We start from the raw sequence: 129,987 nt of genomic DNA, 5'->3' as shown, positions 1-129,987 counted from the left end.
CAAATCAATAAGAATAGTACATAATGGAAAAGTCAAAGTCTTATCAACTTTCAAAACCAGTGTGAAGCCATTAATTACAATATTCACATTTAATTAAGTCAGTGTTTGTATTGAAGGTGCAATTATATGTACATGAAGGGATATAAAGGTCGATAATTACTATAGAAGACTAGTAGATAATTTAATTTATTTTAGTTTTTTTATCAGTAATATTATTAGTAAATTTTTTTATTATTATATTCTTTGATTTTATTATTACTTGTTGCTTTCTTTGCTTCGATTATTTTATAATTTATGGTTGCTACTATTTTTTTCCTCGTGATTTTTTATATATACTTTATTTGAGTAGAAGGTCTATCAAAAATATTTCTTCGATCTTCACACACAAGGAATAAAGTTGCGTATACATCACTCTCTTCAAACTCTACTTATGAGATTACACCCGATATATTATTGTTTGTTAGATTAAAAAAATATATCATTAAAAGTGAAATAAAATTTTCATGATTAATAGAATTAAATATTCGCTCTTGAATATTATATTTCTGTAACATACTTTTTTAATTCACACTTGCTATATCGATACTAGATTTTCAAGTTTGAATTGGACCGCATTGTACCTGTTGTTTTCATTATTTAGAAAAATTGATTTTGCACAACTATGATTTTTTTTTTTGGAGTGGATGATGAGAGGAAGATAATTCAATGCAATTATAAGATTAGTATACACAAAGAAAAGTCTAGAATTGTTGTAGAACAAGAGTTTGGAAGATTGAAATATAAAGTTTGAAATTGATAATAGCAAACCAACCTAGCCAATTAATAGTTATCGCATTAAAGATTTCACATTTATAAAAAAGTAAATGAAGAATCCGTTTCAGTTAACTGATTTTATACGGTTAGAGCCGTTTGGTTTGAATACAAGTTATGATGAGATTAATTAAGACGGAATAAGTTATGATGGAATTAGTTATGATGAGATAAGTTGTGATGTGCTTATTTTTTATTTAGTGTTTGGTTTGTTGCATTCAAAATAGTATGCATTATATAAATTTTAAGATTAAATTATTTGTTTACAAAATACCCTTTTATCAATGTGAAAAGTGATGTATAAAAAGAGTTTAAAGTGATATTTTTGTCATTTATCTATTTTATCCTGGGATAAGTTATCCCGGAATTACTATACCACTCAAAGAAAAGGATAACTTATCTCGATCATAATTATTAATTCTGGAATAAGTTATTCCAAAATTATTTTATCTTATCCACCACACCAAACGACCCTAAATATTGAAGTATTTTTAACTTCTGAAATCTTATATATATATATCAAAAGAGAATCTTAGACCTGCCTATATGTCACTCTCATGGCACTCTCTCGAACCAGTTAGAATTTTTTGTCCCTCTTTCCTTTAAAAATTGATTAAAAAAAGGTTATTCAACAGAGAAAATTTGAGTATTCAACAGTCTCCTCTTTTCATTGAAATTTAACTGTTGCTTTCTTTAGTCCCCGCTTTCCATCCTCTTAATTAGGGTTCGCTTATTTTCCTCCTTCCACTGGGTGGGTATCTTCTCCTTTCCCACTTCTTCCTTTCAAAGCCATAGCCCATAGGTACTCGCCACGATAACTATCTCTCTCGCCAAACAGATCGATGAATGAGCAGGATGTAGACAATACAAAACAAAGCCCTCTGACTATGATTGTATTTGTACAGAAACTTCTTCATTAAATGAAAATCATGTTTGAAACAATCAACTCAAAACAATTGATGAGATGAGGAACTAATTTGATAAACTGAAACAAAACATAAAAAAATAAAATTAGACTTCTCCATCACCTTCGCCAAGAAGGTTCTCCATCTCCTTCAACCGCACTGAAGGAAAAAAATGATGATGCTTATTCGGATGATGAATTTCGATATTATTCTTGATATTTTTGCTAAATAGATTTCACAGTATTATGATTTTGTTTCTTTGGGCTCAAATAAAAAAACTGTATGTAATTGTTCGGTCAATATTCACGAAGGAATGAATGATATTACAGCCATCTGATTGAATTCATTGATTTGTACCGGTTACTAATTGATTTATACTGGTTAATTTATCTTCTTAAACTTTTCGCACCTCTTAGTCTTCCAAACTACTCGCACATCTTATTTTGATGTGTTCTCTGGGTTATGGCTTCTTCTTTGTCTCTTTTCTATTAATAGAACAAACTATACTTTAGTAATTTTCCCTGCAGGTTAAAGTTATCAATCAAGGAAAACACACTAATTTTAGATACCTTAGAATTAGATGGCTTTGACAAGGATTTCAAGTTGAGATTGTGGTATAATGGAAGTGTTCCAGGAAAATTCCAGTGGAGAGTCCGAATCTTTAGTTCTTTTTGTTCGATTTGAAGAATTTTCTACCTCTTTGATGTAGTTCAACTTTTATTGTGTTCATTTTTTTTTTGGCTAAAACAAATTAGATTTTTCCAGTCTGGACAAGAAGAAAAGGAAAGAAGATGTGTAAGTCACCCCATTGGGGCAGAGACTAAAAGGCCCCGACATGATTGAGCAAGCTATTGACTAGCAACCCAAAATTGGCAGAAATGATATACAGATAATCGACATCGACATGTAGAGTTCCAATGGATGACTAAGTGTTCGCAACAGAGTCACCCACAAAGGAAGTAATAAGATAAAACGGGAAAAAAAAACTTAGCCCAAAATATATTGGATCTTGTCAAGTTGCTCGTAAGGTGGGCAAAGTTGCCGATAAGTTGAGCTTACCACCGGATTGGAAAACTATACGCCCAGTATATCATATAGGGATACTTCACAAAGGTACTGGCGAGCCACCCAAAGTATGTCCCGTAGGTGATGTTCAGGAAATGGAATCCTCCAAGGAACAACCTATAGCCGTTTTGGATCTGCAAGTTAGAAGATTGCGAACTAGGACGTGACTTTCGTCAAGGCATGGTGGCAAAACGAAAACTAGGAAATGGATGACTTGAAAAATTGAAGAGGACAGAAAACACAAGTATTCATACCTATTTCTGATGTTTATAGGTAGCCCCAAATTCTGAAACTCATATATTAAGTACTTGGATGAAAATATGTGTTATGGTAATAACAAAGGATCTCCCTATAATTTGTATAAAGTTTTGAGGGAAGTTTTGTTTAACATTCGAGGACGAATGTTCTAAAGGGGGGAAGGATGTTACACCCCACACTCTTGAGCTCAGAATGTCTCTTAAGCTTCTTAGAAGTTATCAAGTGAGTCGGATAATCTACCACACTATCAGGCAACTTTAAGGAAGGGAGAATGTGATACCCCGTAAGAGGGAAGGTTGGAAATAGGGTCATAAGAATCCGAAAGGAGTTGGAGGCCAAGTAATGAGTCGTAGGACTCGATTTACCTACATAAGCTACTAACTTAGAAGTCTTACATACCTAAGCTACTGGAGGACATACCAAGCTTACGTAGCACGGATTACAAAAGCTCTTAAAATAAGACGAGATTATGAACCCACGAGGAAGAGAAGAAAATGACACGTGGCAGCCTAGGAAGGCGACACGTGGAAGCACCTCAAACAAGCAGATGACCCACCTGCTTGGGGTTAAGTAGGTGACCCACCTACTTAGAGGTGGGCCCCACCAAGGATACGTGGTAGCCCCTCATTGGTTGTATGGTTGAGGTGGACCAATAAGGGCTTGACATGTGTCACTCTTAGGGGATGACACATGTCACCTTCTAAGGGCATGCATATCTATTCTATTTGATGACTATATTAAACATTTCCAAGTTAGAAAATGAGAGAAAGCCAAGGGAAAACGTAGAAGAGAAAAGGAAGGCAACCATGGCTTAGAAAAAGTTCAAGGTGAGTTCTTCTATTTTCCTCCATGAATTAATTATCTACGGTGTTCCTTAACAATGTGGAGGTGTATATATATATCTTACAATGCCTACGGAACCATATCTTCAGCTTTACACTTGGAAACTAGACTGAAAGTAAGAAAGAAGAAGAGAAAAACGTTGGAGGGCAAGAAGAGGAGCTATGGGTTTAGGACTGCCAATGTAAGCCTCCGAGTTTTATTCCATGAACTAATTATTTAAGGTATACCACAATTATATATTGGTGTTTGATAACATAAAATTCCAATTTGGGGCAGCGAAAAAGGGACACAAACAGTCCGCCCAAATTCAGCACATCAAGAAGTTTCTGAGATGCAGTTTTGGCGAATTTTGGCCAATTTTGGGTAAGGTAAAGTTTCTCCTTTTAATTTGGACTTTATGGTGTTGTTATGGAGTGTGTTACACTCCTTATAGGTAGACGGAAATGTGAAAATGTCGTAGAAATTCTTAATGTTGAAGACAATCTAGATTGGAGTCGCTATAGTTGAATTGTCGTCGAAGTAAAGTGTTGTGCTTGTAGTGTACTGCTGCAGGTGTGTGGAGGTGTGTTACAGGGCCTAAAAGTGTTCTAAATTAGGTGTGGGTGCTTCTGGTTTCAGCCACCCGACCCCTCGTTTCGTATAATTAAAGGCGTTGGGAAATAAAGACTAAAAACCCTATTTTGGTGTCGTAATTTTCAGCAAGTTGTTTGGAGCTTATGTTGTGTAATGTTGCCATGTTTTATGTAAATATGAGCTACGGGTTATTGTTGTTGGTTGGCTGTAGTAACTAGGGGTGTAATTGGAAATTCGGATAGGGCACATTATAGGGGAGGTGCTGCCCAATTTTCGTTAACGCCTTAACTAATTAAAGAACTAGTCGAGGAGACGAATAAGGAAATAAGTTCCATGAATACTAAGGTGCAACTTAAGGTGCTGGAAAGTAAGAGTGGTTGATATTCGTATTACTTCCTTGTTAAATAGGTTTGGAGGACGACGATGTGGACGTGATTAAGAAAAATCCATATGAGGTATGAGAAGCTTTCTCTTGGCATATTTTTGACATAAGTATGTGAAATTATCTTTTTCTTCTTTTGGCATATCTTAGATGTAGACTATGGATGATGTAAGTTCTGGTGAAATTTCATTCTTAGGTTCTGAATATGACTTCAGGACTTGTGATCACTTCTGGATGTTAAGACTCTTAAAGTAGATAAACTCTTATTCCTCGAGTCTTCTATATGACTGTATAGTGATTGATTAGACAAACTCTTCTTTTAAAAGAGAAAGATTCTGAGATAACCAATGCTCAGGCTTCTATAAGATATTTCACATTGGTATATGTTTAAGATTTTCAAGACTCATTTTTACTTAGTCCTTAGTGACATTTAGAGGGTATACGTCAGATACTTCCTACCCTGACCTCCAAGTGATGGTTCACTTGATGACTTCATTGAGTCTCAGATAATGATTTAAACTGTGTTTTGTTTTCCACTACTCTACTCGTGTATACTGTAACACTTCTTCTCCGAGTCCCGGGCCGGTTATCGGATTCGTGCACAATTTCACTGCATTATTCATCGCGCCCTCACTAGAGAGACGAGTACATATGTATATATATGATGATGTGATGATGTGTTGTAATAAGGAGGTGATGGTTTTACAGATATGATTCAACGGATCCCTGATAGGACCGGCTATATTGAAAAATTTGAGCATGCATGATTTTACTTTCCTAGGTATAGGTTACTGATTTGATGATTTACCTCTTGCTTCTCTATTTCAGATATGCTTCCAGTTATGTTATGTTTTACATACTCAGTACATATGTCGTACTGATCCCCTTTTCTCGGGGGGCTGTGTTTCATGCCGCAGGTACAGATATAGGTTTTGGGTGTTCGTTAGCTTAGGATCCCGCTCAGCTCAGCTGGAAGAGGCTCCATTGTATCGGAGCCTAATTTTGGTACTAACCACCGATGTATAAAATCATTTTGTCTATCCAGGAGTACGGCGGGGGGCCTGTCCTGCCATATGTTGTCATTAATATTTTTAGAGGTCTGAAGACATGTATATGTGGGTTGTATGTGTAAGTTTTGTTCAGCTGGGTCTAAATGAAATGTTATAAAGGTTTATATGTATGGCAGCCTCGTCGGCTTACGTGCCCTTTCATGATGTGATCCAAATGAAAGAGGCTACCGATCTATGAAAATGTTATCACCCAATAGGGTTCTGTTACATGGTATTATGTTAATTACAGTTCAACTTGACCACAACTGATAGACACGTATACGAGGGTTCAGATCGAACTCTAGTCACGACCTACGGGGTTGGGTCGTGACAATATACCACCCTAAAACTAGACAACCACATTCTTCACATGCGATGAAGCACACACACTGTCAGCTGGCAACAGTCAGATATACCAAAGAAGGTAATTCCTGTTCTTCTCTATCATCTTCACTTTTCACACACACTTTTCCACAATCTTCAGTCATGTTTTCTCTACCTTTAAACTCCCTAAATCCCTATCTCTTTCCATCTCATTCCTCCCTAGTCACCCCCACCTTCCATAACCCACAAATTAAATCTCAATCTAAGATCCATATCAACACTTATCATCGGAGAACCTAAAAATAAACTAAAAGAAAAGTGAGGGGGAAGAAAAGAGAGAGAGGATGAACAGAGGCAGTGGGTATGCCATTTATAGAGGTCAACGGATACGAGTACTATCATCTCAAAAAGATGAGGAAGAGCCAACGATATCGTCTTCGATGTCGACGGTGTCAACTTTGAAGAGAAATAGGTTGATTCACCAATTGAACAATTAATGAGATTGATAACATGTGAATTCTGATATGTAGTTGATTGATTTAGATTTGTGATTGATAATTAAAAGATCTATTAATAAAAAGAAAAAAGAAAAAAGAAAAAAATTTCTTTTGGGAGTTCAATTGGATTTGATGTAAGCCCAATTTGATATTTTTCAAATTTGGTTTAAGTTTTTTTGGAGTGTTATAAATACCTGTCATTTAATCTATAATTGATTTGATTGATTTTATAAATTTTTTACATGAAAGTTTAAAAATTTGTGTGAAATTAACAACGGTGAATCCAGTGAAGATGATGGTGGCAGCGGCGGCGTAGAGATGGTGAGTGGTGGAGGAATTTGATCTTTATTGCTATGGAGAAGAAAGACAATAAATGAGAAAAAGAAGAAAAATTAAAAATACATATATTTATGAAAATATATATTGAAAATAAAGGTTTGATTTTTTTGGGGCTCACTCTCTCAAATAGAGTGAAATACACTCACTTTGCCAACTAGGCATTTAGATAGATAATAATTTCAGTTTTAAGCACTTCAGGAGATGATAGGACTCCCGTGAAGATAAAATGTGTAATTGAAAATTTGGATCTATTTTCTCTTAATTAATACTAGCATGTCAATGCTTGAAAGCGTTCCATAATTCTCAGTCATTCTCATGGTTTATGATATTGATGTGAATTCATTTCTCTCTTTCTTTTATTCTCTCTTTCCATACCTTTATAGATAGAGAAAATAATATTTATTGGTATAGTAGCTAAAAGATAAAAGAGAAACTGCCAAAAAAAATAATTTTGTGTTTGATTTGATTACCATGGAGCTACTGATTCTCTAAATCACAAATAAAAATGATAATTAAAATCTAAGAAACATGAGTGGAAATCTTTTCTCAATGAAAAGGTAACCAAGTTTGTCATTTTACTTCCTGTCATAAGTTTCTTTCATAATTTTTATATATTAAATATTTATTGTTATGTTGCTTTCTATGTGTAGTTTTCTTTGACGTCAGGTATAATTGTATTAGATATGGTTATTAACATTTTGACTGGCATTGTATTTTAGACAATGAAATAAATGTCATATGAACCATCATTTTTTAGATTTGTTAATGCTTTTCAGCATGATAAATTCTAAGTTTATCCAAACGGACACTAACTTACTTATTTCTTTAAGATAGTATTACAAAGGCTTTACTTGTTCTAATGTGTAATGAAAAGAGTATTAGTGTCCTTTAATTATCACAAAAGCAAAGGAATGGTACAACAAGTTTAAGAAAGAAGCAATAAGTAATTATTACTAAGCATCAAGACTCTTCTATAAAACAAGTAGCTCTCACCAAGCATCAAGACTCTTCAAGAATTGTTGTATTTCTGATTGCATCATTTGGGCTCTATCCCACTACCGGCATTGATCACCATTTGTTTCCAGACCGGCTAATGTGGTATAAAATCTATTTTTTATAGTCTGCTATATATATTTATTCTTCATCAAGTTCAACATGCAATTGTATACATTTTTATTTGAATCTAACTTGGCAAAATTGTTTATTGTATATTTGTATATTTTGAATGATTGCTCTAACTATAGGCCCAATATTCTTCTCATTTAGAATCATTAAACACTGCATATCTATATAAAATTAGGGATAGATAAGATGTTGCAACACCTCTCTATGACCCAAAAGACCATTTATCTCTTTTCTCCTCTTTTTTTTTTAATCTTTTTAAATATTTCACATCAAATACTCTATAATTCCCATCACTTTGGAGTAATGTCTTACATATTTGTTCAATTAGTCTAATAATTGGAAAACTTCACCACTTAATTACTCGAAAGTTGAAATGGTATATAGGTCTTTTGTAACCGTTTGGTGTTTCTAATTTTGTCCCTCTTCATTTTGCTCAATTAGTGTATTTAATTGTCTACTATATCTCTATTAAGTAAATAAAAATACATCCGTAACGATTCCTTACACAATAATATGACAGTAAATATAATGTAACGAAATGACGAATCAACATGAAGTTTAATCAATATCCACATGAATAGTAGAGGTTACAATGACATAATAATTGACTCTAAATTCCGTATAAATAAATAAAAAATAACATAATCTCAATAGTGATACAATATTCAAATCCATAGCATACACACCCTTAGTTAAAAAATATGACAACATAATTGTATGTTAACATCTTGAAATTGAGGGCATAATTGTATGTTAAAATCTTGAAAATTGAGGAAAACAGATATACACTCAAGTTAAAACATATTCTTATGAAAAATTGTGTGGACTTATTATGGAATTCATCTATTAAGACAATATTTTTTTTTTGTTAATATTATTATATGAATTCCAGTTGAATGTAATATGTACAAACTCTCTGTCTTTTAAGAAGAACTTAATATAATTTTAGGCAGAGAAACAAATATGAATTCTTAGAAGCTAATTTTTGTATGATATGTAAGCTAATTAGGATAGTTCATCCAGCGCGAAGCGCAGATAATTTACCTAGTTTTCTTTATAAATAAAAATATTACATATTTAAAAAACAAAGATGCTAAAACTAATACTAAACAATGGATATATTTGATAACAAATGCGAATAAGTTATTTTTCTTAAAAAGACAAATAAATAAATCTCTAATGCATGCTGGACACAAAAATTAAATTACTCAAAACAACAAGAAGATCATACTGATTAATCAAACGAAAGATGCCGCGACAAGATTAAGATTTTGTGTTTTAATTTATTTTTCCTAATACATATTAGTAGTATGATATTATGATGTTTGTTTTTGGGGGATCGTCCAATATTCACTTTTTACTTTTATCTCCAAATTGACGTGATCTTACCTAACTTTAATCATTTAAAGAATTTGAATTTATTTAATAAATCTTAATTATAGGTCTGACAATTCGTTATTATAGTATTCCTATTTATAGTAAAATTAAATTACTTTTTTCATTCATTTTTACTTGTTCATTATAATAAAAATAAATATATATTTATTCTTGTCCAATTTGAAAAATAATTCAATTCTGAATGTCTCCATCTTATTCAATAATATCACATATATTATCAACCAAATAATATCAACCAAGTAAAATGGTTGTCCACTTAAAATGGTGGATAGTCCATTTACTTTTTAAGTGGGTAAAATGCCCATTAATATTTTCCTCCACTTGTAAATATGGCTATAAATATAGCCTTAAACTTCAATGTAAAACACAACAAACACATAAAAGAAAGAATTACTATTACTCTCTCTATATTACTACTCTCTCTATTAATACTTTCTATATACATATTCTCTTGTTCTTCTTCCTTTATAAAATTGTCAAGTTAGTTAATTCATAACACGTTATCAGCACGAAGCTCTAATTTTTTCAAAAAATTAACTTCTATATCAGGTATATCTACTAAAGAAATTTAATTTTTAAGTTATCTTTGTTACTTTCAAATTAATTTTCATCATGTCAAACTTGTCAAAATTGGAATTTGTGGCACTTGATATTTCTGGTAAAAATTATTTGTCATGGGTACTTGATGCTGAAATTCACCTTACCGCTAAGGGTCTTGGTGATGCTATAATTGAAGCAAATACAGCATCAAGTCAGGATAAAGCAAATGCTATGATTTTCCTTCGTCATCATCTAGATGAAAGCCTAAAAATGGAATACTTGACAGTGAAAGATCCACTTGAATTGTGGAAAGACTTAAAAGGGAGGTATGACCACCTCAGGGCAACGGTATTGCCAAGGGCTCGTTATGAGTGGATGCACTTACGGTTTCAAGATTTTAAAACCGTAATTGAGTATAATTCTGCTGTATTTAGAATAACTTCCCAATTAAAATTATGTGGGGAAAATATAAATGACGAGGACATGTTAGAAAAGACACTAACTACTTTTCATGCCTCTAATGTAATATTACAGCAGCAATACCGTGAAAAGGGTTTTAAAAAATACTCTGAATTGATATCATGCCTTCTGGTGGCTGAACAACATAATACCCTTTTAATGAAAAATCATGAAGCCCGTCCCACTGGAACTGCTCCGTTACCGGAGGCAAATATGGTAAAAGCACATGGCTAGTCTGAAAGAAGACATAATAAATATCAAGGTCACAATAATGTGCGTGGGCGTGGCAATGGCAGAGGACGATATAATAATCGTCGTGGTGGTGGTCAACATAAAAGGGAGAACAATATCAGTTCTCAAAATGGCCCTTCAAAAAGTAACTGTCATCGTTGTGGCATGAAAGGCCACTGGAAAAATGAATGTCGGATGCCTGAGCATTTTGTAAGACTTTATCAAAATTCTTTTAAAAGAAAGGCAAATAGAGGTGGTGCCTCTTCTTCTAATGCTCGGATAGAGTCACACTTGGCGTTCGAAAATAATGTTGAGGCAAGGCTTTTGAATAATGATAATATTGAAGCAAATATGGCCTTAAGGGATGATGATTTTAATGACCTCAATGATATTACTCATTTGGAGGTTGAAGATTTTTTAAAGGATCTTAATTGATGTTTAATTTCATGTTTTTCAATATGTTATCATGTACTTCGAATTATTGTGTTTTTACGTTTATGTATTTGAAGAAAAAAAAAATAATCAAGGTTACATTTTTATGATAATTGTATATTATTTATTACATTGTGCTATTTTACAATGTTGTAATTAATTACTATTAGTGTGCTATTATTTAATCTTAATATCATATTGTTACTAAAAATAATATTCGCCTTATTTAATGTCATTATAATAACTATTTATTCTTGTTAATGTTTTAGACATTAATAATATATAATGATTGTATTATTTTTGTCAATAAACAAATTATCTATACATGATGAATAATATTATATTAATGTTTTATAATATTTTTGTTATGACCCGTATTTTTCACATTAGGACAATTTGGGGATAATGGTAATAAGTCAAGGGCAAGGCTATGTTTGACCTTGTTGGATACAAAATTCTTAAGACTAAATTGAGATGTGGAAATATTGGAAATTTGTTAAGGGTAAAAATTGAAATTTCTCATGTGGAAATACCATAAAAGATTAAGGACAAAATTGGAATTACTCATGTGGAAATACTATAAAAGGTTGAGGACAAAATTGGAATTTCACATGTGGAAATACTATAAAAGGTTGAGGACAAAATTGGAATTTCAACTTGGAAATATTAGAAAAGGTGAGGGGCAAATTGGTAATTTCACTTAGAAGTCTTTATGTCTTCCAACTCTTAGAACTTTCAAGACAATTCAAGAAAGAAGAAAAAAAAAACAAAGGAAAAGAAAATAAGGGGAAAATCGATCAAGGAAAAAAATAGGGAGAAAATTGAAATCTTGCTCCAAAAATTATTTTCTCCTAGTATTCCTACTAATTCAAGGATTCTCTACAATATGATAAAGTTATTTTGGAAAATAGGAGGCTTGTTTGGTTGATTTGAAGCTTTGGTAAAGTGAAGAAGTTGGAAGGAAAAGGTAAGAATTAATCCAATTTCTTTGTGTTATGAAGGTTGTTTATGTTGTAGTATGTGGAGATGTGTAGAATTTATGAAAATATGGAAGTTTTCATGGTGGGTTTTACATATGTATAAATCCATGTATATGAAGATTGTGGGGGAAGATGAATTAAATTTTTGTGTAGTATTTTTGTGTAGTATTTTTAGTGTAGTATTTGAATAGTAGTATGATAAATATTTGATGTTGAAAATGGAAGTTGGATGAAATTAATTGAAGTTGGAAATATGGGTTAGGTGATGAAATGGAAAAAAATAAGTTTGTATAATTTGTTAGTTGTTGTTATGATTTTTGGGATATAAATAAAGTTTATATGGTGTAAGTTGGTATTAAAATGGTTTGTAGGAATTATGTAATTTTAGTATGATATTATAAGAATATGGAGGTAAGTTATTAAAAGTATGGATTCTTGTTGTTGATTATGAAGTTGAAAGAAGGGAATGAATTTGATTATGAAGTTGAAAGAAGAAAATAAATTGTAATAGTTTTGTTGCATTTATGGAATTTTTGGGTGAAATATGGAATTGATGAATATTGAATAGTTTACTTGGAATATTTTTCACCTATGTTGGAATGAGTTGAAATTAATTATGAACATGAAATATTCATATTTATTTGGAAATGCAAAGTTTGGTTGAAAGTTGTTGCACTAAATGGAAAATTACATCAATTTATGTTATGGTGTGTTTAAGTTGATTATTGATGGAATTGGTGTTGATGTTGGCTTGGTTGTTGATATTGTGGCCGAGTTGTAATCTCGGGGTTGTCATATATATAGGGTGCTGCCGAAATTTTTGTAGACAAGTATTGGAAAAATTGAGTTCTTAAAGTCTTATAAATAGTAATTGGTAAATGTGACAAATTGTAGATTTTGGAGGAAACGGGAATTGAACTTGGACAACCGTAAAACGTCAAAAAGGTATGTAAAGCTTTACATTTTCTTCACTTGGCATGTCCTAGATGTAATAGGAGTGGATACGAGCCTCGGGGATCACTCTATTCGTCGGAATCGACGCTCGAAAATTTTCCTTTTCTATTCAATAGAATTGAATTAGGTAATTATGAATAGTTTTGGAAAAATTGTCTAAACTTCTAGATTTTGCACAAATGAATTCCGAATACCTTGAAACTCTTCTAAATAATGAATTCCGATTTTCATAATATTTTTGAGTGAAATATGAAATTGATAAAAATTGGATAGCTTACTTGGAATATTTTTCACTTATGTTGGAATGAGTTGAAATTAATTATGGATATGAGATATTCATATTTATTTGAAAATGCAAAGTTTGGTTGAAAGTTGTTGCACTAATTAGAAAATTACACCAATTTATGTTATGGTGTGTTAAATTGATTATCGATGGAATTGGTGTTGTTGTTGGCTTGGTTGTTAATATTGTGGCCGAGTTGTAATCTCGGAGTGTCATATATATAGGGGAGATGCTGCTGAAATTTTTATAGACAAGTATTGGAAAAAAATGAATTCTTAAAGTCTTATAAATAGTAATTGGTAAATGTGACCAATTGTAGATTTTGGAGGAAACGAAAATTGAACTTGGACAACCGTAAAAGGCCAAAAAGGTATGTAAAGCTTTACATTTTCTTCTCTTGGCATGTCCTAGATATAATAGGAGTGAATACGAACCTCGGGGATCACTCTACTCGTCGGAATCGACGCTCGAAAATTTCCCTTTTCTATTCAATAGAATTGAATTAGGTAATTATGAATAGTTTTGGAAAAATTGTCTAAACTTCTAGATTTTGCACAAATGAATTCCGAATACCTTGAAACTCTTCTAAATAATGTTATGAAGTCTAACGCACGTGATTTGTATACGCCACCTCATTTGACCGAGGTGGGCCCCACTATTCCGAATTTTTCTTCGTTATTCCGTTTGAATTACGGTAGGTAGAAATTGAAAGAAACTCTTTGCTATGCTTCCTAATATTATATAAATAATTATTCCGTTAATTCCCATAATATATTTAGAAGTACGGAGATGATTCGGAAAATACTATTTTTACGTAGACTATTGTGATATTGGAAGTACTTATACTATTATTATTATTCAAGTTTCCTTTTACGGTTTGTTATCGAAATTATGCCATCGAGTCTGTATAAATGTTTTGTAATTTAAATTGCATTTAGTTTCTCACTACTCCACTCGTGGATGCCTCAATGCTTCTTTCACTGAGCCTGGGCCAGGATATGTTTTCGTGCGTATTTCTCTGCATTATTCGTCGTGTCCCGACGTGAGGGGGCAGGTATGACATGTACATGGGGTGGTAAATATTATGCCACGGAGTTATGCTGTGCCATGTACATATATGTTTGTGATATGATATGATTTGATATGGCCATCTGATATGATATGATTTGTTACGGAGATATTCCCTACTCTGATATTATGATGTGTTGTGGCGCCAATGACAGGAGGGCGACCACGTTTTGTTCACCGAGTCCCATAAAATGGGGCCGGATACGGCATATGTATTTGCATATATGATTTGGGATTATGAAAAGTATTTTGAAATTCTAAACATTTATTTTATTTTTTGCACATACTATTTAGATTATGATTTTATTTATTACAATTCATACTTTACATATTCGGTACATTTTTCGTACTGACCCCCTTTCTTCGGGGGGCTGCGTTACATGCCCGCAGGTACCGAAGTTCGATTTGCTGATCCACCTGTTTAGGATATTTGCTGCGTCGTTGACAGTGCTCCCTTGTTCGGAGCTTGTATTTTGGTACTGACTTTATCTCTGTATATTTGGATATGTTGGTCAGGGGTACGACGGGGCCTTGTCCCGTCATATGACTATGCTATCATCTGTAGAGGTCTGTAGACAGAGTTATGTTGTGGGTTTTGTATATATGGTTTGGATTTTTGTGTGTTTTATGACAACCTTTCAACTCTCGTGCGTATATCTACTTTTATGATATATTTAGCAATTTCTACTAATCACTACATTGGTTTATTCAAAAAAAAATAGACTAATTTGGGATAAGGGTACGTTTGGGTGCTCAATTCGGGCACCAGTCGCGGCCTACGGGGTTGGGTCGTGACAATTTTATATTTGTTTTTAATACTTGTGTATAATATTTATTTAAAGTTAATAAGTATATAATTCCATAAACTAAATTATTGTAACTTTCATCATAATTGAATCATATAATTTTTTAAATTCTAAATTACCATAATTTAACTTTAAAAAAAAAGGGACTTATGTTTTTCTAGAAAAATTGTTACTTATTTTATTTCTTACAATGCATTTTTATTTTATGAAGATAAATAAATTTATCAGTCTTCAATTGAATTCAAGATGAATAATGGAAATATGTGCATTTTGGATAGTGCCACAACTCATATGATATTAAAAGAAAAGAAATATTTTTGTCATTTGATTATGAAAAAGGACTATGTCAATACAATATCTGGTAGTACAAAATTAATTGAAGGCTATGGAAAAGCAACCTTATTACTACCTGGAGGAACGATATTGGTAATTGATAATGCATTATATTGTAGTAAGTCTCAAAGAAACTTGTTAAGTTTCAAGGTTATTCGCCAAAATGGCTATCATATTGAGACTGCAAATGAAGGAAAGGTTGAATACCTTTATATTACTACAATAAATATGGAGAAGAAAATTGTGCACGAAAAATTACTTGCACTTTCTTCTGGGTTGTACCATACAAATATTGGTACTGTTGAATCACATGCCATTGTAAACAAAAGGTTTACTGATTCTGATGATTTTATCATTTGGCATTACCGGTTGGGCCATCCCGGTTATAATATGATGCGCAGAATTATTGAGAATTCACATGGGCACACTTTCAAGAATCAGAAAATTCTTCAATCTAAGGAATTCTCTTGTGTTGCTTGTTCCCAAGGAAAACTGATTATCAAACCATCAGCAACTAAGGTTGGGATTGAATCCCCTGCGTTTCTGGAACGTATACAGGGTGATATATGTGGGCCAATTCACCCTTCATGTGGACCATTTAAATATTATATGGTCTTGATAGATGCATCTACAAGATGGTCACATGTGTGCTTATTATCAACTCGCAACATGGCTTTTGCGATATTGTTAGCTCAAATTATAAGGTTAAGAGCACAATTTCCAGATTATGCAATAAAGACAATTCGTCTTGATAATGCTGGTGAGTTCACATCTCAATCATTTAATGATTATCGTATGTCGATTGGAATAAAAGTTGAGCATCCGGTCGCTCATGTACATACACAAAATGGTCTAGCGGAATCATTGATTAAACGCCTCCAATGGATAGCTAGACCATTGCTAATGAGGACAAAACTTCCTATTTCAGTATGGGGGCATGCTATTTTGCATGCAGCAGTACTTGTGCGCGTAAGGCCAACAAATTATCATGAATTTTCCCCATTACAGTTGGCGTTTGGAAGGGAGCCAAATATATCCCATCTTAGAATATTTGGGTGTGCGGTATATGTCCCAATTGCTCCACCACATCGCACAAAGATGGGTCCCCAAAGAAGGTTGGGAATATATGTTGGGTATGAATCTCCTTCTATTATAAATTATCTGGAACCTATGACTGGAGATTTATTTACGGCAAGATTTGTTGATTGTCATTTTGATGAATCAGTATACCCAACATTAGGGGGAGAACATAAGCAGATGAAAAATGAGATAGATTGGAATTCATTGTCACTATCTCATTTAGATCCTCGAACAAATCAATATGAGCAAGAAGTTCAAAAGATGATTTATTTGCAGAATATTGTAAATCAACTGCCGGATGCATTTACTAACCTTCCACGGGTTACTAAATCGCATATCCCAGCTGCTAATGCTCAAGTTCGAGTTGATGTCCCGGTAGGACAACTTATTCAGGCAAATGAATCTAGACCACGCTTAAAACGTGGAAGACCATTTGGTTCCAAAGATAAAAATCCTCGAAAAAGGAAAGGAATAAATGATCAAGATGATCATAATTTGGAGGTGAGTGCTCAAGAAGAGCCCAGAGACACAACAAATGGTGATACCACCGAGGAGGTCCAAGTACCTGAAAATAATGAGAATGAAGAAATCTCAATAAGTTATGTGTCGACAGGAAAACGGTGGAACCGAAATAATATTGTGGTCGATAATATTTTTGCTTATAATGTTGCCATTGAAATAATGCAACAAGATAAGGATCTTGAACCAAAATCTGTCGATGAATGCAGACAGAGAAATGATTGGCCAAGATGGAAGGATGCAATTCAAGCAGAGTTAACTTCACTTGAAAAACGTGAAGTTTTCGGATCAATAGTTCGAACACCTGAAGGTGTCAAGCCAGTAGGGCACAAATGGGTTTTTGTGCGTAAACGAAATGAAAAGGGTGAAGTCGTAAGATATAAAGCACGACTTGTAGCCCAAGGTTTTTCGCAAAGACCTGGCATTGACTATATGGAAACATATTCCCCTGTGGTGGATGCAATTACTTTCAGGTATCTAATGAATTTGGCAGTTCATGAAAAGCTTGAAATGCAGTTAATGGACGTGGTCACTGCCTATTTATATGGCTCATTGGACCACGACATTTTTATGAAAATTCCCGAAGGGTTCAAAGTGCCTGAAGCATACAAGGATTCTCGAGAAAATTGCTCAATAAAACTTCAAAAATCCTTGTACGGGTTGAAACAATCAGGGCGAATGTGGTACAATCGTCTTAGCGAATATTTGCTAAAAGAAGGATATAAAAATGATCCAATTTGCCCTTGTGTCTTTATGAGAAGGTCTGGATCTGAATTTGTCATAATAGTAGTATATGTTGATGATTTAAATATTATTGGAACTCCAGAAGAACTTTCAAAGGCAGTAAAATGCCTGAAAAAGGAGTTTGAAATGAAAGATCTTGGAAAGACAAAATTTTGTCTTGGTCTACAAATTGAACATTTTACAAATGGGATATTTGTCCATCAGTCAACATATACTGAAAATATTTTAAAGAGATTTTATATGGATAAAGCACACCCATTAAGTACTCCAATGGTTGTGAGATCTCTTGATATTAATACAGATCCATTTCGGCCTTATGAAAATGATGAAGAGCTTATTGGTGCTGAAATACCATACCTTAGTGCAATTGGTGCATTAATGTATCTTGCCAACAATTCTAGACCAGATATAGCTTTCTCAGTAAACTTGTTAGCAAGATTTAGTTCTTCACCAACACGCAGACACTGGAATGGAATTAAGCATATATTCAGATACCTTCGAGGTACCATTGATATGGGATTGTTTACTCAAATGATTCCACGTCACAATTGATTGGTTATGCAGATGCGGGAGATTTATCTGATCCCCATAAAGGTCGATCGCAAATAGGCTATTTATTTACATGTGGTGGTACAGCTATATCATGACGTTCAACAAAGCAAACTATGGTTGCCACTTCCTTAAATCATGCAGAGATAATAGCCATTCATGAAGCAAGTCGAGAATGTGTTTGGTTAAGATCAATAACTAAACACATTCAAGAAACATGTGGTCTTTCTTTGACAAAAGACGCTCCAACAATATTGTATGAAGACAATGCTGCATGTATAGCTCAACTGAAGGGAGGATACATCAAAGGAGACAGAACAAAACATATTTCACCAAAATTCTTTTTCACTCATGATCTTCAAAAGAAGGATGAAATAGATGTCCAACAAATTCGTTCAAGTGACAATTTGGCGGATATGTTCACCAAAGCATTGCCAACTTCAACCTTTGAGAAAATGAGATACAAAATTGGAATGCGTCGTCTTCGAGATATTAAGTGATATTTTCATCAGGGGGAGCAAAATACGCGCTGTACTCTTTTTTCCTTAGTCAAGGTTTTGTCCCACTGGGTTTTCCTGATAAGGTTTTTAATAAGGCAGCACTCAAGGCGTATTATCAGATATGTGTACTCTTTTTCCTTCATTAGGTTTTTTCCCACTGGGTTTTTCCTAATAAGGTTTTAACGAGGCACATTTCTCGTGGACATCCAAGGGGGAGTATTATCAACCAAGTAATATCAACCAAGTAAAATGGTTGTCCACTTAAAATGGTGGATAGTCCATTTACTTTTTAAGTGGGTAAAATGTCCATTAATATTTTCCTGCACTTGTAAATATGGCTATAAATATAGCCTTAAACTTCAATGTAAAACACAACAAACACATAAAAGAAAGAATTACTATTACTCTCTCTATATTACTACTCTCTCTATTAATACTTTCTATATACATATTCTCTTGTTCTTCTTCCTTTATAAAATTGTCAAGTTAGTTAATTCATAACAACATAGAAATAGTCATAAAGTAATCGATAGAAAGAAGATTCGAATCTCTTCATATGAAATTGCCTTTTTAAAAAAAATATTTTACCCTCAAATAAACGTGGGACTTTTGAGATTTAATCAAATGAGAGTTTCGAACATCAATTAAAAAAATAAATAATAGTCACAAAATAGTAAATTGAAAGATGAAGTGGCTAGCGCCAAAGGGTCCACGCCGCATCTCACGTGCCAGTTGCCATTGACTGTTCTCTAAAAGTTTCATTTCTTCCATTATAAGAAATTTCTCTCAAAACAGAAACTTTTTTTTATGTATAGGAAGTTGGTAAACAGCTAGCTCAATTTACACACAGTTTTTCTTTGAATCTCATAGAACTTTTGCCTTTAAAAAAAAACAGTTTTCTGGCTCAATCATTTCGTGGATAGAATTTTAGGTGTACATTTTGTACGTCCAACAGTACTATAGCAACTTGGGGGCTGGAGCTTGAAGAAAAAAAAAATGTTGCCACTAAAAAGAGCTGTTCTTTCATGGATTCTTGCAGTGAACTACTTCATGTTGTTGAATTTGGGTGATTCAAGAAGAGTTGCTCAAGAAGAAGGTAAAATTCTATAGCTTTTACAGTTTTAGTGGTGGGGTTGTTGAGTGGGTGGTGGTACATGAAGGGTATATGGGATTTTGCTACAAAGTCAAATTTGTGAAAGAAAACAAGAATTCTGAAATTTTGGAGCTTATTTCTTGAGGAAATGTAAAGAACAGAAGGCTCTGATCAGTTTATTTTTTTTGTATTGTAGAAAAAAAAATGGAGCATGCTTATTTAAAAAAGCTTCCTTTATGATAGAATCTTACTTGAGGTTTGGAAATTTTAGACTTAAAAAAACAAAAGACTGGAAATTTTAGTGTTATGTCTAGGAACTAATTAATGCAATCTGGTGAACTAGGGTATTCAAATGATGCAGGGTTCCACATATTTTCTGGGGGAAGTTGCTGCATCTTTGTAGCCTAACTCCAAAATGTTGAACCTAAGGGTATTTGGGGTTTTTTTCTGGTCAATTGATCATCGACTCCAAAATGTGGGCAGGGAGTGGGGTTTGCAAAGTTTGAAATTTCTGATTTTGTTTGATGATATTTACTATTTAGAGGTTATATGCTGGAACTGAGCTATTTACTTATGACCGAATCTTTGCTTGAACTTCTATGCTTATTTCGAATCTTGGCTCCATCCCTTGGAAAGTAGATTAAGTCCTATGTTTCCTCTCTATCCTAGCCACTGATTGAAGCATAGAGATTCAAAGTATTGCTAAATATAATATGCATTAGTAGTTTTTTCATCACTTCTGTTGAAAGGATTCGTCAGCCTCCTTTCGACGCTGCTTTCGAGGTTGAGTGAAATTGAGCTACCAAATTCTTCATTAATGGATATTGATATGTAGTTTACTACATTAGAGGAACTTGCATGAACAAGAAGGACATAGCTTTTGGTCCTTTATGCAAGTCTACATAAGGCTGACAGAAAAAGTAGGAATTCTGCTCCCTGCACTTGAATTGGATTTGCAGTTATCTCCACCTTGAATTGTTTTGCAACTATCTCGTAAGATTTGCATTACTCGACTAACAATCTGTTATTTGGCATATGCTTTGGCAATTTCTCAGTGAACATTATGGAACAAATCGCCATTACAATGGGAGCAACACAATGGAAGTTCAATGGTGAATCGTGCCAGATTGAAGCAGTCAGGGTGATAGCTGATCAGCCAAGTTGGTCTGAAACTGATGTTGTGTGCAACTGCAGTATAGGAAATGATACTGCCTGCCACATAGTAGCTATGTAATTTTTCATCATTTTGCTCGACTTTGGTTATAGCAGTTCATGTGTTTGGAGAGCCAGCATAGATGATATGGAGAAAGTAGCTATTGGGTACTAAGTTACTGGTGTCTTGCCATTACTGTTAGAGAACCCATAACCATGCTTACCTAAGTTGTATTAGCATTCCATTTCCTAGATCTTTGCAAAACCTTAAAATTATATCTTCGGACAAGGAACAAGATATAGGAGGAAGTTACGGATCAAGGGGAGCCAGGTGCACTAAGCTCCCACTATTTCCGAGTCCTGAAAGGCCCAAACCACATTGATCTTATGCACACAATCTTACCTTATGTTTATGCAAGAGGTTGTTTCCGTGGTTTGAACCCATGATCTCCTACTCACACGTCAACAACTTTTACCAATGCTCCAAGGGATGCTCCCCTGTAAAAAAAAAGGGAGTTCCATTTTTGCCAAATATATAAGCATTATTATATTTGATGAAATCTTAGGCTTCCTGAGATTTATGAAGAACAAGTTGATGTCATTGACTATTTTCACTTTTGTGTACAATGGATTATATACCTCACCATTTTAGAGTGGTTCCTGTCACTATTATGTGACTATATAATTGGTTTCATTTTCTAAACAAGAATAGGTTATCTATTCAAAATATTTAGATAAACTAAATTACATTGTTGACTCTTGAAATTACTTATGCAGTACTCTTAAGGGTATAAGTCTTCCTGGAGTTCTTCCACCTGAACTGGTAAAGCTTCCTTACATTCAAAAAGTGTAAGAACCTTTTGAATGCTATTGTCACATTTGCTTTTATTTCCCTATAATCTAATTCAATGTTCAAATTTTGATAAGCATAATTAACTGAATTCACATATTCTCAAATTTTCAGTGATTTTGCATACAATTACCTCAGCGGTAGTATACCAACCGAATGGGCGTCAACCCAGTTAAATTCCATGTAAGCCCCATTTGATATATTGTTAAAAAAACTGTTATGAAGGTTGTCAATCATCAATTGTAACTGCAAATTTTTTGATCCAGCTCTGTTCTTGTGAACCGGTTGTCAGGGGAAATACCGAAGGAACTGGGAAACATTACCAGCCTTACCTATATGTATGTATCAAATTTTGATTATCTAATCTGATTTCTCATCTTCATTTCTTATATTGCCGTTTGGACAGTTTTTGAAGAAAAGTTTCTGAAATAATCTTTTGTCCAACTCCAATTTTAAATTTATGAAATTTTCTTTTCAAGTATAATGAATGCAGCGCTTAACAGCTTTTATGCTATTGTTTGGTTTTCTCTTTGATGCATTGCCAGACATGCTCCTGTTCATTAATCTAAGCATTATCTCATTTTCAATTCTGTTTATTTCCTTATTTTCCCAAATAGTTCAGCAGTGCACTAATCTATTCAGCAATCTTTGACCAGAAACCTTGAAGGAAACCAATTTTCAGGCATTATTCCTGATGAACTAGGGAAATTGATAAACTTAAAGGCGCTGTAAGACCCTTCTTTTCCTTTTCTCTTTTGGGTCTGTTCATATAAGTTGTGATTCTGTGGGATAAATAGATACAATATCCAATGGAGAAACATGATCTTAATTTCAGGTTATTGTCCTCCAACCAACTGGAGGGAGAGCTGCCAGTGTCACTCTCTGGACTTGTAAATTTAGCAGATTTGTAAGTACATAGTTATCACATTATTCGTTTAGCTAGTCATTTGAAGACTATGTTTAACAATATTTTGTTTGCAGTAGGATAAGCGATAACAATCTCAGTGGGCCAATTCCAGATTTTATAGAGAAATGGAAACAACTAACAAAATTGTAAGAATTTCTCCTTTGATGCCAGAGGATCTTGAAAGATCTTTGATAGCAGAATAATTTCCTAGTCTCAAGTATTTAACACTTATTTTGGATTATCAATGAAGAGAGCTGCATGCCACCGGTTTAGAGGGTCCCATTCCATCAAGCATATCTCTTCTCAGTATGTTAACCGATCTGTGAGTACAGAACTCTTAATATATCTAATCTACTTCTTTCTTTTAGTTTATGGATCTCTTTACTGTATGAAGACTTCTCATGTTGAGTCTCTTATTCAGGAGGATTAGCGACTTAAAAGGACCAATGCATGAATTTCCTCCTCTTATTAACATGACAGACCTAGAGATACTGTAAGTTGTTTGGTAGTTTATTACAAATTATTATTGGCATCTAAATTTTGATGGATCTCTTCTTAGTGCTGTTTAATCGTTGCATTCAGGGTATTGAGAAACTGCAACCTTTCTGGAGTAATTCCAGGATATATTTGGAAACTGAAAACTATACAAACATTGTGAGTAGTTCACATGTAATTTTGCAATAATGAATATTCCTTTATCTGCATTACATTCATATCATTACATGTCTGATGTTAAACTTTGTGTCCACGTGCAATAGCCTTGAACAGTACTGAAAGTCAACCTTGAAACATTTGTACTTATAACTGTACCTTCCACTTGGCGAAAAAGAGTCTTGAGTTATTACAAAGCCGAAGTTCTCATCTTATAAGCAAGCACTTTTCCTCCACCACTATAGTTCTTTCTTGTAAAGGGTCTCACAATCACCTCTTCCGAAAGAAGTACTTGTCGTGGTGAGCCACACCAAAATTCCCAAGTGATGGACTCTACAAGAAACTCCTTTCGTAAACCTCAAATCTAATGACTGAACTCCTAAAATGTCAAATAATGTCCATCTTTATATCATATGTGGCTCGCCTAGCCCAAGGGGCTTAAGGCAATATTTGACATTTAAGCTTGAAAGACTTTGGCTTCTGATTTTACATTTCACCTCTTGGGACTTAAACCCAAATTGAAACAAAACAGAATAGGAGTTTATAAGCTGGTTATTCTGTCTTCCATCTTATCGGTGAATTCTCATTTTCTGCATTAAAAGAGAATGGAACATGTCGAGGCTGTTCAGTATACAGAACAAACAAGGCATCATAGAGCTATCTTCTTTATATTTTCTAGTGGAAGAGATTTAAAATCCATCAAATTCACTATAGGTAAATAATAAGAAGAAGCAACGCAAATAAGGGTGCTGCCCATATATAACAAGCATTGAGAAACCCAAAACACAATCTTCAAGATTGAGCACCTTAATACAATTTCCTCTCTAGTCAGCTAGTGAATATTCTCAATTCTAACAGCCATAGTTGCTGGCGCTGGAATACAAAGGCCCAATTTACTAATTTGTGGGACTTCTTTGGAGCTTGATAGCTTTGATTTTGATTAGAGAGAAGTTGAATCATGTGTATAACAATCATCATGGTGAGTAAGTATCTACAGATTGAAGGTGCTGTTGAAAGCAAAAAACGAATTCATCATCCTTGTCAAAAAAGAAAAACGAAAAATGAAGTCTTCATCGTAGCCAACACTTCAATATCAACTAAACTTTGTTTCCTATTCTTTGCCTTCGGTCTGTATAATTCACCGTCTTCTCTAAATCTAATTTTAGTAAAGTACTATGACATTCATGTAACTCTAGCAAGGTTTATGATGTATAAGTGGGCCTCCTCCTTTGCCCTTTCATGAGACTTCAGACAGAAGAAAACTTCTTATTTCTTGTGTGTATTATTGAACTTACTGCAGGGATGTTAGTTTCAATAAGCTCATGGGAACAATTCCGGATGACATAAGTGCAAGAAGTATGCTTAAATTTGTGTGAGTATATACCAAGTTTTGTTTTTCTTTAGTACTCTTAAGATGGAATTATTATTGTTTGCAACAATGCATGGAAAGCTACATTCACTATTTTCCTGCATTATACTTATTTTACTGTGGTACTGCGTTAATAGGTTTTTATCTGGTAACATGCTCAGTGGAGATATACCTTCCTCAATCCTGAAGAACGGAATAAATGTGTACGTTTAATATCAATCTTTGTTCCCTTTTATAAAATATTTGTGCCTCATATCGTCTTGAGATGAAAGTGTAGACACTTTCACGGCATCATATATGCGGAATGATATTTTCTCAGAAACATAGCTAAACAGAAATCTCAGGGAAATTATTGATTTTTATTTAGTATTTCTGTGTGTAGTTCCACAGTTTCTTTGTCTTTTTCACCTCTTAAATGTTAATTGCATTTTTATCATTATAGTACTCCGGATTATGACATCTAAGAATTCTAATTGCATGTACAGTGATCTTTCCTACAATAACTTTACTTGGCAAGGCCCTGAACAACCAGCTTGTCGGCAAAACACGTCAGTGAATCCTTCTGTTCGTATCTCTTTCATGTTTTTAGTGACAATGTATCATATGGTTCTGATAATTGTTCCGTTGACAGGAATTATTACATAAACCTGTACAAGAGCTCTGCAGCTGCAGGGACTCTGTAAGATGGATCTTCTCATTCTTTTTGTTTCTCATATATGAGCTTTTACAGCTAACTAAATAGATAAATGAATGCTCTACTTTGAGATTTGTTTCTTTACTTCTGAGCGTATATCTAAGGCCAATCTCTCTTTTGCTTTCTTCTACAGTAAGAACGTTCTTCCGTGTACAGAGGATGTAACTTGTCCAAGATGTAAGTATATTTGCGCTCACTGTCTATTTATAAGAAAGAACAATTCTTTAGATATTCGAAACTACAGTTCTTTTGTCTTTTCTCATCTTCTTTTCCTCCATTACTAATATTTAAACCAGTTATACATCCAAAGATGTGGGTGTGGGTGTGGGGGTGTGGTGGTCTGGCAGTTAGGAAATTGAAGATGCACGATAAGAGTCTCCTCTTTAAATGATTTTGGAGATATCTAAGCGGAACATAACGCACTGCAGAAAGCAGTCATAGATGCAAAGTAAAGAGTGAAGGAGAGTTGATGTAATGATAAGAAAATTATGGGATAAATTCTTGACTTACACACAGTTTAAGTCTGGAGATGGAAGGATTATAAGATTCTGTTAGATACTTGGCAAGGAAATATATCACTCTGAGAGCAATTCACAACTTTGTTTAATCTTACAGCTTTTCCTTATCTCAGTTTCTAAATGATTACTGGTGTATGGGACAATAAATTTAGAAGAGATTGCCAGGATTGTGGGCAGACAGCTGGACTATTTTGCTGTCGAATTGGAGGAGAAGGAATGGTTGCAGGAGCAGAGGATTCTCTGAGATGGACAGTAGGTGAGGGTCTGTTTCTGTAAAAGGAGTATATAAGACCTTATGCCCTTATCTGTCTGTGTAGACGGTACCATCCATTGGCCACGAAAAGTGTTGTGGGAAAAGAGTCAGCTAGAATTAGTGTGCTTTGGGTGGATAGCAGTTCATGAGGCTTGTAATTCATGAAATCACCATATGCAACTGGGGCTACATGTGAGAAATGAAAATGTGGATCACTGTGCTGTTGCTGATGAGGTCTGTAGCATGTTTTATAGAGCCCACCAATTGATGCCAAAATCTCTGAGACAATTCTTATTCAGTTGGAAATGGAGAAAGCATAGAAGAACTAACAGAGGATTCTGGAACATGATACATCTTTATGTTATGTGGGCAATCTGGAGAGAACAGAACATCAGAAAGACGCAAAACTTTAATACATAGTTTGTACGACACTCATTTAGCTTTTAGAGTTTTGGTCCAAGTTTACTTCCTTAGATAACATAGATGCACTTTTGGAGTTTGTTGACTCTTTACCTTCTGCTAGTTAGCAAAGAAGTGCTGTCAGTTGCAAATATCTCTATTCTGGACCTACACTGTTGACATCCTACTGAAGCCTTGTTATTAGATTTTCAGCAGCTGGCATGTATATATATCTAAGCATCACAATTTTGGTAGTCTTTGCTGCCTGTCGTAATAAGGCTCTATGTGACAATTGTTTCTAGATATCTCTCTCTAACCATGCTAGTCCATTTGGTTACATGGCAGATGGGTGTTCCTTGCATGTGAATTGTGGAGGAAATGATGTTGCTGTTAAAGAGAACAATAGACTAATTGATTATGACGGAGATGCTCAGGTTGAAGGTGGTTCTGCAAGAAATTTCCGCAGTGATAAGTACTGGGGATTTAGTAGCACCGGAGACTTCATGGATGATGATAATGATCAGAATACACGTTTTATTGAGACTATACCATCAACTGACCTGTCTGAACTGTATAGTAGAGCAAGGGTTTCTCCACTTTCGCTTACTTATTTCCGTTACTGCTTGGAGAATGGGAGTTATAATGTTAGTCTGCACTTTGCTGAGATAATATTTAAAGAAGACAGTACATATAACAGTCTCGGAAGGCGTGTCTTTGATATATATATCCAGGTGCTTATCCTGAATGATGAACTTCTTTTTAGAGTTATTAGCTGATTCACATTCTTGAATGATTTTCTTTTGATTTTAGGAGAAACTAGTTTGGAAAGACTTTAATATTGAAGAGGAAGCTCGTGGAGTCCAAAGGCCTGTGATCAGATACTTTAATGCTACTGTAACAGATAGTGTCTTGGAGATCCGATTTTATTGGGCTGGCAAGGGCACTGTCCGCATTCCACTTAGGGGACATTATGGTTCACTGATATCAGCTATCTCGGTTGACTCAAGTATGTATCTACTTGCTTTTTTTTATATTTTTGGGTGGATTTACAGGGCTTGTCTAACTTCCGGCTTGTACTTTTTTACTTTTCTTCCTTCTACATTTGGTCTCATGTAAGTCATGTGAAAGGTAAATTTATCAATGCACAATTGTTATATATCAATCCGTATTTGTACTCGAACCATTGCCCTTCAGTTATTTTATGGCGTATTTGCAGTAACTGTGACGAGCATCATATTATAGCCTATAGGACCTGTGGGCTCAGGATGTAACTCAGTCTTCCTGTTATTCATCTCCTTTGCCCATTTTTGTATAGTCTACTCTCTTTTACAGAATTCAATAAAAAAAATGTTCGAATGAGTTATTATATTCTTCAGGGTTCAGTTAATATATGTAAAATGATGTGAATCTTAAAATAGTGTATTGTAGTAGTAAATAGTAATAGGAGTTTATATATCATTTTGACTTTAGAATTTGTTGATTTTTTCATTTAAGGGAAGAGTTCCATTTTTTGGGAATGAAAAAAACAGATAGTGGGTCAAGCCCAATGGAATGAAGTTCAAGAAAAACTGGACAGGAGTAAATCTTTCTTGTTGTCTTGAACTTTCAAGAAAACGAATTTTGGTGTTTCCCTTGCACGTTTCTCATTTTATCCCACTGTCCTCCTTATCTTGTTGAGAAATTGCTTTTTCATTCAGAATTATGGTAAAATAGAAATGGAGAAATATATTCTTATTCATCATTTTGATTAGAACTTAGGAAGTTTCTAAACGTGGAGAGAAAAATGAATTCACAGCATTTGGCAACTGGAGATGCCACATGCCATTAAGGCTTGTAAATGGAGCCCTATGTTGGACTCAAAGTCCTGATCTATGCTTGAGTTAGAGGATGGATCTGTAGATAGATGGATTTTGTAAAGCATGCCGCTTCTTCACAGTCTTTTAAATGAATGATGACCTGCATTAATGGTTCTGCTAACTTTGCTGCTCTGATTTACCCTTTTTTTCATTTGTTTTGGTACAGCTTTCAAATTCTGTTCAAACAAGGACAGAAAGACCACAATAATTTATGTTATTGTTGGAGTTTTGGCTGCATGTATCACATTTTTCGTACTGAGCATACTTTGGTGGAAAGGCTGTCTATGTAGAAAAAGTAAAAGAAAAGGTGAGCATGAAAAGTTTCTAAAGTTGTAAATTTAAATAATAGTTATTAATGTACTCGTTGGTGGATTTTGGTGAATGCAATTCATCGTCTATTCAGAAGTGATCAAAACACAAACACATGATTAATCATATTGAGGGTCTTGAAATCCAAAATCTTGTTAATGTAATAACTTAGCACATTGATTGAACTAGGAGATTCATTAGTTTATGAAAACCTAGGAGATTCATCATTATTTTATCAAATCTTGAACACCTTAATTAATGCTAGTTGCGCATCTTCGTTGTATCAAATTTTATTGGTACATGAATTTTAACAATGGAAGGTATTTGTGTAAGGGTTTAGGAGCAGTGGGGTTTACCATTTCAAGAAAAAGAAACCCATGTCAATGCTAATGCAATGATAAGAATTTATTTATCACAAGAGAACACAAAATTCTATAACTCATCCCTGTATATATTTTGGACAGATCTCAATGGTGTAGAGCTGCAGATGGTTTATTTTACTCTGAAACAAATAAAAACTGCCACTAAAAACTTTGATGCTTCAAACAAGATTGGCGAAGGTGGTTTTGGTCCTGTTTACAAGGTATGATAATAATTGGAGGACTAGTGATTGTTCTTTTACTTGGGCTTCAATGTCACATTGTACCTCTGCCTACGAGACTTGGTGCTGTTTTCATAAACATGTTGTTGTTTGAAATATGGGAATAGAAGAACTTGTATTTTACTATGTTCAGAAGTACATGTATATATACAATCACTAGAGGTTCTATCAAAGGTAAGTAAATATCCTACACATCTCTTCTATGATTATACTAGGCACTAGCTATATAAGGCAAGAGAATCTATTTACTATATCCTATAATATTAACACATGTAAACTTTCAAATTCCATTCACCAAACCTTCTGAATCTGATCATGGGAATACATGTGGCTCAAAATTCATCTGCCTTTAGCTACTGCACACTGGCTCTATCTTCTCACCCTGTGGAATCTAACAAATGATCTGGTGTAGGGTCAATTACTTGATGGTACATTAGTTGCAGTGAAGCAGCTCTCCTCTCAATCAAAGCAAGGCAACCGTGAATTCTTGAATGAGATTAGCATGATATCCTGTTTGCAACACCCCAATCTGGTTAAGCTTCATGGATGCTGTATCGAAGCAGACCAGTTACTGCTTGTATATGAATACTTGGATAACAATAGCCTTGCTAGCGTTTTGTTTGGTAAGCTTCCATATTCCTCTTTATGTAGAAATCCTGTTAACCCCTGGGTCAAGATTTTCAGTGGTGAATTTTCTGGTTCAGAGAACAGCCGATTGAATCTGGATTGGCCTACAAGGTTTAAAATCTGTCTCGGAATAGCAAGAGGTCTAGCTTTTCTACATGAGGAATCAAGCGTAAAAATTGTACACCGGGACATCAAAGCTACCAATGTGCTTCTGGATGGACAGCTAAATCCCAAAATCTCCGACTTTGGACTAGCTAGACTCACTGAAGAAGAGAAGACCCATATTAGTACTCGAGTTGCCGGAACAATGTAAGGACTAAGGTCACTACTTTTCCAGCTAGAAGTCTAAAAGTTATTTTACATTGACAAACCTTCTAATCTTAACACTTGCAGAGGATACATGGCACCAGAATATGCGCTCTGGGGCTATTTGACTGACAAGGCAGATGTTTACAGCTTTGGAGTTGTTCTTTTGGAAATCGTCAGTGGAAAGAACAACAATAACTACATGCCGAGCAACAATAGCATTTGTCTCTTAGATTGGGTATAAATCTGATCCCTGTTTGCTTCTTGTTTCTCCCTTATTTAAGGCTCAGCTTGAATGTTTTGATGGCAATATAAAGATCTTCCAATTCTTTCTTCTTCATTTTTCACTCTTCCATCAAAGTTACTGGCGGTGCCTGAAAAGCTACACTGTTACAGGCCTGTCACTTGCAACAAAGCAGGGGTATAGAGGAGCTCATAGATCAGAGATTGGGGTCTGATATTAACAAACAAGAAGTGGAAAGCATAGTAAAAGTGGCACTCATGTGCACTAGTGCCACTCCTTCACTCAGGCCTATCATGTCCGAGGTAGTGTCTATGCTTGAAGGACGAATCGCTATTCCAGATGAAATTCCAGAGGCAACCAATTATTCCAATGATCTGAGGTTTAAAGCCATGAAAGATTTTCATGAAGAGAGGCAAAATCAGAAGCTAATTGAAAGCCAAACTCAAAACACCATAACTATTCGAACTGACATGGGCTCTTCTTCTGCATCTACAACTAATATGTTCGATTCAGTTCAGTTTCCAGATCAAACGGACACATAATGTCATCTCATTCCATGATCAACCTGGCTCTTTCCAGCTTCTTGTGTTCTCGAGGGTGGAAGACCACCTCCATGGGTATACTTGTAATTAAGCAATTTGTTCAATCTTTTATAGCAGGCTTGCTGTATAATGTAAATACATGTTCCAGTTTTGAGTCTTAACACTTTTTTCTTGTTATAGAAGTAGTAGGCTATGTTGTTGCTATCACACTTTACAGGAACTGAAAATGCAGCATAAAGTCGCCACTATGTTTTAGGACTCTCCAAAAATGTTCAAAAAATGAACTAGACAAGCACACATCGACATTTTGGAAGAATCCCAGAAACATTGTTTAAATTCTCATCTCTGATCATACCACCAATACCAGCTTCTCCATTTCCCCTTATAAAGCTACCATCAGTGTCAACATTTCAGCCAGACATTAGAAGGTTTCTGGTTTTCTGCCATGTAACAACCTCCATGTTTGAATAGGGATCTTGGTATGAAATTGAAAAGGCAAAAAAAAGTCATAAGAAAGAAAATATAAGATGCTTTTAAATTTATTGGTTGTTTGAACAAGAACACCATATATTTACCTAGTGTAGTTTCACAAGAAAAAAATTATTACTGAAGAGAAACTCACCGTCACAAATAGAGCTAGAGTTCTATTATTCGGGACATAAGGAGCATTAAACAATTTTATTTTATATTTTTTTTGCAATTCTTTTCATAATTGATCGATACAACTATAATTAGAGTAGTTAGAAAATTGTCATCCAAAAATAATTGGCAAGTTTTTTTTTCATTCAATGTCTGATAGCATTAAAGTCCAATTATATCCGAATTCATACCGCATAGAACCATTCAAGCGGCTCCCTACCAAGAATTTTGATTGGAAGTTTGTTTGTGTATATGTTGAAGATTTTAATGTGGAGAAAATCAATCCATATCTAACTTTTTGGAGAGGCTTTATAGTCAAAATTGTTTTATATTCTCCCGAAATCCATGTGCCTCAAGCAATAGCTGCGAAGTCAAAATTGCACTAAAAGATTTTAAATATAAAAAATAAACACTAAAAAAATCAAAAAGAACTCAACATTTACACAGATATAAGTACTATAATTATTGTCGAAGAAAATTCAGATAGATCCCTTAACCTTATCTAGCTCCACCGCCTTAACCTTATCTAGCTCCGCTGCCTCTGCCAGGCAACATGGTTAGATGGGAGTAAACAAAATATGATGAACGTAAATACGAATTGTTTAATAATATTATTATTTTGTTAACCTAACCAAAAGACAACCAACTGAAGCCATAATGATGATATGCATGTTTTATAAAATTGTTCAAGGAAAAGTCAAAGGTCTCGGATGAGATAGTCTCCAATTGAAAAGTTTCAAACTGTACTTTTATGAGTTTGATGTAGTAGATTTGGCCAATTTTTTAAAAGACGAAATATATACTTATTTTTAAAATTTATAAATGAACTTATTTTTAAGAATAGAGATGTTTTGTTAAACTTTTTATATATATAAAAAAAGAATAAGTATTTTTATGGTAGTAGCTACTTTTGACACGTAAAAGTTATTAAAAAATATCAGTCAAACCCAAATTACTATTTTTCAAAAAAGTTTTGATAAAAAGTTTTTTTAAAAAAATAAGTTAATTTCGACCATTTGACACAATAAATTTAATGATCTATTTGTTATACGAATTTAGCTAGGACCTTTTCTTTTTTCATAAATATAAATACGTGTTCATGTTGAAATTTTGTTTAAACTAAATTAGATTTGTATTGTAAATGAAATGATGTGTTTTTCTTAAATGAAAGAGTGTGCCCTTTCATTCTTTGGTTATCACTAATTTTATTGAAGTCTTACCTTCTGCAGATTTCAACAGTACTTTAAAAAGTATCTTTCTTTACAACATTTTCGAAGCAATTCTTTTCTTCTCCAAAAGATCAAGTTCAAGTTCTTGTTTTCCAATAGGATTTCTTCACTACTTGTTTAGTGTAGAAATTTATAGGCTTGTCATATCCACTAAAACTATTTGTATAAAATTTCATAGCAATCTCGTAGAGGAGAGAGAGCAAATATCATTTTTAGGAAAACGTTTTGCATGTGTTTCAGGCCTTCAATTTCATGTTCTTTGTTCAAATTATCAAGCATTCATCTTAGTGTTCTTCTTCATATAAATTTGTGTCCTTGAAGTGTTAAATTATTTTCGTAGATACATTTCATTAAAAGTGCATGGATTTTCTGTCTTTTAAAATAAAGTAGTCTTAAAAATCGATCTCTTAAAAATCATAGTCGGACATTCAAAATAGGCAACTCACAAAATAAAAAAAGAAGAAGAGAAAATAATAGAAGTAAAAGAGCAAAGAGACACGAGTTGATAAAAATTAGGCTAAATCCATCTGTGCTCCCTAGAGTTGGCACCAACTTTCACTTAGATATCTTAATTAGACTTTATTTATTTTACACACCTCATGTCATGTTTTGCTATGTTATTTTGATACTTTTTGTTGAGTTAGCATAGTACGTGTATTGCACTTATTTCGAGCGCGTGAAAAATACTATTTTTGTGAAAAAATATTATTTTTTCCTTTCTTCTTCTTCCATCTTTCTCCTTCCACCTTCCACCACCATTCATCAAATGACCATCACATCAATTTGAAAAAATCTTGTAAAAGCATAGCAATGCTCTGATTTTGAATAAAATAAAAAAAATCACTGCACTGATTTTAAATTTTTTTACAACAATGTAAAAAAATAAAACACGAATAAACTTCATTGGAAAATTACTACCGATAAGTACTACACCAAATCAAATCTACAACTCACCGGGAAAGATGGAGATCCACCATTGTTGTCACTCTCTTTATCTCTTTCTTTCTCTCTTCCACCAAAATACATTTTATCTAAATTAAAATTATTAAATCTAAAAATAAATATGAAAAGTCATTGGAGAAAAATCAGATCTAATCTCATAATTTTATCCGGTGAAACTCCATTTTTTCCGATAAGGAGGAGTTTCTCTTGATTGAGATGAATTTTCTAGAAAATAGTGTTTTTTTATTACTGAAATATTTTTCATTAGCAGTTCGTTGTGACGTTCAGCAATCAAAGGGTGAGAAAGTAATTCAGAATATTTTTTAAAATTCTTTTCGCGATATTACTGTTGCAGGAGCATATTCGCTTGTGGAAATGTGGAGTATGTATTTTCAAGTTTATCTTTGTTATATCCCATATTTTTTTTAATTTTCACAATAGGACATTTTGGGGATAACGGTAACAAGTCAAGGGCAAGGCTATGTTTGATTTTGTTGGATACATAATTCTTATGACTAAATTGGGATGTGAAAATATTGGAAAAGTTTAAGGGTAAAATTGGAATTTCACATGTGGAAATACTATAAAAGATTAAGGACAAAATTGGAATTTCACATGTGGAAATACCATAAAAGATTAAGGATAAAATTGGAATTTCACATGTGGAAATACCATAAAAGGTTAAGGACAAAATTGGAATTTCAACTTGGAAATATTAAAAAAGGTGAGGGGCAAAATGGTAATTTCACATGGTATAAGTCATCTAACTCCTAGAATCTTCAAGAAAATTGAGAGAAGAAGGAAGAGGAAAACCAAAGGAAAACAAAGAAGAGAAATCGCACAAGGAGGGGAAAAATTCACTCCTTGAAATTTCATCTCTAAAATTATAATTTCTTGGTATTTCCACTAAATCAAGGGTCCTCTATAACATGGTAAATTTATTTTGGAAGATAGAAGGCTTGTTTGGTTGATTTGAAGCTTTGGTAAAGTGAAGAAGTTGGAAGGAAAAGGTAAGAATTAATCCAATTTCTTTGTGTTATGAAGTTTGTTGATGTTGTAGTATGTAGAGATGTGTAGAATTTATGGAAATATGGAAGTTTGTATGGTGGGTTTTACATATGTATAAATCCATGTATATGAAGATTTTGGAGGCAAGATGAATTAAATTTTTGTGTAGTATTTTAGTAGTAGTTATGGAGTAGTAGTTATGATAAAAATTTTATGTTGGAATTGGAAGTTGAATGAATTTATTGAAGTTGGAAATATGGGTTAGGTGATGAAATGGAAAAAAAATAAGTTTGTATAATTTGTTAGTTGTTGTTATGATTTTTGGGATATAAATGAAGTTTATATGGTGTAAGTTGGTATTAAACTAGTTTGTAGGAATTATGTAATTTGAGTATGATATTATAAGAATATGGAGGTAAATTATTAAAAGTATGGAGTGTTGTTGTTGGTTGTGAAGTTGAAAGAAGGAAATGGATTTGATTATGAAGTTGGAGGAAGAAAATGAATTATAATATTTTTGTTGTGTTTATGGAATTTTTGAGTGAAATATGAAATTGATAAAAATTGGATAGCTTACTTGGAATATTTTTCACTTATGTTGGAATGAGTTGAAATTAATTATGGATATGAGATATTCATATTTATTTGAAAATGCAAAGTTTGGTTGAAAGTTGTTGCACTAATTAGAAAATTACACCAATTTATGTTATGGTGTGTTAAATTGATTATCGATGGAATTGGTGTTGTTGTTGGCTTGGTTGTTAATATTGTGGCCGAGTTGTAATCTCGGAGTGTCATATATATAGGGGAGATGCTGCTGAAATTTTTATAGACAAGTATTGGAAAAAAATGAATTCTTAAAGTCTTATAAATAGTAATTGGTAAATGTGACCAATTGTAGATTTTGGAGGAAACGAAAATTGAACTTGGACAACCGTAAAAGGCCAAAAAGGTATGTAAAGCTTTACATTTTCTTCTCTTGGCATGTCCTAGATATAATAGGAGTGAATACGAACCTCGGGGATCACTCTACTCGTCGGAATCGACGCTCGAAAATTTCCCTTTTCTATTCAATAGAATTGAATTAGGTAATTATGAATAGTTTTGGAAAAATTGTCTAAACTTCTAGATTTTGCACAAATGAATTCCGAATACCTTGAAACTCTTCTAAATAATGTTATGAAGTCTAACGCACGTGATTTGTATACGCCACCTCATTTGACCGAGGTGGGCCCCACTATTCCGAATTTTTCTTCGTTATTCCGTTTGAATTACGGTAGGTAAAATTTGAAAGAAACTCTTTGCTATGCTTCCTAATATTATATGAATAATTATTCTGATAATTTCCATAATATATTTGGAAGTACGGAGATAATTCGGAAAATACTATTTTTACGTAGACTATTGTGATATTGGAAGTACTTGTACTATTATTATTATTCAAGTTTCCTTTTATGATTTGTTATCGAAATTATGCCATCGAGTCTGTATAAATGTTTTGTAATTTAAATTGCATTTAGTTTCTCACTACTCCACTCGTGGATGCCTCAATGCTTCTTTCACTGAGCCTGGGCCAGGATATGTTTTCGTGCATATTTCTCTGCATTGTTCGCCGTGTCCCGACGTGAGGGGGCAGGTATGACATGTACATGGGGTGGTAAATGTTATGCCACGGAGTTATGCTGTGCCATGTACATATATGTTTGTTATATGATATGATTTGATATGGCCATATGATATGATATGATTTGTTACGGAGATATTCCCTACTCTGGTGTTATGATGTGTTGTGGCGCCAATGACAGGAGGGCGACCACGTTTTGTTCACCGAGTCCCATAAAATGGGGCCGGATACGGCATATGTATTTGCATATATGATTTGGGATTATGAAAAGTATTTTGAAATTCTAAACATTTATTTTATTTTTTGCACATTCAGATTATGATTTTATTTATTACAATTCATGCTTTACATATTCGGTACATTTTTCGTACTGACCCCCTTTCTTCGGGGGGGCTGCGTTACATGCCCGCAGGTACCGAAGTTCGATTTGCTGATCCACCTGTTTAGGATATTTGCTGCGTCGTTGACAGTGCTCTCTTGTTCGGAGCTTGTATTTTGGTACTGACTTTATCTCTGTATATTTGGATAATTTGGTCAGAGGTACGACGGGGCCTTGTCCCGTCATATGACTATGCTATCATCTGTAGAGGTCTGTAGACAGAGTTATGTTGTGGGTTTTGTATATATGGTTTGGGTTTTGTGTGTTTTGTGATGGCCTATCAGCCCTCGTGCCTACATCTATTTTTTTGATCTATTTAGCAATTTTTTTTCTAATCACTACCTTTGTTTATTCGGTTAAAAGGCTAATTGGGGATAAGGGTACGTTTGGGTGCTCAATTCGGGCACCAGTCGCGGCCTACGGGGTTGGGTCGTGACAATCTTGCTCCGTGATTTTTTCTCCGCATAAATTTAACTGAGTTATAATTCTAAACAAGGAAGAATTATATTCAGTTATATTTTTGAAATCCATTAATATCAGATTTAGCCAATCATGACGTGCTTGTAGAAGCATGACCAACTTCAGGTGGTCATATCTTTCTTTTAAATTTTTTCATAGTTTAAACTGGTCTTTTAATGTGAGATATTGTAATTTTAATCTGTTGTCAAGATGGTGGTGGAGAAATATAATGGCTTTGGCATAGTCTTGACTAGATGCCGTAGTGTCATCTTTGATGGTGTCTGCCAGACCCAACGATTCTAGATGTATTTCGGTATCTAGTGTCCATGATGAGTAGACTTTTCCAGAAATATCAAGAGCAATAAATTCAAGTTTTGAGATATTAAACATTTTAAGAAAATAAAATTCTTACCCTTTTATTACCTTTATAACTCAAAGCAGTGAAGACTCGTGCTGATAACATATTATAAAATATACTAGCTTAACAAAGTAAGGAGGAGAGAGTAAGTGAATAGAGGAGAAATTTGTATCTGTGTATGTCTCTTACATTGAAAAATGCTATATTTATAACCAAAAGATGAAATTAGAAAGAAGAGAAAAAACTAATGAACAACTTACCCACTTCAAATAGACCCCACATTAAAAAAGACATCCAATTACATAATACTTCAGATATATTTATATTTATCATAATAGTAGTATGAAACCAATTGGAACAGTTTCAAGATTGGCTTCATGCATATTGCGTACTCCCTTTGCTGGCTCCTATTAATCTGACTTTCTTTAAAAAATAATAATTAATTAGAGGTATATTTTAGTAAGTTAATTTTCTTAATAATGTTTAAGATATATTTGACTAGGAATATCTTATGTAGTTTTTAATACTAAGAATAGTATTAAAAAAAATACTATCTTGATTTATTTAAATAGATAAATAAAAGGGATAATTATTGTTATACTCTAAAAAAGAAAACTATTTATCATTGGATATTTCATTATTTTTATACCCGTTGTTTTTAACTATCTCACGCATTTGATACAATGAGAGTATATAATATATCCTAATAGTATCAAGCAGTTTCAATGAAGCACTGTTACTTCCTTCTTGATACCATCAAAATATATTATACTCTAATGGTATCAAGAAAAAACTACTTGATAAATTGCTTGATACCATCAAAATATAATGTACTGTGATGGTATCAAAAAGGAACAGGGGAAGGGGCACTGACATAAATACACGTTTGATACCATGAGAGTACATAAGTACTCTGATAGTATCAAGAAGGAAGAGACAGTGCTTCAGCAAAATTCCTTGATACTATCAGAGTATATTATACTCTGATGATATCAAGCAGATATACTCTGGTGGTATCAAAAAAGAACGTGAAATTAAAAAGGAGAACGTGAGGTAAAATGGTAAATAGTTTGATCATGAGTCTATTAAGGATAAATAATTTGGGTTGAGTCTAATTTAAGTAAATAATTTCATAATTGATCTATTTTGCGTAATTTTCTCTAAATAAAATAAAATATTTAATTTTTGATAAAGAAGTCAAATAAAATAAAATTGAGAAAGTATAATACTCCCTCCATTCCATATTAAGTAAATTTTTGAGGAATTTTTTATTGTTCAAAATAATTGAATTGTTCAAAATTTAAGATAGATGTTTGAATTTTTTTTCATATTTATCCTTTCATTTATTGAAGTTTTATATTTTCCAAGAGATAAATTACTCTATTTGCAAAGTTATATTTATGATTTTACAAAGAACAATAGTGGAAAATATGATTTAAATTATGTCTTTAAATATTTTCTTAATATATATATATTATCTCATAAATTTACTTAATATGAAATGAAGGGAGTAATAGTTTCTATTGTTACCCACGTGCACTTTTAAATTTGTGTCGGTATGAATTTTTTACATTTGTCTAAATAGGATAAGGGTGTGTTCCGTAAAAGAAAGTAAGGTTTTTTTTGTTCAATACCTAAGTAAAAGATACTATTTAAAAGTATTATAAATAATTTAGATAATTATAATGAGAGGTAGGGTGAGGTAAGGGTGTGGAGTATGGGGATGGGGCTTGGGGTGTTGGGATTTAAAATAAGGATAATTAGGGCAGATGGTTATTCCATCATTTTAGTTATAAAAAATGATTATTTGATGTATATTTATTAATATTTGATGTATATTTTATATATAAAGTGTATTATAATGTATATCAAGTGTATAGTTCATGCATAATTAATTTATATTGTGTAGTTAATATATATTTTCTATGATTTTTACCAAGCTATATTGTATAGTTATTATATATTTTTTTATGTAAATTAAACATAACTATATTTATTGTAAATTAATTAATTTATTGTATATATTAAAAATTGTCCCTTTAAATAAGGAGGCATGTGAATTGTTTACGGTGCTTTTTACTACCTCATGATGAAAACAATTTATATATTTAAAACAATCAATGTTGAGTAATTGTTATTAAGAGAAAACAATAATTAGATTTTTATATATATATATATATATATATATGTATATATATATTTGTTATTATGTAAAAAATTTGAAATAATAATTCTCTATTTATTATTATGTAAAAAATATTATAAGCATAATAATTTTAATTCAAGTTATATAAGTGATATATAAAAAACTAACTATTACATTTTTCTAAATTTAAATGTCGAATTTCAAAAATCACATGAATTGAGACAGTGACAGCGAAGAGTAATAACTTAATATCTGCCATGGCATGTGGAACCTTATTATTTAAGTAGGGGAATAAAAGTAACTTTATGTATAAGGAAAGTGCATTTTCATTTTAAATTCTCCTTCTCATGCAGTATATGTTGACAGGATTTTTTTCTAAGGCGTCACAAAAACCATAAACAAACAAACACTTATATATAAAAAAATTTATCATTGCCCCACAAGTTCTAATCTTTTTCAGCAATTTGTCTTCTTCACCTCAAATCTAGCTTCTTCATTTTATTTAACAATTTTTTTGCCTCAAGAGGAACTTCATTTCTCAGAAAAAAGACCCAAAAATCTCTTTAATTTTCATTATGATGAGTACTCAAGCTTTTGAAGTCTAAGAGACCATGCCAAGATTCTTCAATTTCTTTCTCATCTTTTTCACCATAGTCATTTGCTTTACAGTAGGCAACATTGAAGCACAAACTGGTCAACTTCCTAAAGATGAAGGTAAAAAGATTTGAACTTTTTTTTTTTTTAGGTAATGTATGTACAAAAAAAGTTGATACCTATTTACTTTGATTGGCAGTGGAAGCTCTTCAAGAAATAGCTGCTCAATTGGGGAAAAAAGATTGGGATTTTAAGCTAAACCCTTGTGATGGGAACTCAAATTGGAGCACACCCAAAAGGAAAGATATGCCTTTGTATAACAATACCCTACAATGCAATTGCACTTTCCCTGATAATATTTGTCATGTGGAGAGCATGTAAGTCCCTCTCTCAAATGAATGTGTTTTGTTAAGTAGTTGATCAGGGTATGAAAATTGATGTGTTAATAAAGTTCTGCTTCTGCCTACTTTAAAGTTGTTTCAGTTTAGAACCCTTTACTGAATTTCTGTTTGGAAGCAGAATTCTTGACTTGTGTTTGGTTTTATCGGGTATAGAACCAATGGGCGATGCTTGGTTACAATTTAGAATCTGTTATTATATGTTTTCTGTAGTTTTTGATGTTGAAACAGTTTTTCCTTTATCCATGTGCAATGAGTTTCGACGTATTGGTCCAGATTAAACTGCTAAGATTAAATTTTAGTTATATTGAGAAAATCCTAAGGATTTCCTTTTTCGAAGATCACAAGTCAGGAAAAGGAAATTGAGGACCTTATTAGGGTGTGGTTGGTATGAAGACAAACATTTTCTAAAATATGTTTTTCAATTTTCCTCTGTTTGGTTGGTTAAAAATTTTGGAAAATACTTTTTCTAGGAACTGGACAATTTCTTCGGTAATGGAAGTAAGAAAAACAAGTTTCATAGTAACATTCCACATTGATTGTCATCCCATATTATTTTCCTAAATTATATACAAATGTTTTTGAGCTAGTATTTTTTGCACTTACCAAACTCTAGAATATAAGTAAGAAACCCACTTATAAACACACCCTTAGTTTGGGTTACTGCTACTGTTTTGATTGATATCTGGATTAAATAAATTTTGTTAGATGATATTAGGTATATGCTTATAATAGACTGGTATTAGATTTATTGTTAGAATACCATGTCTTTATCTAAATATTTAAATATCGCATTGATGAACATGACTATTTCTGGAATTATTTATCTTATTGCCACTTCATTGCATTATGAACCTGCTTTAGATTATATAAACTGGACAAGATTGTTTCAAATATCTAGTGATTCTGACAGCAGCTGCTCTAATTGTTAACAGATTTCTCAAAGGACAGGATCTTCCAGGTGTCCTCCCTGCATCTCTGGCAAAGTTACCATATCTGAAGAAAATGTACTGAGAGCATCCAGAACAATTGTTACAGAATCAGTTTGAATTTTACTTATTTTAAAATCATTATGATTTTACCTTTTTTGCAGTGATCTCAACCGCAACTACTTAAGTGGTACAATTCCCCCTGAATGGGCGTCTACCAAGTTGGAATTCATGTGAGGCAATTTATTCATATACAGTATTAAAAAGTCCCACATCGGTAGAGGGATGGGAAATTGGTCTCCTTATATGGACTTGGACAAACCTCTCCTCATAAGCTTGCTTTTGGGGTTGAGGCTTGTTCAAGTCCATATAAGGAGACCAATTTTCCATCCTTCTGCCGATGTTGGGCCCCCATTTATAAGTGTTCACGCTTGAGTTGAGGTCTGGGCGTGCGGGGAAGTGTTAAAACGTCCCACATCGGTAGATGGATGGGAAATTGGTCTTCTTATATGGACTTGGACAAACCTCCCCTCATGAGCTAGCTTTTGGGGTTAAGTTAGGCCGAGGTGCCATATCTTTACATACATTGTCAAAATTTAACCTTTGATTCAGGGCTTCTCATGAATTGAAGTTTTCCAGGGCTATTTCTAATAATCGGTTATCTGGGCCTGTCCCAGAGTACATAGGAAATATGACCTCGCTTGTGAAATTGTAAGTTCCTTTGCTTTCACTTTTCTCGGACTGATTGACTGTATATGACTACTTGAAATTTTCTGAAGTTGTCATAATTTTTCAGGAGTTTGGAGACTAACTTGTTTAATGGATCACTACCAGCAGAAGTAGGGAATCTGGTCAATTTACAGATGCTGTAAGTCTTCCTTACTCTTCTGTTTCCTAACTAATTTTCACAAGTGAATTTACTGTTTGTATTGCGTGGAAGATGTGATCGTGAGTTAAAACTGAAATGAAGCTAAAAAAATAGAATGGAGAATCGGAGATGGTTGTTGAGGGAGAAGACTATGAAAATCCAAAATGAGAGACTGAGTGAGTAGTATTTGCTAGGGGTCCATGCATAGATGTATTTTTAGCTGTAGTGTTCAGGCACGCTTGCACACATCTCAATTGATCCACACGATAGCTTACTACATCCCACAAGCACATGTGCCAATAAGCCACCTAAGTTAAGAGCAGATGAGCTCACATTGAGTTTTGTAGCTGAATTTCAAATTGTTACTCCTATATCTAAATCGTTCAACTATCTCCTTGTGGTGACAATGCTTTGTCTGGTACACTCCTATATCTTAACCATTCAACTATCTCCTTGGGGACAATGCTTTGTCTGGTACATTGGTACTATAGTAAGGCAAGAGATATAGGATACAGCTCCAGGTATTAAGGCTATGTAAGTGTACTTTCAATGAAGGGAAAGTGATACAATGTTGAGTTCAAGTGAGGATGTTCTGATCAAAATTGATTCAAAACAAGGTCAATATTGTGGGTTTATAGAGCCAACCAGCGTCACCTGGAGATTCGAGAGCCTCATTTTATCAGCCAACCAGCGTCACCTGGAGATTCGAGAGCCTCATTTTATCCTAAGGATCAGCTCTGAGGTGGAAACGGGTTCTTAGTTGTGTTTGATTAAGATCTAGTTTAGCACCTTTGTAGGATGCAGTTCTTTTCAAGGTCCCGTCATTAGCAATGACACTGGTGTGGAAGTTATTCCTGATGATAAGAGAGTTATGCTTCCATACTTGGTCACCATCCATCAAGATAGGAGGAATAGGTCATAGATTATAACTGTCTTCATGAGGGCATGTCGTGTTTGATATAAAATGTGTCTCTGTAGTCTTTTAGAAAGCAAGAAGTGCAATAAATCGACTTTCTTCTGAGACCATTAATAAGCGAGAAGCAAGACACGTGAGTGTACCTTCTTTAAAGTAATGCGTATAATTTTGGGATGAAAAGATAAAATAGCTAACATATGGAAATGTAGTATTTGTATCATCAAAACTGGAAACTGACACTACTGCTTTCAATATCATATACAACAATAACAAACTTAATTCCAACAATTCTTACAAAACATCATTAAAATGTACATGAATAAAGATATTAGATATTGAAAATGAAATAGAGAGAATGAACAAGAAAAGGAGAAATAATTTTCTTTGACAGGATGAGAGAGAAGAATTGAAATTATGGTAAACGTAAAAATGGAAAAGAAGAAGACACACACAGAAGGAGAAGAAAAATAAGAAAGAAGCAAATCTAGAATAAACAGAGTAGAAGAAGAGTCGTAGTGAACCCCAGAAGAAGTAGAAAGAGACAACGAAGAGATCACTAAGCGTATGAAGAGAGGAGCCCTAGTACCCAAAAATAGGTCTTTTTTCCCTTTCTCATTTCTTAAAATCATGCTTGTGCGGATTGCTTTGTGTGTTGCTGCTTGAGGCACATGCTTCTTCGAGGTTGTTTTACTTCACCCACGCTTAGCAAGGACACCTCTCTTGCAATTTGCTTAGTCACTTTAAATTTGCTTAGTCACTTTAAATGAAGGAGTGGTTGCTTTTAAATTATAGTGTGTTTTTACTAGAGCAGATCAAGCGTGAGCTGGATTTCATTCTAAATTCTATGAACTTTGATTGTTGCAGCAATCTCAATGCTAATAATTTCACAGGAGAGTGGCCAGTGGAACTAAATAATCTTACGAAAATGATTGAACTGTGAGTGCATTTGAATATACATCTAAGATGAGATTTCTTACTCTTCTTCCACATATGTTAAGTTGAATTCTTGGCTTTCCCTTTTGGCGTAAACACAGTAGGATAAGCAGTAACAGCTTTGTTGGGAAACTGCCCAACTTTGAGAGTTGGAAAAACCTCCAGATGTTGTGAGTATTTTCATTTGGTAATATTTGTACAAGTTAGAAACTTCCAGTAGAATTAGTATTTGCTCTTTTAACAGAGAGATTGAAGGTTCTGGATTTGAAGGACCAATACCCCCAAGTATTTCTGTTTTGACCAGTTTGACTGAACTGTAAGTTTACGCCTTGTTATAAAAAGTTTATTTTGCTTTTTGCAATGTTCTTATGATTAAGTAAGTAGAAATCAAGATAATTAACGCTCAGATGATGCATATACAGACGAATCAGTGACCTCAATGGAGGTGCTTCGGAATTTCCGCCACTTACAAACATGACCAGCATGACGAAATTGTGAGTACTTAATGATTTGTGAATTGCAAGTGGAATTTCCAACACATCCTTTATCAAGGAAAGTCAATTCTCTGAAGCTGTGTTTTGACTGCAGGGTTTTGAGAAGCTGTAATATACGTGGGAATATTCCTGATTCCGTAGCTGAAATGATCGAATTACGGTTTTTGTAATTTCACCACTTTCAATGCATTTATTGAATTTATTTCAGTTTTTTCTTTAATTATTTTTTTTCCTTTTCCTGTTATACAAGCTGTGGTCAATCCACTTAAAGCAAGATGTTTTGTGCATGTCTGACTCTCCTCTGGACTTTTTCGCTTTCTTCTTTTCCTTCTACTGGCCTCCTCTTTTTGAATGGGAGAGGTCAATGGGTTGTTGAATCTTGAATAAATGCAAACAACATACCTCACTTTCGCTGAATGGACCAATGTTCATTTTTTCTTGAAACAAAATGATCTTTACAAACATGTCATCGGAGCTTTCATTTTCTCTATCCTTTATCTAAACTTAATTAAGCTTTTAACAATTGTGCTATAGTTTGTTCAGCCAATGGAATTGGCCATTGTTTTGAGTTTGACTCTGTTTATTGTTCATTGCAGAGATCTGAGTTTCAACAAGCTTGAAGGAGGAATTGCAAATCTCGAAGGCCTGACTAACATGGAGGCCACGTAAGTCAGAACAACATGAAGATTCCTACAATTTTATGTACAAATACTTCTTTTGTATCTCTGTTTCATTATAATAGTCTTACTATATGATGTTCATGGTTCATCCATCAATCTTCTGTATCCTTTCCAAATGCTCAAGCCCTTTTCTTTCATTTGAAGAAAAGAAGAAAATAGCCTCAATGACAGAAACAATCTTAGATGGCAAATGCCTTTACGTGATAATTCCTTTTTTTTTGCCCACAAAGTTTTGAGATTTTGATGTTAGATAGTTTGTTTATAGCTCAGTAGTATTCTCTCCATGAGCTGCTCAGAAAAATGAGTCTTCATTTGATTGGAAATCTCTTTCCATTTTTGTGTGTAGCTGATAGAAAGGATCGTGTTCTTGAACATGTAATGCAGATATTTCATTTCGAATTTGTGTCACCTAGTAAATCAAATATTTCCTGCTTGCTAGGTATCTGACTGGCAATGCTTTTGTTGGGCGAATTCCAGATTGGCTTTTTAGTCGAGATACCAGAAAGTAAGTATAATTCTTTGTCTTGCTTTTGCATATATACTAGTCGTTCTTTTGAACTCAATTTAGAAAAGGGCATGTACTTCAGGGTAGGATTATATAACATTGTGACAGATAGAGAAGGAAGCATAATGTGGTTGCTCGCATAGAGAATCAGATTAAAAGGTCATTCATAGATACCTAGTCCAGAACTTGAATTCTTGAGTCTTGCCTTTGTAAGTTTTTTGTGAGGAACAATGATAGCTTTGTGAAAATTAGTTTGATGGCCAATAAATAAGATATTGAGATTTAATTAGCTGAATTGTCATTAATTTCGTTGCATTTAATTCTGTTCTCTCTAAGTGAAGGTCTCTCTCATTAGATTGAAAATACTTGATGAGCTCTTAACCATGTCGGATATCTTTGATGCAGCGTGATAGACCTTTCCTACAATAAGTTTGACGAGAGCTCTGAACCATCTACCTGCCGGGACAACCTGTATGATCCTTGTGTGTCTTACACTTTCTCCTATCTTCTTTTATGTATATAAGTCAGATGATTCCATGTTTGGTTTTCTTTTCTTATCAGAAACCTATTCAGAAGTTTTAAGGCCGGGAATTTTATGTAAGTGTTTAATGTCAAATAAACTGTTGACTATTATTCTCATGAAAAGAATTTGTCCTCTCTGACACCTCTTTCAACTACTTCAGAGAGCGCGGGAAGTGCTTGTCAAATAGTCCATGTTCCGAGGGTGAGTACTCACTGTTTGCAGAATTCTACCCTCTCATCTAAGTCTTTTGTTTGATATTGTTCCATTGTGCAGTAGTTTGCCAGCTTCTTGTTGAAAATCAATAGAAAGAACTAGGAAGGCTTAATTTGGTCACTTTTGCAAATTAGTTAGATCATGGAAAACATTTTAGCACTAGACAGTTTATATGACAATCTACGAGAACTGAACAGTTTTGTCATTATCTTATACAACAACAACAACAACCCAGTGAAATCCCACAACATGGGGTCTGGGGAGGGTAGAATGTACGCAGACCTTACTCCTACCAAGGTAGGACGGCTGTTTCCTGGAGACCCTCGGCTCAGTAAAAGCATAAATGCATAAAAATGTTAGATAAGAATAGAAAATTAAAAGCTTTATGAGAAAAACAACAAACAAATAACGAATAGATAACAAAGAAATACAAATAAATAAATACAAATAACAAATAACGATTAAATAAATAATGAAAGCGTCACAGGTAAAATTGAGTAATCGAAGCATAGAAAGCAATAAATAATAATAGAAATAACAGAAATCAGAAGTCAAAGCGCAAGAGATCGTAATGCACTACTACGCCTATGAATAGAGAAGAATAACGAGACTATGAACTAGCCTTCTACCCTGATGTGGGTCCTCCAGACCCTCCTATCTAAGGTCATGTCCTCCGTAAGCTGTAACTGCGCCATGTCCTGTCTAATCACCTCTCCCCAATACTTCTTCGGCCTACCCCTACCTCTTTTGTAACCATCCATGGCCAGACTCTCACACCTCCGCACTGGGGCATCTGTGTCTCTCCTCTTCACATGTCCATACCATCTCAGTCGCATTTCCCGCATCTTGTCTTCCACCGAGGCCACCCCTACCTTGTCCCGAATAGCCTCATTTCTAATCCTGTCGCTCCTGGTGTGCCCACACATCCATCTCAGCATTCTCATCTCAGCAACTTTTATCTTTTGAATGTGAGAAGTCTTAACTGGCCAACACTCCGCCCCATACAGCATAGCCGGTCTAACCACCACTTTGTAGAACTTGCCCTTAAGTTTTGGTGGCACATTCTTGTCACATAGCACTCCGGAAGCGAGCCTCCATTTCATCCACCCTACCCCAATACGATGTGTGACATCATCGTCAATCTCCCCGCTGCCTTGCATGATAGACCCAAGATACTTGCAACTACTTCTCTTTTGGATGGCCTGAGCACCAAGCCTAACTTCAACGCCAACCTCCTGAGGTGTCTCACTGAACTTGCACTCTAAGTACTCTGTCTTTGTCCTACTCAACTTAAACCCTTTAGACTCCAAGGTATGTCTCCAATCCTCCAACTTATCGTTAACTCCGCGGCGAGTCTCATCGATCAGGACTATGTCATCTGCGAAAAGCATACACCATGGCACCGCACCTTGAATTTGTCGCGTCAATCCATCTATCACCAAGGCAAATAGAAAAGGACTAAGAGCTGATCCTTGATGCAACCCCATCACCACTGGAAATTGCTCTGAGTCCCCTCCTACTGTCCTTACCCTGGTTTTGGCTCCCTCGTACATGTCCTTGATCACCCTAATGTATGCCATAGGTACACCTTTAGCCTCCAAACATGTCCATAGTATTTCTCTTGGGACTTTGTCATAAGCCTTTTCTAGGTCGATGAATACCATATGCAAGTCCCTCTTCCTCTCCCTATGCTGCTCCACGAGTCTCCTCATAAGATGGATGGCTTCTGTAGTTGAGCGTCCCGGCATAAATCCAAACTGGTTCTCTGAAATAGACACGTCTCTCCTCACCCTCATCTCTACCACTCTTTCCCACAGTTTCATAGTATGGCTTAATAGCTTAATACCTCTATAGTTGTTGCAACTCTGGATATCCCCTTTGTTTTTGTATAGAGGGATCATTATGCTCGACCTCCATTCTTCGGGCATCATTGCCGTTTTAAAGATTACATTAAATAATCTAGTCAACCACTCCAAACCTACCGAGCTCGTGCTCTTCCAAAATTCCCCAGGAATCTCGTCAGGTCCTGTTGCTCTTCCCCAGCGCATCCTACGAACGACACTCTTAACCTCCTCGACCTTAATACTCCTGCAATACCCAGAATCGCAATGTCTCCCTGTATGTTCTAAATCTCCTAACACAAAGTCTCTGTCCCCTTCCTCATTCAAGAGTTTATGGAAATAGGACTGCCATCTCTGTTTAATGAGGGTCTCGTCTACCAATACTTTTCCATGCTCGTCCTTAATGCACTTCACTTGGTCCACATCGCGTGCCCTTCTCTCCCGCGCCCTGGCTAGCCTGAACAATTTTCTATCCCCACCTTTCTCTTCTAGTTCAGCATAAAGGCGTTCAAAAGCTGTTGTTTTTGCCGTTGAAACTGCCGACTTCGCCTCCTTTCTCGCTATCTTATAGTGTGAGAATATATTCATTATGTCTAGTGTGAGAATATAGGAGAAATATTATTGAATTGTGTAAGAACAATATTACACAAAGACCCTATTTATAGACACTATAAAACAATCCTTTTCCAAGAAGAATACTATAAACTATTCATATTTCTATTCCTATTCTAAGTAGGATACTATAATCTATTCATATTTCTATTCCTATTCTAAGTAGGATTGTGTACACCTATTCCTATTCTAACACCCCCCTCAAGCTGGTGCATACAAATCATATGTACCTAGCTTGTTACAAATATAATTAATACAAGGACAGGTGAGGGACTTGGTGAAGATATCTGCAAATTGATCACTTGACTTCACAAACTTTGGAACAATATCTCCTGAGAGTATCTTTTCTCTGACAAAGTGACAATCAATCTCAATGGGCTTAGTCTTCTCATGAAACACTGGATTTGATGCGATATGTCGATAAAACACAGAGTGATAAATTCTTGAATTGCAATGTTGAACTTCCCAAACCAAGCTTGAGAAGACTGTTTCAGATCATAGATTACTTGGGAAGACCATTTCAGACCATAGAGTGACTTACACAATCGACATACAAAGGCTACTAGACTACCCATGAGCAACAAAATCAGGTGGTTGCTCCAAATAGACTTTTTTCTAGAGATCACTGTAGAGAAAAACATTCTTAATGTCCAACTGATTAAAAGGCCAATGGAGAACGACAACTATAGATAGAAAAAGGCGAACATATGCTATTTTAGCCACGAGAGAGAAAATATCACTGTAATCTAGTCCAAATATCTGAGGATGCCTTCTTTTTTTTTTGGCGAAAGTAAATCTGAAACAGAAAGAAAACACTTGAGGAAAACTCAGATCTCTCAAAAACAATGCAATGTCCGCTTAAAAATGCTCGAAATCTGGTATAAAATATATGGAATGTCTCGAAATCAAGAGATGAGTAGATCTTAAACAAGAAAGTCACCGTAAAACTGGCTGGAATATACTCATGCCCTAGATTATTAGATTTGATGGTTGAAAATGGTCACAATCTAAGAAATAAAACTACATGGATAGGTTCAGAATGATGGCATGACCCTACTGAGAAAGAGAATGATATGGGTAGGGTCGGAATGATGGCACGACCCTACTGGAAAACAAAAATTATATGGGTAGGGTCGGAATGATGGCACGACCCTACACAAACAAGAAAGTAGTCACCGGAAAGATGACACGGTGCTACGCAAATCAGATATGAAAAAGTAGTCACCGAAAAGATGACACGGTGCTACACAAATCGAATATGAGAAAGTAGTCACCGGAATGATACACGGTGCTACACAAATAGATATAAGAAAGTAGTCCGAAAAAATGCACGGTACTACGCAAATTAAATATGAAAAAGTAGTCATTGAAAAGATGCAAGGTGCTACACAAATTAGATATGACAAAATAGTCACTGAAAAGACATACGGTAACCCAGACTTTTGCTAACATAATCATTGGCCAGACGGGCGGCATATATGAGTAATAGCCGCCCGCTGGCAGCGGAAGCTCTTTAATTCTTTACCAAGATCGTAGAGGCTTTGATACCATGTGAGAAATATAGGAGAAATATTATTGAATTGTGTAAGAACAATATTACACAAAGACCCTATTTATAGACACTATAAAACAATCCTTTTCCAAGAAGAATAGTATAAACTATTCATATTTCTATTCCTATTCTAAGTAGGATACTATAATCTATTCCTATTTCTGTTTCTATTCTAAGTAAGATTGTGTACATCTATTCCTATTCTAACATCTAGTAACCTTTCTCTGGTTTGAATATTGCAGACAAGTACTCATTGCATATAAATTGTGGTGGAGGAAAAGTTAATATTGGAGACACTACTTATGAAGCAGATGAAGACTCGTTAGGTGCTGCAAAATTTGTTTACTGGAAAGGGAACTGGGGAACCAGCAGTACAGGACATTTCTGGGATCGCACCGTATCATTGAATGACCACAAAGCGAAAAATGTATCTGCTATCAAGGGAGAAGAATCTCAACTTTACATGACAGCTCACCTCTCCCCTTTATCTTTGACTTACTTTGGACGTTGCTTAGCAAATGGAAGCTACACTTTGACACTTCATTTCGCAGAAATAGTTTACAGAGACAACCAATCTTTCCAAAGTCTTGGAAGACGAATATTTGATGTATACATACAGGTGAACCAACATGTCAGAGAATTGATACAGTAAAATATCCAATTAGCTGTAGCTGATTTAGTTTAAATCGGTGCAGGACGAATTGAAGTTTAAAGATTTTGATATTAAAAGACTAGCCGGAGGAGTTGATAAAGCTTTTAAAGAAAAGTTCAATGTTACAGTAAAAGATAAAACTGTACAGGTGCGCTTCCAATATGCTGGGAAAGGAACTACATCAATCCCAACTAGAGGAAACTATGGTCCTTTAGTATCTGCCATCTCTCTGGAAGCTAGTAATACTCTGTCTTCACTTTAATTTCTTAGGTTTAGCATCTCTTCTTCTTCTTCTTCACTGTCACATAGTTAGATTAAGTCTTCTTTACAAAAGTTACTCCCCCCTTGCATCTTATTTAAAAATAAGACCTTTTTAGAGTTGGAATTCGTACAAGACCACTCTTGATTATATGTTTGAAGCTCAAGAAGCTATAGATTAGATGTTCTCTCATTGAATAAGTTATGCATAATATCTATGATTTCCGGTATACAAGTAAAATCCAGGGCATCTAACATTGTTGAACTTTTTGTTCTGTAATTAGACTTCAAGCCCCCTCCTCCGCAGGAGACCTCTTCTAATCAGAAAAAGAAGATTCTAATTGTAGCTGGAGCAGTGACGTCTTCTTTAGCTCTCATTCTGATGATTTTCTTTGTTGCTTGGAGGAAAAGAAGAAACAGGAAATTGATGGAACAAGGTGATTCTAGACCTCGATTTTTGTTTATGCCTGACAAGTAGAATGAAATTAAAACTTTTTTCTGTTGCATTCTGGGTGATTCTTGGAGTTGTATAGAAATGAACGTGACAAATTGACTGGTTTTGCAAATTGAAGTACATGTGAATGATTGTACCATATGGAATGTTAGGTGTAATTATCATTTTGGAAGACTTCCTGCCACATTAAACATATATGCCTATATGCTATCCAAATTCATGATTTCACTACTTAAAGGGTGGGGAAGACAAGGTTGATGGATATGGGTTTGAAGGTTCAAACTTTCCAGAATTTCTTGTATGCTTTTCAAGGTAAAATTTTCTTTTATTTATCTTGTGGGAAACTAACATCCTATACTTGTTCTTTTACTGCTGTGTAGAATTGAGAGGACTAGATCTGCAGACTGGTATATTTACTTTCAGACAAATTAAAGCTGCCACAAGTAACTTTGATGCTGCAAATAAGCTTGGTGAAGGTGGATTTGGATCTGTCTACAAGGTGAATATGTATACAAATTATCATAACTCTTCCTTCTTATCCCTCCCTGTGGAAATCCTAATGGATGTTATCGGAAATCATTCATGAACTTCATGCATTCTTTTTAATGCTCAGGGTACACTAGCAGATGGTACTATAATTGCTGTCAAGCAGCTTTCATCCAAGTCAAGACAAGGGAACCGTGAATTTGTGAATGAAATAGGCATGATGTCAGGCTTACATCACCCAAATCTCGTCCGACTCTACGGATGTTGTGTTGAACGGAACCAACTTTTACTAGTTTATGAGTACATGGAGAACAATAACCTTTCCCATGCTTTGTTTGGTAAATGTTTTTTTTTCGATACTTGATTTTGATATGTTTTACTTGAGCCGAGGTTCTATTGGAAGCAGCCTTCTCTACCTTTGCAGGGTAGGGGTAAGGCTGCATACGCACCACCCTCCCTAGACCTACTTGTGGATTACATTGGTATGTTGTTGTTTACTTGAGGTAAAAGTAAAAAAGGACACCAGGCCAAAACAAAAAGAAGTTTGGTGATCCTATTCTCCCTCAATAATGTAACTGGCATAATTCTCATGTTTAATCTTCATCCGTGTGCATTGTATATGTGTGTGTGGTTTTGTGTGAATATGGGCCTAGTTTCAATTTTATATCAAATTGCAGGTCCTGAAGACTGTCAACTAAAACTGGACTGGCCAACTAGGCAAAAGATCTGTGTTGGCATAGCTAAAGGCTTGGCTTTCCTACATGAAGAATCACCTCTAAAGATGATTCATAGAGACATCAAAGGAACCAATGTACTCCTTGACAAAGACCTAAATCCAAAGATCTCAGACTTTGGTCTGGCCAAACTTCATGACGAGGAGAAAACACATGTCACCACCAGGGTTGCTGGGACTATGTGAGCTTTTAAACTACTTTAATTGATTGATCAAATTTTAATTGTTCAAAATACTCCCTTTTGAATGTCATCCTTCCATTTTAGGCCATATCATTTACTTCACTTTTTCCTGAATGTAATCTGTACTCGTTATATAATTCCAAAAGGTTATGGCTATCACCTTACTGATCCCAAGAGTTCAACAGATTATAATGTTTATCTATCATTTCACATTATTCTTCAAAGCTACTCGTTTGAAAATCCATGTTTTATATTACAACTATAACAACTAGTAGATGTCAAATCATTTTTCTTTTCAAAACCATTAAGTCAAACTCTGGTAATCAGTTTTATAATGGAAGGTGTAACAAATACTTCTGCTGTCCCTTTTTACCTAGTGTTGAGGTATAGAGCATTAGTTTAAGCCTTTCAGGACGTTCCTGTTCTGTCAAGCTTGTATAACTTTGTTACTTTGTATTGCAGAGGTTATATGGCCCCTGAATATGCACTCTGGGGTTATTTAACACATAAAGCAGATTTATACAGTTTTGGGGTGGTTGTATTAGAACTCGTTGCTGGGAAGAACAACATGAAATATCATCCTGATGAGAATTATGTCTGTCTTCTTGATTGGGTAAGAAACCAGCATCTCTTGGTATCAGTTCCATGAATAGTGAACATTTAAAGCATGTCTCGGTTTACGTGATGAAAACTTCATATCATTCTAAACGATTGCGTTGTATTGATCAAGTAGTTTTTCAAAAAGTATCTTTCACAAGTTTCCCAATTCAATCATTGTGCTTCTTTCAGGCCCTGGTTCTACAAAAAAAAGGAAAGTTTTTAGAGCTAGTGGACCCAAGGTTAGGTTCCAATTACGACAAGAAGGAGGCATTGAGGATGGTTAAAGTGGCCTTACGATGTACTAATCCATCTCCAGCACTAAGGCCAAAAATGTCTACAGTAGTGAACATGCTTGAAGGTCGTTTGGATGTTGATGAGTCTAGCTTCGATTCAAGTGGCTACGATGATGAATTTAATTTTCAAGGATTAAGAGACAAATATGATGACCATTCAGTCCTTCTTTCAACTGACACAAAGGATACTGATCACTCTTCTTCTACCTTCCCTTCTACGTCTACCTCTAAATAAGTCTTCCATTCTGCTCAATGTTGTATTTTATAAGACGAAAGAAATGATGAAGAATGAAAATAAGTCTTCCATTCTGCTCAATGTTGTATTATATAAGAGGAAGGAAATGAAGAATGAAATGTTGATCATAGCACAACATATATATATTTTTATTTTGTTGCTTTTCACGCTTAGAGTTAATATTTGTTTATAGCCAGCTCTAAGCTTCTGTCGTTTATCTTGTTTAATTGCAATCCCAACTTTGATGTTTTAGAATAATGAGGAAGAAGAATTAGTAATGCTTTGCAAGGAGCTTAAGTTACAATTTCTGCCAAAGCTACGTCTGGAAAGTGAGGGAGAATCATTCTCCCTTTCTTCTCTTCAAAGACAGAAATTGTACTACTTGTGTTTTTTTTTATTTTATAATTAAGAATATAGAACGAGAAGATAACTTCTGGTGGGATTGCATGAACTCCTTAAACAACAACATACCAGTCTTCTCTACTTCTACCTAAGTAGAGAGACTGTTTTCGAAAGTCTCTCAACTTAAGAGAAAAACGGTTCAAAGTAGTATTGATGAAAAATAACGAAAATGGAAAAATCATGAGAAGATACTATACACAAACCTAACAAATCACTACGCTGCAAAATTTCATTATGATTGAAATAATTTGAGTAAATTTTACTGGATAGAAAACAATACCCCTTTTATCTTTTGAATAAGAACTATAAATACAAAAGAGGCGGCCGTGCATTTTAGGTAGTATGGGACATCAAGTGGTGAAGGGGGATGTTTGTAAAACGAAAATAAAATAAAATTTCATGAGCTAAGTAGGAGTAATTAAAGGGGTGTTGTCTAGGTATATTTAAGATTAAATTTTATATATATATGATATGTGTTTATTTTTTAAATTTTGAAAATTCTAACTCCGTCGTTAACGTAAACTCTCGAATATCAATTTAAATAGTTTGCCCAGTTTAATTTTTGGACATTGGATTTCTTAAATTCTGAAATGAAATTTACATGGTTAGAAATAATAGGTACTAATAAATGTTGTAGAACACAATTAATAGTTTTACGGTTTTAAAAAGTCTAGTCAAAATTTTCATAACCATATTCATACTTTAATTTAATTATGTCATGTTCAATTTTGGTCTTCTTGTACGTCCACTTGAAAGAATAGATCATTCCAATTTTTGCACATGTATTATGTCCCACTGGATCCAAATTCCAGTGGGATATTAATTTGTTTCAACCAAAATTATATATCTGTTTCTATTAATATTATATCTTTCAAAGTAGGCGGCTAGCAAAAGGATAACAATATCTTTGTCGCTTGTCTCCTTTAAATCAAATAGAGGAAAAATTGTAAAATAATAATAATAATAATAATAATAATAATAATAATAATAATAATAATAATAATAATAATAATAATAAGTTTTACCTCATCATGAAGGGAGGCTGCTTGAATAATATCATAGATTTTCTAGTAAAGTTCCTAAAATAATCTACTTTATTATTATTATGGATAATTATCTTTGTAAAATATTTAGATATTTTAGAATAGAAAATAAATAAAGGTTAAACATATGGATCAAGGAATACGAGTTCAACATATAGAAATCACTTGAATAAAAGAAAAGAAATTTAGAATTAAGAGAAACTGTGTTAGTGGTCAAAACAAAAAGTAAAATCAAGTCAAATAGGATTGAAGTCTTTAATCAAATTTCGATGAGACTTAGAGACAAAAGCTAATGGAAATTCGATCATGACTACTCTTATATAAAAATCCACATACATTGCTGCTATTGCCTCTTACGTTATTCACACAAATTGAGATTTATCTTTGCAAATAGTAGCCATGACAAGGAGTACTTAAACGGATTGGACGGATTATTTTAATTAATTAAGATAAATTAATAAAAACACATTTTTCTTATAAGGAGTGAACAAATTTTTGTAGGGTTGTACTCAGGTTAAAAATATGTTCAACATATGGAGGGAGTAATCTTTTATCATTTTGCAATACTAATATTAATGTCTATTTAAACTGATAGTTTCAAGGACAAATAATTGATTATGAGAGAGAGAGAGTAGGGTTTACAAGGACTACTGATTTTCCAAAGATATTATTGTTTGGGGCCTTGAGTATAGTAAGTCAAGTCTCAAGTCCAGTCTTGTCTATTTTATGATCTTAAGCTAATAGAATTCATATCTTAATTGATCATACTTAGTCAATTTTCTTCAACTTTTTCTTCCACCTTTTTTTTAAATAGTTTTTCAGACAGAAAGCAATTTTTGGTGTACGCACTTTTCTAGAGTCAACTGCTTCAAATAATATATATTCGACTTGAAATTCATTTTGTTTCCCAAAGACCAAAGTTTGTGATTCATTTTTTCAATGACAAGTTTATCTGGCTTCACTTTGCGACAAAAAATAGGATAATTTCACAGATAATAACTTAATTTACTTTTTGTAACAGTAAAGTCGAAAAATTATTTCTAGTAACAAATAAAGACACTAAACTAACTATTTGTAATATTTTAAGTCACAAAACTAAATTTTGTAACAATTAACTCATTAAATTATATGTGTTAGCTGCCCAAAAAATACAAATGATCAGAAAATCAAATTTACGATGCCCGGAAATGACATGTCGTCGCCACATCATCATTTTGCAATGTGTAGATACATAACCTATATATTTTAAACTAGATACAAGAGCCTGTGCTATATATATTGTTTTTTATCTCAATTTATGTGTCACAAATGAAATTTGAAGAGTAAATCAAAATTAAATATAATTTTTATATATTTTAAGTTGTTAATTATTGTGATTTATAGTATTTTTACGTAATTTTTAAATACTATATGTTACTCTTTTTGTCCCAATTTATATGGAACTAATAAAATTTTGAGAGTCAGTCGAATTTTATATGTTTTTTAAGTATTTCAAATTGTTAATTATTATAATTTATAATTTATAAATTTTTTTTACTGCATTTTCAAATAATATATGTTACTCTTTGAAAAAAATATCAAGAAATCTTATTTCAAGATTAAATTATGTTTGACTCATTTTTTACAATGAATATTTGAAATAGAATTTATGTTTGAATATACTTTTTCTCATAAACATGAACGATAATTATATTTCGTAATTTATTTTTGAAAAACTATCAAAATAACTTCAACTTTGATCATTCTACCTAAAAAAAGGACCAATTCCGTTTATAAAATTATTAATGCTTAACTGGGTGAAATAATATAAATTTATAATTACACTAAATCATTTTTTTCCGTCATCATATTGTAACCCTTACTATTTACTTCACAATTGTTTGGGGGGGGGGGGGGGATTTTAAATCACACTTGTTTGAAATTTTTATCTTTTTTTAAATTGGAAATTGAAAGCAAAAATAAGAAATAAAAGGAAAACAAAAAAGAATTAGCCTCATGTGCCAACTGTTTGGGGGAGGAAGTATCACAACTAAAGTTTAATATGACAATTAATATGAAAATAAATTGGACACGAGAATTTTACGTGGAAACCCCTCTAACAGATAGAGGGGAAAAACCACAGGGTAGAATGATCTCACTATTAGAATATGGAGTACACTGCTCTCAAATATAAGGAGAAAACAACAATTAACACTTTTCTCTTGTAAAAGGAACAACTACTAAAGAGGACACTCAAAACTAAAATATTTATCTTGGTGTATAACTCTCTTTGTATTCTTACTCTCTCTTTCTCAGATGAATCTAAATGAGGGCAAGAGACCCTCTATTTATAGGAATAAAAAACGCATAAATTTTACGCATTGCAATATTGTCAAAAAAAGAAAAACGCGTCTATGCCAACTTTCTTTTTTCCTTGTACGCGTTCTTTTTTTTAGCAGCAGTTGTTGACTTCTTTTTCTTTCATTTTTCAAAAAAAGAGCAGCAATTGATGACTTCTTTTTCTTTCATTCTCCCACTTGAAGATTTAATTGAGAATCAATTAAGTCTTCACACCATCCTTTCTACCCAATTACTGCAATGTTACGTTTCTCCTAGGCCAATAGAAGATCGACACCATATGAACTTGTTACTGTTGATCGGCTTTGTAAACATATCTGCTAGGTTGTCATTAGTGTGAATTTTTTGAATATCCACATTGCCTTCTTCCATCTTCTCACGGACAAAGTGATACTGAACTCGTATATGCTTTGTCCTTGAATGAAATGCTGGATTCTTTGCAAGATGCGAAACGCTCTGACTGTCACAAAACAAAGTAACCTTCTCTTGTTTGTGCCCGAGCTCCTCCAGTAACATCTGCATCTATATTGCCTCTTTGCTAGCTTGTGTAGCTGCTACATATTCTGCTTCCATCGTAGATGTAGCCACGATAGATTGCAGTTTTGAAACCCAGCTTACAGCTCCTCCAGCAACAGTAAACACATAGCCTGTGGTAGACTTGCTTTTATCAAGATCACCTGCATAATCTGAATCAACGTAACCTTTAATAGTAAAGTCTGATCCTCAATAACATATTGTAACATCTGAGGTACCCTTGATATATCTCATGATCCTCTTAACAGTATTCCAATGCTCTCTAACAGGATTAGCCATATATCGACTAACCACTCCTACTGCTTGTGCAATGTCAGGTCTTGTACATACCATGGCGAACATTAAACTTCCCACTACTGATTCATACGGTACTCGAGACATCTCCATCCTCTCTTCTTCATTTCTAGGACTTATACTTGAGGATAACTTGAAATTAATAGGAAGTGGGGTAGAAATTGACTTACAATCTTGCTTCTTGAAGTATATCAAGATTTTCTTTAAGTAATTCTTTTGAGAAAGCCAAATCTTTCTATTATTTCTGTCTCGGTGAATTTGCATCCCTAGAATCTTGTTTGCTGGTCCCAAGTCCTTCATTTCAAACTTTCTAGCCAACTGTGCCTTTAAATTTGTGAGGCGATCTTTGTTGGGGCCTGCTACAACATATAATCAACATACAACAGTAAAATAATAAAATTTTCATCACCAAATCTCTTATAATAAATACAAGAATCTGAACTATGTCTGTTGTATCCAAGGCTTATAATGAAGGAATCAAATCTCTTATACCAACATCTCGGCGCCTGTTTGAGACCGTATAGAGATTTGTTCAACCTGCAAACCAAGTTCTCTTTTCCCTATTCTTCAAAACCTTCTGGTTGGAGCATGTAAATTTCTTCTTCAAGTTATCTATAAAGAAATGCAGTTTTGACATCTAACTGCTCTAAGTACAAGTCAAATGTAGCACACATCGCCAGGACCACTCGAATTGTTGTGAGTCGGACCACCTGAGAAAATATCTCATTGAAGTCTATACCTTCTTTGTGATCGAATCCTTTCACCACCAATCTTGCACGATACTTCTCCACTTGATCATTACTATTGCGTTTGATCTTGTAGACCCATTTGTTTCCAATGGCCTTCCTTCCTTGTGGTAATTGAACAAGATCCCATGTTTTATTTTTATGAAGAGCTTCAATTTCTTCTTGCATTGCTGCCACCCACAGAGATGATTCTTGGCCTTTCATAGCCTCGTGAAAAGTTGAAGGCTCTCCATATTCTGTTAGTAGACAGTATGCAATATTACTCTCCATAGAATAATCTGAGTGCCAAGATGGTTCTCTTCTCTCCCTAGTTGACCGTCGAACTTTTGGAGTTTCGATCTCAACTTGCTCTTGTTCTTCGTGCTCTAGTGCTGCTTCAGAAGAAACTAGAACTTCTTCTATTTCTTCAACTTCAACTGTAGTAGTCTCTGATTTTTCTTTTGAAGTGCTACCTTCTTTTGATTGTATCTTGTTTCCAACAAATACAACATCCCTGCTGATTACCACCTTGCGGGTTGTGGGATCCCACAAGCGATACCCCTTGACTCCATCAGCATACCCTAAGAAAATGCATTCTCTGGATTTTGGATCCAACTTCGATTTTTCTTGGGTGTTGTACATAACATAAACAGGACTTCCGAATATATGTAAGCGAGAATAATCAGCTGGTTTTCCTGTCCACATCTCCATTGGTGTTTTCAGATCAATTGCGGTTGATGGTGACCGATTGATCACATAACATGCGGTTTTGACTACTTCTGCCCAGAATGGTTTTTCCATCCCTGCAGTTGCCAACATAGCTCTTGTCCGTTCCAATAAGGTTCTGTTCATCCGCTCTGCTACTCCATTTTGTTGTGGAGTATATGCCACCGTGAACTGCCGTTTAATACCTTCTTGTTTACAGAAGTTATTAAATTCATCACCAGTGTATTCTCCTCCATTATCTGTCCTCAAACACTTGATCCTTTTCTCAAATTCAAGTTCCACCCGCGCTTTGAATTCTTTAAAAACTGAAAAAAACATCTGCCTTCCTCTTGATTGGATACACCCAACTTCTCCTGGAGTAATTGTCGATAAATGACACGAAATATTTCGCTCCTCCTAGAGACTCCACCGGTGCTTGTCAGACATTAGAGTGAACCAGATCTAGTATTTCCTTGCTCTTAGCAGAGGAACTGCTAAACTTCAGTCTATTTTGCTTACTGGTAACACAATGCTCACAAAAGGGTAGTGAAACCTTTTTGAGCCCTGGAAGAAGTTTTTGCTCAACAAGAATCTTCAAACCTATTTCCGACATATGACCAAGTTTACAATGCCACATCATCGTTGATTCTTCAAATGAACTTGCTGACGCGGTTGATGCTTCTCCTTTTTGGTGTATTTCACCTTTAAGCACATATAGATTTGCAGCAAGTTTTTCTGCTTTCATCACTACAAGCGCTCCTTTGGATATTCTCATGACTCCACCATGAGTCTTATACGAACATCCATTATCATCTAGTTGTCCTAAAGACAATAGATTCTTCTTCAAGTATTTTACATGTCGTACCTCTTGGATGGTGCGAACCATGCCATCATACATCTTTATTTTGATGGACCCAATGCCAATAACATCCAAAGCATGATCATTTCCCATGAACACAGACCCTTCTAAGATAGGATTATATTGATGGAACCATTCTCTCCTAGAAGTCATGTGCCATGTTGCTCCTGTGTCCATGATCCAGACATCAGCGAAACGTTTTCTGCCTTCATTATTTGATATTGCCTCACTACATAAAATATCGCCATCATCCGAGGTACATGCAATATTCCCTTGAGCATTTGATGGCTCAGGGTTTTCACTCTTCTTCTTGAACCGACAATCTTTCTTGAAGTGCCCTTTCTAGCCACAGTTGTAGCACTTGATATTCTTCTTACTTCTTGATTGAGATCTACCATGATTGTGACTCCCACTAGGGCCACGTTCCATTGGTCTTCCTCTCACCATCATCAAGGCTTCAGCTTGCTGCGAACTTTCTTGTCTGTCTTCCTTATTTTTGCGCCGATTTTCTTCTTCCAAGACAGCGGCTGCAATTTCATCGAAAACTAGACTGTCTGTATTGTTCGTCAGGTTGATGATGAGTTGATCATACGAGTCAGGCAGACTTTGAAGTAGAAGCTCCGCACGTTCAGTCCCCTCTATTTTGCAACCCATTGTTGTAAGTTGCGAAAATAGAGTATTTAAAGTATTGATGTGTTCAGTAACTGACATGGACTCTGTCATTCGAAGAGTATACAATCTTCTTTTTAAGAAGATTTTATTATGTAAAGACTTGGCCTCATACAACCCCGTAAGAGTATCCCATATTTCCTTCGCCGTCCGCTTTTCCGCCACACTAGACAACACTTGATCAACTAGTGCCAAGTGTAGATCAGCAACTGCATTGCTGTCTATGTCGTTCCACTTGCTGTCATCAACAAAGTCTGTGGGTCTGCCATTAATCGCAGCTAAGCAATTGTCTTTTCTCAATATCGCTTTTATTTTCATTTTCCACAATGAGAAATTAGTCTCATTGAATTTTTCAACATCAAACTTTGTTGTACTCGACATTGTTATTTGCTTCACACCCTTCTAGATCGTTTCTAAATATTTTTGTGAACACTCGTGACAAACTGTACCGTCACCAAAATTTACTATTTACGTGAATAGTACTATTCACCGAATTTTACTATTCACGAAAAGTTGCTATTCACAGATAGTACATTCGCATAAAATAGAAAGAATAACCGAGGGCTCTGATACTACTGTTGGGGGGAGGAAGCACCACAACTAAAATTTGATATGATGAAAATAATAAAAATAAATTAGATACGAGAATTTTACGTGGAAACCCCTCTAACTGATAGAAGGGAAAAACCACGGGGTAGAAGGATCTCAATAGAAAAATATGGAGTACACAACTCTCAAATACAAGGAGAAAACAGCAATAAACACTTCTCTATTGTAAAAGGAACAACTACTAAAGAGAACACTCAAGACTAAAATATTTATCTTGGTGTATAACTCTATTCTTACTCTTCTTTCTGGGATGGGATAAATGAAGGCAAGAGGTCTTCTATTTATAGGAAACTAGAAACGCGTAAAATCCGCGTATTGAACTTCTTTTTTTGACTACGCGTTCAAAACGCGTTTTGACTATCTTGCACTATAGTATTACGACATTTGTCATTGCTTCTTTCTGGTTGCAGTACCATTATTTGATGTCCTTGTCAACATGTCTCACACACATTCTCAGAAACTTTCCAATCATATCTTGTTGTATGTATCTCATTCCTCTCTAGATCTATATATACGATAAGTCTTCATTATGTATGTATATTCACTTCAATTTTATTTTTTTTGCATGTTAGAGAAGATGTCATCCTCACATTACTGTATTTCTTCTTTTTTGCTCATCCTTACCTTCAGCTTACTCCTAGTTTGCGAAGCACAAAATGGTCGCCTTCTTCCTGAAGAAGAAAGTAATGTCTCTCTCTAGTCTCTAAGCATATAAATTGTAGTTTGAATCTTTGTTGTAAAACTGCAGTGATTATATATACCACTAATTTTACGATTTTTGCAGAGAACGCTCTGAGAGAAATAGGGGAGCAGTTAGGGAAAAAGGGCTGGGATTTTGATGTGAATCCTTGTGATGAGGGCACAAATTGGACTACACCAGGAACTGACGATTTGTCAGTGTATGTCAGCAATGTAACCTGCAATTGCGTTACCCCTGATGCTTCATGTCATGTACAAAGCATGTAAGCCTTCTTCCTCTGCATATTTTATATCTTTGATTTATAAATCAAAAATCATATGCAGGATTTCTAACTTATGATTTTGATTTATTTTTGTTATTTTGATTAAAATACAACTGTTTAAAAATCGATTTTTTTATCTATCCAAAAACTACAAAACCTTTTAAAAGTTATTTTGACTTATGACTTTTGGTTTATAAGCCAAATAGTGCCATCCAAACAGGTTCTTAAATGAATTGATTTGGTTTCAACATTTGAAAAGTCGACTTAATTAAATTTTTCTAAAAGTGAAAAACCGATTTAATTGATTTAGTTTCCTTAAGTGGTAATTGTACTTCCTTATTTATCTCCTAATAATTTGAGCCTATGTTATTATTTACTTTATATTCATCTTTTCTATTCTCTATTTTATTATTTTTATTTTTAATATTGAACTTTCTCCTACAAAACTTATTGAGTTACCGTTGCTTACAAGTTACAAAAGAACAAAATTTACTTTTTAGTATCTTTTAAAAATTTCAAGAAGTGCAACATGCCAACAAGTAATCATTATATTGAAGAAATGTAACACTATTTCGATATCTTTATATCAACTTATCAAATTTTTGAGTCAGGTAATTATTCTAACTTTATTTTATAGTTTTTCTTGAAAAATTGTTATTGTTGATATTCTTAGTTAATAAGTATATATATTCTTGTTTTAGTTATTATTAAAATTAATTTAATTTAAATATATCAATTAGAAAATATGATCCGGTTTTACAAAAAGAGAGAAAACTTGAAGAATTAAATAAATCCCAAAAGGAGCCTTGAGAGATTTTTAACAAACAATAAAAATCTTGAATCGAAAAATTTGGAAGGATAATCTTCAAATGAACAACTCAACAATAGAGTTGAGTTAGATGATAGTAACATCCAAGAAGAGTATCTAGAAGAAGTTGGTGAAACATGTGACATAGTCCCGATAATCAAGAACCCCTAAATAATTTAAATAGTTGCATCCTAAAAACAAATGTAACGATCTTTCTTTTTTTTTTTAAAAAAAAACTAACTAAATAAATAAATATTAGGCCCCTCTCTAAAGTTTGGCTTTAGGCCCAATCTTGTTGAATCGGCGCTAGATATGATATATGATGATATGATAATATGATATATGATGATGTTACAGATTACTCAAAGGACAAGATCTTGCTGGTGTTCTTCCTCCATCCCTAGTGAAGTTACCCTATCTCACCAAAATGTACTGTTAACTGACTAGAATCTATGAGTTCAAAACCTATAGTAGTTTCTTTTTTTTAAATCAAGAATCATTATGTAAAAAATAAAAAAACATTTCAATGTTTGACCTACAGTGATCTCTCATGCAACTATTTGAGTGGTACAATCCCCCCTGAATGGGCATCTATGAAACTGGAATATATGTGAGTTGCACCTGAACCACTTAATACTTTAGGCATTACGTACATTACAAGGTTGCACGAATTTAAACTATGATGGTTTTCAGGTCTCTTATGCTGAATCAACTATCTGGACCAATTCCAAAGTACTTAGGAAACATGACTACACTAGTTTATATGTATGTTCTCTTGTCTTTCACTTCACATACAAAAGATAGTTGTCCTTAATTAATTTAACATTTATTGAGCTGGACTGCAAAACTTTCAGGAGATTGGAAAGTAACATGTTTAATGGAACTGTTCCAAAAGAACTCGGAGACATGGTTAATCTACAGATTCTGTAAGGCCTTCCGGACTATCCTCACTTTAGATGAAATTTATGTTTTTACAGTATTTTGACAAGCTAGTTGCCTTTTGCTTGGTGCAGCATTCTTAGTTTTAATAATCTCACAGGTACATTGCCAGAGGAACTCAATAAACTTACTAATTTGAAAGAACTGTAAGTGCCTCCGAATATACGTTTGATATAATTTCCTCTAGGTCTTATTGCATTTCCTGTTTGTCTGAGTTCTTTCCATTTTTGGCACCTATGCAGTAGGCTGAGAGGTAACAACTTCACTGGAAAACTTCCTAGCTTTGAGAGTTTTAAAACTCTTCAAAGATTGTAAGCATATTCAAACCATTTGATGCATATAAAAGCTTTCAATTTCTAGATTTATGTAATTTGTTTCAGACTTTATGCTTGGTTAACAGAGAGATTCAAGCTGCTGGTTTTAAAGGACCTATAGCTCCAATCATTTCTGTCTCGACTCAAATGATTGAATTGTGAGTTGTTCTCTGTGCGGCATACTTTGTTTAGTTCTCTTCTATTTGGTTAGAATTTAATCTTAATAATATGTCTGTACAGGAGAATCACTGACTTGACTGGAAGTGCTTCAGAATTTCCATTGCTTAAGAATATGACAAGCCTAACTAGATTGTATGTAATTCACGTGAAGTTTGGATTTATGCATTAATAGTTCCACTAGTTTCCCCAGTCAATGGGAAGTGCTTTTTGTTTTCTTTTTCTGAAACGAATGTGTGATTGCAGGATATTGAGGAACTGTAATATATCTGGGAAGATTCCTCCTTACATAGCTAATATGCCTAAATTAAAACTTCTGTTAGTCTTCTGTCTACCTTCACTCCGATGTTTGTTCTTTCTTTTCTTGTTATACATTTCGTTCTCCTTTCCCTTCGTAACTGTATTTAACAGAAATCGTGCATGCCATCAATGCAGCCTTTCTTTATTGTTGTCTTGCGAATTCTGTTTATTTATAATTCCGGGAGACAGACAAAGGGTTTGCTAAAATTGCGTATCATTTATGTGTTAGCATCTTTTATAATCCTTTTATGAAGACCATACACAGGTGAACTTCTCCCCAAGAGGAGAAGAAAAAGGCTTCCAGGTTTGGTGGAAGAATTGGAATCTTGTTTTCGCAAATTTTTACTAAAAGCATCACTTTCTCCAAATGATAGCTGATATGAAACCTTTGAATTGAGCTCTCCTTACTCATTCCCTTGCATATTGCCTCTCTCTGCATTTTTCTTCCTTATTCAGAATTTACTTACAGTTTTTTTTTCCTGTTGGTAACTTGGTATAGTAATCATGTACTTTGGCAGAAGCAGGTAATATAAAATACTGTAAATTGACATGATGATATTGTGAGTTAGCTTAGAATCTCAAGTTACTAAAACCTTGTTTGCATCCTTTTCCTTGTTTCTAGTTTGATTATGGTTTTCCTGTGCTGCAGAGATCTAAGTTTCAACAGGTTTGAAGGACGGATCCCGAATCTTGAGGGTCTGAAGAAGCTGGACTTCTTGTAAGTGACAGATCACAAGGATAAAACTTGTGATACTCAGCGTTATATTCTCAACAATGCTAAGTTCTTTTCTTTAACAGGAATACAAATGAATAAAATTTAAACCCTTTGACCTGGATGGTCAAGGTACTGAGGCTTCAAAACATGTTTGTTTTCAAAGGAACATTTAGTGTCCGACATTTTATAGGTTTTTTAGACCTTGATTCATTTATATAAGTGTGTTGTTCAAATTGCTAGGTACCTGGTAGGAAATAGACTTACTGGGCCAATTCCAGATTGGATCAGAAGTCGAAATGCCAAACAGTAAGTTTCTTTCCTTTGATTAGCATGGTTTTGCATATAGATCAATTCATGCCTATAAGAATGCCAACTTAAACTTTTATCCCAAGAACATAGATTCCACAAGCTTATAGACATAAATGTCAATGTTGCAGGAACATACTATCCCTTAAAAGAATATCTTTTTATGCAACACTAGCTTGCTGATTCTGTCATGTACTTGGCAATAACTTGTAGTTCTTTGTTGAAATGCATTAGTGAAGTTGTCAACTTGGTTCTGGATTTACAAGCTAGGAATTTGGTTGAACAAAAAGAGAGATTATTCTCCAAATTTAAAAGCTATAGAGGTGAATAAAGGTTTGAGTTATCCTCCATACGTCATGCTCTCCATGCCCTATTTTTATCGTCATAGAGTTCTGGAAAACGCTAGATTAAGATGAGATAAGTAAGTATTCCGAAGTCACTTCTGATAACTTCTTAATTTGATTACAGAGGATGAACTCAGCTTTCTGGCTTTCTACTCTCTAGATCAAGAAGTAAATGAGAGACATAAAAGAGCTTGAAAACATTAGACCTATTGATTTGGGGAAAATTGATTTAATTTGGATTATCAAAATGTTACTACCCATCACTGTTATTACTAGCATTTGCATCCTGTAATGAACGCACAAGTATTCCAACTCCCTTCATTACCTCGATAATATTGGGAAAACACTGACTATATCAAAAAAATCTTATTTGCAGCATGATAGACCTGTCTTACAACAACTTCAGTGAGAGCTCTGAGCCTACTTGTCAGGAAACCCTGTATGAGTCTTGAACCTTATGCCTTCTTCCCGCTCATTCTTCTTATCGGGGTACAGGTTCTTAGTCATTTCTAAGCTAAATTTCGTTCTTCTTCTCAGAAACTTGTTCAGAAGCTATAATGGAACAAAAAATTCGTAAGTCATTAACTTGTCTTATAGGACACTAGGTTCATCATGATCAACCGTTTCATGCCTTCTGACTCTTCCTTCCAATTTAATGCAGAGAACTTGGGAAATGCGTGTCAAGTTGTTCAAAGAGTAAGTTTATACCTTCTACTAGGCTATCATTGTCGATATAATATTATACTTTTATATAACAATGGCAGTTCTCTTTGTGTCTGTCAAGTTTGATAGAGGCAAAAGTTAGATCGATCATGTGTTTTCTGCTTGTATTTTTCATGAAATTCATAATATCCAATGAACTTTCTCTGCTTCAATTATATACAGAATGGTATTCAGTGCACATAAATTGTGGTGGAGAGAGTGTGACAATTGGGGACACCATTTATGAAGCAGATAGAGATTCAGCAGGTGCTGCAAAATTTTCTTCCCCGAAAGAGAGCTGGGGAGCCAGCAATAGTGGATACTTCTGGGATAAGTCTATAACAGTAAAAGACTACCAGGCGAATAATATATCTGCCATTAAGGGAAACGATACTGAACTGTACACGACAGCTCGGCTCTCAGCTTCATCTCTGACTTACTACGGACGCTGTTTAGCAAATGGAAACTACACGGTGACACTGCACTTTGCAGAGATTGTTATAAGGGACAATCGATCTTTCCAAAGTCTTGGAAAACGGATATTTGATGTCTATATTCAGGTCAATTAACATTCATTTGAGTATTAAGTTAAGGTTTAGGCACAGTTTACTCACAATTTATCTGGCTGCAGGGTGAGAAGAAGCTCAAAGATTTTGATATTAGAAATGTAGCTGGGGGAGTTGATATAGCTTGGAAAAGAAATTTTATCGCAGTTGTAGAAGACAGCACTCTAGAAGTGCGCTTTCAGTATGCTGGGAAAGGAACAGCTGCTCTCCCTAGAAGAGGAAGCTACGGCCCTTTAGTTTCTGCCATCTCTTTTGAAGCTAGTAATTCTACTATTTCTCTTTTTACAAACACTCTTAAACACACCGCACAATTAAAAAGCAAACAAACAAATGCTAGTGCATTTTATATTCTTGCTCTTCTTTTATTTCTGTATCATAGATTTCAAGCCCCCTCCTGATCACAAAAAGATGGTTCCCATCATAGCTGGAGCAGCGGTGTCCTCATTAATTCTCATTTTCACAATATCATTTGTTGCTTGGAAGAGACACAGAAACAAGATATCAAAGGAAGAAGGTGATGCTACTACACCCCAGCAGCCTATTTCAATGTCTTATGTCTCAAGTGCCATAAACATACATACATATATTCTGTTCTCGGCGATTTCTTGAAAAGTTATTATCAAAATGAAAATAATGGATTTTTAAGAAAAGAAACATTAATGGATATATGCATTTTACATAAATTTCCACATTTTATGGAGCCATTTCCCTTTTTAAATGTTTTCTGTTTCTATGTGTGTACAGAATCAAGAGGACTAGATTCAATGACTGGTGTATTTACCATCAGACAAATCAAAGCAGCCACAAATAATTTTGATTCTGCAAATAAAATCGGGGAAGGTGGTTTTGGCTCTGTCTACAAGGTTCATCTCATTCTTACCTCTATCAAGCTTTCTACTTTATTAGATTAGCTACAACAAGATATTGCATTAAGAGCTTCTATTGCATATGGATAATATGTATATACAGCCTTAATCCAACCTGTTTTTTTGTTCTTTTATATTAATAAACAGGGTACACTATCGGATGGTGCAGTTATTGCTGTTAAGCAGCTTTCATCCAAATCAAAACAAGGGAAGCGTGAGTTTGTAAATGAGATAGGTATGATCTCTAGTTTACAGCACCCAAATCTTGTACAACTATATGGATGTTGTGCTGAACGGAATCACCTGCTACTGGTGTATGAGTACATGGAGAACAATAGCCTGGCTCGTGCTTTATTTGGTAATTTATCATCCTTCTTCATTGTTTCAGCTATAAGTCAAGCGGAAAATAAGCTAAAAGTGAAACAAGATGAAAGATTGCTCTTTCGTAATTAATGGAAGGGCTTCAAATGAGAAGTCAATATATGTTTCATGTTTCTAAATATGTGTGTTTACGAGAAGGTGTGATTTTTACTTCACATAAAAATGCAGGTCCAGAAGAATATCGGCTCAAAATAGACTGGCCAACCAGGCAAAATATCTGCATTGGGATAGCAAAAGGCTTATCTTTCCTACATGAAGAATCTTCATTAAAAATTGTTCACAGGGACATCAAAGCAACGAACGTACTTCTTGACAAAAAACTAAACCCGAAAATCTCCGACTTTGGTCTGGCCAGACTTGATGACGATGATAATAACACACATATTACCACTAGAGTTGCAGGAACCATGTAAGCTTTCTGACAAGTCTCTTGTTCATGTTTATGTCCTTTGTGTTCTTTAAAAAGGAAATATATCTATTATTTCTAGCCACACTAGGATAATTCTACAAGTCATAAGATTCTTCAATGACACCAAAACTTTGCAAAAACAACATATTGATATAGGTTCTCATACATTCAGCATATATACATTTAAGATATCTAGAACCATTTTCATTTCTCTTCCTTGGATTTTAGATATCTTATATAAGGCAATGGCCTGGCTTGTCAAGGACTAGGACATAATATCCTGGCTTCTGTTACAGAAGGCACATTCGGATGCTTAATCATATTTCTGGTGCTGATCGAATTGCCTCGATATTAGGGATACTATCTATCTTTTTTTGCATTCTGAAATTTCATGCATGAAGTTGATGCCACTTCTTAGAAACTTCAATCAGAAATTGAACAAAACAAAAAGAGAATCCAAATTGAACATCTCTATGTGTTTTACCTAGTAGTCTCCATGAAGTTAAGGTTCTCACTTTGTTCTGCAGAGGATATATGGCCCCTGAATACGCACTATGGGGCTACTTAACCTATAAAGCAGATGTTTACAGTTTTGGAGTTCTTGCATTAGAGATTGCTGCTGGGAAGAGCAATATGACATATCGCCCCGATGAGAAATTTGTCTGCCTCCAAGATTGGGTAAGGACCTCTAATCCCTGATATTACTTCTAAACTAGTATCTTGGCTGAACAAAGGTAACTGAATTGCGTGATCATTTCATCTAAAAGTTTCATTTTGTCTTCAACACGTGTGACATACATCACACATGTCTTGCATTTTATTAAATTCCATTGTATTTGTATATTCAGGCCCTTGTTCTACAAAGGCAAGGAAAACTGAAGGAAGTAGTAGATAAAACATTGGGCAGTGATTTGAACGAGGACGAGGCTCTAAGGATGATAAATGTAGCTTTGCTATGTACCAGTCCATCTCCAGCACTTAGGCCAACCATGTCTGCTGTAGTCAAAATTCTTGAAAATCATCTTGACCTCCCTGAGTTTACCATGGAATCAAGATTCTATGATGATTATGATCATCTCAACTTTCAAGGATTAAGAGACAAGTATGAAGATACTACTCTCAGCTTGAATGAAAGTCAACCACTTACACATTCATCCAATATTACAACAAGAGATTGCTCTTACACTACCTCTACATCAGCTTAAGTACACACTCTTTGCCTAAATATATATATATTAATGATCGTGAGACAATATTTTCTTGTTGGTTTATCAAACATAAGATATTTGTGTGCAACTATTGTAATTATGAGGTGAATTGTACTGCGCATCCATTGCCAACTATATACAACATTTAGGGCTCGTGTGGATGGGAAATAAGTTATCCGACCCCGGGATTAGTTATTCGGAAATTATTATCTCACCTCAATGTGTAATAAAAGTAATAGTACAATTCTGGAATAAGTTATTCCGCGCTTTTATCCCAACTAATCATGGGATAAACTCATCTTAAAATTAATTTTGAGATTAATCATCTCTTATCCCTCGTACTAAACGAACTCTTAAGATAAGTCAGATGAGGAAGACCTTGCCTGTATGCTTAGCATAGACACACTCATCAAATAATTTGAGATATCTATTTTTAAAAATTACGATAAATAATTTGATAACACGGATAAAATGGTGATGAATTGGGATTGATTTAAACCTTCAACTAGAGACTTATTGGGGCCTATTGACATTCATTAATTACCCTCAACTATTGAGTACTACGTGCTTCTACAACAAATATCTTGATCATCCATTCTAGATTAAACAAAGGCCCATTTAAATATCTTAACTAAATTTGGTTTTGCAAAAAATATTACCTTCAAATAAGATGGAGCGAGAGGAGTAAATTAGTCATATAACAATGTTTTAAAATTAACAATAAATAATAAATCCGAAGGTAAAATTTACCTATAGCAGAAATTTATATCAAATCAACCAATTTAAATTTAGTAATTAAGAAATTAAAGTGACAATACACATCATTTAATCATAGTTAAGTAAAAAATATATGTATAAACTAGATTAAATTTGTTCTCATTTTGCCTCAACTTATTTTTTTATACAATCTACGAATAATCACAGTCCAAAAACTAGCTATTAAGTTGATTTAAGCCCCATATTAGCTTATCATTTAATCGATATGGGACTTTTGCAATAAGATCATAACATTTTCTCTCTCCATGGCCGAATGTATCCCTTTAACTATAAATTCATAACTTTCGACAATTTTAACAAATATGAGATCTGAATCGATAATTTTAACAATACAATAAGCTCAAATGAGAATTCAAAAAATAAAACCTATTAAATTTAAATCATGTACTCACCATATCATGCTTAACCTAATTACATCCTTTAAAATTGATAGTAAAATGTACAAATTGTGAATATGAGAATGAAGACTCATTGTAATATTGAAAGTCGGTGGAATTGGAGATGCTCTCCAATTTTGAATATGCACAGTAAAATAATTCAAAATTAAAAGACATAAATATCTGGAGAAAATAGCCTAAAACCCCTTAATCTAAACCCAAAATCCCAACTACACGGGTGTCCTATCACCCCCTGGATATTTTTTTAATCTATTTTATACCCCCCTGAAATGTCATAATCAGCTAAGTATCTTGGGGTGTAATACACACGCAAGCCACGTCAACACCACGTCACACCATATCAACGCCACATAATAAATACAATAAATTTATAATTATTTTTATTACTTTTTTCTCTTTTATTTTAGGCGGAACCCATCGGTGACCCCCTAAAGTGGCACCAACTTTCACTTAGACACCTCAACTAAGCTTTGTTCATTTTAGACACCTCAAGTAAGGTTTCGACGTGTCATTTTGATATTTTTTTTACAATCACCCAAATATCTAAAGTGTGTGTAATACACTTGTCGATGATGTGTCAAAATGACTAATTAAATGAAGACACATTGCATATATATCAAAAATAATTTTAAAATAATGACTTTTGAGTAGGAAAAAAAGTGGTCATTAACTTGATGACATATGACATTTTTTACCCAAATAATAATTAAAAAAAAAGAAGAAATTCATCTTCTAAAAAAGTGATTTTCGAAAAAAAAAAACACCCCACCTAGTTGTCTTCTTCACTCACCCCACCCAATCATTGTCATCTTCTCCACCTCCACCCACTCCAACCCCAACTCCTGCCCCACCCATATTGTCTTCTCAAGAAACACTATCAAAAGAAACTATTTTGAAAATTTTATTTTACAAAGATATAATTTTTTCTACTTTACTTTTAAAAAATCAGTTACTAATTAACAATAGAATAAAAACAAGAACTAGATCTATGCAATGACGATGAGATTACAAAATCAAGGTCCAAAGTTATGGAGGAAAACATCTAGAAAATGGAGAAGAAGAACAAGAAAAAAAATTAAAAAAATATTATTCTTTTTAAAAAATGGTCTTCACGCGCTCAAAATTGGTGCAACACACGCAATGTGCCAAGTCAGCACAAAGTGTCAAAATGACACATCAGAACCTTACTAGAGGTGTCTAAAATGAACAAAGCTTAGTTGAGGTGTCTAAGTGAAAGTTGGTGCCAACTTTAGGAGGCCACCGATGGGTTCCGCCTTTATTTTATTTTATATCCATTACAAAATCTCCATTATACAAGGCATCATCATATTCAAATCCAACCCATACACTGAAAAGATGATTTTTTTTATGTTTCATTTTGAAGATACCCAATTTATTATCAAGAAATTTAAGAGTGGGACATATTTTCTAGTGCATAATCACAAGTTGAGCATTAAAATTTGGAAATTATTAATGAACCCAATTAGTAAAATTAGTGATACTTGCTCATCTAATTATATTATTTTTGGATCTTGAAAGTGGTGGTTAGACCAGCTATGTTATATGGGGCAGAGTGTTGGCCAGTTAAGGTCTCACACGTGCAAAACATGAAAGTTACCGAGATGAGAATGTTGAGATGGATGTGTGGGCATACCAGGAGCGACAAAATTAGAAATGAGGCTATTCGAGACAAGGTAGGAGTGGCCCCGGTGGAAGACAAGATGCGCGAAACGCGACTGAGATGGTTTGGGCATGTGAAGAGGAGAGTCCCAGAAGCACCAGTGCGAAGATGTGAGAGGTTGGCCATGAATGGTTTCAGAAGAGGTAGGGGTAGACCGAAGAAATATTGGGGAGAGGTGATCAGACAGGACATGGCGCATTTACGACTTACCGAGGACATGACCTTAGATAGGAGGGTGTGGAGGACACATATTAGGGTAGAAGGCTAGTACATAGGCGTATTAACACACTATGACTTCTTGTACTCTGATTTATGTTATTTATGTATGTATGCTGTGTTATCTTATGTTATTTATGGTATTTATGCTATTATTTAACGATATATACTGTTTTTTGGTGCTTTGATTATACTATTGTTTAGAACGCTTCCGTTATCTACTTTCCTACTTTTAATATTCTTGTCTGACCTTTTTTCTTATGTTTCTATTGAGCCGAGGGTCTTTCGAAAACAGCCGTCCTACATTGGTAGGAGTCAGGTTTGCGTACACTTTACCCTCCCCAGACCCCACGATGTGGGATTACACTGGGTTGTTATTGTTGTTGTTGTTGATTTGTATTTTGTTTTAGAACTTTAATTGAAAAAAGATTACTAAGTAATTTAAGGGTTAGAATTAATGAAGAAATTTTGGAGAGGAATGTGAAGAAGAAGAAGAAACGTGGGGTGGGTTTGCGGGGAGGGGGGAGATTATTCATATTTAATTAAAGAGAGGTAAAAATAAAAGAAAAATAAAGAGAAGAGAGATTATTAAGATAAAGTTTTAGTAATATTTAATTTTGGTATTCATGTTCACTCTCTCAAAGAGAGTGAAATACATTCACTTGACATATAAGCATTTAGAGTGAAATTAATTATAATTTAAATAGTTCATGGAGGTGATAGGATACTCATGTAGTAGTTCAGGGGCTGATAAGACACTCGTATAGTTGAAGTGTATAATTAGGATTTCGGGTATAAATTGAGAGAATTTTAGACTATTTTCTCAAATATCTGCTTAGATCAAATTTAAAGAACATTTATGTATCTTGTATTTTTCCTTCATTAATCCTCCTCTGTCCCAAATTAGTTTTAGGGAGAGACTTTTATTTGTTTTTCTAATTTAATTTTTTTTTTAATTTATTACCATAAAAATAATTTGAATCTCATTCTAATTAGGATGGATTTGTCTATATATTGAGGTGACTTTTGTTCTTTTCTATCCGCTCATCTTCCGTTTCTTTTGTTAGGGCTTTTTCCGGAAGAAAGAAGCTTTTAGCAATTATACTTTTTAATACAATGATGGACTGATGATGTAACAAAATATGAAATCCAGACAATAATGATAATTGCGATTAAATCCAGACAATAATGATAATTGCGATTTAATCTCAAGCAAATTAAAATCAACTACGAATCCTTATTTTTTATTGATCGCGCAATTTTATTTAATCTATAAAATACAAATTATTAAGTGACTTGTAAAAAGGTAATTACATGTAGCTATATTTAATACTAGATGTCTAATATTCGTGCCCACGTGATTTGGAGTACTTGTTATATGTTTGGATCAAAATTACAAAAGTGCATGTAAGAAATTTATAAATTTATTCATCTCGAATGGATAAAAATGAAAATGTTGCAACCAGGCACAATCAAGCTAAAATATAAATTTTGTAAAAGAACATTGAAAAGGAAGCTAACTAAAAGGGATTGTCATTAAACAACTACACTCCTTAAGTTATATAATGCGGTGCAAAATGTATTTCAAACTTCATTAGATGAAATTAAAATCTTGTAGATGTACCTATCCACCCAAAACGGGACCTTACTCCAATACACAATTTTCTCTATACATACGTCTCTCCATCATTTGGTTTTTATCTGCAATAAAGTATTTATGGCCTTGCGTGCATATAGTGGTGTAAATGGTTGGCAAATATTTTTGGACTAACTTTTAGTGAAAACAAAAAGTTCATTGAGAAAATGGCATTGACAATTGCAGGTATACTTCCTAAAAAAAATTCAAGAGCGCAACTACTTATTTTGATGCTGCAACTTTAATAAGCTCAAGCTGAATCTGCATTTGTACCAACTGCAAATAGATTCAAACTATCATTACAGAATTAATTTCCTAAACGGTTATTCAAGTTCACCAAATTACTCTCTCATTTTCTTAATTGGAATCAAATTACTCAGTTATTACAATGTAAATTTGTAATCATAAAAAAAAAAAAATAGGATAGTTGATGCAGAGGTTATTGAGGTCAATAAAGATGCCACGTAATATAAGAGTGTTACTATAATATTCTTAATTTGAATTTTATTGTTAACTAACAGACATGTTGATATCATATTTTTACTCACTCTTCTAATAAGTAGAAAAAGATAATCGTCTTACATTTATTAATGTAATATAACTATCAAAGGCAGACAATATGAAGTGTTACAAGAAAATTAAAATAAAAAAGTTAAACGTCATATCATAAATGCTTAATTAGTGTTACATATTAAAAGGTTTCTACTTAATTAGCAACCAGAATGAGAAAAGGGAAGAAATAGGAAGAAAAATATAATAAAAAATGCTTCAGTCAAAAGCTGTTGATTCATCATATATGCTCAAAAATCAAAATGCAGCAAAATTTAAATGAGTATTTTTTTTTTTTTAAAATTTAATCTTATTTCAATAAAATTTAATGAAAAAATCATGATTTTTTAGCTGAAATATCAATAGTTAAGTAACTTTCTGAGAGAATTATCCTAAGTAATTTTTGAATTATAAAATAAAATTGAATGGTGTTTTAAGAAAATAACTTTTAATTGAGTGATCATATAAGATATTATCTCATCAACTATGCAAAAGACAAGAGATACTTAGATAATTTTTTATTTTTTACTTAGCAAGATATGCCTAGATAATTATTGAAAATATACGTTATCACCAAGATTGTAATAAAATGAATATAATTCTTGGATCTTTAATAAGCAATCTCAAATTTAAATCCTTAAATGAAAAATACAAACCGATTTCTCTCAGTGTTCTAAAGTTGGTATCGACAGCGGATAAGGAAAAAAACATATCGGTTCTCCCATGTGACTTTAATGACAAGTCTATATAAAAAATAATAAAAAAAGAATGCTAGAATAATTTATTTTATACAATTTTTTATATATTTTATTTTTAATTTTATATCCTTTTTTTACGAAAATTTTGTTTACCTGCATGAAAATTTTGAAAAGGGTCATTTTTTCTATTCAAAATTGTGCATGCAACCGCATAACCCCATTTTCTCGAAACTCAAGAAGACAGAATTTTGTGCATTGTCTTTTTTAAATCTCCTTAAATAAATGTTTTAGACGTGGCCAATCAATAAACCGCAAACCAAATCTGCGTGTCACTATTTGTTAAGTAAATATTTTTTGCAATTGGACAAACTTAAATTCTTAATATAAATCGGAACTGACCCTTTTAGCTAAAGAAATTATAAAATAGCCAGCCTAATCAAGTCTTAAGCGGGCTACGAGTTGGGACGGATTGACCCTCCAATTAAAATTTTTTATGAACTCCTTAAACAGCAACAAGAAAATATCAGTGTAATTCCATAAAGTAGGATCTGAAGAGCCTAAGTAGAGAAACTATTTTCGATAAACTTTAAACTCAAGAGAAAAACAGTTTAAAGCAGTATTAATAAAGAATAACGAAAATGAAAAAATCATGACAAATTACTACACACAACCTAACAAATCACTACACTGCAAAATTTCATTATGATTGAAATAGTTTGAGTAAATTTTACTGAATAGGAAACAATATCTTTTGAATAAGAACGATAAATATAGAAGAGGCGGCCGTGCATTTTAGGTAGGATAAGGACATGAAGTGGTGAAGGGGGATGCTTGTAAAACGAAAAGAAAATAAAATGAAAAGAAAAATTACTCTTGTTTAGCAATAATTTTATTTTTCTGGTCCACTTCAAAATATAGATTATTCCAATGTTCATGTATTATCCCACTAGACTTCCAATGCTAGGACTTCTTATTTGTACTTCTTTGAACGAAGCTAAAACTAAGACGTGTATGTAGTTTGAAGTTAGATTCTGACAGATAAGGACGGAGCTAAGTGGGAGTAATTAAAAGGATATTGTCTAAATATATTTAAGATTAATTTTTTTTTATGTATATATGATATGTGTTTGTTTTTAAAATTTTGAATCTCTTTAGTAAAAATTTTTAACTCCATCATTAATGTGAACTCTCAAATATCAATTTAAACAGTTTGCCCAGTTTAATTTTTGGACATTCTATTTCTTAAATTCTGAAATGAAATTTACATGGTTAGAAATAATTGGTACTAATAAATGTTATAGAACACAATATCTTTACGGTTTTAAAAGTCTAGTTAAAGTTTTCATAACCATATTCATACTTTAATTATGTCATGTTTAATCTTGTATGTCCACTCGAAAGAATAGATCATTCCATTGTTTGCACATGTATTATGTTCCACTGGATCCAAATTCCTGTAGGATATTAATTTGTTCCAATCAAAATTTTATATCTGTTTCTATCAAAATTATATATTTCAAAGTAGACGGCCTGCAAAACGATAACAATACCTTTGTCACTTGTCTCCTTTAAATCAAATCGAGGAAAAATTGTAAAAAAATAATAATAAGTTTTACCTCATCATGAAGGGAGGCTGCTTGAATAATATCATAGACTTTCTAGTAAAGCTTCCAAAATACTCTACTTTATTATTATTTTGGATAATTATCTTTGCAAAGTATTTAGATATTCTAGAATAGAAAATAAAAATAACTAGATTTTTTTTTGCAAATGTATCTAACATAATTCCTTGAGGAATTGAGTTTATAGGTTAAACATATGGATCAAGGAATACGATCATGGACGGATATAGGAATACGATCATGGACGGATTTAGGTATATATATATATATATTATATTTATATTTATATTTATAAGAAAAATATAAATATTAAACATGGCATCCTCAGAAATAATGAACCTTGTGGTGCCAGTGGTTAAAGCTTACCATCACGGGGATGCAAGTTTGAGCCCTGCTATGGGGTGTATTTTTTGATTTTTTTTATCATGCAAGATTATTGTAAAAAAAATTGTGAATAAGTAGATTAGAACCCTAAACCTCTTGTAAGTAAAATCTTAACTAAACCAACAAAACTGTTAAAGCTTGGCCAGGAAAATAGAAAAATGGATCAGAGATCCACCATTAATGGTGAGCTCTGGAAGATAACGAGCTTATTAGAGCAAAATTCTCTCTATTTCTGAATGAGTGAAAGAAACTGAAGAAGTATCAGTTATGTCGAAAAATGGACAAAGTGTAAAATTAATTTCATCTTTATAAGAAAAAATCAATTTTAGTAAAAGAGGAGTCGCCACTTAATTTTTTAAAGAAATTAAGAAAACTTAATTTAAAAGACTCTAACAGATTTCAGTCTTAAAAATTTAGAGAAAAAAGGGTACGCGGTTCATATTACTATTTTAAAAAGGTTTTAGCACTTAAAATAGCCGCTAACATGCGGTTATCCAACGATTTGAAATTTATTTGACTAACTTTGGGAAATATTAATTTAAAAGGAAACAAAGACTTTGGAATTATTTTTTAGAAAAAATGATTAAACTTAAACATTGAAAATAATATAGATGTATATAAAAAAAAAAAAAGTTTATCAAATAACTAAGTACAACAACAACAACAACAACAACCCAGTGAAATCCCACATCGTGGGATCTGGGGAGGGTAGAGTGTACGCAGACCTGACTCCTACCAATGTAGGACGGCTGTTTCCGAAAGACCCTCGGCTCAATAAAAGCATAGAAAAAGGTCAGACAAGATTATTAGAGTAAATAAGTAAATGACGAAAACGGTCCAAACAATAGTATAATCAAAACACAAAAAAACAGTAGATATTATTATTAGATAATAACATAAATACCATAAATAACATACATCAGAGTACAAGGAATCATAGTGCGTTATCAAATAACTAAGTAAAGGTAAAAAATCATTTAAAGAGTAAAATTAACATGAATTGGTTTATCTTTAGGGGAATCTAATTAGGTTAAAACAAATTAAAATTAATATCTAAGAAAGCATAACTGACATAAGTAACTAAATTATTACAACCCGAATCAATATAAATACAATAAATAATACATGAACAACAATAATAAGAACAACAATAAATAATAAGAACAACAACAATAATAACAACAACAATAATAATAACAACAACAATAATAAGAACAACAATAATAATAACAAGAACAACAACAACAATAATAAGAACAACAATAATGAAAACAACGATAACAACAACAACAGCAACAACAACAATAATAATAATAACAACAACAACAACAACAACAACAACAACAACAACAACAACAACAACAACAACAACAACAATAATAATAATAACAACAACAACAACAACAACAACAACAACAATAATAATAATAATAATAATAATAATAATAATAATAATAATAATAATAATAATAATAATAGTAATCAACAACAACAACAACAACAACAACAACAACAACAACAACAACAATAATAATAATAATAATAATAATAATAATAATAATAATAGTAATCAACAACAACAACAACAACAACAACAACAACAACAATAATAATAATAATAATAATAATAATAATAATAATAATAATAATAGTAATCAACAACAACAATAATAAGAACAACAACAACAACAACAATAATAATAATAATAAAAATAATAATAGTGTCAAACTACTTGGAAAAATAATGAATAAAACTAAGTGCTTTCATGAAATAATCCTAACACATTCTAGTTAATTAATCCTAACACATGTTAACTATAACAAATTTATATTATTAATCTAATTATTCTTATATACATACTAACTAAAAAAAACAAGACTACGAATCAACTTAATTATTTGAGCAAGTAATCTCGCAAATGTCATATTACGAGTTGATAATAATCACGCATGTGACCATCTTGTAGATGCATCTATTAAAACCATATAATATTTAAATGATCCACATAATGAGTGAATGAACCCACATATATCACCCTGTATATGCTCCAAAAATGTTGGGGATTTAATTCCACTTTTATTACTGATGGTCTAGAAATCAATTTTCCTTAATAACATGCAACACAAGAGAATTCTTTAAATTGAAGAATCTTTTGGTTCTTCAAAGAGTGTCCATATGAACTCTCAATTATTTTGCGCATCATATTAGAATCGGGATAACTCAATCGGTTATGCCAAATAATAAAATTATCTGAGTTAATAAATCAAAGGTTTACTATGACATGTGTTTCAACCATGCTAATACTTGTAAAGTATAAGCCGGATGAAAGAGCGGGTAGTTTTTCAAGTATAAACTTCTTGCCCGATATCATTGTAGTAATGTAAAGATATTCATTCTTTTCATCATTTGTAGTCACAATATGATAGTCATTTCGACGAATGTCTTTGAAACTTAATAAGTTTCTTTGAGACTTACTACAATATAATGCATCATTAATTTTTAAATTTGTTCCTCTGTTAAGTATAACTTTAGCTTTTTCGGATCCTTCAATTAATCTTGTACTATCAGATATTGTATTAACATTAACTTCTTTCGTAATCAAATAAGATAAATATTTCTTATCTCTTAAAATAGTATGTGTTGTGATACTATCAATAAGACATATATCATCATAAGTGATTTTGGATCTAACTAGCGACTGGGGAATTACCATATTCTGATATAGAAGTTAATTTTTCTGGGAAAAATTAGAACTTCGTGCTAATAACGTGTTATAAAATAAACTAACTTAGCAAATTAATAAGAAAGAGAGAGTAAGAGAAAAAGAGAATTGAGAAGATAGCGTATTTCGTCTATTCTTTCTTTGAAAACTATGACCATTTTATAGCTAAAAAAAAGAAAAAGTTATGGACAACTTGCACCCTTTTGAGTGGATCCCATAAAATGAAACATTCACTTTCATAACAATTTTTAATTTTATATATTTTTTATACAAGATTTTTATTTACCTATTGAAGAATTTAAAAAGATCATTTGCTTCTGTTCAAGTCGCGCAAGTGACAGTATAAAACCATTTTCTCGAAACCCAAAGCCCTTACATTTAATCAAGAAGACAGAATTTTGTGCATTGTCTTTTTTAAATCTCCTTAAATAAATGTTTTAGAAGTGGCCAATCAATTAACCGCAAACCAAATCAGTGTGTCATTATTTGTTAAGTAAATATTTTTTACACTTGGACAAACTTAAACTTTTAATATAAATCATGAGGGACTAATTAGCGACTTTTCAACATAATGATATTACTGATTCAGGTCAAACATATAGAATAAGAAAGTTAAAGTCTCCATTATTGTCTAGCTATTTATGATCTCAAGCTAGTGGGATTTCATATCTTAAATGATAGAGTTGTTTGCCAACTTCTCAATTTTTTTTACAGACAGAGCAGTTTTTGTTGATTATGGATCATACAAATGCACATTATTGATCTCTCAATCAATTGAAAAAAAAAATCTCAATTTATTTTTTGTGTTGCTAGCTAATTTACGCAAAATTGTCCATGCACTTGTCTTTCAATAATTAATTCTATGAAAAATCTTTATTTTGGTGGAAAACATTTAAACTAGAAGTTGAATACAAAAGTACACACCACACAGAGAGTGGGGGAGGTGGCTAGACATAAGCCTCTATGATTTGAATTAAAAAAATAATCCTATAAAATCTCTTACGTATAAAAATAATTTTTTCGTGAAAATTTCAATATATTATGGTCAGGAGAGAGATTACAAGATGAGAAATCGAATTCTCGACATTCATTTATAAGGTAAAAATTCAAACAATAATTAAAATTCCCGACAAAATCAATTGACCTTCTGTTCTCTCCTTTTTTTTTTTGGTCAGTACGTAGCTTAGTTTATTAACCATCTCCAATCAAGATTCCTGGCCAATTGACCTGCAAATAACTAGCAAAAATGTTCACAAACACGTGCATGTGATGGAGTTTTAATTTATTCCTCACTTCAAATTTATAAATTCGAGAAGCTCTAGTCAAATATTTATGGGTACTGAGAAAAATTATATGCCCTTTGTTTCTATTTATAGTATGTTACAATTTTAAATTTCACGTTTTTTAAGAAATTAGATAAATTTATTATTGTATTCTTATTTAGTGATCTCTTGAAGTTAGCTTTTAATAAATAAATAAAAATTAATTTATATCATTATCAAATTAACATCATATATAGCTAGCTGGTGTGAAGCAAAACCAAACCGTATACGACTGCATTTATCATTTCTTCTTTTTATGACGATCGTACTACTATATTAATGTCCTTGTCGACACAACTTGCTTTCATTCATACTACTCCTTTTGTTTTCATTTTAATGTATGTGACATTAATTGATTTGAACATAATATTTTAAAAAAGAAATTTACAGTATAATCTAAAATAAGATATTTGTATCAGCTACTTTTGTATATTCACTTGCAACTTTTGCATGTTGGAGCATTAAGGAAAAAAATAATAATGTCAGCATTACATGATTTCAGTATTTCTTGTTTTCTGCTTATCACCTTCAGCTTCTTAATCCTCTGCTCTCTAGTACAAATCATTGAAGCACAAAGTTACAGTCGTCTTCTTCCTCAACAAGAAAGTAATCTCTCTCTTTCTCATTCTTGGCATATTATAAAGTTTGAATCTTTACAGAAAAGATCCATTTTTATGACTACCCAAGATGAAGATTTCACTACTGTTTCCATTAAAGCTTCTATATATGCTGATTAAGTTTTTCAGACTGTATACATACAACTTTTATGTTTTTGCAGAGAATGCTCTGAAAGAAATAGCGGAGCAGTTGGGTAAAAAGGACTGGGATTTTGATATGAATCCTTGTAATGGCAACACAAATTGGACCACACCAAGAATTGACAAGATATCGATGTATATCAACAATGTAACCTGCAATTGCTCTACCCCTGATGGTTTCTGTCATGTACAAACCATGTGAGCCTTCTTCCTTAATTTGCTTCTTTTATTTTCCTCCAATTTCTTCATTATGCCTGTTTTTGGTATTACGAAAATGCTTTCTTCAATTTCTTCAAGTGATCTTTTCAAAAATAGATATTTTCCACCAAAAGATGAATTCCAACTATTATTCCGACAAGAGCGTTACTCTTATGGTAAGCACCTTCCACCTCCGACCCTAAGGTTGTGGGGAGGAAAAAAGGTGAGATAGTTTCTAGGGAGGGTAAAAAAAAACACTCTTATTCCAAATCAATTGCTTTAACCAAAAATTATACATTATTACCAACTTTTAATGCAGAAAAACATATCAGGAAAACATTGAACACCTGCAATGAGTAGCATAGGCACCTACTTTTACACCCCTAAACACTATAAAATGTTCCCCCAAGGTAAAAGGAAAGCAAATTCCATGAAAATGAACTTTATTTACCGGCTATAACAGTAAAGTCATTTGTCACATAACACACCATATATGTTTCTTCTCTATGTCAAAACATTGTTTAATGAGAGCATATCATTGCAATAAAAAATGAGTTTCCCAATGATGAGAATAGTGAAACCATTCAGTATATTAGTCATGTGATATGGTTTCTACATGGCTAGCTTAATTGGCAAAATGAAAGTTCAGTGGACTAATAAATTCCTCAAAAGCATAAAGCTAGCTGACTTTCTCTTTGTCTATAAAGAAAGAAATAAGGACCTATTTGGTTGAGATTTGTTTCCTAATATAAATAACTTTATTTTTATGGTTAATCACTATGTTTGATTAAGTCAATTTTTCTGGAACCAGTTTGATTATCACATGGGGATCTGAAAATTTTAAACTAATAAACAACCTTTGCTTCAGAGTTGGATAATGTAAATCAAACAGGATTTCTTCTAATATCTTCTTATACTGTTAACTCTTCCTCTATTGTTAACAGATTACTCAAAGGACAAGATCTTGCTGGTGTGCTCCCTCCCTCCCTGATCAAGTTACCTTATCTGAAGACAATGTACTGTTTAACTGACTTGGATCTATATTTCAAACTCTTAGGAGTTTTACCTTTTTTTACCAAATTATTATTATGATTATCCTTTGGCTGAGAAGTATATTGTTCAACATCTGTCCCTCAGTGATGTCGCGCGCAACTATTTGAGTGGTACTATTCCACCTGAATGGGCATCTATCAAACTGGAATTTATGTGAGCTGCACTTGAATTGCACTTAATACTTTAGACATTACATAAAAAGGTCCTTTTAATTTAAACTATCCAATAATTCATGGTTTTCAGGTCTGTTATGGTGAATCAACTCTCTGGGCCGATTCCTAAATACTTGGGAAACATGACTACACTACTTTATATGTATGTTCTCTTGGATTTCACCACACTCATGTGGATAAGTAGTCTTTATTTTAAACATTTATTGAGCTGGACTGCAAAACTTTCAGGAGTTTGGAAAATAACATGTTTAATGGAACTGTTCCAAAAGAACTCGGAAATATGGTTAATCTACAGAGTCTGTAAGGCCTTCCTAACTAGCCTCCTTTAGATGAAATGTATTCTTTTTAGAAAATCTTGACAAGTTAGTTGCCTTTTGCTTTGTGCAGCACTCTTAGTTTTAATAATCTCACAGGTAGGCTGCCCGAGGAAATCAATAAACTCACAAGATTAACAGAACTGTGAGTACCTCTGAATATACTTTCGATATGATGTCCTCTAGGTCCTATTGCATTCCTGTTTGTCTGAATTCTCCTTCTTTCCCTTTTGGCATCAATGCAGTAGGCTGAGTGGTAACAACTTCACTGGAATACTTCCTAGCTTTGAGAGTTTGAAAAACCTTCAGAAATTGTGAGCATTTTCACACCATTTGATGCATAAAAGCTAGTATTTTCTAGTTATTTAAATTATATAAGACTTCATGCCTGGTTAACAGAGAGATTCAAGCTTCCGGTTTTGAAGGGCCTGTACCACCAAGCATTTCTGTCTTGACTGGAATGAAGGAATTGTGAGTTGTTTTCTAGGTTGCATACTTTCTTTAGTTTCTTATTATGGCATCCCCTTTTATTTGGTTGGGATTTTATATTAATATAATGTCTACAGAAGAATTAGTGACTTGACTGGAAGTGCTTCAGAATTTCCACCGGTTGAGAACATGACAGGCCTAACTAGATTGTAAGTAATTCTCTTGAATTTGGTTTTATACATTAATGGTTCCATTACTTTCCATAGTTGTTGAAAGTTTTCTCTTCCTTGAAACTGATTTGTGACTGCAGGATGTTGAGGAACTGCAATTTATCTGGGAAGATTCCTCCTTACATAGCTAATATGCTTCAACTGAAAATTCTGTAAGTTTGCCACCTACCTTAGTTCTGATTTGTTTTCTTTCTTTTTTGAAATCCTTTTCTTTCTCCCTTCCATACACCACTGTTTTAACAGAATCATGCATGCCATGTATGTGGGCCTTCTCTTTTATTGTCGCGAATTCTGCTCAGTGTTTAGACTAGGAAACAGAAGGAGGGTTAAGCTCCTTCTCACAGGACATTTCAACCTAGCCAAAATTCTTTCATTACTTAATCTTAAAAATATTCTTCATGCTATAGGTCTCAAGTTGGTAAAGTATTGTTTCTGGATTGAATATGGTTTTCTTTTGGGGCAGAGATCTAAGCTTTAACAAGCTTGAAGGACAGATCCCGGATCTGGAGCGCCTGGACAGACTGGAGCTCTTGTAAGTGACAAACTTATCATACTCTAAATTCTTCTTTTAGCTTGCCTTACCATATGCCGTCCGTAAATTCTCAAAGAAAGTCAACTTCTTCTCCTTCATTGAAATACATATGGTAAAATTTAAACCTGAGACTTGGATGCCAATGTGCTGAGTCTTCAAACACCTTTATTGCAAAGACACTTTAGTTTCTGACATTTCATAGGTTATTTAGAGCTTGATTCATTTATTTTGAAGTTTTTCTTCAAATTGATATCTGTTGAATTAAAGATTTTGCTTTGCAAGGTACCTGACAAGCAATAGACTTATTGGACCAATTCAAGATTGGATCAAAAGTAGAAATTCCAAATAGTAAGTTTATTACTTTTGATTAACATGGTTTTACTTATTACCTGCTCATGCCAATGAGAATGCTAGATTCTCTGTATCTCAAAAATTAAGATTCTATAGGCATATAGCTCGTAAATGACATTTTTTCATACACATAGTATCCCTAAAAGAATTTATTTTTGTGCAACACACTTGTTGATTCTGTTATGCACCCTTTGCAGTGTCATAGATCTGTCTTACAACAACTTCAACGAGAGCTCTGAGCCAACTACTTGTCGGGAAACCCTGTATGATCCTTGAACCATATGTCTTCTCCCACTCATTTTTGTTATTGGGACACCAACTGTTGTTATTCTAAGCTACATTTCCTTCTTCTTATCAGAAACTTGTTCAAAAGCTATAACTCAACAAAAAAGTCGTAAGTTATTTAACTTGTTTTATAGGACACTTGATGCATAGTTTTTCTCTTTAGAGAACTATCAACTGGTTCATGCCTTCTGACCCTTCTTTCCAACTTGATGCAGAGAACTTGGGAAATGCTTGTCAAGTAATCCTTGTTCAAAGAGTAAGTTTATCCTTCTACAAGACTATGATTCATTTTCTCTCTATCTAAGATATTCTTTTCATAAATCTCATATATATATACAGTGCATCTTTTTTTTTTTTTTTAAAGATACAGTACATCAAATTCTTGTTGATAATGGAGAAAGAATGCACTTGACAATTTCGTTTCTTATTGTGTCTGTCATGTTACGTAGAGGCAATGTTAGATATGTTATAGTTATATGCAGATTGGTATTCGGTTCACATAAATTGTGGTGGAGAGAGTGTGACAATAGGGGACACCACTTACGAAGCAGATGAAGATTCCGCAGGTGCTGCAAAGTTTTTTTACTGGAAAGAGAGCTGGGGATCCAGCAACACCGGGGACTTCTGGGATCGTCCCATAGTATTGAACGAGTACAAGGCAACTAATGTATCTTCCATTATGGGACATAACTCTGAACTATACACGACAGCTCGGCTCTCAGCTTTATCTCTAACGTACTATGGACGTTGTTTAGCAAATGGAAACTACACTGTGACACTGCACTTTGCAGAGATTGTTATAAGGGATAACCGATCTTTCCAGAGTCTCGGAAAACGGATGTTTGATGTCTATATTCAGGTCAGTTAAATATTAATCTGAGTATTGAGTCATGGTTTAGGTGCAGTTTGCTAACAATTTAACTGGATGCAGGGTGAGAGGAAGCTCAAAGATTTTGACATTAGAACTGCTGCTGGAGGAGTTGATAAAGCTTGGACAAGAAAGTTCAATGCAGTTGTAGAAGATGGCATTCTAGAAGTGCGGTTTCAGTATGCTGGGAAAGGAACAACAGCTGTCCCTAGAAGAGGAATCTATGGCCCTTTAATTTCTGCCATCTCTTTTGAAGCTAGTAACACTACTATTACCCTTTGGTTTACTTATTTATCATTCACAAACTCTCTTAAACACACCATACACTATTCTATTACCTTGGTGACCTTTTACATGATGAAATTATAATAATTATTCTCAGAGAGACTAGAGAAAAGACCTCATCTTTTTCCTTAATCACTTTAAGATTAAAAGCATAAAAAAAAATGTAAGTGCATTTTACACTCTTCCTCTTCCTTTTTCTGTATTATAGATTTCAAGCCCCCTTCAAATCACAAAAAGATGGCTCACATCATTGCTGGAGCAGTGGCGTCCTCATTAGTTCTCCTTTTTACAATATTCTTTCTTGCTTGGAGGAAAGGCAGAAACAGGATATCAAAGGAAGAAGGTGATGCTACAGTTGACCAGCTATTTTGTGTCTTACGTCTTAAATAGATAGAACTTACTATAGTGTGTTCTCCATGATTTTTGAAAGTTCTTATCGAAATAAAATGATAGATTTTGAAAACAAGAGCATTATGGAGATGCGCATTTCATATTAGCACATGATTTTCCACATTATATGAAAGTGTTACACCTTTTGAATGTTTTTTTCCTGTAATTGTACAGAATTAAGAGGACTAGATCTACTGACTGGTGTATTTACCATCAGACAAATCAAAGCCGCCACAAACAACTTTGATGCTGCAAATAAAATTGGGGAAGGTGGTTTTGGCTCTGTCTACAAGGTGCATCTCAATCTGATCACTCACAAGCTTTCGACTCTTTTCTCTCCACGTAGCAATGCCTAATCCCATGGACTCGTTCACATACACATGCGAGTAGAGGAAAATCCAAGGTTTTAACTTAATGGGTTCATGGTTCTGAGTTCTTTGAAATTATTATTTTAAAACTTAATATTTATTACTCCCTCAGTTTTAATTTGTTTGTCTGGTTTTGACTTGACAATGAGTTTAAGAAAGTAAAAAAGACTTTTCAATCTTGTGGTCTTAAATCAAAGATAGATATGTACCAAAAGTTTTTTAATCTTGTGGTCTTAAACATGTCATGTGGAAAGTTAGAATTAAAGAATTGCCAAAAAAGGAAAGAGACATTCTTTTTGAAACTAATCGAAAAGGAAAGTAAGACACACAAATTGGAACGGATGGAGTATAATTTTACATATTTTTCACATATTACTACAGTATAAATAAAAAAGGTGGGTTCAATTGAAACCATCTTCAAAACTACAGGTACACTGGTCCCTGCAGGACACATTACAAACCAATTACCTAGATCCTTTTTGGCTTAGCTACACATCTAGAAATGGATGCTATGTATAGACAGCCATGACGTGTTTATTTCTTTTTTCTTTTTCTTTTTTTTAATAACCAGGGTACACTACTGGATGGTACAGTTATTGCTGTTAAACAGCTTTCGTCCAAATCAAAACAAGGGAACCGCGAGTTTGTAAATGAGATAGGTATGATTTCTGGTTTACAGCACCCAAATCTTGTCAAACTATATGGATGTTGTGCTGAAGGAAATCAACTTCTATTGGTGTATGAGTACTTGGAGAACAATAGCCTTGCCCGTGCTTTATTTGGTAATTTACTATCCTTGCTCATTGTTTTCAGTTGCAACTTACAAGTCAAACAGAAAATAAGCTAAATGAAATAAGAAGAAATATTGCTCTTTTGTAATTATTGAAAGAGTTCAAAATGAGAAGCCAATATATGATTATATATTTGTGTGAATAAGAGAAGGTATGCATAGATTCTTAGTTCTCATTAAAATGCAGGTCCAGAAGAACATCGTCTCCAAATAGACTGGCCAACAAGGCAAAAAATCTGCATTGGTATAGCAAAAGGCTTAGCTTTCCTACACGAAGAATCGTCATTAAAAATTGTTCATAGGGACATCAAAGCAACAAATGTACTTCTTGACAAGAAACTAGACCCAAAGATCTCTGACTTTGGTCTGGCCAAACTTGATGATGAGGATAAAACACATATCAGCACTAGAATTGCTGGAACCATGTGAGTTTTCTGACAAGTTCTTTTAATTTATTCATGTTTATGTTTTGTGTTCGTTGAGTAAGAAATATGTGTTACTTATGGCACAGTAGGGTTAATTCTACATTTCATAACTTTCAGCAACGGCAGAACTTTGCAGTGTAAACTGATTGACGTATGTCCATATGTTGTTCTCATCCATGCAGCAGATATACATTAAAGATTGACAGAAACCTTACATTCTCTCTTTCTTGCATTTTCGATTTCTTATACAAGGCAACTTGCAATAGTTTTACATATTCTTAACCAAAAAGGGTGGTGAAGTTACAAGGACTAGAACATAATGGCCTGGCTGCCCTTAAAGAAGGCTCACATGGAAGCTTGATCATATTTCTGGTATTGATTGCATTACTTCAATTTCAGTGATATAAATGGTTTCTGGCCTATGTATCTGTGAGTTTTCAGAGAATGAAGAATAAAATCTGGTTTTCCTTGTTATTAAACAAATGGAACATAAGTTTGATAAACCAGCAAAATGATATTGATTGAAAAGCAGAAAACTACTTATTTCATTACAGATCCAGACTAATTTATAGAGTTTACAAGTCAACTGAAAATAAGAAACTAACTGCTAAGGATTAGGGATAAGAATGAACTGCTAAACAGTATATAACTATTCTTCTGATAGATACAGAGAACTTGGACTGCTGCAGTTCCTATGCATTTTTCTAACAATATCCTCTTTAAATCTTAAAGTTTCTTCCAATGAATTTAACTTGTATTTCATCCCAATCAATCATTCTTCATATTCTGAAATATCAAGCTTGCATGAAGTTGATGCCGCGTTTAGAAACTTTGATTAGGATTTGAACGTTGATATGTCCTCCTTTTACCTAGTAGTCTCCATGCATGAATCATAAGTTTCACTCTGTTCTGCAGAGGATATATGGCACCTGAATATGCACTATGGGGCTACTTAACCTACAAAGCAGATGTTTACAGCTTTGGAGTTATTGCGTTAGAGATTGTTGCTGGGAAGAACAACATGAAATATCGCCCCAATGAGAAATTTGTTTGCCTTCTAGATTGGGTAAGGAATCATTATCCCTGATATTAATTTCCATGTTTCAAACTTTTGAACTAGTATCTTTGCATTTTATTCAGGCCCTTGTTCTACAAAGAAAAGGAAAACTGATGGAACTAGTAGATGAAACATTGAGTTCAGATTTCAAGAAGGATGAGGTTCTAAGGATGATAAATGTAGCGCTGCTATGTACTAATCCATCTCCAGCACTTAGGCCAACCATGTCTGCAGTTGTCAGCATTCTTGAAGATCATCTTGACCTTCCTGAATTTAACTTGGAATCAAGATCCCATGATGATGATGATCGTCTCAAGTTTCAAGGGTTAAGAGACAAGTACGATGATATGCGCAGCTTGAGTGAAAGTCAAACACTTACTCATTCATCCAACATTACAAGAAGAGATTTCTTTTCCACTACATCTGAATCGGCATAATTAAATCCCCGCAGTCAGATCAATATTGTGAAAGGAAGAGTAACAGATTATTTTAGGACTATATATATGTGATATGAGGTAGTGTTTCCTTAAACTGATAGAAAGTGTTCAAATTCGTGTAATAGCCTATACCAGATACTACTTTGGAGGAGACGCCATTCCATGCAAATGGTAAACCTCTACTACTAATACTATCGTCTGGAAAACAGCCACGATAACTGATATAAATAAGGAATTTTTATAAATAATTTCTGTATGTTTTCTCGCTTTTGAGATTTATATAATTTTAGAGTATATTGTATAATCGGAAAAGGGTCAAAATTATTCCTGAACTTTGAAAAATAGTTTATTCATGTCCTTCGTTATACTTTAGGGCCAATTATACCCTTATTGTTATACTTTGGGCCAAATATGCCCTTGAGTATAACAAAGTGCCACGTGTCGGCCTCTCAGTGGACAACTTATTTTCCCTTTTAAATGTGTTTTTTTATTTATTTTTAAATCTGTTTTTTATTTGTTTTTAAATATGTTTTTAAAATTTATTTTTTTAAATCTATTTTTTTAAATATGTTAATTTTAAAAAATAGATTTTTTTTAAAAAGATAAAAAAAAGATTTAAAAAAAAGAAAGATTTTAAAAACAAATAAAAAAACATATTTTAAAAAATAGATTTAAAAAAATAAATTTTAAAAACAGATTTAAAATCTTTTTATTTTAAAATCTGTTTTTTAATCTTTTTTAAAAAAAATCTGTTTTTTATCTTTTTTATTTTAAAATCTGTTTTTTTTATCTTTTTTTTAAAAAAATCTGTTTTTTTTTTTATCTTTTTTTTAAAAAAATCTGTTTTTTAAAATTAACATATTTTAAAAAATAGATTTAAAAAAATAAATTTTAAAAATAGATTTAAAAACAAATAAAAAATAGATTTAAAAATAAATAAAAAAACATATTTAAAAGGGAAAATAAGTTGGTCACTGAGAGGCTGACACGTGGCACTCTGTTATACTCAGGACATATTTGGCCCAAAGTATAATAATAAGGATATAATTGACCCTAAAGTATAACGAAGGACATGAATAAACTATTTTTCAAAGTTCGGGGGTAATTTTGACCATTTTCCGTTGTATAATTTATGTATTTCTAGAATTCATTTTTGCGAAGTTATCAAACATTCTGCTAAAGAAGGTAAAAGGCTGCCTACCCCTCTTAAAATTCTGTTGGTGGCAGCAAACCTTTTTGTCGTGGATTAGTAATGAACTCACACAATATCAAGAAAGTGTAGCGACCTTTTAAATTTATGAGTTCATCCTCATAAAAAGTAAATGTTAAAGCTAGGGTAAAGCAAGTGTTAGTATGTTACTATATAGTCATTGAGAAAGAGTGAACAATAAGGCTTAAAGGCCCAGTCTAATGTAATCAGGCAATGAATTCAGTGGTGTAGCAGAAATCAATCATGTGGTAAAATCTTGATGAAATTTTTTATGCTGATAATAGTACACAATAACTACAATGAAAATTTATACTGATATGACGGTCCAACAGTTTCCTTATTCAAAACAAGCACACAAAAAAGTAGAAAACTCATGCTGAAGCATCATTGCCTCCTTGATTTTCATTATCTAAGTAAAGTAATCGTTGCGGAGATATTCACAAGTGGCAGATGTTGGATTCAAAAATCATTGGTAATATTATTGCTGTTAGAGAAAGGGGGAGTAGCTTCTGATGGTCCCGCTGTAGAATAGCTTTCAGATTGAGAAGACTGAGAGAGTGCAGCCATGGCCTTAGTCAAGGCAATCTCGTCTGTCGAATGCCGGATTGTTGAAGATGTGGTCTTGATTTTAGTTTTTCCTTCAATAACTTTCACTACCTCAGACATGGTTGGCCTGAGAGTTGGTGATGGATTAGTGCACATCATTGCTAATTCCAGAATGGAAGCTGCTTCTGTCCAAGAAAAATTTGTTCCAAGATTTGGATCAACTAGATCCATCAAATTTCCCTGCTCATGCAACACGTAAGCCTGCAATCAAACCAGAAGACGTCGATCAAATCAGCAGTCATTCAAGTAAAAAGACGATGACAACTGTGTATTAGGCCTGTGCATCAATGAATGAAATTGAGAACTTCTGGTTTGAGGCTTTACCAAATCAAGAAGGTAAACTGTCTGATCACTTGGCCTGTAACTAGCACTGTTCCTTCCACTCACAATTTCAAGTGCAACAACCCCAAAGCTGTAAACATCTGCTTTCGGTGTTAAGTAGCCTCGCATTGCATATTCTGGTGCCATATATCCCCTATAAAAGAACTCTCATATGAGAGAATAAATACACTCATCTGAAAGAAAATATATTTGTGTAGCAAAAGTTTTAAGGTAAAAGGTGAAAGGATTAGCAGGATTATCAAATTACGTTGTTCCAGCAATTCGTGTGATGATATGAGTATGTTCCCCTTCATTAAGCTTCGCGTATCCAAAATCAGTTATTTTTGCATGCAAATCCTTGTCCAGGAGTATGTTTGTGGGCTTAATGTCCCTGTGGATAATCTTCAATTTGGACTCTTCGTGCAAAAAAGTTAATCCTTTGGCTATTCCGAGGATAATTTTGACCCTCGTCGACCAGTTTAGTCTCGATTTAATTTCCTCTGGACCTGCAAATGCAATGTCATTATTTTATTAACTACTTCAGATTTTTTTGTCAAAACATATGAGCCTTGCTGTCATTACCGAATAAAGCATGTTCAAGAGAATTATTTTCCATGTATTCGTAAATGAGTAGGAGCTCGTTGTCTTCTGCACAACATCCCATTAACTTCACAAGATTTGGATGTTGCAGAGCTGAAATCGTGCCAATTTCATTGACAAACTCACGTATTCCTTGCTTTGATTTTCCTGATAGCTGTTTAACTGCAATTGTAGTCCCATCAGGGAGCAGGCCCTGTATTGATGAGAGACAGCCCCCATTATTTAGATTTGGAACGAAAACATGAACAGGATAAGGGGTTCTTCATATGTTAAATGTGTAGCAGTGACAAGTTCAGATATTTATCATAGTTATATTCTCCACAGGGAAACTGCTTTTTTTTTTGATGAACGTAACAGATAAAAGTATATGCAATCACTTCAGGATAAAAAGCACCAAGGGCGTAATTATATGTTTACATAAGCAGCAGCTCAATCCAGGGTCAGGGGAATGATATGATGAATAAACAGAACGCTAAAAATCCAACAAAAACTAACCTTATAAACAGGTCCAAAACCTCCTTCGCCCAATTTGTTCACAGCATTGAAGTTCTGAGTGGCATCTTTTATTTGACGAAAGGTGTAAACTCCTCCCGGGAACAATTCAGTTACTTTTAATTCTTTTAGTATGTGTTAAGCATTTCACAAAAGAAGCAAACAATTTTTTTTAGTGAGTTATACAAATTTATATTGAAATAAAAACCAAACCAAACTCCATATATAATTGCGTCTAACCTTCCTTTGACGATCTTTTCCCACCAAGATAACCCAATTTCCAGAGTAAAAGCAAAAGTAGAGCAAGAAAAAACAGCGATGATACTGCTATCCCAGCCTTAAGCGCAGGAGACAGTTTCTGAGGGGGCTTTGGTAGTTCGGGAACTATGGTCAAAGTATTGTTGTCTTAGAAAGGACACTGAAGAATATGATTGACAATACACCATATTTATAAAACATACCTTTCGTTACAGTAATAGCTGAAATGAGGGGACCATAGTTCTCCGGGTTGGTGACCGAGCCATTACCAGACCAGTACAAGTGAATTTCAAGATGGGAGTTTATAGAAGTAGTATATTCCACAAATTTATCCCCATTTTTATCCGGTTGTTCTGCCTCTATATTGTAGTTCTTCCGTACATTCTTCCCCTGTAATGACAGCTTTTTAAAAAAGAACTACAAAGATGATACCTTTACAATTGTATTTGGTACGACAGAAGTCGTTCTCCATGACAAATATTTTCTGAGAAAAATGATTTTACGGTAATCAGGAGTCAGTTTCTGTTTTGGTTACCAGAAAGTAGAAAACATTTCCCATCAAAATAAGAAATATGACTTCCCTCACTTATGGACGGAAGTCAATTTTCTATACAACCATTAACTTCATAGTACTGGCTCCAATAATTTAGACATCCTAGTTAATCTTTAGTAGTCGAAATTTTCATCAAAAACACGCTCCTATTTGCTATTATTTCTATCAATTTTTGTATAATGTTTTTTTCGAAAAACGTTTTTCACTCACCAATCATGTACCGAAAAACATTGTACAGGAAATTATTTTCGATGGAAAATCGCCACATCATACACTCTTTAAAGATCAATAATAATACTAGCAAATTGGGGAGTGTTAGATGAAATTTTGAGTAAAGAAATTTAATAATAATGTCTCAGTGTTACTTGAAGCAAGTAATATATATGAAGTAAAAATACAGAAAGTTATAAGTATCTTTTATGGAAAATGTACGTTTTCCTTGATAACTAAGCCTTTTTTAGTAACCAGACACCATAAATTTTTCATTTTTGGATATTTAACCACACACCATAAAATGATCTCAAAGGAAAATATTTTTCTAGAAATGACATCCTTGTGGAAAACTTTTTCTAGAAAATGACTTTCTTGTGGAAAACTTTATATAGAAAATGATATATATATATATATATATATATATATATTATCGTACCTGGATGTCAATATCAAAAACTCGTCTAGGTTTGACGGGAAAGACACCGTTTTTACTTAATCTTATCTCAGAAAAAGATAGTTTCACTGTGTAGGTTCCATTGTAGAAACAAAATCCATAGTACTTGAGAGAGATAGGGGCAACACGGGCTGATTCAAGCAGAACTGCTTCACCCATGGAAAGATTACATGTATCCCTGATTATAAATCGTAGTGGTCCCTTATCAGAATTGATAAGACCCATGCTACTATAACCCCAACCTCCTCCTTCATCGTGAAAAAACGTTGATGATCCATTGGGGTTCAGATCAGCAGAGTAATTCTTGTCACCTACAGAAACTGCCTCGCCACCGCAGTTGATAAACAAGTGATCATCTGTGAGAGAGAAAAGTACTGTCATTCCTTTTAATTGAGACAACTTTTGATATAAGATACTTGTGTTTATATATACTAATTTTGCGTTGCACGCATGTCCCATGTTAATTTGTGTCGATTCGTTCAAATAATATACTATACATACTATGAAACATATTCGTGTGATGAATAATATAAAATGTTTGCACATCCTTTTATCTTTTATCTATTTATATACTACTAAATAAATATTTGGGCTTCCATTTTAGTGGAGCTCTAAACTGAATATCTATTTTCTGGTATTAGTGCTTCCATCTTGTGGTCAGGTCCTTTTCCGATTCCCGCACATAGCGGGAGTTTTAGTGCACCGCGCTGCCCTTTTAATAATGAGGAACTATATATTATAACTAAAGAAATTGTCGAAGAAAAATATGCTAGTGAATGGAAGTTGCAACCCCATCAAAGCAATATCTGGAAGAGTCCTATCATTCCTTGAATATCAAACATTATAAATTATAAATCTATCAACAAATTTGTGGTTAAGATAGATCAATTAAAAAAGGAACATACCTGATAATTTTGAGCTTTCTCCTAATGTTTCTTACAATGGTGAAGTCTTATTGCATTTCCATTTATAAGTTCTTTATTTAAGTTAATAAATAGGAAAATTCAACAACTTTTAATAACTGAAGAAAACCAAAAGAGAACTTATTGATTCTAAATAAATTACTTCATACATATTAAGTAACTCTTTTTTAATACAAACACAAAATTTGAGAGAAAACTTTTAAATTTTATCGAACTCATAAGCTGTATATGGGCTCCACCCCTGATTATCACATACGAATATCAAAGGCAACATTTACAACAACTAATTAGAAAGAAGATGTTCTCCATTCAAGTAAAATTCAAGCAAATCACTTAATTCCATTATTTCAAAAAGTTAAAGAGACAAAAAAAATTCATGATTTAAAGTAATTTAAAACAAATCACATAAACCCAACATATTTCAAAGTGAACAATATAAAAGACAATAAACCTTATATGCACTAATCAATGGTCTCTTTTTGTCTTTATTTATCCCTTTTCACCTAAACTTGAAGCACTTGTTTGAACCATGCATAAGTTACTATATTTATAGTAGTAAACAATGTCTTTTTGTATGTATTTGATAATTATCATATGAATTTGGTTAATGCTAATTAATAAAATATTGAATGCAGCTTTTTAAATTCTTCTCCTTTTAGTGTACTGATAATTGAAAGTTATAGGAATTAAAAGATGTAATTGAAGCTGGATAAACCTCACATAAATATGGAGGCATACGTTTATCATGATAAATTATGGGTAAAGGTTTTAAAATAAATTAGCTACATTGAAATGACAATAATTCCAGTAGATCAATACACCCTTACATATTTTCTTAATAACTATTATTTAGAATATTATCTTTTCCTATTCCAACTATATCATTGATTTGGTCCTCTAAGTTTTTACTCTTACAAGAGTAACATTTATGATATATTCTTTACTCATAATATTATTATGATAATTGATAACTGAAAAGGGCCTAAAATACTCCTAAATTATGTGAATTGGTACAAAAATATTTTTTTATCGGGCCTAAAATGCCCCCTACGTCAACCTTTGGGATCATTTTTATCCTTATCTCTAGCAGTCAAAATATAAAAAACGGAAAAGGGCCAAAAATATCCCTGAACTATAGGAAAAAGTTTTAAAATACCCTTCATCCACTAATAATACCCTTCTATTCATCTTTTAATGTAAAAATACATTTTCATTCACCTCTTTGGCTCACTATAACCCTTGAAACTAATAACCCTCTCTTTATTTTTTATTTTTTAAAAATATTTATAATGTGTCGTTTTCTTATTGGATGAAATAAAAATTCCACCTCTACTAAAAAAAATTATAATTTATCTAAGCCAAAAAAAATATACCTCTTCAAGACCCCTTTTTTTTTTTAAATCTAATATTTTTTGTTGCCGTAGCTTTTTCTTCTTTTTTTTATTAAAAGTTTGTTTTGTGATTATATAGAAGGATATTGTTTTGACTTGGATAAATTATGGGGAAAAATATAAAAAATAACTTTTTTATTTGCTGTAGTTTTTTTCTTTTAATTTAGTTTTTTATGATCATCAACCATGTATATTGTTTTGGTTTGGAAAAATTATGAGAAAAAAAATTAAAAAATTTTAAAAAATCTTTTAGTTATACGTATTATTACAAGGTAGTTTTACAATAACTATCTAAAAACTATCTTGCAAAAACTAAAAAAAAAATTATTTATTTTTAACAATCTTGTAATAACTAATTTAGTTTAAAATAATTTTTAACTAGCTTGTAATAACTAGAAAATAATTTAGTTATACGTATAACTAAAAATTTTAGTTATTTTATTTATACGTATTGTAAAAAAATTATCATTATTAAACAGAAAAGTAAAATCAAGCCAAGAACGAAATAATCTCTTTTTTCTGATTAATCTGATAAAAATATTCTAGTCTTGTTTATCAATGTAGCTTCTTAAAAAAAATTGGAAGGAGGGGGTATGTTGAAGAGGTATATTGTTTTTGCTTAGATAAATTTTTTTTTTTTAGTGGAGGTGGAATTTTATTTCATCCAATAAGAAAATGACTCATTATAACTATTTTTAAAAAATATAAAATAAAGAGAAGGTTGTTAGTTTCAAGGGTTATAGAGAGCCATAAAAGTGAATGAAAATGTATTTTTAGATTAAAAGACGAATAGAAGGGTATTTTTAGACCGAAAGGTGGATGAAGGGTACTTTTAAACCTTTTCCTATAGTTTAGGGGTATTTTTGGCCTTTTTCCATTTTTAATATTTTGATGTTAGAGATAAGGGTGAAAATGACCCCAAAGGTTGACGTCAGAGGCATTTTAGGCCCGATAGGTAGACGAAGGATATTTTTGTACCAATTCACATAGTTAAAGGATATTTTAAGCCTTTTTTCGATTAGATAATTAACTGGTCACTTCGTAACTTATAGATGAATATGGTCACTTTATGACTCTTTAGCTTGGAATTAAGTTAGGAGGTGAAAAGGTTGTGAAAACATTTTGATTAATTAATATTTAATTTATTAGATTTTTATAACATTTTGAATTAGAATAGGGGTATTAAGTTAGGAGGTGAAGAGGCTGTGAAAACATTTTGATTAATTAATATTTAATTTATTAAATATTTCATAACATTTTGAATTAGAATAGGGGTAAAATGGTATTTTAATTTTTAACTTTGTGACTTCCCATTTTTAGTATTAGTATTAATATATATATATATATATGATATTTCCCAATTTGAATAGTATGTGTCTGTAAGACTTTATCTAGCTAATTATGTTCTTGCACTTTGGCAATATTGAACCATTTATTTTGTGTTACCCTATCTCTTTCATTTTATATGGTATTATTATTTTTTGGGAATCAAAGAGAGACATGTAGTACTTTTTAAATAGTTCTCATTTATTTTTAAAACTATATGTTTAAATTCACACAAAAAATTAAAGTGATTTGACCCAAATTCCCCACATAAAATGAGAAGGAGAGAGCAATTTAGACTTATGGGTAACAAAAACTAGAAAAAAAAAGTAGAGTAACAAAGAATATAATAAGCAGATGCCGAGAAAACATTATGAATACTACAGTTTGGTAAAATAAAACTACTATTTAATGACTTACATTTTCTAAAGTTGCAATAACTGTCGCATTTATTTTCTGTGCCCGGCCTACATAAACATACGATCAGAATGCAACACTAGTTTCTAGGAAGAAAAGATACAAACAAGAAATGAATTTAGCACTCACAAATTACTTGAGCAGCCCGGAAAAGTGTTCCTGAATGGAAAGGCCATATAATATTTACTATCTCGTATGGCTAAAGAAAGATACTCTTTAACATCTAAAGTAGAGAAGAAGTGTAGTGAATTTTACACGTCCTGATCATGAGATAAAGAGGTATTTGTTAACAAGTTTTCAGAAACATCCCTGCAAAACAATTTATGGCAAAAATAAGCTTTCTCTTTCCTGTGTTGCTTCAAAGATAAATGACAAAGATCACAAGCAATATGTAGCGGTGGACGGAATTATATCTACCATATTTGACTTCGACTACAAATTGAGACAATTGTGAGTAAAAAGTGTTAAAGAAACATGTGTATGGGTTAGGTTATTCTCTTAGCTAGGGTTCACTTACTTGGTCATATAGGTAATGATAATCTTAGCATAAAATACAAAGTTGGTCAATGGCTGCATAAAATATTTTTGTTTGACCCCAAATGGGTGAAACATTCTGAATTACTAATGTAGTGTTTGATTGGCATGTTAAATTTCACACCGATATAATTTATGAGGAAATCTATATATTAGGTTTATGATATTGAAGAAAGTTTCAAAAGCATTTTTGCTTCATTTGTTGACATTCAAAATTGGCATGGCACCAATACACTCTTTATGAATGTTTCCACTTACACGTATCTACGTGGCTTTGCGTTCTTCCTCTTCGTTAGCCATTCTGGCAACGATCCATTAAGCTTGTTCCCCCTGAGGAATCTGCAGTAATGTTGACAATGTCAAAAGGGATAAAACTAGAAAAATCAGTTATCCCACCCACCTGCTAGGCCAAGCTTCGAATATTGGGAAAATGGAAAAAATAAGCCAGTAATAACAACATAAAACAATGGAGGAAAACATGATTTACGCAGTTGGATCAGTTAGACCAACGTCCACCCACGAGTGGAGTGAAGTAAATTCAATGTATCAAGTGATGTACAATAGATAGTACAAAGTTATGGTGAATACTCTAATTACCTGTTCTGCATATGTTACATAATACAACACCCCAACAGATACTGCATAAAAGCAGAATAAAAACTCTCCCAATGTTCTTCTAACGGTCTAAGCGTGTTCTAATGCACCTCCTTCATGGCTCATATCACTCAGCCCAAGGACCCCCTGACGGAGAATCGACAGCTGGTAGAGCATATCAACAAAGGTTCTTACTCCACAGATCTCACTGGAAACCCTAGCTCAAGCAATCTCATTGTAGGGAAACTGATATGGTAGCTTCAAAAGCAAACGCTGATGGGAAGCAAGACACTACTCAGGAGGAAACAGCAACGAAGGAAACGCGCAACAAGTGGAGCATGAGGCTGGGTATTCACAAGAACAGATAACCACTGTTCCACAATAAAAAGAAAAGGCTCAACTACAAGGACAGTAAAAGGAAAATACTACGGCTTCAATGCAAGTTAATTTCTCATATGGTCACTCAACTATCAATTTTTATCTCAGAAAGTCACTCAACTAATGGTAATTATCTCAGAAAGTCATTCAACATTGTTCTGTAACAAAAAATTCACTCAATTATTGTCATTTCACCTACAAAGTCACTCAACTATTGTCATTTCACCTACAAAGTCACTCAACCAATTCAGACGATATTTCCAGTGGATATTGATGACATGGATCACCGTTTGTTGCATTGTCATGTATCATCACATTTGTGGTCAGAGATTCTGAGGTGGTTTGGTCTAATGTGGACTATAAATGTTGAGGACGGTAAAGGAGGCCTTATTCAATTGGGCCTTTAGAAGAAGAATGACAAGTCACAGAATTTATTATTGAACAGAAGAGAGAGACAACTTTCTATGTGCATCATATATACTTATATAGTAAGTAACATCATATATAGTAAGTAAATCACATACACGCTCGGAAATACAACACTCATGCAAATAAGAGAGAGAACGCACATATATATTAAAGATGTGCTAATGGATTTTGGCAGTCCTCCAGATAATTCGTTGAAGCTCAAGTCCCTATATCAGAGAAAAGAGAAAGATGTAATTATACAATCATGTCTTTATCTATAAGCTACATTAAAAAATGTACATTTCCATGTGTCTGGTCTAAAGAAAAATGCTTTCCTCAAGAAAGTGTTTTTCAGTGTTTTGTTATCTTGACATCTGAAAAAATAACTTTTCCAAGGAAATGTTTTTTATGACTGCTATTCAACAAGTATTGGGGGGATTTCATATTCCATATTACTCAAACAATATGTGGTAGCTACACGATAAGAGCATTCTAGCTAAGGCTGATAAAATTTAACAAAACCGTAGCCTATAAATGTACCTGTATACAATATCCAACTAGATACAATATTCTGTATCAATGACCAAAACAGGGTAAATTACTTTCATTGCTTATATTAGTATTCTTTTCATTTGTTTCAATTCACTCTTCTCTGTTGTTCATTATATGTCATGTCCTATACATTATATATTTAGCATATCCTCTGTAGAAAATGTTTCCAACAACTTATAGTGTATTTATCAATATCCAAATGTTTTTTTACGCCTTATAAGGTATATATATATATTTGCTCTAACAAATTGAGATGGATATAAAAGGGTAAAAGAGTGTGGACTAAAATAAGGTAGTTTTTCACTAAATGATCAAGATGCAACTTCTACATTAACAACATAATATGGTTGCCACACAGAAAAGGAGAAACACCAAGAGCAAAGATAAGGAGAAATGAAATTGCTAAGAAGAAAATTGACAGAATATCATCTTACAGATTCTGTAAATATTGATGCTCCCAGATATATCCTGGAATGGGACCACGAAGTGAACATTTCCTCAATGTCCTAGAATCAACATCATGAGTAGTAGATTTGCATGTCAGTATCACATGATATTGATAAACACTTTTTTAGTTCAGAAGGAGTCAAAGGATGTTAGGCTTACAATTCTCGCAACAAAGTCATACGCGATAGATCGGGAAAATCATATGCTCTTCTTACATTGCTGAATTTTCTAGGCATATATAAGATTATATAGTTGGAGAAATTATCAGCGAAGAATTTCAAAATGCTATAATATTTTCATATACTAGCTACTACAAATAAATTCATCTTCACAACAAAAATCTTACAGGGAACCGAGATTTTCCAATGATGAGATTTCCTTTGGCCAGGGGCCTTCAAAATTATTTCCTAACAGATCCCTACGAAGAAAAGAAGTTAAATTGATAACTAAATTACACTATCCTTATTATAATATTGCTTTCACATAATAGGGCTTACAATGTTTTGAGACTTTTCCAATTGGCTATTAATGTTGGAATTTTCCCAGATAAGCTATTCCCTTGAGCACGACTACAAAATAAAATAAGAATAAAAAACATAAAGAGAGGATGGTTGCCATTGACAAGTTGATTAAATGGTGCAATCCAAAGAAAATCAGAGTCAACATGTACTTACAATGTTTCTAAGTTCACCAACTTCACGAAGCTTGGAGGCAATTCACCAACGAAATAATTGGTGCGTAGGTCCCTGAAACCATTTGCTAGCTACTTTGACAATTCGAAGGAAGGATATACAATATTGCAGTTTTCGTTTCTTTTCTTTTTCCATACAGTTCAGATTTATATATCATTTATTTTCTCCCATATGATATAGTCATGAATGAATGGATCCATGTGCAATTGATAACTCTACAATTCCCATGAATAAGGGATTAAGAATCTCAACCTTGTCTGTTGAAGTGTGTGAGCATCTCATTTAAAAGCTTAAGTTGTTAGAGAGAGTACACCTTTATTATTTAATTGTATTCTCAACATTGTCATTAGGGACAACCATTAGGGATAAATCGTTTACACTTATGAGAAAAAGAGACCTAAACAAACATCAACTTTATCTGAAAAGCTAGCCAAACCATAGTATCTAAATATGTCCTGCAGATGTATGTCTAGGTTGATTTAGGTTGAAGAATCACACAAAAAAAAGTGAAAAAAGAACAATCTCATGTTTTGCATCTATAATGAGAATTACTATTGGTAGTTGTTGGTGTCTAATATTGCATTTCAATATGCACAATTCTGTGTGTGGCTATGCTAGAAAACAAGGTTTGACTGTAGCACTTCATGTTGGGACCGCGCATACCGCCACCCAAACTCCACATTAGTATGATATTGTCCGCTTAGGGCCAAGCCCTCACGGATTTATTTTTGGGCACTTCCCAAAAGGCCTCATACTGATGAAGTTGGGTGAGCACTTATATATTGGTAGACTTCTTCTTTTCCATCCGATGTGGGATGGATTTGTTACCCAACACTTCATCTATTAAATCTAGTTAAAGAGAGCATATGAGTGCATATACAGCTAGACATTACAGCTGGCAGTAGTTAGTTAGTTTGTTATAGCTAACTCGACTCACACACAACTCACATTGTTTAGATTGAGTTTGTTATTAGTGATCAGTTAGAAGCAAGTAGTTAGCTGCAACATTGAAGTGTGTAAATAGCCCTCACTGGTGGCTTCATTCATTAATGAAAACTACTTTTTCTTCTCTAATCAAACTCTCTAGCTCAATGTAATTTAGCTTGTTAATTCAGATTCATGGAATGATTTTAACATGATATCAGAGCATCGATCGAGAGGGATTGATCTGCGAGAAGAAGATAACAATCATGAGGCATTGATCTGCAAGAAGAAGACAGAAAATTGTTGAAGATTGAAGAGAAGAATTTCTCAAACCAGCATCAATGGCAGTAGGCGAAGTAAATGAAGTAACAGCACTAGATCACAATCATCCACTCTATCTCCAAACATCAGATACACCTGGAGTTGTTCTCATCCTAATCAAATTGACAGGACCAGAAAATTATGCCCTATGGAGTCGCTCCATGAAACTGGCTTTAAGTGGAAAAAGAAAAGCTTGGATTCATTACTGGATCATGTACAAAGGCAAATTACAAAGGAGCATTAGAAGAACAATGGGAAAAATGCAATGCAATAGTGTTGTCTTGGATTGCAAGCATTGTCACCAGTGAATTGTTGCCAGGAATAATGTTTCAAATGCAATGTATGCTTCAATGCAAAGAAAGTCTGGGCAGATTTTGAAGAGAGGTTTGACAGATCAGATCTAACAAGAACTTACCATCTGTAGTGAGAGATTGCTACTTTGAAACAAGGTACTGACTATGTTACTTCATATTACTCAAAGTTGAAGGATCCGTGGTCTGAGTTCGATGTGATGATTCCATTACTTAGATGCAATTGTGAAAGTTCAGCTCCATATATGGAGCATTTGAAGTCACAAAGGTTGCTTCAATTTATGATGGGATTGAATGAGATTTTTGAGAATATTAGAAGTAGTATCTTAGCTAGAAAATCTGTAGTAATTGTGAATGAAGCATATGCTGTAGCAGCTTAAGAAGAAAGCCAAAAAGCACTGAGAGTTATAGACAAAACAAGAGATACATTAACACTACCAGCAGGAAGATCTCAGGAATACAAGTCTCAGAAATACAAATCCAAACCAAAGAAGTTTGTACCACCTGGTACAATTTGTGACCACTGTAGGTTCAAAGGTCATTTTAAGGGTGATTGCTATAGAATTGTTGGTTATCCACCAGATTTCAAGAGTAAGAGGAAAGGAGCTGATGATTTTAAGCACAATTTCAAGTTTGCAAATGCACACCTCACAAAGAATGTTGATAACTTTGGCAATAGTGGAAGATACATGGAGAATTGTGCATCATCCTCACACATGTCTCCAACTCAGTATCAGGATTTAGTTGACAAAATGGATAGAACAGGAACTTCTGAGTGTGCTGCTAACATATCAGGTATCACCTCTTTGCTATCCAAAGCTAGTAAGGTTTATGAATAGATAGTTGATAGTGGAGACACACATCATATAACACCTAATAAAGATTTGCTAACTACTATTAGAAGAACAAAAGATAGTGATACTAGTGGTGTACAAGTTCCAACAAGTAATAGATATGATATGAAGGGTACAGGAACCACAAGCATCTTAGAAGGCCATGAACTTAAGAATGTACTGTATTACCAGACTTCAAGTTCAATTTGTTGTCAGTCTCTAAACTAACCAAGGAACTATCTTGTTCAATTTACTTTTTCCCTGATTTCTGTGTATTTTGGGGACTTTTCAATGGCAGGGTATTGGGGATTGATAGGGAGAAGGAAGGTTTGTATATACTTAAGGAAGCAATCAAGTCTACAATAAATATAGTGATAGCTAAAAATGAAAATGCAGATGCAAAGCTATGGCACTTGAGGCTAGGACATGCATCAACTGGAGTAATACAACATATTCAATCACTCAAACACCTGTCAAACAAGAGTGTTCATCATAACTGTGAGATATGTCTTTTTGGCAAAGCAATGTAGACTGAAATTTCCTATTAGTAGCAGTAAAGCATCTCAACTTTTTGAACTGATTTGTGTTGATGTATGGAGTCCATATAGCAAGCCTACTCATGATCTAAGTTGCGCAGACTCTTTATTTTTGTTGCCACACCTGTGTCGACAGAAGATGTGTGTGGGATACGTGTGGAATTCGGTCAACCCACATCGGATCCTTTGACCAAGAGTCCATGGACAACCCACATCTGACACATCAGACGGGTGTGGGTGCAGGATACTTATGGGATTCAGTCAACCTACATCAGATATTTTGACCAAGATACTTTTCCTCTTAGTCAATATTTGTTATTTCATGTTTCAAGCCAAAGCTTCATGTTTCAAGTCAAACAGAGAGATATTAAATATTTAAGCAGTTGTAATCCGACTTATAGTAGACAGTTGCAATGATCTATAAGGAGAGTTGGTGAAAGGTCTTAAATGACTTTCTTTTTTCTTTTCTGAGGAGAAGAATATCTTTATTTTTATCAATATATTTTTATAATATTGAATATTTCTAGACGAATTCCCGCACCCGTATACGTACTAGGATTCGTGTCCCCAAATCTTAAAATTTAAATTTTGCCGAATCAGACTCTCGGATTCGCATCCGTCTTGGACACCCGCATCCGAGTCCGAGCAACTTAGCTCATGATAGAAAAAACTACTTTGTGACTATAGTAGATGATCATAGCAGGTACACATGAATATGTTTGATCAGTTCTAAGAGTGAAGTCATTGTAGTGCTGAAAGACTTCATTGTTTTAATAAAAACTCAATTTGCCTTATCTGTGAAAACACTAAGATCTGATAATGGCTCAGAATTTTTCAATTATTCAGTCACTGATTTACTTGCATCTCATGGGATTGTGCATCAAAGTAGTTGGGTTTATATTCCTCAACAGAATGGGACAGTAGAGAGAAAACATAGACACGTTCTTGGAGTAGCTAGAGCACTGAGGTTTCAGAGTTTATTACTTAATCATTTCTGTGGAGAATGTGTTAGAACAGCAGTTTATCTGATCAATAAATTACCTACTGATGTGATTGGAGGAAAGACACCTTATGAGTTATTACACAAGAAATCACCTAGTCTTCATCATTTGAGAGTGTTTGGTTGTCTGTGCTATGCCACTAGACTTCTAAAAGGGGATAAGTTTGCACCTAGAGCTACAAAGGCAGTATTTTTAGGATATTCAGAAACTCAAAAGGGGTACAAAATATATGGTCTAATTGATAAAGTTTTCTTTGTAAGCAAAGATGTTTCATTCAGAGAACATATATTTCCTTATCATGAAGGGAGTTCATCAGTTGATCTTGATATGTTTTAATTAACTCCTTCAGTAGATTCAGATTCTACATCTAGGTGTGGCCAGCCTATTATGTTAGATTTGCTAGATGCTCCTGTCCAATCCACTAAGTGTCATATTAAAAGTGGTGCAGCACCAGAACCAGCAGATAATACTGTTGTAAAACAAGATACCGAAGATGCTTCAAATGAAATGAGTCTAGCAGAGCCATCACCAGAAGTTGAGGAATTTATACCATTGGAGGTTCAGGCAGAAGTTCCTACCAAAATCAGGCCTACCATGAATACTAAATAGCCTACTTTGCTTAATGATTATGTTACTACTTCACAATCTTTTAAACCATCTACTAGTTGTTTATATCCTATCTCAGATTACATAGACTATTCTCACTTGTCATCTCCTTACCAATCTTACTTGAGTACCTTCTTCTCCACCACTGAACCTAATTCTTTTAAAGAGGCCTCTCAGGATGACAGATAGATTAAAGCAATGACTGATGAGATTAATGCTCTAGAAAGTAATCACACATGTGAGGAAGTTGATTTGCCTCCTGGTAACCAGGCTATTGATTCAAAATTGGTTTTTAAGATGAAATACAAGGCAGATAGAACTGTAGATAAATACAAAGCAAGATTGATAGTTAAGGGCTATAATTAGAGAGAAGGATTGGATTATCATGAGACATTCTCACCTGTTGCCAAGATGGTAACAGTGAGAACAATTATCAGCATTTTTGCCTTAAATGACTGGCCTTTAAGGCAAATGGATGTCAATAATGCCTTCTTACAAGGTGATCTCTATGAAGATGCCTATATGTCTTTGCCTCAGGGATTTCACAAGCAGGGGGAGACAAGGGTGTGTAAGCTTATGAAATCTCTGTATGGTCTGCAACAATCCTCTAGACAATGGAATATAAAGTTGTCTACAACCTTGATAGAAGTAGGGTACACTCAAAGCTCACATGATCACTCATTGTTCACCAAATATGCAAATAATGATATTGTAATAGTCTTGGTCTATGTTTATAACCTATTGATTACAGGAAGAAGTCAACAGATGATAGATGAAGCTCAAAAGACTTTACATGGCAAGTTCAAGGTGAAAGATTTAGGACAACTTAGATATTTCCTAAGGATTGAAGTATTGAGGTCAGAAAAAGGAATCTTATTTAACCAAAGGAAGTCTACATTGGAATTACTCTCCACAGTGGGAATGAGTGGTGCTAGACCAGCTTCTACTCCCATGGAGATAAACATGAAGCTTACTACAATGGAATATGATTCAGCATTGGGTAAAAGTGATGATCCTATTCTAGATGATATTCACTGCTATCAGCAGCTGATTGGGAAGTTGATATATTTGACAATCATTAGACCTGATATATGCTTTGCAGTTCAGGTTCTTAGTCGAAGGGGAACCTTGGAGTAACTGGTAAAGTTGCTGCCATGTGACCAGTAGGTCAGGGGTTCAAGCCTTGGAAACGGCCTCTGACAGAAATGCAAGGTAAGGCTGCGCATAATAGACCCTTGTGGTCGGGCCCTTCCCCGGACCCTGCGCATAGCGGGAGCTTAAGTGCACCGGGCTGCCTTTTAGTTTAGGTTCTTAGCCAATTCATGCAAAGGCCAAAAAGATCACATTGGGATGCAGCTTTGAGAGTACTAAGGTACTTGAAGAAATCACCAGGGCACAGAGTACTACTGAAGAAAGGTTCAATCAATACTTTGACAACATTTTGTGACTCAAATTGGGCAGCTTATCCTAACACCAGAAGATCACTAACAGGGTATGTGATACAGCTTGGTGAATCACTGATCTCATGGAAATCTAAGAAGAAACACACAGTAAGTAGGAGTTCAACAGAGGTTGAATACAGAAGCATGACAGAAGCAGTAGCAGAGATTATTTGGTTGGTAGGACTACTCAAAGAACTCAGGTTGAAAGTCACTACACCAGTTAGGTTGTGTTGTGATAGCAAGTCAGCCATATAGATTGCCTCCCATCTAATTTTTCTCGAGAGAACCAAGCATATAGAAATTGACTGTCATTTTGTAAGGGAAAAACTCAAGGATGGCCTGATCAAGACAGAACTTGTTGGGACTAAATCTCAGTTGGCAGATTTGCTTACAAAAGGATTGGGGCTAGCACAACATCAGTTCTTACTTTCCAAGCTAGGAGTTCTTGACATTTTTCATCCTAGCTTGAGGGGGAGTATTAAATCTAGTTAAAGAGAGCATATGAGTGCATATATAGCTGGTAGTAGTTAGTTAGTTTGTTATAACTAATTCGACTCACACAAAACTCACATTGTTTAGATTGAGTTTGTTATTAGTGATCAGTTAAAAGCAAGTAGTTAGCTGCAACATTGAAGTGTATAAATAGCCCTCACTGGTGGCTTCATTCATTAATGAAAACTTCTTCTTTTTCTTCCTCTAATCAAACTCTCCAGCTCAATGTAGTTTAGTTTGTTAATTCAGATTCATGGAGTGATTTTAACATCATCCCTTATGTATCAGAGATTGATGCCGAGTTGAAAAACCAAAAAAATAAATATTGTATTATCAATATAGTGAACCAACGTGAAAATAATCGAATAGATTATTGAAATTATCAAGCTGTTGTACTTACAGATTCTGCAGCTGTATAAGATTCCCAAGCTGATGTGGGATGTGACCTGAAAGTTGATTATTATCCACCTCACTACATTAAATTTTCAAACCAGAACAAATCAAAATGAGAATAGATAGAAGAGCAGAGATTTCAAGGATGTGTAGTATTTTTCTACTCATAGTCATACAAATTCTCAAGATTGGAGATGTTCCCTAGTTCTTCTGGAATGCTTCCATTTAGTAAGTTGTTGTATATGTATCTAAATAGATGTACCAAAGGAAAAAAAAAAGAGTGAGCCTGACTAACTGAATTATTCTGCAAAAGAAGTGCAAGGTAACAGAAAACAAAAAATGAAAGCATATATCATGATACTCACAATTCCGTTAAGTTTTGGAGAGCACCAAATTCACGAGGGATTTGGCTATTAAAGCAATTATCGCTTAGATCCCTACATGGGCCATATTTAGAGGAAACAATTTCATGATAAAAAAAAAAAATTGTGTTGATCAAGTAGTGATTTACTCACAGACTCTGTAAGTTCTCCATCTGAAATGGCAACAAGTCCCCATTCAAGGAGTTGTCATAAAGCCATCTGTAGAACACTTTATTTGGTAAGAGAAGATAATAGAGACTGCAGACTCCAAGAGGAAGTGTGTTCTATCAAACAAAGAGGTTAAGCTTGCTCAATACAATCGTGATTGATGAATATGATTTGAAAAAGGACAAAGTGCTGCTCCAAAGTCCGAAAGGAGCTTTTCGATATTCCTCCAGTCCAATCAGAAATAAAATAGACAAAAGATAATTACCAACATAGTAAACTACTTACAGGACCTCAAGCGATGTTAGGTTGAGAAATGATTTAGGGACTAATCCATTAAGCTTGTTTTCTCCTAAATCCCTGAAGCATCCATGCCAAGTTAGAGTAGACTTTGAATCGGAGCAATAGAAATGTAAATCATTAATCAACATATCATATAAGACTACATTGCAAGTTTACAAAATCATGTTCCATCACCCATGGCATCTCAAACAAATTAAGGGTCACCCTACCTGAATGATTAGCCAATTTGCAATACAATAGTAGATCAATTAACCCTTCTCCTTATTCTTGCTAAAGTCAGAATTCACCCCTTCCTTAATACCAGCAAATAATCTTTTTAAAAAAAATATCAGCAATTGTCACTATTAAAAACCTCTTCATCTTTTCTATAATCCCAATTAAAACTTATCCAAGAAGAGAATCGTTATTGTCATTGCATCCAAAATTGTTAAAGGTCATTGCATTTATATACAGTGCAAGAGATGAGGATTGCCTAACGCTTATAAAGAGACTACCCATGGCCGATGTGGGACTCTTTACAATTTTGCACTATACAGTGTCTTTGTTGTATCCTAAAGAGATTTGTCCATGATCTCCTAAAGAATATACAGCCAAGATCTCATTGACCTCAAATAAATTAAAAGCCTAGTTTTTCTTTTGCCTCATATCAAAGCCTACTCCCTTGTGATTAAAATTCTATTTTTTCTAACAGAGAAATTAGCAATAGGGTAAAAAAGACAGAATAGAATTAAGGTGCCATAATGATCACAAAATTTTTAAATGAAGTATATAGCAAAACTGAACTCACATGATTCTTAAAGACTTTGTCTGAAAAGGTGGCAATTTCCCACTCAAGGAGTTGTAAGAAAGATCTCTGTATACACACATTACTATTTGGTAAGACAAGATACAGAGCAGACTACTATATATATTATTATTACACTTAGCTAGTAGCTAGAATTAAGATGTTCCATAACCATGTTGAAAAAGGACAAATAAAAAATATATAGCCAAAAGATAATTGTTGACTCACATATAATTAAGCAATTGTAGGTTGATAATTGATATAGGGATTTGTCCATGAAGCTTGTTTCCGTTTAAATCCCTGAAGCAATAGAAATATAAATCATGATTTCATATGCAATTCAGTATACATTTCTCTTGCTTTTCTTACTATAATTTTTGTTCTTGCACACAAATGGGTTATGCTTTCAAACCCAAAAATATACGTTAATTTTTGGTATTAAACTTAACATATTTTGTTTACTTGCACCATTAGGACTAATAAATAATAATTTTTTTCATACATTAAAGACTATTTCGATTACATAATATAAATGAAAGACTAAAATGATCATTTTTTTCATACATGATATATATGAAGGAACTAACATAGAGGCCGTTTGGATGGGCTTAAAAAAGTAACTTTTATGTATGAAGTGTTTCTAGAACTTTGAAGTGCTGAAAGTTATTTTTATAAATAAGCAGTTGAGTATTTGGATAAAAGTGTTTATGATGTGAATTTTAGGGTTAAAAGAATAAAAAGGTAGTTTGAGAATTTAGTTAAAATATAAGGGATATAAAAGTAATTTCCATGGTCAAAGAAAATGACTTTAAGCACTTTGAAAAAAAAAGTTAAGAATTCTAACTTTTCATTTTTGACTGACTTTAAGAACTTTATGGCTTAAAGTCAGCATTAGGCAAACACGTCCAAAAGCTAAAAAGGGGCTTTAAGTTGGTTTTGACCAACTTAAAGCCCATTCAAACGGGCTCATAGTCCAACCCCCATACATATTTTGATCATTTTTCTCGAATATAGTCACACTTTAACTAAAAAATAACGTAAAACATGGAAGAACTTATAGATGGTTGAATTTCATGAATCATAATTCCTTAAATTTGAATTTATAATGATCTGAACAGTGAATCCTTGGTTCTAACACCCAAGCAAACTTTTTAACACCATGAATTATTTTTCTAGTTTTGAACTTATAAGTATTTGGTCGATAATACTCATTTAATAATTAGTGATCCTTTGTATGTACTGTTCTCTCTAATAGCAAAAGCAATACTAGCCCTTTACAATCTAGAGAAATAGCAGAAGAAAAGTATAATTGGGGAGACCTTCTGCTAGCCCAACATCATTAACTAAGATCAGAAGATTCAACTAAAGAAGAGGAAGCTAGAAACGAGAAGAAGATTTTGAAAGGAGAACTTGGCTAAGAAAGAAGACTCTTTGAATTGCTTTGAATTATCTTTGTTTTGGTTTTTTAGTTTATTTTTTGTTTGGTTGAGTACAAATGTATAAGACCATCCTGTATTTATACTTGTCTATGGATAACAAAAAAACAACAACAAACCCAGTATAATCCCACCACGTGGGGTCTGGGGAGGGTAGAGTGTACGCAGACCTAACCCTCACCTTGAAAGGTAGGGCGGCTGTTTCCGAAAGACCCTCGACTCAAGAGAGGAAAATAAGATAAAAGGTCAGATAGGGACAAGCATATCGAAAACAAGATGAAAACAAGGAATAGCAAAAGTGAGAAAGTCATGGTAGAATAGTACGTAACAAAGAGGCATTAACTACTATAAATAAATAAGATAATCAAAGTACAATGGCGTCACACCTATAAACAGCAATACAATGCAGAAATCAAATGACAATAAACAATGAGCAGAACTACAACTACTATGGTGTAAGGATAAGTCACCTAGCCTTTTATCCTAATCTGAGTCCTCCACAAAATAAATTATAGTGCGCTAATGCGCTTACTAATAGGGAAGAATAACGAGACTATGTACTATCCTTATACCCTAATGTGGGTCCTCCACACCCTCCTATTTAAGGTCATGTCCTCGATAAGCTCTAACTGCGTCATGTCCAATCTAATCACCTCTCCCCAATATTTCTTCGGCCTACCCCTACCTTTACTAAAACCATCCATGGACAACCTCTCACACCTCCTCACTGGGGCATCTGTGTCTCTCCTCTTCACATGCCCAAACCATCTCAGTAGCATTTTCCGCATCTTGTCTTCCACCGAGGCCACTCTTACCTTGTCCCGAATAGCCTCATTTCTAATCTTGTCGCTCCTGGTATGCACACACATCCATCTCAACATTCTCATCTTGGCTACTTTCATCTTTTGAACGTGAGAGACCTTAACTGGCCAACACTCCGCTACATATAACATAGCCGGTCTAACCACCACTTTATAGAACTTGCCCTTAAGTTGTGGTGGCACCTTCTTGTCACATAGCACACCGGAAGCGAGCCTCCATTTCATCCACTCTGCCCCAATATGATGTGTGACATCGTCGTCAATCTCTCCGCTGCCTTGCATGATAGACCCAAGGTACTTGAAACTACTTTTCTTTTGGATGGCCTGGTCACTAAGCCTAACTTTTGTGCCAACCTCTTGAGGTGTCTCACTGAACTTGTACTCTAAATACTCTGTCTTAGTCCTACTCAACTTAAACCCTTTAGACTTCAAGGTATATCTCCAATCCTCCAGCTTAGCATTAACTCCGCTACGAGTATCATCGATCAGGACTATGTCGTCAGCAAAAAGCATACACCATGGCACCTCACCTTGAATTTGTCGCATCAATCCATCCATCACCAAGGCAAATAAAAATAGACTAAGGGTTGATCCTTGATGCAACCCCATCACAACTGGGAAATGCTTTAAGTCCCCTCCTATTGTCCTTACCCTGATTTTGGCACCCTCATACATATCCTTGATCACTCTAATGTACGTCACAGGTACACCTTTAGCCTCCAAACATCTCTATAGTATCTCTCGTGGAACTTTATCGTAAGCCTTTTCTAGATCGATGAATACCATATGCAAGTCTCTCTTTCTCTCCCTATACTGCTCCACCAGTCTCCTCATAAGATGGATGGCTTCTGTAGTTGAGCGTCCCGGCATAAATCCGAACTGGTTCTCTGAAATAGACACGCCTCTCCTAACTCTCATCTCCACCACTCTTTTCCACACTTTCATAATATGACTTAGAAGCTTGATACCTCTATAGTTGTTGCAGCTCTGGATATCTAAAAATTCTTCTAGATACATCTACAAGTAAACTTATCTTCTAGCAACTCTCTAGAATATCTAGATCGAAAAAGGGCCTAAAATGCACATGACATCCACCTTTAGATTAAAAATTGACCTTTTCTTTAACAAAAAAGGACATTTTAGGTCCAATAGATGGATGGGGGACATTTTTGTACCATTTTCAATAGTTTGAGGGTATTTTAGTCCCTTTTAACAAAATTTTAATTAAGTAATTTGAATAATTTTTTTAAACATGTCACATCTATTGGTTATAATTTAATTATTTAAAATTAATTATAAATTAAAATTTATTTAACGGAATTTTAATTAAATAATTTTTTTAAACACGTGGTGGTCATCTATTAGTTACAATTTAATTATTTAAAATTAAATATAAATAAAAATTTATTTAAAAGAATTTTAATTAAATAATTTGAATAATATTTTTAAACACGTGTCGGTCATCTATTGGTTACAATTTAATTATTTAAAATTAAGTATAAATCAAAATTTATTTAATAGAATTTTAATTACGGAAAAGGGACTAAAATGTCCTTGAACTATTGAAAATGGTACAAAAATGTCATCATCCTTCTATTAGGCCTAAATGCCCTTTTTCGTTAAAGAAAATGTCATTTTTGGACCTAAATGTGGATGTCAAAGGCATTTTAGGCCCAATAGATGGATGAGGGGCATTTTTATACTATTTTCAATAGTTCGAGAACGTTTTAGGTCCTTTTCCATATCTAGATATATCTTCAAAATAATTATGTATATTTCTACACTAGGACATTCTAGAAAATCTATTTCAAAAAATTAACTTTATCTTTTTTCACATACAATATATCCTAAGTATGAATATGATGTATATCAATTAACCCACTAATTAATTGGCTTGTCAAATCAAACTATAATATAATTAAGATGAAAGCAAGCAGGTTGAAGAGAAATAGATAAACATTAATCCTCACAATTTTGTTAAATGAGAAAGATTTCCGACTTCTGGCGGTATTCTCCCGATTAAGTTGCACGCTGATAAATCTCTGCAAATTTAAATAATGTACTGTTAACAGTTCTATGGACAAGAATGAAATTTATTTATGCAATATATAATCTATCTAAGACAATTCTTTTGACAAATTAAAAAATTTAAATTTACGTTGAAAAAATATTGGGGAAAACATTTACTTTAGAAAAAATACATGTATATTATATTAAAAGCAGGAATCCTTAAACATGAAAATTAAATTACCTAAAGGCCCTTCTAAATTATTATTAATAACGTATATCTATTCAAATAATAAAATGTTTCAAAGGGTTACCGGTTACATATAGCTTTGGAAGTTGTAAAATTTCACTTTTACTTGTTAGGAGCCACAATAGTTGCTACAGGTTTGATACAAGCCAGTATATAGCGTCAAGTTCAAACTCTGTATTTGTATATGCACTTCATTTATTTATTTTTTTAAGAATAGTGCAAAATTTATTGTGAACAAGTAAAAATAGTGAACGGGAGAAATAAATAGTACATAAAAAAAAGACATACAATTTCGTAACATGACAAGATATTATATTACAGCTGCAGATAATAGATCTATTATGGCATTTTGGCCCTGATATATTATTACAGAGCTTGTCGCGCCCCATAAGATTAAGGAAAGCCTGGATTGCACGTTCTGCCAAATAAAAGATAAAAGAAAGTAAGATCTCATTTAATTTGCTCGGGTGCACCCAAATAATATGTATAATGTTTTGTATGTAATTCAAAAACATTAGGTGAAACGAACTTTTGTTCACTAATCACTTAATCAATATGATTGTGCTTCGATTTAGAAAAGCTATATATAAACTTTACCTTCTACTTGTGGAAGGCGTGGTCCATTTGCCAAATTACTCGACGTTTTCACGACACTAATATTGGTTGTCAAAAGAAGCAATAGTACTAAAGCTACTGATTTGTACAACTTAACAATTGAACCCATAGCCATCTCCTCTTTAGGCATGCAACTTCTATATTTTAATACATACATATATATAACTAACCATATAAAAGGAATAAAGTAGAAAAGAAAGCAACTTTGATTTGATTGGCCCCTTAACTAAACACATGTATGTGTATAAATATATACAGTGGCGTAGCTACATTGATCCAAGGGTGGTTACTCGAACACTCTTCGTCGAAAAATTATATTGTGCATATATAAAAAGCAGTATTATATATATAGGTCAAAACAACTTTTTAGATATATACTAAAATTTGGGATATCCTTAACAAATGTCTAGCTTCGCCAGTGTATATAGCGCTTTTACAGCTTTTCGAAATAACTTTTTTCTTTCTTAGCTCAACATGTTGCTTTAATCGACAAGATACAAGATATTTACAAGGAGTATAGTATATATTCGAAGCCATAAAGTATCGGAGCCACCTTGTGGTTAATTAGGGGGTCCTTTGAATCCCTTTCGACAGAAATTTATACTATTTATATATGATTAAAATATTTTTTTATGTATATCTAATAAATATCGAACCCCCTTCGATTATAATTCATGTATCCACTTTTTCAAATTTTAAATACCCAGTCAAAATCCTTCCTCCGCTACGGAAGTCATATAAGTCATTTCCCTTGGCATGACTTTTCTGATGGCCGTGTAAAACGAGTAATTTTCGATGCATCATAATTCATTTAGCATCGACTCTACTACTTTTATTTATTCCACCTTATCTGATAAGACGTGTGGACTCCTCTATCATTGAGTAGTGATGCTCTTTTTTAAAAATAAAAAATAAAAAAATTGACTAGTTTAGACGAAGGAACCAATCAAATAAGCCTAAGTTGGAAATATAAATTTTATGTATCATAAATAACAAATTTTAATCATTAATTTGTTAAAAGAATAACTTTATTTTTTTAAAAAAAACTGTTGCAATATATAATAATGATTTGCCATTGATTTCAAAATCCGTTTGATTTAAACTCACTTTTTAATTATATTTAAAATTTGTTCAAAGCATTATACGCACATTTCAATTGCTATAAATTCAGAGCATGATATTGTACAATAACTAAGAAGAAGCAACAAATAGTTTTATCTGATGTTACCTTAATACTGAATATTAGTTAATTAAATATTTTTTTAAAAGTGAGAATAGGTTAAATAGAGACAGCCAAATAGAATGCCACGTGAAATTTTTACTTGACATTACCATATGCCTTTAAGGATATAATTAGGGGCGTACAAAACTGAATCAAGCCATAAGTAGAGTCAAATTAGAAAAAAAAATCAATTAATGATTTGGTTTGATTTAATTTGGTATTTGAAGAAAAAAATTGATTATATTTGGGTTGGTTTAGTTTAAATTTAAAAAGTCAACCCGAGATCAAACCAATCTGACATTATATATATAATTTTTAAAATTTATTTTATACGTAAAATATTTACTTTGATATAATTTATAAATATTTCTTATACTTTTTCATAGTTTTTATTATTTCAAGTTTGAAACTTAGAATTTTGAATTGTCCAATGAAGGTTATAGACCATAAATATTACGAATTCTAATAAAGCTCAAATCAATATTAATGCGAACAAAAAAAATATTCGAGACTAAGATGCCTAAATACACCTAGAATCGATGAGTTTGATAGACACCATCAAAGATGACAATATGACATCTGGTATAGATTGTGCCAAAGCCATGATATTTCTTCGTCACCATCTAGACAAGGGGTTAAAATTACAGTACCTCACATTAAAAGATCCCCATAAACTGTGAAAGAATCTAAAAGAAAGATATGACCACATGAAGTTGGTCATCCTTCCACAAGCATGTCATAATTGGCTCAATCTGAGATAAATGGATTTTAAAAATATAACTGAATATAATTCTGTCTTGTTTAGAATTATAGCACAGTTAAATTTATGCGGAGAAGAAACCACTTAGCAAGACAAACTTAAAAAAATATACTCCACATTTCCACCTGCGAATATGCTCCTACAGCAACAATATCGCGAAAAGTTTTTAAAATATTCTGAATTATTTTCTCACATTATAGTCGGCCCGTTGGTTCTTTGTCACTCTCTAAAGTGAATCAGAAAAACAATAACCAATGAGAAATAGGTCATGGCTCCAATCGTGGTTGTGGTCGTGGTCGAAAAAGAAATTATAATCATGATGCTCGACTGACACCGAGAAATGATTAGCAATATAAAAATAAGAGTGAAAACCAAGAAGTTATACCAAAGAAAAATTCAGAAAGTATATGTCATAGATGTGAAAGTATGAGGCACTGATCACGGACCTGTCAGTCATCAAAACATCTGATTTAGCTATATCAGGCATTTTTGAAAATGACAGAAAATAATTCAGAGACAAACTTTATCTCTAAAGATAATATTGAACCTACGCAGCTGGATGTAGCTGATTTCTTCAATTTCCCAGAAGAAAATATGAATATTGATAATACTGATAATATTTAAATAATTTTTTTGTCTATACTAAATAATATGTTTATATTTTTTTAATTCATGTAAATAAATAAAATTTGTATGATAAGTCATGTTTTAATTATAATATTTACTTTATTTCTTTTTGAAGAAAAATATGGATATGTCTTAAATTTTGTTTGGATCAATGATCAATCATGAAGATATTTGTGTGATTGATAGGGGAACGACTCATGCTATTTTTAAAAATGAGAAATATTTTTTCTACTTGCTTATAAGAAAAGACATTGAGTTGTGATATTGAGATGTGGTTGACTTATTCTGTATATGTATGTGCCTATTGAGTTTAAATTTACTTGTCTATGATCCGCTTACTGGCTAACTGCGTGATCCTATCAGTACACCATGATTTTGTGTACTGATACTACTCTTGCTCTGCCTTTTTGTTAAGTACATGACATATTCAGCCAGTAGCAAAGAAACCTCGGTCGGAGGATTAACAGGTTGTTCAAAGTCCAAGGGTGAGCTATTCTGTCGTGTTGTCGGGGACTTTTCTATCATTGTTCTAGTCTTTTTCTCTTCTAGGACTTAAATGTTTAGAGAATGTTTTGTTTATTGATTTGATTCTATTTGGATTTGTACTCCTGTTCTAGCCTTGTTAGGTTAGAGTTTTGGTACGATGACTTTCAGTTCTCAGGATATGTTTACTTCCGGACTTTATTATTATCAACTTGGTTGGATGAGTTTATGGTAATTGAGTATTACTCTGGTTGAATTCTGCTTTCGCAATTCTTAACTTCCGCATTTTTTTATTATTGTTGTTGAGCTGTTAGAATGGTTCTCCCACTAAAATAAGTGTTGTGGGTGCCAGTCACGGCAGTTTGGGGTCATGACACCCTCAACGAAGGTTGGGCATATACGTTGGATTTGACTCACCCTTCATAATTCGCTACCTTAAATCATTGACATGACACATATTTACTGCTCGATTTGCAGATTGTCGGTTTGATGAAACAACTTTTCTGCAATTAGGGAGAGAGAAAAAAGAACACGAAAGAGAAATTATGTGAAAAGTTTTATCACTATCTCATTTTGATCCACGTGCCCGCACATGTGGGCAACAGGTCCAAAAGATCATCTACTGACAGAAAATAGCAAATCAAATGCCAGATGTATTTACTGATTTAAAACGGATAACTAAGTCACATATCTCTGTAGCAAATGTACCTATTCAAATTTATGTCCCAAAAGGATTATATACTAGTATCATAACTTCTGTATCCCAAACACGCCTAAAGCATGGTAGACCAATGGTTCAAAGGATAAAAATCCTACAAAGAGAAGCGTGAGAAATAATAAAGATGATACTACAAAAGAACCTCTTGAAGAAGGTCAACATTTGAGTAATCCTGATATTCCTGAAGAAATTAGTGAACCCGAGATTCAAGTGAATGAAGAACTGTCAATAAGTTTTACCGGTGATGAGATAAATTTAGATGGATCAAAAATCGCGATTGATAATGTTTTTGCATATAATGTTGCACTTAACCTCATGCAAAATAGTGAAAGCCTTGAGCCTAAATTCATCGAAGAATATCGATGTAGATGTGATTGGCTAGAATGGCAAAAGAAAATTCAATCAGAATTAGACTCACTTGCTAAACGTGAGGTTTTTGGACCTATACTCCAAACCCCTGGAGGTGTAAAACTAGTTGGCTATAAATGGGTTTTTGTGCGAAAATGAAATAAGAGAAATAAAATTATAAAATACAAGGCACGCCTTGTTGCACAAGGATTCTCTCAAAGACCCGGGGTCAATTATGAAGAAACATATTGTCACGCCCCGGGAGGGTACCCTAGACGTAACCGGCACTCAGAAACCATTTCTGGCTCCCAAGCGAACCACATAGTCTGATCACACATCCGTTCATTCATTCATTCAGCGAAAAGTTTAAAAATAAAGAATAAATTAGCGGGCAACTCAAATCACCCATCCAACTCAAAGAATAAAGGCCATGGGCCGACAAATCAACTAAAACATTTGTCATTTAAAAATAGTTTGACAAGAATAACTCAAGGATAAAAATACTCAATCGACTCATCACTATCTAGTCTATGTAGCCTCTATCACTACTATCTAATTAGTGCCAATGACATGTTCATGGCTACCTCAAATCAAAATGAAAAGGGCTAACTCTATGCAAGAATACACAGACGGTGTCCTCCGAATGTAGGGGAGGACTCACCAATACGCTGAGTGCGAATAGATCCCCAATGATGCTCCTATTGACGATCTCTTAAACCTGTCTCTGCATCATGAAACAATGCAGGTCCAAATGGACGTCAGTACGTGGAATGTACTGGTATGTAATATGGCAGAATGGAACATACCTCAAGGAAGAATAACATCGGTCCACATATCTCAAATCAGAAAGATAAGGGAGACTCAACAAGGCATCATAAGTCTAAAGTAGTAATACATTATTATTATTATTATTTTTTGACAAAGACCAATCATATACCATACGGTCCAATCCAATCATACACAATACAGTACAATCAAATCATTTACAATTCGCTCCTTTTTAATCATGTACAATCCGATTATATACACTCAACTCAACAATCAACTCAATAATCAAATCCAGTCTAGTCACACACTATTCTATTCAATCCAATCACAATCCATCTACTCCAATCCGACCATATACGATCTACTAGGCATTCAACTCAACCATCAGCTCAAAGGACTCAACTCAATAAATATGCAAATTAAATTATGCAACGTTTTACAATTCAACTCAAAGGACTCAACTCAATAAATATATATAACAACTCACTCAAGTGTCTTAAGTCTAACAAGAAATCGTTTAGACAGGACTAACTCATAAGCATATAGCAACTCACTCAACTCAACTGACTCAGAGCACTATCAAGACCTAAATGGGAGTTTCTCTTAACCGACAATCAACACTTATGAGCCAGTGAAGGTACAACGAAACGACGTCGTTGCCACGCCCATTCATACCTTGCCAGGGCATGAACGACGAACATTCATGGATCCAATCCAACCAGGTCCTATAATATCAAAACAAAAGCTCTCGGGGAAGCATCCGACTTTAACGGTTGAATCCCCCCTACGTTTGGCAACACAGGTATTGGGTTCGAGTATGGACTATACTCTTGCCCAATTCGGTGCTCGATACTCCTCCTATGACTCCATGCTCATAAAACTCCTCCAATCATCTCAAACAAGCCCTCACGGCTAGTTTCATGTGGAACATTGTCACCTCATCAACTCTGTTCTCATTTCAACTCAATTAATTCATAATGACGAGTCTAATTGGACCTTCTTTCAAATCGACTCCTCTCAAATCATCAAACTCTTCTCTTTAAAAATTTATACAATCTCAACTCAATGATTGCAGAAGATATTATGTACATAAAAATATAATTTCAACTCCTCAACTCAAACTCAAAATAGATACTTTAATATAAAAATACTCAACTCAATTAAAGGCTCCTCATACTCAACTCATACTTAAACTCTTTTCTAAATCAAAGATAAAACTATTAATTCTTTAGACTCAAAATAGTGTATAAGTAGTTTATGCAAAAAGGTTCACAATTAATTTATTTAAAGCTCCTCCTCAAAAGATCATTTATTTTCAAAACATTCCTAAGACTCCAATCAACTCAAATTATGCACATCACATACCACAAACTCATATTAGACTCCAATCCACTCCATCACATAACATCCTCATCAATATACCTCTTCGTCAACCATTCTACATATATTAAATAAGCACTATTCACATCATCACTCACATCGTCACCAAAACATCATCATCACATCATCATCATATATTATCATTTACATCATCATCAAACATTATCATCACATCATTGTCAAGTATCATCATCACATCAATCATCAAACATCTACTCCAAAATCCTTATTTTTGTCCTATGTTCATTTTATAGGAGCAAAGGGACATTCTTAACTAATCAATTCATTCTTTTCATTCCAATCAATACATATATATACACACAACTATCCATCTCAACCTCAAGACATTTATGACAAGAAATCTTATCTTGAGTTCATGTGAATGAAACATGGACCCATACTCTCAACAAAACTCAACTCAAGAATATCGTCAATACCTATAAATCTATATACAAAGATATATTTGTAGCCAAAAATATGAAAGATAACTATTTAGTAACTCAAGTCATTAAAAACATCAATCAACTAATAGTACTTAAAAACATTCCATAGTTTAGGAAAACTTTCAAGAAAACCTTCTTAGAAGGTTCAACTCTTTCACAACTTCTATCCAACACATATATGGGCATATGGAAGAACTAAATCCATATTTTAGGTTAGCCTTACATACCTTGTTTGAAGACTTTGAATTAACTTGATGTTAGGTCATCAATGGAAGGCTTGAATCCTTGAAACTCTTGAAGGCACCCTTTGTTGGAGATGGATTTGGAGAAGAAGAAGAAGAAGACAGGGAAAATATTTAGGGCTTTTTAGAGAGAGAGAGAGGAGCTGAAAATAATGGTCCAAAAACGTCCAAGAATGGTGTATATATAATTTGGAAAAAGTCCAAGTTGCCCCTCTTCAAAAATCTGAAAATTGGGCAAAAAATCTTGCTGGCGCTATAGTGGCCGTCGCGCCACTGCAGCGCCAAGCCAAAATAGGCTTAAAACCCTGCACATCTAATAGTGGCGCATCGCGCCAAGCCCCAAACTACTGAGGCTATTTTCTGGCGCTATAGTTGTCACGACCCAACCCCGTAGGCCGCGACTGGTGCCCGAGTTGGGCACCCAAACGTACCCTTATCCCAAATTAGCCTTTTGACCGAATAAACAAAGGTAATGATAAAAAAATTGCTAAATAGATCAAAAAATTAGATGTAGGCACGAGGGATGATAGGCCGTCACAGAACACACAAAAATCCAAACCATATATACAAAACCCACAACATAACTCTGTCTACAGACCTCTACAGATGATAGCATAGCCATATGACGGGACAGGGCCCCGTCGTACCCCTGACCAACATATTCAAATATACAGAGATAAAGTCAGTACCAAAATACAAGCTCCGAACAAGAGAGCACTGTCAATAACACAGCAGATGTCCTAAACAGGTGGATCAACAAATCGAACTTCGGTACCTGCGGGCATGTAACGTAGCCCCCCCGAAGAAAGGGGGTCAGTACGAAAAATGTACCGAATATGTAAAGCATGAACTGTAAATAATAAAATCATAATCTGAATAGTATGTGCAGAAAACAAAATAAATGTTCAAAATTTCAAAATACTTATCATAATCACAAATCATATATGCAAAGACATATGCCATATCCGGCCCCATGTCATGGGACTCGGTGAACAAAACGTGGTCGCCCTCCCGTCATTGGCGCCACAGCACATCATAACACCAGAGTAGGGAATATCTCCGTAACAGATCATATCATATCAGATGGCCATATCAAATCAAATCATATCATATCATATATGTACATGGCACAGCATAACTCCGTGGCATAACATACACCACAACCCATGTACATGTCATACCTGCCCCCTCACATCGGGGCACGGCGAAAAATGCAGAGAAGTACGCTTGATAACATATCCTGGCCCAGGCTCAGTGAAAGAGTGGTTACAGTATGTACGAGTAGAGTAGTGAGAGACTAAATGCAATTTAAAATACAAAATATTTATACAGACTCGATAGCATAATTTCGATAACAAATCATATATAAAAATACTTGAGTAATAATAATAGTGTAAGTTTTTTTCAATGTCCCGATAGTCTATATCAAAATAATTTTCTGAAATTATTTCCATATTTCAGAATATATTATGGAACTTAACGGAATAATTAATCATATGATATTTGGAAGAGTAGCAAAGAGTTTCTTTCAAATTGTACCTAACATGAGCCAAACAGAATAACAAAGAAAAATTCAGAATAGTGGAGCCCACCTCGGTCAAATGAGGTGGCGTATCTAATTTATGAGCGTTAAATATCATAACGTTATTTATAAGAGTTTTAAGGTAGTTGGGTCCTATTTGTACAAATTCTAGAGGTTTAGATAATTTTTCAAAAATATTCTTAAATACTTAATTCAATTCTACTGAATAGGAAAGGGTCAAATTTAGGTGTCGATTCCGAAGAGTAAAGTCATCCCCGAGGTTCGTATCCAAACCTATTACACCTAAGACATGCCAAGAGAAGAAAAGGTAAAACTTTACATACCTTTTTGGCCTTCTACGGTTGTCCAAGTTCAATTTCCGTTTCCTCCAAAATCTACAATTGGTCACATTTACCAATTACTATTCATAAGACTTTAAGAATTCAATTTTTCCAATACTTGTCTACAAAAATTTCGGCAGCATCTCCCCTGTATATATGACACCCCGAGATTACAACTCGGCCACAATATTAACAACCAAGCCAACAACAACACCAATTCCATCGATAATCAATTTAACACACCATAACATAAATTGGTGTAATTTTCCAATTAGTGCAACAACTTTCAACCAAACTTTGCATTTCCAAATAAATATGAATATCTCATATCCATAATTAATTTCAACTCATTCCAACATAAGTGAAAAATATTCCAAGTAAGCTATCCAATTTTTATCAATTTCATATTTCACTCAAAAATTCCATAAACACAACAAAAATATTATAATTTATTTTCTTCCTCCAACTTCATAATCAAATCCATTTCCTTCTTTCAACTTCACAACCAACAACAACACTCCATACTTTTAATAATTTACCTCCATATTCTTATAATATCATACTCAAATTACATAATTCCTACAAACTAGTTTAATACCAACTTACACCATATAAACTTCATTTATATCCCAAAAATCATAACAACAACTAACAAATTATACAAACTTATTTTTTTCCATTTCATCACCTAACCCATATTTCCAACTTCAATAAATTCATTCAACTTCCAATTCCAACATAAAATTTTTACCATAACTACTATTCCATAACTACTACTAAAATACTACACAAAAATTTAATTCATCTTGCCCCCAAAATCTTCATATACATGGATTTATACATATGTAAAACCCACCATACAAACTTCCATATTTCCATAAATTCTACACATCTCTACATACTACAACATCAACAAACTTCATAACACAAAGAAATTAGATTAATTGTTACCTTTTCCTTCCAACTTCTTCACTTTACCAAAGCTTCAAATCAACCAAACAAGCCTTCTATCTTCCAAAATAAATTTACCATGTTATAGAGGACCCTTGATTTAGTGGAAATACCAAGAAATTATAATTTTAGAGATGAAATTTCAAGGAGTGAATTTTTCCCCTCCTTGTCCGATTTCTCTTCTTTGTTTTCCTTTGGTTTTCCTCTTCCTTCTTCTCTCAATTTTCTTGAAGATTCTAGGAGTTAGATGACTTAAAGGCTCCCATGTGAAATTACCATTTTGCCCCTCACCTTTTCTAATATTTCCAAGTTGAAATTCCAATTATGCCCTTAATCTTTTATAGTATTTCTACATGTGAAATTCCAATTTTGTCCTTAACCTTTTATGGTATTTCCACATGTGAAATTCCAATTTTATCCTTAATCTTTTATGGTATTTCCACATGTGAAATTTCAATTTTGTCCTTAATCTTTTATAGTATTTCCACATGTGAAATTCCAATTTTACCCTTAAACTTTTCCAATATTTTCACATCCCAATTTAGTCATAAGAATTATGTATCCAACAAAATCAAACATAGCCTTGCCCTTGACTTGTTACCGTTATCCCAAAAATATCCTATTGTGAAAATTAAAAAAAATATGGGATATAACAATAGTGGCGTGGGGCGCCACTGGAGCGCCAAGCCCAAATTTCGCCCAGGCTTGAAATTTCTGCAGTACTAGTCTGTAGTAAAATGGCCATAACTTTTGACTCCGAACTCCAAAAATTGAAATCTTGGTGGCGTTGGAAAGAAGACTCAAAGACCTTTAATTTGGTAGGTCGTGGTCCACCCAGTTCTTTATATACTAGGAGATATGGTCGTTTGAAGTTGACCCTTATACTAACTCGTCCGAAAACTTAATCGATTGGAGTTCTTTGGACTCGACTTGGTGTTA

At 33.7% G+C, this 129,987-nt stretch overlaps 3 protein-coding genes, 3 long non-coding RNA genes and 1 pseudogene across 13 annotated transcripts; 5 read left to right on the top strand and 2 right to left on the bottom strand.

Moving 5' to 3' along the window:
* The first annotated feature begins 11,658 nt into the window (after window positions 1-11,658).
* On the top strand, window positions 11,659-15,206 carry LOC129872421 (uncharacterized). 2 transcript variants are annotated; one of them, XR_008762566.1, is made up of 4 exons: window positions 11,659-12,197; window positions 13,105-13,155; window positions 13,767-13,817; window positions 14,906-15,206. It is a non-coding gene; the product is annotated as an uncharacterized LOC129872421 (long non-coding RNA). The 2 variants fall into 2 exon arrangements; XR_008762565.1 differs by lacking the exon at window positions 13,767-13,817 and having other exon boundaries at window positions 11,664-12,197.
* A 4,633-nt stretch (window positions 15,207-19,839) lies between these two features.
* LOC129872418 (probable LRR receptor-like serine/threonine-protein kinase RFK1) lies at window positions 19,840-31,778 on the top strand. Of its 3 annotated transcripts, XM_055947410.1 has the most exons (24): window positions 19,841-20,142; window positions 21,195-21,369; window positions 22,069-22,140; window positions 22,256-22,324; window positions 22,408-22,479; window positions 22,798-22,869; window positions 22,977-23,048; window positions 23,123-23,194; window positions 23,299-23,370; window positions 23,470-23,541; window positions 23,631-23,702; window positions 25,000-25,071; window positions 25,206-25,271; window positions 25,554-25,616; window positions 25,700-25,747; window positions 25,896-25,939; window positions 27,278-27,663; window positions 27,743-27,938; window positions 28,955-29,095; window positions 29,562-29,680; window positions 30,111-30,321; window positions 30,403-30,634; window positions 30,719-30,869; window positions 31,028-31,778. In XM_055947410.1, exons 1-24 carry the CDS (start codon window positions 20,043-20,045, stop codon window positions 31,415-31,417), a joined length of 3,039 nt encoding a protein of 1,012 aa, XP_055803385.1. In that variant the 5' UTR covers window positions 19,841-20,042; the 3' UTR covers window positions 31,418-31,778. The 3 variants fall into 3 exon arrangements, with proteins under 3 accessions (XP_055803384.1, XP_055803385.1, XP_055803386.1); XM_055947409.1 differs by having other exon boundaries at window positions 19,840-20,142; window positions 30,111-30,634; XM_055947411.1 differs by lacking the exons at window positions 19,841-20,142; window positions 21,195-21,369 and adding an exon at window positions 21,425-21,459 and having other exon boundaries at window positions 30,111-30,634.
* Window positions 31,779-35,039: 3,261 nt separating this feature from the next.
* On the top strand, window positions 35,040-37,506 carry LOC129872422 (uncharacterized). Its single transcript, XR_008762567.1, has 3 exons — window positions 35,040-35,237; window positions 36,137-36,187; window positions 37,272-37,506. It is a non-coding gene; the product is annotated as an uncharacterized LOC129872422 (long non-coding RNA).
* Window positions 37,507-40,626: 3,120 nt separating this feature from the next.
* On the top strand, window positions 40,627-72,506 carry LOC129872622 (uncharacterized; annotated as a pseudogene). The gene is made up of 48 exons (XR_008762568.1): window positions 40,627-40,915; window positions 40,995-41,172; window positions 42,129-42,200; window positions 42,287-42,355; window positions 42,762-42,833; window positions 42,919-42,990; window positions 44,771-44,842; window positions 44,941-45,009; window positions 45,084-45,155; window positions 45,262-45,333; window positions 45,428-45,499; window positions 45,930-45,998; window positions 46,453-46,518; window positions 46,924-46,989; window positions 47,080-47,115; window positions 47,202-47,242; window positions 51,502-51,878; window positions 51,955-52,150; window positions 52,454-52,606; window positions 53,004-53,122; window positions 53,237-53,447; window positions 53,787-54,024; window positions 54,487-54,637; window positions 54,814-55,149; window positions 63,703-63,809; window positions 63,960-64,012; window positions 64,114-64,291; window positions 65,457-65,528; window positions 65,641-65,709; window positions 65,793-65,864; window positions 65,954-66,184; window positions 66,281-66,349; window positions 66,439-66,510; window positions 66,593-66,664; window positions 66,776-67,029; window positions 67,421-67,547; window positions 67,785-67,850; window positions 68,571-68,633; window positions 68,732-68,767; window positions 68,856-68,890; window positions 69,080-69,456; window positions 69,528-69,723; window positions 69,842-69,976; window positions 70,207-70,325; window positions 70,476-70,686; window positions 70,878-71,118; window positions 71,646-71,796; window positions 71,967-72,506. The product of XR_008762568.1 is annotated as an uncharacterized LOC129872622 (transcript).
* A 12,247-nt stretch (window positions 72,507-84,753) lies between these two features.
* LOC129872419 (probable LRR receptor-like serine/threonine-protein kinase At1g07650) lies at window positions 84,754-93,541 on the top strand. 3 transcript variants are annotated; one of them, XR_008762564.1, is made up of 24 exons: window positions 84,754-84,938; window positions 85,111-85,288; window positions 86,233-86,304; window positions 86,426-86,494; window positions 86,585-86,656; window positions 86,743-86,814; window positions 86,902-86,973; window positions 87,074-87,142; window positions 87,228-87,299; window positions 87,395-87,466; window positions 87,568-87,639; window positions 87,951-88,019; window positions 88,302-88,367; window positions 88,568-88,633; window positions 88,729-88,764; window positions 88,871-88,911; window positions 89,138-89,514; window positions 89,587-89,782; window positions 90,017-90,151; window positions 90,373-90,491; window positions 91,138-91,348; window positions 91,544-91,781; window positions 92,034-92,153; window positions 92,697-92,783. XR_008762564.1 is itself a non-coding variant. In XM_055947412.1 (24 exons), exons 1-24 carry the CDS (start codon window positions 84,812-84,814, stop codon window positions 93,273-93,275), a joined length of 3,006 nt encoding a protein of 1,001 aa, XP_055803387.1. In that variant the 5' UTR covers window positions 84,757-84,811; the 3' UTR covers window positions 93,276-93,541. The 3 variants fall into 3 exon arrangements, 2 of the variants coding, with proteins under 2 accessions (XP_055803389.1, XP_055803387.1); XM_055947412.1 differs by lacking the exon at window positions 92,034-92,153 and adding an exon at window positions 92,922-93,541 and having other exon boundaries at window positions 84,757-84,938; window positions 92,697-92,847; XM_055947414.1 differs by lacking the exons at window positions 92,034-92,153; window positions 92,697-92,783 and adding an exon at window positions 91,899-92,027.
* Window positions 93,542-94,713: 1,172 nt separating this feature from the next.
* Window positions 94,714-119,391, bottom strand: LOC129872150 (probable LRR receptor-like serine/threonine-protein kinase At1g53430). The gene is made up of 28 exons (XM_055947028.1): window positions 119,226-119,391; window positions 118,917-119,046; window positions 118,342-118,413; window positions 114,343-114,414; window positions 114,118-114,183; window positions 113,316-113,387; window positions 113,016-113,081; window positions 112,866-112,937; window positions 112,677-112,748; window positions 112,508-112,579; window positions 105,624-105,695; window positions 105,447-105,518; window positions 105,296-105,367; window positions 105,109-105,177; window positions 104,937-105,008; window positions 104,112-104,177; window positions 102,829-102,909; window positions 102,292-102,345; window positions 102,166-102,195; window positions 102,040-102,086; window positions 97,965-98,338; window positions 96,966-97,152; window positions 96,745-96,888; window positions 96,508-96,629; window positions 95,995-96,205; window positions 95,681-95,918; window positions 95,416-95,566; window positions 94,714-95,292 (listed from the first exon to the last, which is right to left on the bottom strand). The coding sequence occupies exons 1-28, from the start codon at window positions 119,371-119,373 to the stop codon at window positions 94,945-94,947; spliced, it is 3,252 nt and encodes a 1,083-aa protein (XP_055803003.1). The 5' UTR covers window positions 119,374-119,391; the 3' UTR covers window positions 94,714-94,944.
* A 7,382-nt stretch (window positions 119,392-126,773) lies between these two features.
* Window positions 126,774-129,282, bottom strand: LOC129872009 (uncharacterized). Of its 2 annotated transcripts, none has more exons than XR_008762374.1 (3): window positions 129,049-129,282; window positions 128,101-128,245; window positions 126,774-127,009 (listed from the first exon to the last, which is right to left on the bottom strand). It is a non-coding gene; the product is annotated as an uncharacterized LOC129872009 (long non-coding RNA). The 2 variants fall into 2 exon arrangements; XR_008762375.1 differs by having other exon boundaries at window positions 128,101-128,151.
* Between the last annotated feature and the right edge of the window lie 705 nt (window positions 129,283-129,987).

This window comes from Solanum dulcamara, chromosome 11, assembly GCF_947179165.1.
Source record: "Solanum dulcamara chromosome 11, daSolDulc1.2, whole genome shotgun sequence".
NCBI lineage: Eukaryota > Viridiplantae > Streptophyta > Magnoliopsida > Solanales > Solanaceae > Solanum > Solanum dulcamara.
This window is presented reverse-complemented; position numbering and strand designations above follow the sequence as displayed.

Bases quoted from the DNA above. Each gene is read 5' to 3' on its own strand.
- LOC129872418 (XM_055947409.1), top strand. From the start codon at position 20,043: ATGTTGCCACTAAAAAGAGCTGTTCTTTCATGGATTCTTGCAGTGAAC. The intron at 23,703-24,999 runs GTGAGTAGTTCA...AACTTACTGCAG, and splicing joins CTGAAAACTATACAAACATT to GGATGTTAGTTTCAATAAGC. The intron at 25,272-25,553 runs GTACGTTTAATA...TTGCATGTACAG, and splicing joins CTGAAGAACGGAATAAATGT to TGATCTTTCCTACAATAACT.
- LOC129872419 (XM_055947412.1), top strand. From the start codon at position 84,812: ATGTCAGCATTACATGATTTCAGTATTTCTTGTTTTCTGCTTATCACC. The intron at 87,300-87,394 runs GTGAGTTGTTTT...TAATGTCTACAG, and splicing joins TTGACTGGAATGAAGGAATT to AAGAATTAGTGACTTGACTG. The intron at 88,368-88,567 runs GTAAGTTTATTA...CACCCTTTGCAG, and splicing joins AAAAGTAGAAATTCCAAATA to TGTCATAGATCTGTCTTACA.
- LOC129872150 (XM_055947028.1), bottom strand. From the start codon at position 119,373: ATGCCTAAAGAGGAGATGGCTATGGGTTCAATTGTTAAGTTGTACAAA. The intron at 118,414-118,916 runs GTATGTCTTTTT...TTAAATTTGCAG, and splicing joins TCTTGTCATGTTACGAAATT to AGATTTATCAGCGTGCAACT. The intron at 113,082-113,315 runs GTAAGTAGTTTA...AGTGTTCTACAG, and splicing joins CTAACATCGCTTGAGGTCCT to ATGGCTTTATGACAACTCCT.